Genomic DNA, 144,179 nt, shown 5'->3' on the forward strand with positions numbered 1-144,179 from the left:
TCATCGCCTGAGGGCTTCCTTACCTGCCTTGACCCTTCAATGTCCAGTTGCAGAAGTTCACTAGACTATGGACCTTCCCCACAGACCTTTTCCACCATGCTTCAGTGCTTTCCTCAGCACTTAGTCCAGCAGCCTGGAAAGTGCCATTCGGCGGCATTCTCTTACAGACAGGTCTTCAGTGAGTGATGCCTCTCTGCAATTGCTGCCCTCGCTGGTTCTCCTGCTGTCGTTGCTCTTAGTCCACTTCTCCAGTTACCTCCAATTTTATCAGGTGCACCTGAAGTAAGCTCGGTGACCAAAGCCTTCCTCACATGGGTCAAGTCAAGAAAGCTGTGAGATTTCATTACTTACTGAAAAGGGGGAACCAATTTCAAGCTGTTCCGTTCATTGACTTCCATGTTTAATTCCAGGAATTACATGCAAACACCCCTCTCAAGCAAGGAGAATTGTCATTTCTAATTTACACATACTGTAACTCACTTAGATTGAGATTAACATAGATTTTTCCCAATGGTTTGTTGAAGTGCAACAATGAAATCAAGCAAAAAACACGACAACTGGGAGGTTGAGGTCTTGATAGAGAAATGTATAAACAAGTAGTAAAATATCATTGCTGTTTCTTGACTGTTCACATGAGAGAATTTTTCCACAGGGCTAATGTTTAGGGTTCACTAACACCGAATTGAGATAACTTTGGAGAAGTGGACCATCACCATCATTAGGAGCCGCTCCAGCAATTGCTGTACCAGCTGAGAGGTGCTAATGATTGAAAACCATGCCTACCACAGAGAATGTTTGGCAAGAAAACAACACTGATCTCCCTCCTGGTACTTATTCTTGCAAGCAGAACAAGTTTCACAACTGCCCTTACATCTCCTCCCTCACTACTATTCAGAGCCCTGAACAGTCCTTCCAGGTGAGGCAAAACTTCACCTGCAGTCTGTTGGAGTCATCTACTGTATCTGGTGCTCCCAGTGTGGCCTCCTCTATATTGGTGAGAACTCAATGTAGATTGGCAACCTATTTAAATTCTACTAACCATTCCCATTCTGACATGCTAGTCCATGGCCTCCTCTACTGCCACATTCAGCTTATATTCCGTCTGCGTAGCCTCCTACCTGATGGCATGAACATAGATTTCTCAAACCTCCAGTAACTGCCCCCCTCCTCTTCTTCAGCATATCCTATTCTTTTTTCCCTCTCGTACCTTCTCTTCTTACCTGCCCACCATCTTCCTCTGGTGCTCCTCCCCCTTTCCTTTCTTCCATGGTCTTCTACCCTCTCCTATCAAATTCCCCTGTCTCCATCCTTTTATCTCTTTCACCAATCAACTTCCCCATTCTTTACTTCACTCCCTTTCCCTCTCCTAGTTTCACCTATCACTTGCCACTTCCCTCCCCTCCCCCTTTCCCCTTTCCTTTCCAGTCCTGATGAAGGGTCACAGCTCGAAACATCAACTGTTTACTCTTTTCCATAGACGCTGCCTGGCCTGCTGAGTTCCTCCAGCATCTTGTGTGTGTTGTTTAAGACAATAACCTTCCTTGATTTGCCTAGATTCCATTGTCTCCATAGGCTCAGCAAGACCAAGGAACTGACTGTGGACTCCAGGAAGGAGAAGTGGAGAGAGCACACACCAGTCCTCACTGAGGAGTCGGTGGTAGAAAGGATGAACAGCTTCAAGTTCCTGGCATCAACATCTCAGAGAATCTATCCTGGGCCCAACATATTGATGCAACCGTGAAGAAAGCATGCCAGTGGCTAAAATTCTTTTAGAGATTGGGGATATTTGATATGTTACCAAAGACTCTAGCAAATTTCTATAGATTACATAGAGAGCATTCTGACTGGTTGCATCACTGCCTGCTATGCAGGCTCCAACGAACAGGATCGAAAGAGAGTGTAGAGAGTTGTAGACTTAGTCAGCTCCATCATGGGCATAAGCCTCCCCTCCACAGAGCATACCTTCAAAGGGCATAGCCTCAAGAAGGCAGCATCCATCATTAAAGACTTCACCATCGGAGGCATGCCCTCTTCACATTATTACAATTGGTGAAGAGGTACAGGAGCCTGAAGGCTGACGCCCAGTGTTTTAAGAACAGCTTCTTCCCCTTTGCCATCAAATTTCTGAACTGTACATGAACCCATGAACATCAGCTCGCTATTTCTCTTTTGGCCTATTTATTTATATTACATTTTTAATGAAGCTTATTGTAACTTTTTTATGTCTTGCACTGTACTGCTGGCACTAAACAGGTCAGTAATAATAATCCTGACTTTAATTTTGATTCGGATTCTGATTATCTCCCACTCTTTTCCTGCTGGATGAAACATTCCAGCAGCTGGACCTCCAGTCAATGCTTCATTGATGATATGAAACAGAAATTTAACATTGTGTGAACCACACATGGTGAAAACCTTTGTACAAGCACAGAATTTTGCTGTTCCTTTGTACAGCAGTTTTCTACACAATGCAGGCCCTGTGGTTTCAACAGATCTACTCCACAGAGGACTTTGTTAATACCCTCTTTTAGACCATTGGGAACAGGGAGTTGAAGCACCACTGAGGGAGAAGAGGAAGAGCTACCAAGGAGAAGAGGTTGCAGTTTGAGCTGAGTCAACATTTCTATTTCACCTTTCACCCCTATCAATCTTATGGCTATTTAGCAGTTTATCTCTATTCAGTGCAGTTTTCATTTCAGATTTCAACCATAATTTATCAAGTACAATAACCCGGGACAGTTTCTGCCCCACAGTCACCCAGTGGGCCCTGACAGTGTAAATTACACAGAGGTACTACCATGTGATGCCCTCTCTTTATCCATTTACGTTCCATTCCACCTTTGCTCTGCATCTCCGAGACAAGGCCACTTGCTCCAACTGAAGTATTTGGAAAGTTCTTTAAATATCAGATTTCAAATTCGTTCATGCTCACTCAAGCAAATTATTAACGCAATGGATGTGTTAAAACAGCATGAACAGATCTGCTCCACATAATTCCATATTTTCTGTACAACACAACTTCCATCATATTCAATTTCCACATCCAGTCTATCAGGTCCATTGTGTTCAAAATATGTGCTTCAAGTCTATCTTCATTGATCATGATATTATCTTTGGTATCCCATGGCAGTTGGACATTTAATATTCTTCCTATATTGTTAGTCTCACACCAGTATTGCCCGAAATTGGTAAACATGTTTGATGCGCACTAGAGTGTTGTAGACTGAACAGTGGAGATCAGGACTGCACAATTTGTCATGATGGTTAGCAGAAGTGAGAGTGCAGATGAAACTAGGAGACTTAGGGAAATGCTCAGTACAGTCAGTAAGCTGCCTGCATGGTGATAAAGGTAAATAGTATTGCTCTGCAGAAGAGAGAATATAGTTAAAAGAAAACTGCAGAATGGAGAAGGCATATTATATGTCTAATACCAGAGAGAATTGCAAGAATTCCTGTTTGAAATAGTGACAAAATCTAGTGAAATTCAAAATGCAGAAAGATATCAAAACTACAAAAAATGTTTTAGATGTCTGTTGCACAACACCATTAGTTGGTGTTGGTGTGAGAGTGGTGTAGTGGATCTGATGGGAAGGAGTTATCTCCAAGCTCAGGCACACTGATTAGAATCCATCTCTGAATGAGGAATGAACTCCACTGTGTATTTTGAGCTTTCATACTTGGGATTGAATTATATATAGGTGAGATACTGAAAGCTTATTGATTTTGATATATAAAGACCGGTTTTGCTAGTGTGGCTGCGAACTCACAGATAAGGTAAGTTAGACTCTATCGAGCAGCTTATATGGAAAGAGGAAAAGTTTCTACTACAAAAGAAACCATTTCAGCAAAGTACTATTTTCTTTAAATAAATAACTCCTGAAATATTAATTATTAATCCCAGTAAAGCAGGGTGCATGATAAATACTGATCACAGCAATACTGTATGTTACTGTGAAGATGTGCTCTTTCACAGAACGGCAAAGTTTTAATTTGAACCATGATTTCACTCACAGCGGGTGCCTGTTCTCAATTAGTCTGTTGGGAAGAGTTGCTGAGGCGATATCAGGTATTTTCTCTGGGAAAAAAAGTAGGAAAATGAGTAAGTTGTCTTGCATTGCTCCTGTGCAGCCCTTGCTCATTAGTACTGAGAAGCATTGTTGCTGAACCAGAACAGGATGACCCAATCACCTGCTCAGCAGAGGAACAGTGTGCATGTCCTCATAACAATGAGATACACCACGTTTCACAAGAAATTACTGGATATGAAAATCCGTTAGAAAATTATAAATAAAATCATGATAGAAGCATATGAGAAACATATTAATAAACCATTGGCAGTTTGCATTGATTTTAAAGAATAGGATGTGATAAACAAAATATCTTACAGCAAAGTAAAGATATTGTCAAGCAAATTGTTAAATTTAATTCATTCAGATTTTGTAGAGTAGTACCAGCTCAAATTGACAGTTTTATTTTCCTGACCTAATGATAAAGACAAGATCTAGTGCCAAGAGTCTGGAATGCACAACTTTATTTTCAACATGATTCATCTTAAAAAAAAGTTAACTGTAAAAGAAAATCATAGATTTCCTGTGATTTCCATGTAGGAGGCAATGATTTTCCTTCTGGGTCAACTATGTGGTTGGCCTGCTAACTCAGGCAGAAGCTTTGTGGTGTGGAATGTCATTCCATACTGTACAATGCATCCCGGGGTGTCACCAATGTTGTTTTCATCACTTTGTACATCCTCACAGATTGCATGGACCACTTATGTAGAATGTGGCTGTGAGATGTGTTTCATCAGTCCTCCCAAAGAGCAGGTTCCAGGCTGTGAAATCTCTTGGAACTTGCCTCTGGTAAATCAACTCACTCTCACAATTCCACGTCTGTTGTGATGGTGCTCCCTTGTGTTCACTGCCTACACTTCGCTTTCTGCACCCTCTTCTCTATGATTTCTCATCAAACCCTTGCCCTGGATCTCTGAAACAATTCCTGTCACTTGTGGATCTTTAGGCAAACTCCCCCTTTCTGAGAACATAGAACATAGAAAATCTACAGCACATTACAGGACCTTCCGATCACAATGCTGTGCGAACCATGAAACCTACTCTAGAAACTGCCTAGAATTTCCCTACCACATAGCCCTCTATTTTTCTAAGCTCCATATACCTAACTAACAGTATCTTAAAGGACTCTATTGTATCCGCCTCTACCACCATCGCTGGCAGTGCATTCCACGCAACCATCACTTTGTGTGAAATATTTACCTTTGACATCCCCCTTGTACCTACTTCCAAGCACCTTAAAAGTATGCCCCTTCATGTTAGCCATTTCAGTCCTGGGAAAAAGCCTCTGCTATCCACATGATCAATGCCTCTCATCATCTTATACACCTCTGTCAGGTCACCTCTCATCCTCCATCACTCCGAGGAGAAATGGCCAAGTTCACTCAACCCATTCTCAAAAGGCATGCTCTCCAATCCAGGCAGCATCCTTATAAACTACAGCCTCAATGGTTTTCAGTCCTTCTGTCACTAGAAATGTCCCCAACAGCTGACCTCCACCCATCCCCTCCTGAAAACTCAAACTTAGAAGTTCCAGTTTCCTCCAAATTAATACTCTAAATCCTACTACACTGCCCTCTCTTCCCACAAAGGCTCTACAACCCTGATCCACATTAACTACTTGCTGGTTTTCCTTTGAACATTTTGCAATGAATTCTTATGGAAAGGAACTGCTCTTTTTGATTTGCGAGACCTATTCTGGATCTCACAGTACCCTGGGTTTTGAATGCTATAGAATTTATAAATTGACTACAAACCTCATATAGAAGATTTGTGAGTCTGCCATGTATTGCCCATATTCACATATAGTTGTCCCCTCAGTGATTCTTCTGCTTTCTCTCCAGAGTTGTATAAGATGTTTTGTGAGGCATAATTTGGAGTATTGTGTGCATTTCTTGTCACCTATCAGTAAAGCTATCAGTAAGATTGAAACAGTGCAAGGAAAGTTTACCAGGATGTTGCCAGTACTTGAGGACCAGAGTTATCAGGAAAGTCTGAATAGGTAAAGACTTTATTCTCTAGAGTGTAGAAGAATCAGGGGAAATTTGACAGAGATATACAAAATTATGAGAGTTATAGATAGAGTAAATGCAAGCAAGTATTTTCCACTGAGGTTGAGACTGGACTGCAAGGTCATGGGTTAAGGGTGAAAGGTGAAAAGTTTAAGAGGAACACATGGAGCAATTTCTTCACTCTGAGGGTGGAATGAGCTTCCGGTGGAAGTGGTAGATGTGGGTTTGATTTCAACATTGAAGAGAAGTTTGGATAAGTACATAGATGTGAAGAAAATGCAGGGCTATGGTCTGGGTGCAGATCAACGTGACGAAGCAGAATAATAATTAACCATGGACTAGATGGGCCAAAGAGCCTGTTTGTGTGTTGTAGTGCTCTATGACTCTAACTAATGGCATAAAATATTCAGAAAATGTTTGTAGCTCCAAATAAGATTTCCTGAAAAGTTCTGATCATGAGAATCTACAATAAATTTCCAAGTGCATATATAATTGTTTTAATACAGTATAAGCCTGATCATCCATTGATTAATGTACAATGCTTTGTAGAGGTTGCAAGTTTAACTAGAAATGGAAAGTACGTTGTTTACAATTTATAATGCTGTTTTTGAATTGCAAATATCACATAAAATATTATCTGAGCACAGATTAGACAATTTCCATCTCATTGTCAAACATTTTTTCAGTGAACTGAGATAAAAAATTAATAGTAAAAGTTACTATTAACTTGCTTCTTTTCCTAGCTTAATGTGATCTTTCCAGTAGCCAGCATCATCTCAAAAATAATACCAATATATTTTACTAATCTAGAGGTCATATTAATTTTTTAACTTCTTTTAATGAGTTTACCAATGCTAATGAATTTAGAGCAGGTAAACAATCAGACCGAGTAGTGTTCTGAAAAATACTCAAGTTTGGAAAATACTCAATCAGTTGCCTTGGCTGCTACAACTCTCACCCGCCATTAGGTGCTCTTCCCAACCACGCCCTCGCACCCAAAATCTGCACGCTGGCTTGGCCACACCATCTCCGTTTTGCAAGAAACGGACAGATTTTCTGCTCTGACCGAATTTGCAGGCCATATATCAATGCTTATTCCGGTGCATATCACCGACTTTCTTACAGAGACCTGCTCACCACAATTGATCGGGCTTTCCAATAAGTGCTTTGATGATTCGTGCAACTAAAAAAGTTGCTCAATGAAAAAGCATTATCAAAGATATTTTGTGAACTCCTTTTTTCTGTACGTCCCTTGTATTCTATTTCTGAAGGTTATGTTCTTGGCCCAAATCTAAACATGATCGTAGATCACATTTTCAGAAGGCTTCCAAATACATAGCAACTCTTTCTCCTGGTTAACTATAGAACAATGTCTGGATATATGATTTAAAACATAAAGAGTCTGCATTGTTTGTGTGATGCATTAATGAGAATTGTTTCATTGCAATAGATCCATTAAACAGTGACTTCAATTACTTTATCTCCTTCAGATCTGAAGAATGCATCATACCAAAGAAAGCAGTATAAAAGATGCTTCCAGATCAACATTAAGTATTATACAAGAAGTACCTAATAAAGTGGACACAGAGTGTATGTTTGTGATCTTCTGCTGCTGTAGCCCATCTATTTCAAGGTTCAATGTGTTGTTGGTTCAGAGAAGCTCTTCTGCACACCACTTGTAATGTGTGGTTATTTGAGTTACTGTCCCCTTCCTGTCAGCTTGAACCAGTTCAGCCATTCTCCTTTGTGCTCTCTCATTAATAAGGCAGTTTCACCCACAGATTTTGCTCACTGGATGTTTTTCCGTTTTTTTGCACCATTCTCTGTAAACTCTAGAGACTGTTATGAGTGAAAATCCCAGGAAATCAGCAGTTTCTGAGATACTCAAACTACCCCATCTGGCACCAACAATTATTCCACAGTCAAAGGCACTTAGATCACATTTCTTTCCCATTCTAAAGGTTGGTCTGAGCAACACATCTGTATGCTTTTACGCATGGAATTACTGCAACATGATTGACTGATTCGATATTTGTACTAACGAGCAGATGTACAAGCCATTGAGTCATAGAACATTGCAGCACAGAAACGGGCCCTGAAGAGTATTGATAATGGCTGGAGTCAACCAACTTATAAAGACACTGCCCAAAAGAAGGCAATGGCAAACCACTTCTGAAGGAAAATTTGCCAAGAACAATCATGGTCATGAGACCACGATTGCCCACATCATAGGATACGACACATAATGCTGCTGCTGATGGCCAAGTTTGCAGATGACAAGATAGGAGGAGGGGTAGGAGTGTTGAGGAAGGACTTGGACAGATTATGAGAATGAGCAAAGAAGTGGCAGATGGAATACAGTGTAAGAAAATGTATGCTCATACATTTTGGTACAGAAATACAGGCAGAGACTATTTTCTAAATGAGGAGCAAATTCAGTAATCAAAGGTGCAAAGAGACTTGGTAGTCCTTGTGTAGGATTCCTTAAAGGTTAACTTGCAGGTTTAGTTGGTATTAAGGAAGGCAAATGCAATGTTAGCATTCATTTCAAGAGGACCAGAATATAAAAGCAAGGAGGTAATGCTGAGGCTTTATAAGGCATTGGTCAGACTACTTTGGGGCCTGTATTCTAAGAAAGGTTGTGCTGGCATTGGAGAGGCTCCAGAGGGGATTTACAAGAATGATCCCAGGAATGAAAAGGTTAATGTATAAGGAGCGTTTGATGGCTCTGGGCCTGTACTCTCAGCAGTTTAGAAGAATGAGGGGGTCCTCACTGAAGCCTACTGAATACTGAAAAACCTGGATAGAATGGATATGAAGAAGTTGTTTCCAGTTGTGGGAAAGTCTAGGACCAGGGGCACAGCCTCAGAATGGAAAGACATCCTTTTAGAACAGAGATGAGGAGGAATTTCTTTAGCAAGATGGTGGTGAATCTGTGGAATTCATTACTACAGATAACGGTGGAAGCAAAGTCATTTGATATATTTAAAGTGGAGGTTGATGTTCTTGATTAATAAGGGCATCAAAGGTTATGAAGAGAAGGCAAGAGATGGGCTCAAGAGGGAAAATAAATCAGCCATGATTAAATGGCTTTATTCTGCTCGTATGTCATTTGGTCTTGTCTAAAATCAGCTGATGTTCCCATCATTCACTTTCTTCCAATGATTCCTGCTTAAAATATTTACATGAGGATATCAGATAATGAAAGTATCAGACTCAGCAAACAACCACACTGCACCATTTAATCTCACCCTTGAGTAACATTTTAGGCACTTAAACCAGCCCTGTACCAGATCAAGAAGTTGTTCCTTATGAGAAAAAATAAAGATCAAGAATGGATCTTCTATACTAGGACTGGGTACTCTGACTATTCAAAATTATAGTCATCAGGTTCTTAAGTAGTTCGTCCAGAAATAATTAATGATAAATATTGCAATTAAGTCATGACTTTAATGTTGTCACTGAAAAAATCACATTTTTTCAACATAATCAACACTTGACAATGCTGAACATTCCCATAAGCAAAGTAGCTTTTTCATTAAAATAATCTGAGTTTATTTCAGATAATTTTCTGTTTATTTCAGATATTGTAAGTATCTGTTCTTATAATGCCAAAACAAAAAAAGATTTAATTTCATCTTTGATGTGTGCCCAGTTTTTATTTTGTTGTTTATTTTAAGTTTTTTGCTTTTCCTTCCAGACATCAATTATGTCGAGTACAGGATGAAACAATGCAGTAAAATCCCTTGAGCTTTCCATTGTATACCTGGCTTAACTCTCAAACTCCTCACCTCCCTTAACTGTCACTTCAGGCAAAGGCAGAATGTGCAGAATACTGGAGGAGTGCAGAACTTTAAAGGAGAGCTCTGTGCTCTCTCCTTCCATTTCAGTAACATACTCACCTGTAGCTGCTGCCTGCACAACGGACACAACTACATTCTGTTTCTTTCTGGTAACTGCTGCTGCAAGAAAAAAGTACTGAACGTTTACATATTTTTTCAGTTGAACCTCTTTTGTGCACCCTGTTGATAACTCTAATGTGTTGCTGAAAAAGAAGCTAGAGATATAGTTGTTAGGAAAGAGAGAACATGCCTTGCAAAATAAAAGTCACTTGAAAAAAACTGAGTTTAATGATTGCAGTAATAATCAAACTCAGGAGGAATGTTCTTTCCCTGGTGTTTTCCCCTGAAGGCATTTAATCTTCCTGGACTATACATAATTGGTGTCTGGAAGCTATTCCAAATGTTTTCTGATAGCCATTCAATAAATAGCAGATAATAAGGGTCAGCAGCTGATTTGATCGTAGAACTCTTTCCTTGTAAGCATGGTTCTGTTCTCATCGTGTCTTGACACACGTGCATTTTCTATCACTTTCTATCAGAACTTGATTTATCCCTTCTTAGTCTGGGTTCACTGAGGTCAATTGTAGCACTCCAGTTACCACCCTGATTGAGATCAAAGGGTGAAATATGAGACTTCCTAATCTGTCCCACCACACCTGGCAGTATCATTACCCTGTAGGGCATCAGGGAAGTTCAGTTCTGATTCAAACTCTGGTAACAGAAAAGGAGCAGCTGGAGTTAACCACTCCAGGCACGTTCTCATATTCCATAAGTTACTTTACATTGCCTGAAAGAATGTGGTCAATAGAGTATCTGTACATACACTCAGTGACTACTTTATTCGATACTCCCTGACAAGGAAGACTGGTGGGTGGATTGTGATGTGTGCACTCCTTCTGCCTTTTACAGAGGGCTTTGCACTGCTTCAAAATTCTTAATGCCATCCAAATAGTCCTTCTCCAACTTCAGCGGTCATAAGCCAAAGATTCCCAGGGGCCGTTGAGAACATTGCATTTCCTTGAATCTGATTCTCAGTCCATCTGATTATATCTTCCATGACAGAGGTCAAGACTGAGTATCTGTTTCAGGAGTCGGGTGCCAGATGATCCAGCCTACTCAATATGTTCAATTTAGTGAACCTTTGACCTCAGAGCTGGGAATGATGACCTAGGAGTAGACTCCAAGATTACTGCATGATCCAGGCACTTGGAATATACTCATTCTCTTATATTGGTATTTCATCTGTCTACACACTATCAAAATCAGATTCTGTCCATGACTACCGGAGATAATGAAAGCAATTTGTAGCCCTGACTCCTTGAGAAGGCCTCTGGAAATTCTCGATGTGGATTCCAAAGGGACCTGGATAGAAGAGTTTGAAAATTCCCTTCAGCCATCCCAGAATGTTTTTTTCCCATTCTTTAGTCTTCATACTTTCTACCTCTGGTAGAAATATAAATTGCAGTATTATAACAAGAGCACAGCACATGAAATTAGTCTCAGAAGGAGCTATTATTTGGATACCAGGATGTTCTTTTGGAATCAAGAAACCATCAATATCTGTGCACATACAGACACAAAATACTCTGCAGGTGCTGGGGTCAAAGCAACACTCACAACACGCTGGAGGAACTCAGCAGGTCAGGCAGCATCCGTGGAAAAGATCAGTCAACGTTTCGGGCCAGAACCCTTCATCAGGACTGAAGAGGAAACGGGCAGAGGCCCTATAAAGAAGGTGGAGGGAGGGTGGGAAGGAGAAGGCTGGTAGGTTCCAGGTGAAAAACCGGTAAGGGGAAAGATAAAGGGGTGAGGGAGGGGAAGCAGAGAGGAGATAGGCAGGAAAAGCGAAGAAGGAATAGGGGAAAACACAATGGGTAGTAGAAGGAGGTGGAACCATGAGGGAAGTGATAGGAAGCTGGGGGAGGGGGCAGAGTGAAACTGGGATGGGGGAAGGGAGGGGGAGGGAATTACCGGTAGTTGGAGAATTCAATGTTCATACCAAGGGGCTGGAGACTACCTTGACGGTATATGAGATGTTGCTCCTCCAGTCTGAGTTTAGCCTCATCACGGCAGTAGAGGAGGCCATGTATGGACATATCCAAATGGGAATAGGAAGCAGAGTTGAAATGAGTGGCAACCGGGAGATCCTGTCTGTTGTGGTGGACGGAGCGGAGGTGCTCGATGAAGCGATCCCCCAATCTGTGTCAGGTTTCACCGACGTAGAGGAGGCCACACCGGGAGCACCAGATGCGATAGATGACCCCAACAGACTCACAAGTGAAGTGTTGCCTCACCTGGAAGGACTGTTTGGGGCCCTAAATGGTGGCAAGAGAGGAGGTGTAGGGACAGGTGTAGCACTTACACTTACAGGGATAAGTGCCGGGTGGGAGATCCGTGGGGAGGGACGTGCACATACAGTACTTCTGAGCATGTTCATACCAGATGTCAGATTGCTGAAAGTGCCTGTATTGTACATACATATACATAGTTAACATGAATCAGTGTGATTTGATGTCTTATTGAGAATGCGATAATACAGTTAAAATGGTTCTTAATAAGAGTATAGCAGCAGGAAGGGCATCCACCCAGTCTCACCCATCCTACTCTTCTCCAGTGCATCACCATTTGTACTGTTTAATGGGATTACCTTTTCCTTAGAACACGCATAAAATGCTGGAAGAATTCAGCTGGGCAGGCGGTATCCATGGAAATGAATAAACAGTCGTGTTTCAAGCTGAGACCCTTCATCAGGACTGGAAAGGAAGGGGGAAGAAGCCAGAATAGGAAGGTGCGGGTAGGAGGAGGAGGACAGGCTGGGTGAGGCTAGATAGTTGGAGGAGGGGAAATGAAGTAAGAAGCTGTGATATAAGTGGAAAAGGCAATGAGCTGGAGAAGGAGAAATCTGATGGAGAGGAGAGTGGATCTTGGAAAAAGAGGAAGGAGGAAGGGCACCAGGTGGAGATGATAGGCAGGTGAGGAGAAAAGAAAAGAGGCCAGAGTGGGAAAATGAGGAAAAGGGAAGCGGGGGGGGGGGGAAATTTACGAGGAGTGGAAGAAATCAATGTTCATGCCATCAGGTTGGAGGCTACCTAGACAGAATATGAGGTGTTGTTCCTCTAACCTGAGAGTGGCCTTATCATGGCAGAAGAGGAGGCCATGGAGCCACGTGTCGGAATGGGGATGGGGATAGGAAATGAAATGGTTGGCCACCGACAAATACTGTACTGCTTTTATACTTTATACTTTATACTTTATTGTCGCCAAACAATTGGTACTAGAACGTACAATCATCACAGCGATATTTGATTCTGCACTTCCCACTCCCTGGATTACAAATACTAAATATTAAAAATAGTTAAATGTAGTAAATATTAAAAATTTAAATTATAAATCATAAATAGAAAATAGAAAAATGGAAAGTAAGGTAGTGCAAAAACACTGAGAGGCAGGTCCAGATACTTGGAGGGTACGGCCCAGATCCGGGTTAGGATCTGTTCAGCAGTCTTATCACAGTTGGAAAGAAGCTGTTCCCAAATCTGGTCGTACGAATCTTCAAGCTCCTGAGCCTTCTCCCAGAGGGAAGAGGGACAAAAAGTGGGTCGTGTCCTTGATTATCCTGGAAGCACTGCTCTGACAGCATGCGGTGTAAAGTGAGGATGGAGCTGAGGTGCTCAACAAAACGGTCCCCCAATCTATGCCGGCTCTCACCTATCTGGAGGAGGCCGTGCCAAGAGCACCAGATACAGTAGGCAACCTCAACAGGTTTGCATATGAAGTGCTGCCTCACTTGAAAGAACTGTTTGGGGCCCTGAATAGAGGAGGTGATTAGGCAGGTATAGCACTTCTGACACTTGCAGGGGTAAGTGCCAGGAGGGAGATTAGTGGGGAGGGACGAAAGGACAAGGGAATCATGGAGGGAGTAATCCCTGCGGAAGTCAGAGAGCGAAGAGGGGTGGGTAAAGATATGATTGATGGTAGAGTCATGATGAAGATGGCAGAAGCTGTAGAGAATGATGTGTTCTATGCAGAGGTTCATGGGGTGGTAGGTGAGGACAAGAGGAACTCTATTCCTTTTAAGATGACAGGAAGATGGGGTGAGCGCGAATGTCCAGGAAATGGAGGAGATGCAGGCGAGGGCAGCATCAATGGTGGATGAAAGGAAACTCCATTCTTTGAAGAAGGAGGACATCTCTGACGTCCTGGAAAGGAAAGCCTCATCCTGGGAACAGATGCAGCAGAGACAAAGGAACTGAGAAAAGGGAATGGCCTTTTTTACAGGAGACAGAGTGGGAAGAGGTTTAATCAAGACTTCTCCCACCTCTAGAAAATTTTTCCCCTTCCATTTTCCTCTTCTTCATTTCCACAATCTGGCTTCTTATCTCTTCTCTTCACCTGCCCATCACCACTCCCTGATGCCACTCCTCCTTCCTTTTCTTCCAAGATCCACTCTCCTCTCCTATCAGATTCCTCCTTCTCCAGCTCTTTGCCTTTTCCACTTATCACCTCACAGCCTCTTCCTTCATGCCCTCCCCCTCAACCACCTGGCTTCACCTATCACCATCTAGCTTGTCCTCCTCCCCTCCTTCACCATCTTATTCTTCCTCCTTCCTTTCCTGTCCTGGTGAAGGGTCTCGGCCCAAAGCATCAACTTATTCATTTCCGCAGATGCTGCCTGAACCGCTGAGTTCTGCCAGCATTTTGTGCGTGTTGTAAGGGAAAGTCAATCGCATTAAATGGTGCTAATGGTGATCACTGGAGTGGTGTAGTATGGGTGAGAAAGGATGGATGCCCTTCCTGCTGCTGCACTTGTGTTCAGCAATACAAGGTTAAGAAACATTTTAACTATATTATTGAGTTCTCACTAAGACAACAAATCAGCGATGCATACTGATGTATGTTAACAGTGTAAGCATTTTGTGTGTGTTACTCTGGATTTCCAGCATCTGCAGGATCTCTTGTTTTATCTTTTCCTTACAATTTATTTCCTTGTTAATTTTTTTCTGGCTGCGGGTATGGTTTTACAATTACTTGGCTCATTTAACTGTATCTTTTTTCAGGGTGCTGATCTTTACAGTGAGTTGTGTGACAGACCTTGAGTGTCTTTTCCATGATTTCTTGTCTTCTGCACAGGCCAGCTACTGCCAGATATTGGTGAATGGGTGTGCATTCTCCTTGCATGATTGATTGAGGGAGCATAGACTCACAGAAGAGGGGAAAAAATGTTGTCAAAGTCAAACTCATCTCTATTTTTATAGGCACAAGTACATGTATGCACAGGTGCAATGAAAAACCTGCACCAGCACAGAAGAATTTTTTTTATTTGCATGTGTATCACCAGAAAGTCACATTGATCAAGGGGTGTTCGGGCATCAAATCTCCAACTTAACTCAGTGAGGAAGAATGTAATTTCAGTAAGGCCAGGCGTTCTGGAATCATTGGAATGATTTTTCAAAAAATGCATTTTTTTTCTTGCAAGGCTTCTTCTCCTTTTTCAAACATCTAGATCTCCTGCTTTGCTGAGCAGCTTGTTTGAACTGTTAGTGTGTGTGCACAGAAGTGGCTCAACTGTGAAATATGAAAGCAAACAGCAAAGGAGTCACATTCCTTGCACCTGCTACCAGAAGGAAACAGAAGGTAGTTGTGCCTGTTGTGATGGCAGCAGCCACAGGTAGGCTTATAATTAAAATGGAAAGGAAGTGTAGAGAGCTATAGTTCCAATGGAACAGGTTAAGGGGTCCATTGAGGTGAACATGGCAATGATGTTCGTAGCTCTGGCTTCTTCCAGACAGGAAATGAAATGTGTTGCTACTTATACTTGTATGAGGCTCTTAATTCAAAAGTTAAATATAATTAATTCGCTCTCACTAAAGATTGGCATATGCAGACAGAATGCAGCTTTACTATACTGTTGATCTCCTAAGGTGCAGAGTGCCAGTTATTGCAGGTACGACACTTTCGAAGCATTGCATATTGGAAGAAGTAGAAATGCCTCAACTTTAGAGAACGTGTGAGCAAAAATAGCAGATTGTGTTGCTCATTGCCCAAGGTACATGGAACACAGGAGAGTACAGCACAGTACTTTGACCCACGATGTTGGGTCAAATTTTTTGCCTACTCCACGACAATCTAACCCTTCTATCTGACATAAACCATAACCCTCCATTTTTCTTTCGTCCACATGCCTATCTAAGAGTTTCTTAAATGTCCCTGTTTCATAGTGCCAAGGTTTTGTTTTAATTTATTTCCCATCTGCATGGGTTACCATGGCATGCTGGTCTTTGGTTATTAAACCAGCAGATCTGTCCACTGATGATGGAGCTCCTGGTAAGGCATTGGTTTACTATGTTACATGTTCCGGGATTCAGTAAAAAGATTTTTTTTTTGCATGCCATCCAGCCAGATCATGCCATGCATTGAGGTGTGCACACAGACCGGAGTAAGACACACAAGAGTGAAAGGGCAGACAACTGGTGCGTTGAAAGAAAACTTCTATTTGTTAGTGGAACTCTGCAATAATTGGCAAAGTGGTTGTCAATATTTTTGGCTGTTTATTACATGCTATTCAGCTTTTCTATGCTGAGGGACCATTACTTGCCTCGTTTTGTATGACAATCAGCTGAAGAACAGGAGCTTGAGCTGTAAGTGGAAGAAGAACCAAAGAAAAAGGGAGGAAGCACTGACAGTTTTTGTTTGTCAAGACAGTCTGTGAATAAAACAATGGGATGAATAACCAGCATCCCCCATGTCTTACCTTCCCTCTGTCATTGGCCATTACACTGTTTGGTTACAATGCAAATGCAAAGGTCAATACAAAATAAACACCCCAAATCAAATTTGTAAATGACTTATAAATGCAATTCTGGTGTTCTGTATACATATGTAAACTAATTGCTTCTATTTTCTTTGTTCTTATGAAAGACCATCAGCATAAAAATTTAATTCTGTTTCTCTCTCCACAGATGCCAGCTGTCCTGCTGCACGTTCCCAGCATTTTCTACTTTTACCTCAGGTTTCCAGCAACCCCAGTATCTGGTTTTGCATTGGCTGAGTGTCTGATCGTTTGCCTTCCATGATCCATTGCTTTCTACACACTGATGCTCCATCTGAGGCCCGCTTGGTTCTACCAGGAGGTAGATGTGATGGTGCGTGTCATGTGATGTACTTAGCTGATATACTGCAGCTGTTGTGGTTGAATAGCTTGCTTTATGAGCAAGATGTGAGAAGTAGTGTGAAACATGAAGCAGGGCTAAGTGAGTGAACTTGTGGTGTTATATAAAAATATTATTGGTGAATCCTGATTGATGGAGATTATTGGCAGGAGTGATGAGAAGTGGTGGAACGAGTAGTTCCTGAGACTATGATGTGATTGTTGGGATAAAGCATTTACAGATGATATCACTGAACTTGCCCATTAATATTAAATCATTAATATCTCATGGCACTGTATGTAGGTCCTTAGATTATACTGGGTTCTGACCACATTCACAGAGACTCTCCTGATCCTATTTTGTACCTCCTCTACAAAGGCCATTGTCAATAGCCTTGTAACTGATTCTCTCTCAGGCTCTGGTGTACTTCACTGTTTTCCCAGTAAGAGTCAATTCATTTGCCATTGTCAACATTTATTGCAACCTCATACAGTGAACTCCCCATTAAGGACTGCAAGTATGGCAGTCTCGCTGTATTTTATGCTTACAAGTTATGATTTTGGGTTCCTTGCCATTGTGTGTAGCCAATAGAAATCATGGTTTGTGTTGGATGCGATCAGAAATCATTAAACTGAGTAGATAGCCTTAAATTGGCATGTCACTTATTTTACAAACTATGGTAATCAGTTAGTCTTTCATTGTAATATCCTCAGCTGTTTTGGGATTGGTACAGTATCTCATTTAGCATGGTTTTCAATTCACTGTGACAAGTTCAGTTTGCAGGGACTATTTACAATTGGCATTCTAAAATATGTTCCCTGTTTCTCTATGCACCAAAGCTGGGCTGATGACCAAGTGTGTAGAACCAATAAAGTCACTTTGTTTGATCACACACACTCTGGGTGATGAGCTAAAGCACGCAGTGGAGATGAAGTGTGTTGCAGAATGGAGCACATGCTGCAAGTATGTCTGGAATTAAATGCTGAAATTCTTTGGCTGGAGGATTAGCTTAAGGGCTTCAGCAGCTATTGACCCCAGAGCTGCTGAGGTCACTGGACCTGCCCATGAGTTGATAGGTTATAGTCAGTAGCAACAATTCATGCAGCCACTTTAGAGTTTCCAAGCAACAGACCCTTAAGTAAGGAAGTTCACGTCTATGTGCTGCATTATCGGACAAAGCTTCAGGAGGTAATGGAGTATGTGGTCAGTCCTGGGCCATATAGAATATACACATATCTCCTGCTGCATAGCTAAGATTCTAAACTCCCCTTGTTGGATTCCTCAGAAGAATACGACAAATGTTTGGACATTTCAATCCACCTATTATCTGGGACATTCTTGTATTATTGTAGAAATCTGCTTTGTCATTCTGAGACAGCTTCGTTAACTCATATGTTTTGGTCATGCCCTTTGCTGAAGAAATACTGGGACGATATCTTTGATATTATTTCAACTGTTTTGAATATTGCTTTACAACCTCATCCTATTACTGCAATGATAGAACAACATCATCTGACCCCCTCAGCTTGTCGGATGATTGCTTTTGTTACACTAATGGCTAGAAGATCCATATTATTGAATTGGAAAGAGATTAATCCTCCTACTACATTTCAATGGTTTTCTCAAACTATGTCTTGCTTAAATTTAGAAAAAATTAGAAACGTCATTTATGACCCTTCTATTAAATTTGAAGAAATTTGGAGACTATTTATTCAATACTTTCATATGATGTAAGTTCACCCTTTCCAATTCTATTTTGATACTCCATATATGGGGAGAGGAGCGGAGTTAACGACACTAATGGTCTTATCTGAGGTGTCATAATAGCCCATTCTTTTACTTTTTTTTTCTTTAGTTTTCTTCTAGTTGGGTTAGACTTTTTGGGGGGTATAATTTTTTTTTCTTTTTTCATGATTTTTTATATTTTCACTTTATCTTTTCCTATATTATATTTGTACTTTTTGAGACTTCGAGAGGCTCAATAATTATGTGTCAATTGAGCTCATACTTGTATAAACTATTTATCAATAACGTAATCCCAATTTCTCTGTATCTATATTCTGTAATGTTAATGATGCTGAAATTAATAAAAAAGATTGAAAAAGAAAGAAAGAAATCTGCTTTAAGATGGCAATGGGTCTGCCTCATCAAGATACCTATCAACCTCCACTTTAAATATACCCAATGACTAGGCCTCCACAGCCATCTGTGGCAATGAATTCCACAGATTCACCACCATCTGGCTAAAGAAATTCCTCCTCATCTCTGTTCTAAATGAACATCCTTGTATCCTGAATCTGTGCCCTCTTGTCCGAGACTTCCCCACAATAGAAAACATCCTCTCTGCGTCCTATCTACCCAAGCTTTTCAACATTCAATAGGTTTCAAAGAGATAACCCAAAACATTCTTCTAAATTCCATCGAGTACAGGCCCAGAGCCATCAACTGCTCCTCATAAGTTAACCCTTTCATGCCATAAGGCCATAAGACATTAGCAAAATTAGGCCATTTGGCCGATCGAGTCTGCTCTGCCATGCCAGTATGGTTGATTCCCTTTATTATCCTTCTCAACCCCATTCTCCTGCCTTCTCCCTGTAATTTTTGACACCCTTATTCATCAAGAACCTATTAAACTCCGCTTTAAATATACCTTGGCCTCCACAGCCATCTGTGGAGATGAATTCCACAGATTCACCAGCCTCTGGCTAAAGAAGTTCCTTCTCATGGCTGTCCTAAATGGATGTCTCTCTATCCTGAGGTTGTACCCTCTCATCCTACACTCCCTAAACTATAGGAAACATCCTCTCCACATCCACTCTATCTACACCTATAGTATCTAGGCTAAGCTTGAGATCATTCTTATGAACCTCTCAATGATTGATTCTTGATTAGGGAGAAGGCAGGAGAAAGGGATTGAAAGGGATAATATATCAGCCACAATGGAATGGCAAAGGTGACTTGATGGGCCAATTGGCCTAACTCTGTTCCTTTGTTTTTTGGACTCTGGTAGCTATTTGCCTCCTTGATTACCAAAATAGTTTTCACATAAAATTATTTAGTTGCCTAAATTCCTGTTTCTGTGTCACCTTGCCTTCACTGGTAGGTTTCAGTAATTCTAAGAAACTAATGGAAGTGGGTTTAAAACTAAATCTGCTCTGGAGTGGGGAGGCATAAGAGTATTAATGAGTGTGCTGGAAGGGGAGGGTCTGTGAAGAGAGTGGGAGCTGAAGTGGAGAGCAATGAAGGGGTGTTGAGTAGGTGGGTGGGGGGGCAAGAGAAGGGGAGTGTGTTGAGTGGTAGGAATTTGAAGGGACCAGGAAGATGTTGAGTGATAGGTGAAGGTGCTTATAGGAAAGAAGAGGAAACTGGAAGAAAAGGGGGTGCAGAGGAGGTGGGATGGATGAAGGGGAAGGGCTGAGAAGAAAGGTAATGGGTGAAGGAAAATGAGCTGAGAGTGGGGTGAAGGAAGGATTGGGTGCTGAGAGGGAAGACTGGGTGAAGGGGTAGGGTGTTGGGATGGGCTGAGTGAAAGGGAACAAGCTGAACTAGAGTGAAAGAGGAAGCAGCTATGACAGATGGATGAGTGAGCAATGAGGCTGCTGAGAGAGGGGTTGACTGATGGAGGGAGAGGATTATCAGAGAGAGAGAAAGTGTGAGAAAAACTCTGAGAAAGAGGAGAGAATGCGAATAAGGCATGTGCATGTGTACATCTAGTCTGGTCTCTCATTGTGATGGATCTTGGGCCCCCGTGACTCCAGGAATGAAAGCAAGTCTACCTGCTTAAAATTATGACACTTTGAAACATCACCACAATTGTGTGATTGTCATCAGGTGATCTGCATGGAGAAGTGTAATACCTTTGAGCTAAAAATAGTTGGTGGGCTAGGGCCATTTTCTAACATTATATATTTTTCCCCAAATTTCCAAATTCCCGCCAACTCAAAATCCAGATGTTCCTCCAGACTGAGATTGGCTCGTGGGTATCTATTCCTGGAATATTGCCACTTTGAACTCAGCTTGGAATTCATGATGTTGCAGAGAAGTTTTCAGTGGTGTTTATGTTCAAGAAGTTGCAGTTGATCATCCATGTAATCCTGAAACTGATTTTTCACATAAGTCTCAAGACACAAGGCCCATGCACAGTACAATGACAGCCTCCTTGGACAGTAATTTTTACACAATTGACAATGTGTTTTCTAAATATAAGCAAATATAGTTTAATTGGCCCACTGGACATCTAAGAATAAAGGTGGATCTTGAGACTATCGGCGTCATATGATTTGCCACAATCATATACACTCTGTGGTCACTTTATTAAGTGGACCAGTTCTTGTTAATGCAATCAGCCCATCATGTGGCAGCAACACGGTGCATAAATGCCTGTAGATATGGTCAAGATGTTCAGTTGTTGTTCAGACTGAACATCAGGATGGGGAAGAAATATAATCTAACTGACTGGCTGTAGAATAATTGTTGGTGCCAGACGGGATGGTTTGGGTATCTCAGAAACTGCTGATCTCCTGGGATTTTCATGCACAACAGTCGCTAGAGTTTACAGAGAATGGTGCGAAAGACAAAAGCATCCAGTGACAGGCGGTTCTGTAGGCCAAAACCTTTTGTTAGTAAGAGGTCAGAGGAGAATCACCGGGCTGGTTCAAGCTGACAGGAAGGTGACAGTAACTCAACTAACATCACGTTAGGAAAGTGATGTGCAGAAGAGCATCTCTGAATGCACCACATGCTGAACCTCGAAGTGGATGGGTTACTGCAGCAGAAGACCACGGAATACACTCAGTGGCACCTTTATTAGGTACCGCAAGTGCCCGCTGAATGCATATTCCATTAAAATGGACAAGGCTAGAACAGGGATTCCAATTCTTAGAAATTTAACGTTTGGTTCTGTAGAAAAATCGTTGATCAGCAACAAAACATTTAAAAAGTAAAAATAAAGTAACATTAATGCAAAAGCCAAGTGTTCATTTTTATGGTTGCTGAGCATCTGAACTCTGATGCAATATATATATATATTTCTCAGGGGCTTAACAAAGCTAAATGTATAATATATGTACAAGATTTTCAGAGAATATTTTGAGAATGCATTTTTCATACATCTTTTAGAACAGATAACAAAACTCAGTGCCTTGTATTTCACAGAACCGGTAACAATAGTGTTAACGGCATTTATATTGACGCATCATCAACTCCATCCTTTTTTCTGAATAGTTAGCAAATAGCAGCTTTGCGAAGTTTTGAATTCCCCAAATCAATCCAATACTTAAAGCACGTGTATCCATATCAAGGGCAGCTAAAACAGAATACTGTTAACCTGCTCTTTAAAAAAAACCCTCAAACGTCCATGTGAGAAGAATTAGTCTCGCACCCCCACCAAGCATTCAATTGCTAAAATGATTATGACAGGAAAGAGAAAGAGTCACTTGAAAATTTCCCTTCGAAACTTGTAAGTCCTGGGAGTACATTCCAGAGGTAAAAATAGTTACCAGAAGTCACTGGAGTAAAATTTTAAATCAATGACAAAAGACCTTGTGTGGATCAAATCATTGAATAAAAGCACTCAATCAGCGTTATGCTGCCTGGTACGGTCTGGTGACAAATTCGTTTAAAAAAAACATTTTTATCAAGAAAGTCGTGGGAAAACGGTACATTATACAGTACCCAAGTATGAATCTACTAAAAAGTCAATAAAACATCACCGTAATTCAAAAGCAAATCTGAATTTGAATCACTATTTTTATGAAATGGAAATTTTAAAAAACTTCAGTTATCGCTTACTGTCATCAGTTTTAATATTAACTATAATGCTCAAGGCTTGTTGAATCAATTTTCCACATTTGTGCCGGACTTGAGACTTTTACTTAATTCCCCCTTAAATCCAAATGTGCGGTTGTGCGATTGGTTCAGATGTGATCACTCGAGCTAACCTCAATTTAGTGGGCTTGAGGTTTTATTTTTAAAATAAACCATGCCCACATTATGTGCAACTAGAGTTAGTCTGGGGGAAAATATGGAGACTGAAGCGAGATTGCAGAGCGTGTCTGTGTGTGTGTGGGGGGGGGGGGAGTGCAGGTTTCGACAGTCCGACTGTGAAACACAAGATTAAGGCAGTCAGTGTGTGGTGGCTGTGTGTTGATGTGTTGTTTGCTGGTTGCAGACGCTCAACCCGATCGATGCTCATTGATTGTCCCTGACGAGCTGCTCCACTTTCCAACCAATGTCAGCCTGTCTCCGGCTAGCCAGGATGGGGGAAAAATGAAATTAAGGAAAATCTCTGCCGCCCTGGCGGTGTCGTTTCTACACACTTCACTTGGCAATCTGCCGAATCCAAGAAGCACACCGAAAAGATGGACTGTAGTCTAAAGGGGGGATCTGATAAATGTTAAATGCTTTCCCAGAGCGCGAACTCGCACATTTCAACATGTTGCAAGTATTACAAGCGGCTCTACAAAATACAGGAAAATTTGCCAATAGCATATTCATACGGGAAGTGTGCATATAAAATAAAACTGGCCATTTATTGTGAAACTTCTCACAGCGATTTCTGTACGTCTACACATTGCTGAATGTTACATTTAAAGGCGAGCCCGAAAAAGTGTGAAATTTTACTAGCAGTTGGGTTGAGTTATATTTTAGTTCAAAAGGTTAAGCCATCGGTTCACCTAGATCCAGTTCGGTTTTTGTAGCGCGCTCCAAAAATCTATGAAATGTGTTTGCATGTACTTCCAGAGCGATCTGGGATGTAGAGGAAGGCTTGCAGGAATCGGAAGGTTGTAGCACCCTCACTTTGTGTTATTAAGTGAGTTTTTGCAACACAGTTACCTTACAGCACAGTTTTCCATGAGATTGTTATTGCTGCTTTGAAGTGTGATTGTGATCTGTGTCTTTGGGTTTGTTTGATCTTCAGTGCCGCAGCTCTCAGACACTGGCCGGGCAGGCACATCCCTCCCTCCGCTGGATCTGCCTTTGGTAGGTGCGGGAAAAAAGGGCCTGTGTTTGCAAATATGCAGATGTTATCATACTGAAATCTTAGTGTGCTGTACTGGATATGAGGCAAAAAAAATTGCAATATTTTGGATGGCCGGTGGGGAAGAAAAGTAGTTGGTTTTGTGCCGATAGTGAATTATCGTAGTGTTGGTCGCAGTTAACATACGGGGTTCAGCTCATTGGTGCAAATTATATATAAAAAGGGAAAACACACAGAAGTATTTGATGTGAATTTGTAGCATGGATATAGTCCACGCTGCCTACCGTATGACTCGTGTAGTTTGTAAATTGGCGAAGGCATGTTTACAAATTTAAAGCGAATCGTGTGTATTTGTTTCTTTTCCACTTCCTTTTTTTTCATTTTATCCTTTGCAGTTTATGGAGAGCGGTGTTTGTCAGTAGAGTGTTCTGTTAAACAATGCTTTTCTTTCAAACGATATGCGACCATTAATCGAGAAGTTATGGCTATTATCATTGATAATATGTATCTGTGTTTTATTTTTTAAGCCACATTCACTAGGGGACACCCCCCCCCTCCTCCTCCCCCCCCCCACATACACAGTGGACAGGTATCTATTAATTGTTGGACTTCAGTTATGGCTCAGTGCTACAGAGTAAATATATTAACGACATTAGATCAAAGCTGCGTTTTGTTGAGAAACTGTAAACCGGCAATGCCACCTTTTAAAGCACACCCTTTGGTGTAAATTAAGTGTTCGCGAGATTACAGTCCTAGTGATTATGGGAAGTTAAATAAAACAAAAAATTGGAATAAATGGCAGGAACTGTGCAGATAACGTGGATATTTGTGCCTAACAACAAGAGTTCTTGAACATATTCCTTGGATAGGAAGAGGGAGGATTTCTGACTGGCTTTATAGGTTCCTGAATGACATCACCTATGTCTCAGAACAGTCGTTAGGGGAACGATTGGTAAAATGCTAATATCTGCCTGTCAGGTAATGGGGTAGAAAATGCAGGTGTGTGTGTTAATTTAGATATTTTTCTACTTTATATGTCAAACGATACAGAAATGTTTTATAAAAACTGCTCTGTTTAAAGCAGATATCCAGTGTCGTCATGATATGAATGCATATTTTGGTTTGAATATGATTAAATAAGTTACTAGAGATTTAAGTAGACTATCAGATGTGACTGATTATTTTAATAACATTAGGGTAATATATTTGTGACAACAACATGCTGAAAATTATTGATAATTCACAGTGTAAGATTTCATAAATAAAGTTTTTTAAAATGTACTGAATTTTGAAAACTTTCAGTGTATGAGAGATGGTTAGTTTGATTATCAATTGACTGTAGGTATCTGCTGTAAGACTGCATTATGCTTACTTAGCTTCTATCAACTGAGACAGCAATAAAAATGATATTTTGGGGTGGAATAGGAAACAAAATGATACTATTTGCATTCCTGATAACCGTACAATAATTTCTTTTGCAAAGAGCGTATGTATGGATGCCAGATGAGTAATTTTGTAGGGTGCCTGAATATTGAGGTTACTGTGACTGCACAGGCATTTCCCCCAGTGGTGTGATTCATCTTGCATCGACCTCTGCTACTGCTTGGTAGTTTGTGCAGCAGAGGAAATGCAAGGAAAGCTGTTACCTTTTGTGTTTATTGCAGGAGTCAGGCTCCATGATTCTGGTGGTTCATTGCCAATACTGAGCAAAATTCTTTCCCCTTCCATTTTGAACAGTTTTGAGTGGCTTGTGGATATTTAGGTGACAAATGAAAGGTGCTATATGAATGTGCTGTTGAAGTGCAGTGGAAGTTCATGTGATTCAACCTCAAAATGAGTCACTGCTTTCAGAAGTAATGCAGATATGGTGGATAGGATTCAATTAATTTAATGAATTTGGATATATACATGATATATATATATATATATCTATAAAGTGTGTGTGTGATGAAAGTAATTGCAGTTCAGAATTCTATATCTACAAATAATATTCTCTTACATAGGAAATCTTGTAGTCTACAGAGAAATGGTGTATCAAAGCAATGTAATATTGAGGGAAACATTTTCCTGAAAGGTTGACAAGTCTGCTGGTAATAGATTAACCAAACTCTTGAACACCCTCTTTTCCCTTCCATAGTTTGCAACAAAAAGGGAAATTGGGGTTGATCAAGAACGTTTAACCCAATGGTGGTAACTTTACCTTGTTTGCAAGCTATAAATATTTCCTATTTACTGAGATGAGCACGCAGAGGCAAGAGAAATGAAGGTGAGATTTTAATATGCTGGTCACAACAGTGGAAAACTCACTTAAACTTTTTATTAAAAAAAAGTTCTCTGCATCCATGAATGATCTTTGGTTGTTGAGTTATTTGGAGTAGTACTACATTGTGCTATGGCTGCTGCAGACCAGTATTATTGATGGATTATGTGAGAGTGTCATCCATGGAATGTGATTTAGAAATGTGGGAGTTTAACATACTCTTATGTTCAAATAATGGCTAACTGAAATGAGACATTTAGAATTCAGCTCCAAATTTAATTTTAGGAGTGTAAGTTAAATCAAATATGTTGCTAATATATACAATTATGAAAATGACACTATATAACAACCATAGATATAATTGAACCATAGATCTGCAACTTGCAGCATCTATCTCTTGATTTTACAGGATGCCTGTCTGTTGGGGTTGCTGTGACTACATCAACATCTTTCCCAATGATTCATTCATTTTGCATTGACCTCTACTACCTGGTTAGTTGTACATGCAGCTGAAGAAATAAAAGAAACCCTCTTACCTTTCATGCTTTTGTAGGATTCAGAGCTGATGTTTTTTCTCATATTCATTGCTAAAATCTGAGTAAGGTTTTAAACTTCTCTAAACACCTGAAGCCTTGTATCACAGGAGCTAATTCCTCACTTTTATGACCTTCTTAAGATATTTTGGGGAAATAAGTAATCAAAAAAGCTGTTTTGGCAGACTGATAATGTAGGTTATATTGAAGGCAAGACAGCATTGTGAAGCATTTTTGAGTTGTGTGTCAGAGTACATGAATGAAAGGAAACAACATCTTTAATGGGAGAGATATGTGGTTCATAGAAGATAAGGTATACTTATCTGAGTGCCCTAATGCACTTCTAGTTGTAAAAGCTCTTGCCTTTCTCCAACAACAGTTTCAACAAGAAACTCAGTGTTGTGCCTAAAGAAGCAGTTGGACTTTTTAAGCCTTGACCTCATCTGAATCAGGATCCATTCATAATTTGTTGCAGAACTCTGTTTATGATCCTGACTTTCAGATTCAGCTGGAATTTAATTTCAATTAAACATTTTGTTTTTAAAAAAATGCCCGATTTTTATCTTACAGTGTTGACAAAATTGTATAATTTCTTGTAATCTTTAAGTTAGTGTGTTATGTTTATTTTGAATTTCTAACAGATAAATAGACATTTTGAATGTTATTTATCTTTCTGAATATTAGAGATGTTCAGGAATAAGTGAAGTTCGTGTGGTCTGATAGCTAACTGCAAGTCTTTTAGCCCTATGCCATTTGCAAGGTTTCTTTTGGGCTTGCCCCACCCACTGGTGTAATGGCTGTCTACGAAAAACTCATTCAAGTGCACGTATTTATCAGATTCTTGTACTCCTTCTTGCCTCCTTATCACTGCCCGTTCAAACAGCTTGACGACAGCGAAAAATAAAAGCAAGTGCACATTGAACATGCAATCCAAACTTAAAGATTTCAACTATACACCCCTCAGTGGTTTTATGTGTCCCTCGCTTTAAAGCAGTGACCTGCCAGTTGCTGCAATACAGCTGGTGGAACATTGCAGACTTCAGTTGAGGAGAATGAAATGGTAATGAAAGATTACACCGAATTTCTCTGTACCTTAAAAGCCTGGCTATGCACTGCTTCTTCTTCAAAGGTAAAAAGTACAAAGTACAAAGTAAATTTACTATCAAAGTAAGTATATGTCACCACATACTACGCTGAGATACATTTACTTGCAGACAATTTCAAGGAAATAAAGAAATGCAATAGAATTTATTAAAAAACATAGACTGACAAACATCCAATGTGCAAAAGAGGACAAATAGTGTAAATAGTAAACTGAAAATAAATAAATAATATGTAGAATATGAGCTGCAGAGTCCATGAAAGTTGGTCAATATGTTGTGGAGTAGTTCAGCGTTGAGGTGAATGAGTGAATAAGTTATCCATGCTGGTTTAGCAGTCTATAAGGTAATAACTCTTCCTGAACCTGGTGGTGTGGAACCTAAGGCTCCTATACCTCCTGCCCAATGACAGTAGTGGGAAGAGAGTATTGCTTGGATGATGGGGGTCCTTGATGCTGGATGCTACTTTCTTACAGCAGCACTCCTTATAGATGTGTTCAATGATGGGGCGGGCTTTGCCTGTAATAGACTGGCCTATATCAGCTGATCTTTGTGGACTTTTATTGGTCTGACAGGTAGTAGCATAGGCAATAGTAGAAAGGCAAAAGAAGTGAGCATGAATGATGTCTTCCCAAGACAAGGATGTGACTCAGTGTTGCTCCCCTGGGCAGTACCTCATCAGTATTATAATCAATGGCAATGCAAGTCATTAGACTGCCTGCCTACTAGTCCCTTTACACCACAGCTCTGATGGTGGCAGCCAGCTATTATTTGGCAGCAGACTGAGCTCCCACAGCACCGCTCTGAAATGAAGTGAACGCTGAAATAAAAGTTGCAGTATCAGCCATGAGACACTGCATCATCGTTGGGCTCACAAGATTGCAGATGGAGTTGGCCAGCACTTCTGTGATTTAATGAACAAGTTCAAAATCTTGCTGAAGACCTGGGCCAACTTGACATCCAGTCTCTTCCAGCTTTCTGACTTTGAGACTGGGCTTCTTGGCACTTTTTCCAGAGTACCAAGTATTCCCTGTCTGCTTCCTTCCATTAACTGCCAAGTTCAAGTCGTCGTCTTGAGTCCCCTGCAGCTGAACTATGTGTAACTTCACCCTCCAGTGTTCGTGCCCCCAATGATGACTGTGGGCCAATATGCTCAATGTCTTCAATATACAAATTTGCCTCTGCTCTCTTCCCAAGTTATGCATGTTGTCAGTATCTACACTGGGAGCAGATGATGGTGCATCTTCGTCTCTGTCATTTTGCTCCTGTCCCTGGCCAGGTGGTGGTTTTGGCTCTCTGAGAGGGAAAGGGCTTGTGGGAGCATCAGAAGTTCAAGGGGGTGGAGGGTGGTGAGTTCATGCCAACTAGCTGGCAAATCAGATTTGACAGCTACGGAATTACCAGGAGGAGGCTATGGAAGACGATGCTATGATTTCAGCAGGAGGAGTTCCAGTGATAGCTGGCACCATCTCTTCAATGGTAGACATGACTTGCAGACAAGCCTTTGGTTTGTTGCTGATGTCTCCATTTGACCATGTTGCACAAGGGAGAAGGAAGTCTGTTAGTAAGTATCATGCAATGTATTTGGGTGATGTGGCTGGCTTGATTGTGAAGTGAAAGTCTTCATGCGTACAATTACATAGGCACAAGCATAGCACAACCAGTCCCCTCTACAGTTGATGTTCGAATTGAGCCCCTTCTGAACTTTCCTCATCAGTGCAACCTTCTATTCCCTTCCCCTTCATGTTCATGTCCAGCTTCCCCATAAATGTATCCATACTCTTTATTTCAACTCTTCTGTGTGATAGCAAGTTTCACATGCACAGTAAAGATCAGAGATATTCCAGTGGACTTTCTGAATGTTAAGTGAGAATCATAATTCTCAGTGGCAGTGCTTATGATGGTATTGGTATAGGTGATGGTATTGTGAGTATCATCTGGGACATGGAGTACATTTTGTACTACATTTGATACTCACAGGTCCATTGCTCACTTTGACCAAATTGTCATCTTGTCATCAAACACTCAACACTTGCAACCAGGCTCTTGGCTGCTGGCATTGATCTCCCAGGGTCATCTGTTCTCTATCCTCTATGATTGTATCTCCTCAGTTCCACCTCCTTTGTCAAGGCCTGTAATACAACATCAAAAAATCATGGAGTCTACTCCTTTCTGTGTTGCCCAAATGCCTTCTGGTACCTGATCTCCTCATTTCGAGATGTAGGCTAACTTGCAAAGCTGGCATGCATTATGATCCTAACATCATTTTTGGATGCCATTGAATTTGCATTATTGGGGTTTTCGCTGCCTTGATAACAATTGCAAGATTTTACAGGGTTATTGTACTTATAAATATCCTGTATTAAATACATTATTTAAAAATGTTTTCTGTTTGTTAGATTTTCCCCTGAATTTCTTTCAGCTTACTGTTTTCAATCAAAGGAATTTGTGGTAAACATAGACAAGTGGTTTCCAAAGTGGATGACATCATCCCTCCCCTGGGGATGGTGGGAGTTTCCAAGGGGATGGTAAAGATAAAGTGGGTGGTGGGGGGTGCTCTGTAGCAAGGGGGAGGGCAGCTGAGGAATTACAGGTTTAATTTAAGTAATGAATATCTACGTAGCAGCATTTGATCCTCAGTGCCTCATAATTGATTACAATGATCACGTAATCACCTCATCACTTGCTAACCCACCGTTCTCTTAGACTTTGCTCGAAGTGCATGATAGTTGTTGAAAAGCAATATGATACTTCTGTGCTTTGGCATACTATGAGAAATCTGGATTGAAGAAGTCATGTTATTTCTAGGCCCAGCCCAGGCATTATTGCTGTTCACTACTGTGGTACAGTATTAGCTAGTATGATTCCCATACTCCAAGCACACAGTGATGCAATTCCTGTGAATTAGGCTTTGGTGTTCATTGGAAGAAAGCTTAAAAATTGACCCTTTTGAATGGTCTAAACCACATTTCTCTAGCCCGTGGCACACCTGAGATATAGCTGCTCCGCCCATGTACCTTCAGGCAGAGAGTCAGGTTTTACCTGAGCTGTGATTATATCATAACTTTCCTCTTTATTGATCGCAGCACTTGAGGATGGACTTAAGCAAGAGGTGGTAGATCTTGGTTGTTAATTCATAATGAAAATGGCAGAAGCAGACCGGGTGAAAAAGAAGTGTGAACAATATAATGTGGAGTATCTGAAATATTGATTATACCAGAAATCATGCAACCAACAGCAGCCAATGTGTCTATTGTGTGAAAAGGTTTTATTCAAAGGAGGCAATGAAGTCATCCAGGCTTCTTGAACATTTGAAGAGAATACACTCTGGTTTATTTTCAGTCGCTTCATGAAAACTTTCAGAAGTGGAAAACACTTCAAAACATGTTTGCCATCACTTCACAACAAACAGTGACAGTTTGTGTGCTTCATATATCATTTCATTGCTCATTGCTGAATCTGGAAAGCCTCATACAATTGGAGAAGTACTGATTCTGCCAGCAGTAAGGGAGGTTCTGAGTACAGATTTGCATAGGTCACCAGACCAAATAATTAAATTGATTTCACTCAGTGACAACTCTAAATAGATGAAATGTTGAGAATGGGGAAGACATATTGCGCACCATACTTAGGACAACAGAATTTGCTCTGCAGTTGGATGAGTCAATTTTGCCCGGCAACAAATCTCTGCTTCTTTCTTATGTTTGCTTCATAAAAGATGAAAGCATGGTTCAAGAGTTGTTGTTGCAAAGGGACTGGAAACAGATACAAAGGAGGAGTCAATATTTTGAGTTGTTGAAGAATTTTTCAAAGAGAAGGACACTCTGCTCATCAATATTCTTGCTTGTAGCCTGATGGGGCATCACCAACAACAGGACGCCACCATAGGGTTATTGCTTTCTTGAAAAAAAACTGGACGTAAAATATTTACCTTTCACAGACAACATTTTGTCACAAATACCCTGCATAAATCAGCAAGTACTGTTATCACAGCGGTAAATAAAGTCAAGTCACATGCTCTCAATTTTTCACTATTTTGAGAGCTTTGTATTGAGAATTGTGAACAGTTTGAATGTTTGCTCTTGCACACAGAAGTCAGATGACTCTCAAAAGGAAACTAGCTGAGATATTTATGCACTTTTTAAAACTGTGATAAAATTCTTTGAAATTCAAATGCTTCATTCAGTAATTAGCTCAAGAATATTAGGCATAACATTGCTTATTTGTCAGAATTCCTTGCAAAGTTTAATGAAATCAATCTCCAATAGCAGAGAAAATACAGTGAATCTTATCAAAGTCAATTTCTGAGCCTCTTTGAGTTAGAAGAGAAATTAAAAATACCAGATGATAATCTTCAAGTATACTGCACCCAACTGGGCGAGCTGCAGAGAGATTTCAGGATCTTTTCTCAATCCAAATTCCAGATTGGGTAACAAATCCATTCCAGATGAATTAAGAGGAAGGATGGAGGAAGAACTGATCTCATTACAAAATGACTCTGAGCTGAAGCTGAGGTTAAAAAAAATCATATCAAGACTTTTGGTTGCAGAAAGAAATCTCTGAACGTTATCCTGCACTGTGGTAAAAAGGTCAAGATGTTCCTTATTGCCTTTCCAACATCACATTTAGTGGCGTATGGTTTCAGTGCAGTCGCCTAACTTATTTCAAAGCAACAAAACAGACTCCAACTGACTGAATCTGGGGATCCGAGACTCCATCTGAGTGACATTTCAGCCTGATTTCACTGTACCAAGCCCATCTACCACGTTGAAAACTGAAAGAGCAATGAAGTAGTGAATAGTTGCACTACTAGTATCCTCCAAAATTGTTTATGAAAATTGTGTTTACTGTAGTTAAATCAAGAGATAATTGTATTTGTAGCTTTAAATAGATTTGAATATGTTTGCAATTATTTGTCACTGCAGAGAATTTGCAGTTCCTATGATTTGTTTATTTATTGAGGTACAGCGCGGAACAGGCACTTTGGCCCTTCTACAGCCCTCCCCCAACAAACCCCGACTTAACCCTCGCTTAATCACAGGACAATTTACAATGACTAATTAACCTACTAATCAGCATGTCCTTGGAATGTGGGAGGAAACCGGAGCACCCAGAGAAAATGTAGGGGCATGGGAACCGAACTGAAGTGGCAGAGGAAAGGGAGGTTGGCTCACAAATAGAGAAAGTTTGGAGACAGTGTGAAAGGGAGGATAGGCATGTGATAGAGAAGGGATGCATTCAGTCCAATGGTTTGAGATGTATCTATTTTAATGCTGGGAGTATCATGAATAAAGCGGATGAGCTTAGAGCGTGGATCAGCACTTGGAGCTATGATGTTGTGGCCATTACAGAGACACAGAGACTTGGATGGTGCAGGGGCAGGAATGGCTACTTCAAGTGCCAGGCTTTAGATGTTTCAGAAAGGATAGGGAGGGAGGCAAAGGAGGTGGGGGTGTGGCACTGTTGATCAGCGATAGTGCCAAGGCTGCAGAAAAGGAGAAAGTCATGGATGGGTTGTCTATGGAGTCTCTGTGGGTGGAAGTTAGGAACAGGAAGGGGTCAATATCGGTAAATTAAACTACAAAGTTTAAATTTTTTAAGCCCTCTTTGAGTGATCAAATTTTTCTACTTTGGAAAAATAAAGGTATTAATTCTTTTTTGGATTTATTTAAAGAAGATAGATTGATGTCCTTTGAACAATTAATTGATAAATATTCTCTTTCATACTCACACTTTCTGCAATACCTTCAAGTTAGACATTTTTTACAAAAATATTTAAGTAATTTCCCTTACATATTGGAGGCTGACCTGTTAGATACTATTATGAGTATGAATCCTTTGATTAAGGGTTCTATTGGAAGAATTTATAATTTACTATTACAATGGGATAAGCGTCCTTTGTCTAAGATTAAACAGGATTGGGAAAAGGAACTTAATTTGACTTTTATGAGGGAGGATTGGATGCGGATATTGAAGTTGGTTAACTCTTCAATTTGTGCTAGCCATTCATTGATTCAATTTAAAATTGTACATCGTTATCATTTGACAAAGGAGAGACTCTCTAAAATCTTTCCTAATGTTGATAGTCATTGTGATGGATGTAAAACTGAGATAGCTACACTGACACATATGTTTTGGTCTTGTTCTATATTGGAACAGTTCTGGAAGTCGGTTTTCTCAACAATTTCTAAAGCACTTAAAATTAATTTACAACCTAATAAGTTAACTGTGCTTTTTGGAATAGTTCCTCAAAATATTCTTGGTATTTCTGTGTCTGACCAACATGTTATTGCATTTGTTACACTGATAGCTAGGAGGGCCATTTTGTTGAAGTAGAAGGATACATCAGCTCCCACTTTGTCACAATGGTTCTCTCAAGTGATGCTATGTCTTAGTTTGGAGAAAATTAGAAGTCGAATCTTTGAACCTTTATTTGATTTTGAGAAAAGATGGGGCTCATTTGCTCGTTATGATCATTCGAGTTAATTGATACAATTTTTCCACGATCTAATTGTAAATTTTTTTAGTATATTTTCTTTTCTTGCTGGCGGTTTGATGTTTATTTTTAGAAGCTTTTTGTATGACGCATGGCTCCGGGGTTGTACACCTAATGGGTTCTCTTTTTTTTCTTACTTTTCTGCTCAATAGGTTTTTTTTTGTTATCACAAAATTTTGTTTTCAATCTTTAAGATGATGGTTTTTTTTGAGGCATTGTAAGTGTTGTTACTTCGATGTACTCATGTTATTTTTCCTATATATACAATAAAAAGATTTGAAAAGAAAGGAAGGGGTCAATAACTCTACTGGGTATTTCTTATAGACCACCCAATAGTAACAGGGACATCGAGGAGCAGATCGAGAGACAGATTTCGGGAAGTTGTAATAATAATAGGGTTGTGTGGTGGGAGATTTTAATTTTCCAAATATTGATTGGCATCTCCCTAGAGTGAGGGGTTTAGATGGGGTGGAGTTTCTTAGGTGTGTTCAGGAAGGTTTCTTAACACAATATCTAGATCAGCTTACAAGAAGAGAGGCTGTACTTGATCTGGTATTGGGAAATGAACATAGTCAGATGTCAGATCTCTCAGTAGGAGAGCATTTTGGAGATAGCGATCACAATTCTATCTCCTTTGCTATAACATTGGAGAGGGATAGGAACAGACAAGTTAGGGAAATGTTTAATTAGAGTAACGGGAACTATGAGGCTATCAGGCAGGAACTCGGAAGCATAAATTGGAAACAGATGTTATCACGGAAGAAATGTGGCAAATGTTCAGGAGATATTTGCGTGGGGTTCTGCATAGGTACGTTCCAATGAGACAGGGAAAGGATGGTAGGGTAAGAGATCCGTAGTCCACAAAGGCTGTTGTAAATCTAGTCAAGAAGAAAAGAAGAGCTTACGAAAGGTTCAAAATGCTAGGTAATGATATAAATCTAGAAGATTATAAGACTAGCAGGAAGGAGTTTAAGAATGAAATTAGGAGAGCCAGAAGGGGCCATGAGAAGGCCTTGGCGGACAGGATTAAGGAGAACCGCAAGGCATTCTACAAGTATGTGAAGGGCAAGAGGATAAGATGTGAGAGAGTAGAACCAATCAAGTGTGACAGTGGAAAAGTGTGTACGGAACCGGAGGAGATAGCGGAGGTACTTAATGAATACTTTGCTTCAGTATTCACTAAGAGAAAGGATCTTGGCGATTGTAGGGATGACTTGCAGTGGACTGAAAAGCATGAGACTGTAGATATTAAGAAAGAGGATGTGCTGGAGCTTTTGGAAAGCATCAAGTTGAATAAGTCATCGGGACAGGACGAGATATACCGCAGGTTACTGTGGGAAGTGAGGGAGGAGATTGCTGAGCCTCTGGCAATGACCTTTGCATCATCAATGAGGATGGGTGAGGTTCTGGAGGATTGGAGGGTTGTGGATGTTGTTCCCTTATTCAAGAAAGGGAGTTGAGATAGCCCAGGAAATTATAGACCAGTGAGTCTTACTTCAGTGGTTGGTAAGTTGATGGAGAAGATCCTGAGAGGCAGGATTTATGAACATTTGGAGAGGCATAATATGATTAGGAATAGTCAGCATGGCTTTGTCAAAGGCAGGTCGTGCTTTACGAGCCTGGTTGAATTTTTTGAGGATGTGACTAAGCACATTGTTGAAGTTAGAGCAGTAGATGTAGTGTATATGGATTTTAGCAAGGCATTTGATAAGGAACCCCATACAAGGCTTATTGAGAAAGTAAGGAGGCATGGGATCCAAGGGAACATTGCTTTGTGGATCCAGAACTGGCTTGCCCACAGAAGGCAAAGAGTGGTTGTAGATGGGTTATATTCTGCATGGAGGCTGGTGACCAGTGGTGTGCCTCAGGGATGTGTTCTGGGACCCCCTACTCATGGTGATTTTTATAAATGGCCTGGATGAGGAAGTGGAGAGATGGGTTAGTAAATTTGCTGATGACACAATGGTTGGGAGCGTTGTGGATAGTGTGGAGGGCTGTCAGAGGTCACAACAGGATATTGAAAGGATGCAAAACTGGGCTGAGGAGTGGCAGATGGAGTTCAACCCAGATAAGTGTGAGGTGGTTCATTTTGGTACGTCAAATATGATGGCAGAATATAGCATTAATGGTAAGTCTCTTGGCAGTGTGGAGGATCAGAGTGTTCTTGGGGTCCAAGTCCATAGGACACTCAAAGCTGCTATACAGGTTGACTCTGTGGTTAAGAAGGCATACGGTTAATTGGCCTTCATCAATCGTGGAATTGAGTTTAAGAGCCAAGAGGTAATGATGCAGCTATATAGGACCCTAGTCAGACCCCACTTGGAGTACTGTGCTCAATTCTGGTCGCCTCACGATGGGAAGGATGTGGAAACCATAGAAAGAGTGCAGAGGAGATTTACAAGGATGTTGCCTGGATTGGGGAGCATGCCTTATGAGAATAGGTTGAGTGAACTTGGCCTTCTCTCCTTGGAACGACGGCGGATGAGAGGTGACTTGATATAGGTGTACAAGATAATGAGAGGCATTAATTGTGTGGATGGTCAGAGGCTTTTTCCCAGGGCTGAAATGGCTATCACGAGAGGGCATAGTTTTAAGGTGCTTGGAAGTACGTACAGAGGAGATGTCAGGGGTAAGTTTTTTACACAGAGAGTGGTGGGTGCGTGGAATGGGCTGCTGGCGGCGGTGGTGGAGGCAGAAACGATAGGGTCTTTTAAGAGATTCCTGGATGGGTACATGAGGCGTAGAAAAATAGAGGGCTATGGGTAAAGTTTAGGTAGTTCTAAGGTAGGGACATGTTCGGCACAGCTTTGTGGGCTGAAGTGCCTGTATTGAGCTGTATGTTTTCTATGTTTCTGTGAAACATAGTCAGGGGAGAACGTACAAACACCTTATAGGCAGTGGCAGGAATCTTTCACTGTGCATCGTAAATCAAAATTCTTTATAGTTGTTTTGTAATGGCCGGAAAGGGAGAGGGAGTTGTTGGAGACCTGGTCTGGAAACCAAGGGAGCGGTGACCCAGAAAAGTTTAGGAACCACTGATATAGATGAAAACAGTATCGAAGCAAGAAAGTTGTGCTGGCTAATGGAAGAGAATTTGTTTCTCTTGCAGAGGTTCTTGTCTTTGAGACATGGTATAAATGACCTAACTCTGAGATTCATTATTCAGTAGCTTCTCTTTTTCCCAGATCCAACCTCTGTATCATTGATTTAATTACCAAACAGGAAATGAAGATTTCCTCATTTGTTTCTTATATATAATATTTAATCTTCATCTGAATCCACAAAATATATACATATTACATCCTGTGTAAGCAGCAATATGTGCTTAATTATAGAAGTGTTAAATATTGCATAATAACCTTGTTTCTAATGTCTATGAAAACCAAATTGAACTGATAATAGAGTAGAATTACTGTCGATGGGTTCTTGATGGTTGCCTTGGATATGGTGCCCAGAAGAACATATAGAATTTTGATTCTGTATGATTTTATGACCCTATATTCTTCGATAAGAATAGAAGTATAGGTTATTGTTGAAGTTTAAAATAGACAGCAGACAACTTTTTTGATCTTCTTTTGGAGATGATGAGATTGAAATATATCTTTCATTGCTTTGGATAAACTTGCATATGTACTAATTGTAGCAACACACATCAAAGTTGCTGGTGAACGCAGCAGGCCAGGCAGCATCTGTAGGAAGAGGTGCAGTCGACGTTTCAGGCCAAGACCCTTCGTCAGGACTAACTGAAGGAAGAGTGAGTAAGGGATTTGAAAGTTGGAGGGGGAGGGGGAGATCCAAAATGATAGGAGAAGAGAGGAGGGGGAGGGATAGAGCCAGGAGCTGGACAGGTGATTAGCAAAAGGGGATACGAGAGGATCATGGGACAGGAGGTCCGGGAGGAAAGACAAGGGGGGGGGGACCCAGAGGATGGGCAAGGGGTATATTCAGAGGGGCAGAGGGAGAAAAAGGAGAGTGAGAGAAAGAATGTGTGCATAAAAATAAGTAACAGATGGGTACGAAGGGGAGGGGGAGCGGAAGTTAGAGAAGTCGATGTTCATGCCATCAGGTTGGAGGCTACCCAGACGGAATATAAGGTGTTGTTCCTCCAACCTGAGTGTGGCTTCATCTTTACAGTAGAGGAGGCCGTGGATAGACATGTCAGAATGGGAATGGGATGTGGAATTAAAACGTGTGGCCACTGGGAGATCCTGCTTTCTCTGGCGGACAGAGCGTAGATGTTCAGCAAAGCGGTCTCCCAGTCTGCGTCGGGTCTCGCCAATATATAAAAGGCCACATCGGGAGCACCGGACGCAGTATATCACCCCAGTCGACTCACAGGTGAAGTGTTGCCTCACCTGGAAGGACTGTTTGGGGCCCTGAATGGTGGTAAGGGAGGAAGTGTAAGGGCATGTGTAGCACTTGTTCCGCTTACACAGATAAGTGCCAGGAGGGAGATCAGTGGGGAGGGATGGGGGGGACGAATGGACAAGGGAGTTGCGTAGGGAGCGATCCCTGCGGAATGCAGTGGGGGGGGAGGGAAAGATGTGCTTAGTGGTGGGATCCCGTTGGAGGTGGCGGAAGTTACAGAGAATAATATGTTGGACCCGGAGGCTGGTGGGGTGGTAGGTGAGGACCAGGGGGACCCTATTCCTAGTGGGGTGGCGGGAGGATGGAGTGAGAGCAGATGTACGTGAAATGGGGGAGATGCGTTTAAGAGCAGAGTTGATAGTGGAGGAAGGGAAGCCCCTTTCTTTAAAAAAGGAAGACATCTCCCTCGTCCTAGAATGAAAAGCCTCATCCTGAGAGCAGATGTGGCGGAGACGGAGGAATTGAGAGAAGGGGATGGCGTTTTTGCAAGAGACAGGGTGAGAAGAGGAGTAATCCAGATAGCTGTGAGAGTCAGTAGGCTTATAGTAGACATCAGTGGATAAGCTGTCTCCAGAGACAGAGACAGAAAGATCTAGAAAGGGGAGGGAGGTGTCGGAAATGGACCAGGTAAACTTGAGGGCAGGGTGAAAGTTGGAGGCAAAGTTAATAAAGTCAACGAGTTCTGCGTGCGTGCAGGAAGCAGCGCCAATGCAGTCGTCGATGTAGCGAAGGAAAAGTGGGGGACAGGTACCAGAATAGGCACGGAACATAGATTGTTCCACAAAGCCAACAAAAAGGCAGGCATAGCTAGGACCCATACGGGTGCCCATAGCTGCACCTTTAGTTTGGAGGAAGTGGGAGGAGCCAAAGGAGAAATTATTAAGAGTAAGGACTAATTCCGCTAGACGGAGCAGAGTGGTGGTAGAGGGGAACTGATTAGGTCTGGAATCTGTTCTTGTTTAACTTTGCTTCTAAGATTGATAAGTGAAGCTGAATTTCGAAGCAGAAATTAAAGTGGCTGTGAATGAGCTTATGCTCAATTTACTCCTGCTGGGAGTGGATCCACTGGTTTTGTACAAAAGCTTGTGTCTGTTTCTAGGTTGCAGATGTTGGCTGATTGCATTTAGACACGGAATATTATGCCAAACCCAATGCTGGCTTCAACCAAAGAGCATGAAATAGCAATCAGGAGTTAAAATTTAGCTTGACTTTCTACCCTTTAAATTAGAAGGGTGTATGATAATATATGCTGAGATTCTGTCCAGATCTTTATGCCCGTTACCTGCCAAATGAGGCAGCTGAGGCATTTCTGTCAAGGATCTAAAATGAAATAACCCTGTGTTGAACCATGCCCTCTTCACACAATTACTACTTTTTACATAAAATAGCAAGGTATAATTATGTAAAGATGGAGTCAACCGAATTGTAGAGTGTTCCTCCTGGTGTTTGTCCTCTTTCATTGTGGAATTGAAGTTATTTACATGGAAGCTATTTCACTGTTTAAATGATGTAAAGCTGACTTTGGCCTGTGATTATTTTGACCAGCATTTGCTCACAATCAATTGCCACAAGGTTTTCAACAATCGTACATGTCTATAATATGAGAAATTTTGATCAGAGATGATCCTTTCACTATCAGTCCTTGAAGACAGCTTTTTTGAGCTTCTTTTGGAGACAATGAGATTGAAATGTATCCTCCATTGCTTGGGATAAGCATGTGTATGTAATATTTATTCTGGTTGAACTTTGCTTCCAAGCTGAATTTCAGAAGCAGACAACAGATAGCTGACACTACTAAATCGCCAAGTGTCTTCATTAAAATGGCTGCCCCAATTAGCCAAAATTGCATGGAAGTAGTTAAAAAGGTATAACCATACAAACTAACTTCAACTGAGTAACATATGTTGTATTTAAATGACATACAGAACAAATTAGAACAGTACCCCTACACTATAGGATGAGAAAGCTATATATTAGCTCCAAATTGTTATTGACAAAGGAATTCAATGTATGCTGATGTGTTCTTTTGATTGACTGTAAATGAACAAGATCAGCGCAGACGTCTACAGCAGATAATGGATTGCTTTCATACAATCCTTTTGACGATGGCATCCTGCAAATCTTCAGTTTAATTGTAACATTTAAGATTATTCTTAACACCTTCAAATTCTTCATTGTTCCTGTAGTTGAAGTAGTGAAATTGCTTCATTTGAACTCCCAGCCATTTTTCATATCTCCAGGCCTGAATGCTTGAAATCACAGTGAACAAAACAGTTCTGAATTGTCTTACTGCTTATTTCTCGCTAACTATGAGTGACAAAAGTCACAAACATTCAAGTGACGCTATTTAAAAACTGTTTGCTCTAAGCACAGTGTAGTGTCTAAGGGTCATGCAAGTACTCACAACTAACACTAGTTAGAAACTGATCGGCAACAGTCTCCTGTATCAATTAAGCGACATAGTGTCCCAAATAAACAAAGGGAATCCTGGCTACTTTCTCAATTAGTTTTGGTTCTTTAAGGATTGTCCTAAATAAGCGGCTGCCCTGATTAACCAATGGCCCAATTAACTGGACTCCACTATATAAGAAATTGAGATCAAAGATGACCCTTTCAATATCAGTCCCTGAAAACACTGTTTAACAATCACTCTGACTCTTGTATCTGAAGTTCCTCAGCGGGATTCTGTTGAATAGCTTGCCCAGTATCAATTTCTTTACCTGGGATAATTATAATTTCCTTCTAGGTAAAATATTCAAAATGTCTATCACAAACTTGACAGGGTAATTATTCATCCTGTTGAGTACTCCTTCTACATGTGTATTTTGAACTCTGCTTCTGAGATTTTGTCCCATTGACATCAAAGGATCTAATTTTCAATGTGCAAACAATGCCATATCACATACTTAGAAAATATAAGAACTATTTCCCCATTTCACAACAAGCACAGCGAAGAATACGACAGTTGAGGTTTATTGACATTGATATAGCTGTTGTTTTAAAGTAGGACTGTGGTAAGACAGACTAAAGGATGCACACACATCTTTTTTGTATGTTTATCTATGTTTAAAACAATATTTAAACTGTGGGCAGCAGGGTAGTGCAGTGGTTAGTGCATCGCTTTACAGCCCCATCACCGGGAGTTCAATTCCTGCTCAAACACAAAATACTCTGCAGATGCTGGGGTCGAAGCAACACTCACAACAAGCTGGAGGAACTCAGCAGGTCAGGCAGCATCTGTGGAAATGATCAGTCAACGTTTTGGGCCAGAACCCTTTGTCAGGACTGAAGAGGGAGGGGGCAGAGGCCCTATAAAGAAGGTGGAGGGAGGGTGGGAAGGAGAAGGCTGATAGGTTCCAGGTGAAAAACCAGTAAGGGGAAAGATAAAGGGGTGGGGGAGGGGAAGTAGGGAGGGGATAGGCAGGAAAGGTGAAGAAGGAATAGGGGAAAACACAATGGGTAGTAGAAGGAGGCGGAACCATGAGGTAGGTAGTAGGCAGCTGGGGGAGGAGGCAGAGTGAAACAGGGATGGGGGGAAGGGAGGGGGAGGGAATTACCGGAAGTTGGAGAATTTATGTTCATACCAAGGGGCTGGAGACTACCTAGACAGTATATGAGGTGTTGCTCCTCCATCCTGAGTTTAGCCTCATCATGGCAGTAGAGGAGGCTATATATGGACATATCTGAATGGGAATGTGAAGCAGAGTTGAAGTGGGTGGCTACTGGGAGATCCTGTCTGTTGTGGTGGATGGAGCGGAGGTGCTAGATGAAGCGGTCCCCCAATCTGCGTCGAGTTTCACCGATGTAGAGAAGGCCGCACCGGGAGCACCAGATGCAATAGATGACCCCAACAGACTCACAAGTGAAGTGTTGCCTCACCCTGAAGGACTGTTTGGGGCCCTGAATGGTGGCAAGAGAGGAGATGTAGGGACAGGTGTAGCACTTACACTTACAGGGATAAGTGCCGGGTGGGAGATCCACGGGGGAGTGGGGGAACGTGTGGATCAGGGAGTCGCGGAGGGAGCGATCCCTACCAAAAGCGGAGAGGGAAAGATGTGCTTAGTGGTGGGGTCTTGTTGAAGGTGGCGGAAGTTGCAGAGGATAATGTGCTGGATCCGGAGGCTGGTGGGTTGGTAGATGAGGACAAGGGGTTCAATTCCTGCTTCTGTCTACAAGGAATTTGTATGTTCCCCCTGTGAGGACTCAAGTTTCCTCCAGACGTTCTGGTTTCCTCCCACATTCCAGAGTCATATGGGTTAGTAAGTTAATTGACCACATTAGGAAGGGCCTGTTACCATGCTGTATCTCAAAGTAACAAAATAAAATAAATTAATTCATAATTCATCAGAATGAAGTAGCTTATATGTTTTACAGTACAGTGCCACAATAGTTGGTCTGAGGTAATAGTGGTTGAGATTCTTTGCAGAGATGCTTGTTTTTGAGTTGACAATTCAATTCATACCCCGTTAACATGTTTGGTATTTTACTTTTATAAAACAGGATAAGATAATATTTGTGGTCAAGTGAGAGAAATTTAAATGCATAAAAATCTCACAAGCTCATTTAGGATTTAGTAAGTTTTATATGACATGAATATCAGTGATGTTACAAATCTTGTCTTTGCAATGCATTAAAATGGTAGAGTATTGGGAAAGGAAGGAGCAGGTTCGATGGCACACACAACTGAATCATTCTGGAACCAAAGTCCTGATGGATTGTGGAACTAGGGCTGTGGATAAGCTTTCATCTAAATAATGGGAGGATAGCTTCAACAGCTTGGAAAGTATGGATAAAGTAAAAGGGAAAGAGAGTGCAAGAGGTTTACTGAGGTCTTCAGAATAAAGAATAAGTCAGAAAGTTTAGAAGGTGATAAGAATTTAACTTCATGCAACATGAAGACAAAATTGAAAAGAAGTGTGGTGAATACAGGACTGAAGGTGTTATACTTGAATGCATGCCAGCATACAAAATAGGATAGATGCACTTATGGCACAGCTAGAAATTTGCAGAAACGATGTCGTGAGCAATACAGAATTGTGCTTGAAAGAAGATCACAGCCAAGGATACACATCCTATCGAAAAAGACAGGCAAGTGAGTGGGCAGAGGGGTTGGGATGGCCCTGCTGTTAAAAAGTGAAAGCAGATCCTTGAAAAGAATTGACATAGAATCAGAAGGTCTAGAATCCTTTTGGGTAGAGTGAAAAACCTGGAAGAGTAAAGAATGCCTGATGGGAGTTCAGTACAGGCCTCTGAATAGCCAGAATATGGGACACAAATTACAATAAGAGATTAAAAAAAGCATATAAAATTGGCAAAAAAAAAGGGGGCAAGTAACAGGATATTATCGGCCAGTTAGCCTGACTTCAGTGGTTGGTAAGATGTTAGAGTATTATTATGGATAGGGTTTCGAGGTACTTGGAAGCACATGATAAAATAGGCTGAAGTCAGCATGGTTTCCTTAAGGGAAAATCTGTTGGAAAACTTTGAGGAATTAACAGGCAGGAAAGACAAAGGAGAGTCAGTGGATGTTGTTTACTTGGATTTGCAGAAAGCCTTTGACAAGGTGCCGCATAAGAGGCTGCTGAGGTGCCTCGACTTCCTCAGGAGTCTGCGAAGATTCGGCATGTCATCAAAAACTTTGCCAAATTTCTATAGATGTATGGTGGAAAGTGTGCTGACTGGCTGCATTATGGCCTGGTATGGGAACACCAGTGCTTTTGAGCAGAAAATCCTACTAAAGGTAGTAGACTTGTTTCAGTACATCATGGGTAAAGCCCTTCCAACCATTGTGCACATCTACGTGAAACGTTGCCATAGCATCCATTATCCTCACCATGTTCCTTGCTTGCTGCTGCCTTCAAGTAGAAGGTACAGGTGCCTCAGGACTCTCACCACCAGGTTCAAGAACAGTTACAGCCCCTCAACCATCAGGCTCTTGAATAAAAGGGGATAGCTACACTCATTCTATTTCTGATGTTCCCACAAATGATGGCCTCATTTTAAGGACTCTTTATCTTGTTAATTCATGCTCTCATTATTTTTTGCTATTTATTTATGTTTGCATTTGCACAGTTTGAGGATGGTTGATCCTGTTTACAGATACAGTTCAATAGATTTGCAAAGTATGCCCGCAGGAAAAAGAATCTCAGCATTATATGTGGTGACATGTATGTACTCTGATAATAAATTTTACTTGGAACTTTAAACTTTTAAGTAAGATAGGAGCCCATAGTATTACAAAAAAGATACTAGCATGGGATAGAAGATTGATTGGCAGGAGTGAGAATAAAGGGAGCCATTCTGTTTGGCTGCCGGCGACTTGTGGCATTCCACAGCGGTTGGTGTTGGAACTGCTCCTTTTCACGTTATATGTCAATGATTTGGATGACAGAATTGATGGCTTTGTGGCCAAGTTGCAGAATATACAAAGATAGGTAGAGGGGCAGGGAGTCTGCGGGGACTTGGACAGGTTAGAAGTGGCAGATAGAATGAAGCATGGGGAATGTATGGTTATCTTTTTTGATAGAAGGTATTAAGGTATAGACTATTTTCTAAAGGGGGAGCAAATTTAGAAATTAAAGATGCAAAGGGACTTGGGAGTTCTTGTGCAGGATTCCTTAAAGGTTAACTTGCAGGTTGAGTTGGTATTAAGGAAGGCGTATACAATGTTAGCATTTGTTTCAAGAGGACTCGAGTAGAAACGCAAGGATATAATGCTGAGGCTTTGTAAGCTGTTGGTCAGACCACATTTGGAGGGGTGTGCTTGCATTGGATAGGGTCTATAGGAGGGTTATAAGAATAGCTCCCAGAAAGAAAGGGTTAACATATGAGGAGCGCTGATGGCACTGGGCTTGTCCTCGCTGGAGTTTAAAAGAATGATGGAGAAATCTCATTGAAACTTACAGAATATTGAAAGCCCTTTACAGAGTAGACATAGACAAGATGTTTTCGATAGAGGGAGAATCTAGGACTGGGGCACAGCCTCAGAGTAGAAGGATATTCCTTTAGAGCAGGAATTCTTTTAGCCAGAGAGTGGTGAATATTTTGGATTTATTTTCGCAGACAGTTAATGGAGGCCAAGTCAAGCATATTTAAAAAGGAGGCCAATCTGTTCTTGATTTGTAAGGGCATCAAAAGTTATGTGTAGCAGGCAAGAGAGTGGGTTGACAGGGAATATAAATCAGCAGTAATCGAATGGTAGAGCAGACTCGATGGCCCAAATGGCCTAATTCTGGGCTGTCATGTCTTACGGCCTATTGTTCTTAAAATAATTATGTAATGTTTGACAATTGATTTCTATGAGTTACTGTTTTACACCAGAAATTCTGTAACGCACTAGCAAAAGTAATTCTTAAGACTTCCAATAAATGTAAGGCCAAAGTTAACCATTTATTTATTTCCTTTATTTAAAGAGCCTGGTGATCCCTTGGTTCTCTGCAGAGGTGCCAAAAAGAAGGTACACAGCAGTTTTCAGATCAGCTTTGGAGTTGATCAAGGTTTACAACAATTTTCCAGCACATTTTGGTAAGAAAGCTCAATCCTATAGAATCGACGTAATTGTGGTTTGCAAAATACACTGCCGAATCATTAATGATGTCTAATGCCAGCCAACCTACTGAGCAACAAGTCACTCCAAGCACAGACCCTACAGAAAAGGATCTTCACAAGGACGATGAACTTACAGCCGATTTAGAAAAACGGAGCAGGAGTGGTATAATAAATGAACCGATAAGCAAAGTTCTAAAAAAACCTCGCTCTTCAACACGCTTTCCAACGTTTGGCAGTGGCAGCTCAATGAACGGGCAACTGCAAAATGGAAATATCTTAGTAAATGGAAAAGATTCAACAGTTCTTCAAAACAGTACTACCTCAAAGCACAAAAGGGCCTCTCACATGTTAGACAAATCCGATAGGTCACTGGAAAGTTCGTCAGAGGCACAGAATGAAGTGCACATCATTCCTTCTACAGATCATCAAAAGCAGGTGGAACCTGAGCACATTTACCTCTCCAGTGAGCGAGAAGCTGGTATTTCTGACATGGAGGTTGTATCAGCAGCTGAAGCAATAAGCAGTCCTGTTGATTTGCCCTTCATGAGTGGCATTCCATTGAATCCGGGTGTTTTTATTATGACTCCTGCCGGGATATTCATGGCAGATAGTGCGCTTCAGATGGCCGGTCTGGTAGAATATCCTTTGCAGAATGACCTTGCTTCCGCTATTCATTCTGGAAAGAAGAAGAGAAAGAGATGTGGCATGTGTGAACCCTGCAGAAGAAGATTAAATTGTGAGGAATGCAGTAGCTGTAGAAATCGCAAAACGGGCCACCAAATTTGCAAACTGCGAAAATGTGAGGAACTTAAAAAAAAGCCTACAGCAGCATTGGAGGTAAGAACTACTCATGGCTTTTCCTCAAATACCTTTCTTTAGAGTGAAAAAAAGGTGAAAGATTTCAAGATGCATCAACTTATGAGGAGAAATAATTTGAATATTATTGATGTACATGGTGGTAAATTTTCATGGTTATCCTTGAATGATTTTTACAATCCTCAGCACATCAAGATTGTACTATCATCAAACAGTCATCCCTGGCAATTATGTGATTATAATATTGCTCTTTTTGAAGCATGCTTTCCTTAAGAGAAAACTTAATCCCTTCATCAGTTTGTACAAAATACAGGTAATTCTCTTTGAGATTACTTTTAACTGCTATAAAGCTGCCATGTGTCATTGAACTGACGATCTGGTCTATTCATTGAAAATCATGCAGAATGTATGATACGATTTTGATGTTTTGAACAGTTATTCTTTAAAACAGGTATATTAATATTTTTTGAATTTTACTTTTAAACCCTCCTTTTGGTTGAATACTGTTGTATAAGTATCCTATTTTGTTTATTTGGCTGTGTTTTTTAATTACTGCTCTGATTTAAAGATTTGTTCTTTGAAAGCATCTAACTAAATAAGAAGTTCATATAATTATGGTTTTTGTCAGTAAGATAGAAGGAATAGAATTATGTACAAGTCTGACCTTCCTTCTGCTAATTTTATGTACTTTGTCTGAGCCTATCATAAGTCATGTATATACTGTAAAATTCCATGCTGTATGTGTCCTGTGGCTCCATGGCCATGCATGTGACAAGCAAGGGAAACTGAGAGAGAATTCAGAAAGTAATCAAGTATGTGCAACAATAAAGTCTTCTGTTAAATTCTGCTACTTAATACACTAAAACATTGGGATATGCAGCAGAGCTTCAAGCCCCTTGTGTCCAACAAAAAAAGATTTATGGTTCATAGTAATCACAGCCAACAAAATGGTGCTAATTCGTAAACACCAGAGATTCTGCAAATGCTGGAAATCTTGAACAACCCACACAAAATGCTGGAAGAACTCAGCAAGGCAGGCAGCATCTATGGAGGGGAATAAACAGTCGAAATTTTAGTAAAGACCCTTCATCAGTTGTTACTTTGATTTGAAAAGTAACCATGCATGTGGGCAAGGCTGACCTCTCACAAACTATCATGGAAACTTGAATTGTTTGAATCTAATTTTGCATTTGAAATTCTACCATCTTTTATATCTTTAGGCTGATTTTGAGTGAATTGCACAGAGAACAAAGCAAGAACTCTGAGCCCCCAAGCTGGTCCAGTGTTAATCTCTGCTGTAAGGGAATTTAGTGGAAGCCACTGAGTTACATAATAAGGCCATGTTCACTCAGATTCTTAAGACAAAAATGAAAGCTGAGTTTATGAAAGGCTTAGAGACGACAGATAAGGGGAAAAAAACCTAATTATTGTGCAGCAAAATCAGTAATTGTACTTTATAGTAAATAAAAGTAATTTTAACATGTGTGCTAGTTCATTGACAGCACTTCAATTTCAAAAAAAAGATGAGTGTCTTGTAATAGATTAATACTGTGACATGTCTCATATAATATTCACTTGCCAGAATGTATTTCTGATTTTGTTTTTATGGTTCACAACTAGGCACATTCTCATTTCACTTGTAAAAATATGAGGAGTTGATAATGGGAACTAATTTGACCTATTAAACCAGTCAAATATGTGTGTTAAAGAACATTGAAATCTATGGTTACAATATAATCATAAAAATTTAAAATATTTCATCAATTGATGAAGAAAATGAATCTTACAAATAATATTTTCAAATCTGCTCTGTACTATTTCTAAAGGTATACTATTCCTGCTTTTTGGTTGTCTAGAATAAATATCACAATTGGGTTATGTGGAAAATAGTTCTCGTACGATTATCCCTCCTCAAGCAATAAGTGGGCAGAATTCTGGATTGGATCAGTGGATATGTTCAACTCATTTTAAAAAATATATTTTATTAGTTTTATTGGAACAAGGTGACATTGTGGAGCAGCTGGTGGAGCTGTTCTCTCACAGCGTCACTGATCTTTTGCTGTTGATACAAAATAAATACTTAAATTATGTTCTGGAAATTGTTATGTTTTTTTTCAAAGTACCTTCCGTGTTGTGGCACTGTCAGAAATGCAGTAGCATTAATACCTTGCTAATTATATCCTTCCCACTTTTAGGCAGCACTTGGAAAGAAAACTTGAATATTCGTGCCGCAATAAGTTAATTTCTGTTGCATTAGAAGTTTTTCTTTATGGCTAATTTTGTGACATTTGGATGTTGTAACAGGTTGCTCTAGTAGCTAAGTCAGGCTCAAAATGGTTCCCTGGTCCTCTGAAGAAGAGAGGATATTTTTCCCTTCAGGCTTCAGCATGGTCAGCTGCTTCTATTTGCAAGAGAGATGCTGCAGCGTGAATAAATTAATTAAAGGATATTATTTCATATCACGCTAGACCTAGATCACTGAGTAACTACTCATTTTATAAATGGTCACTTTGAGACCACGGCGTTTCTTTACATGTTCTGGACAGAGCAGCCTGATATTAGAGTGTCCACTTTATTTTGCTGCATGTCGATAATCTGGACTCAGACCTCTGGGCTGGTCCATCTTCAATAAAGAGGGAGAAATAGGCCAGTTTATTTCATCATCAAGTTTGCAGATGACTATTGATATCCATTACTGTCTGCTGTTGTCTAAACAACAAATCTGCTTATTAAGGCAGTTTAAGGCCAAACGCAGAGTTCTGGCTGTGTCCTTGAGCAAATGATATCTGTGTCACCCACAGTGATCCACAGCAGAGTGGCTTTACATTTTCTAGTAGTATATTTAGACAAACATTACTGATTGGAACCAATTTAGTGCCGTGTTTAGTGCCTTTTGTAAAAAATAAATGCCTTCATCAATGTAGGGTTTGTCTCTTTTGGAGGGATTACTTTGATAGGTTATCTCACTAGCAAATACATTTTAAGTTTTGGGGGCACCTCGTTCTAATGAAAGGTTGGGTTAAATTATCATCTTCTTAAAAATAAAATGAAGGTTTATTAAATATTTGTTCTATACTTTGGAGTTAATTTATGATTGATTATAATAATTCAGATCAAAAGGGGGTTTGATAGTTGATCAATGCATTAGGTATTCTTCAGAAGTGCAAAAGTAGCTGAATCAGTAGTTGAATCCAATTGTTTCAATGTAAGTAAAATTCTGACTTTAAAAAGGTCAGCTTGCCTTAGCTGCTCCCATTGTGCTGTGTTGCAATGAGGTGGCAAATTACTGTTAGCAGGACAGTACGTTTCGCCTGGACTTTTGAATAGTTATGCAGCAAATTCTATTTGAGGTTTGGTCAGAGGGGTCCTCAATTGTGGTATCTCTGCAACAGTAGAGATACTGTGTGAAGAAGCATTATTTATGACAAAATACTATGGAATGGTACTCTTTTACTCTGATATGAAGTACAATCTCCTGAGGGGAATGAAAAAGACAAGAGGCTGGACAATTTGAAAATTTGTAATAAAAACTGTTGCCATGGGCTGTAATGTTTTCTTATTGTTAACAACTGGAAATGATGTTACGGAACTGTATTTTGTCACTATCCACTGTGAACTGTGGAGCTCAGAGAGTGAATGCTTATCAAAGGAGGGTGAGTCAATCAAAGTACTGACACATTATTCACTTTCTCACTTTGGAAACCTAAAGAGCAGTCACAAAGAAGCTCCACACGTTGAACCAATGATGAATAAGTCACGGTTGTTTTTGCTGCCTATTCTGAAAGGAGTACATCTGATGTACTGATATGCTTTTATCCTACAAAATCAGGTAGCTATTCAGAGAAGTAGCATAGCCTCATTGTGTATTATATAGTTTATTTGTGCTTTCTCTCTATAACCAGTTGCAGTTAACAATATCTTGCTTTGCAACACTCATGCATGTACATTTATGACAGTTTATTGCTTATATTAAATAATGATTTCCCTCTTTTCTGATTGCAGAAAGTGATTCTTCCGTCAGGAGCAGCGTTTCGATGGTTCCAATAGATGTGAGCACGCAATTCCCAGAGTTGTGTCATTAAGTGCAATGTGTCTGCTTGCTTGTATTGTCTCAGGCAAACATTGTCGGCTAAAGTAAATGGACGCACCCTGTGTTTTCTTAGAACCAAAACTCTTTCTGCAACTTTCATTCCAGTTTTTATGGAGGTGAATTTTATGTTGTAAGAATAAATATCTTTAGTCATTGTACAATGTGTCAGTGCTATTACAACAAATCTGTAAAATACAGTACCAAGACAAAATGGGCAGAGTATGGACAATCAGATTTTATTTGTATTTGATGTTGATGTCTGTTATGTATGTTGGAAGGTGCTAGGACTGTTTAGGAAGTTAATTTTACAGATATCTTTTAAGACTAGTTGAACACACTGTTCTAGACATAGCACAATGGCTCAATTACATGCCTTTTTCCAATCTACCTTTCCTCTCCTCTCTATTTTAATGCATATTTCCCCAGTTGTCACGGGGTAGCCATTGCATAATGACACCTCTTGGCATTGGAAACTTGAACACATAAGTAGGCACTAGAATATGATTTTTATATTTTATTTGTAAACATTTTTGTAAATTACTGATTTAACATCACTGCTGTGGTGGTTCTTTTACCACTGGTTTTCATGTAAAATCACCAGCTTCACACCGATTTGCATGGTGCATTCTGTAATGATTTGGCTGTTTTTGGCTGTTTTGTGTAGAAAATTAGTGTTTCTTTTGTGTGTCCAATTTCATTTTGGGGCACATAGCCTTGCATGTGGCACTTGGCGTCCCTTAAGATGAGCAGACTGATTTCTGGAAATGCTGTTTAGGGAAGTTGGCTTTTCATGATCCAGCAAATTATTCATTGCTACAAAAGTACACTTAATACAATTCTCTTACTTGCCTACAGAATACAATGCCCCATTAAAGTCTATCCATGGTAAATCACAGGAATCATTGTTTAGTTGCTCTCTCAAACTCATTGTGGCAGTGAGTGCTATTGGTTCACAACACCAGCAACCTGGATTTGATCCTAACCCTCAGTTGCTGCCTGTGTAGAGCTTGCATGTTCTTGTAATAGCGTTGGTTCCTCCTCAATCCAACCCCCAACCCCAGTGTTTCAGTTTTCTTTCACATCACAGAGACATTTTGGCTACCAGGATAATTGGTTATTGTGAAGTAGCCTCAGTGTTGGTGACTGATGAGAGAATCGGAGGTTGTTAATGGATGAGAGAATACCATACATGGAAATGAGACTGTGAATACGATTGGAGGGTTTGCTCTGAGAGCTGATATAAGCTGGATGGACTGAATGGTACTTGACTACATCAGGAGAAAGTATGAGTATTATGAAAATTATGAGGATCAAAAAAAGCACATAACTTTAGAAGCTCTACATATAACAGACCTTCTTTAAGAATGACCAACAAAAAAAAGGGGCTCCCTGGATTACAAAAAGCATTAACTTAATGTATTGTAAATCCAAGATTATGCATTCTCTTACATTAAGTTCTATGTGCGTACAAACAATGTCTCCCTGAAAACAAATCTGTCAACTGTACTTGATCATCGATGTCGGTTATAGAGTCTTCAAAGTTTAAAATAACATTCAATAGTTCATGCTGAAAATGTCTGCGTGGCTTGATTAAAAAGAAGTTCCTTGTTAGAGTTTTGTTGGTTCTGATGGCATCTGTCTCTTTTACGACCGGATCTGTGGCGACCGGCTGAAATTGAGTGAATTTCTGTTATTGCTGGCACCCACTTGTTTTCCCTTCCTGAAAGGTTGCTCATTTCCAACTTATTAATTAATTGGTAAATGGATAGTTCTCAGGAACGGAACCCCATATAACCCAGGGAGTTATTGTTCTTGGAAGAAACAAAGCAGGAGATTTTCAGTTATCAGATTTTACAGCACTGTAAACAGTATTCTGATGATTAAAACAGCAAGTAAGAACATTTATGATTATGATTATGGAGAGGAGAACAGCTTTTTAATTTTTGATTTACAGGACATTAAAACAATTAATACACATTAAATATAATGCTTCTGAGCAACTTAATTGCACCTCACCAACTAAGCTCTGAATTCCTAATGTGTTATCAATGCTATCCTCATAAAATTGCATAATTAAATAATTGACTCAATGAATTTTAAATTAGATATATTTAAGCTACATTCACATTAATTATGTTGTATAAATGCAGTCTGTTTCAAACTGCTGTTGCTAGTGCTCTTTATGAGGTAAACATCTCGAGGCTGCTTCCAATCTGACAGCAGTGCAAAATGGAGAGGTCAAAGACTATTGAATCTCATACTGTTTCCCTTATTGCCACATGAACTGAAGTCCAGGAAGGGTACATTCTTCATTTAGAGTAGAGTTTAGAGTGGACATTTCTCCTCTCTCCAGGTGATCAACTATTGAAAGAGAGCTCCAGATCAGGATACATTCAGGCATACATTGTGCTCTGATTTAGACAGGACAGTTGAATTTACAAGCAGAATGAAGTCAGACAATGTAAATGGGAAGAATGAGCTCGCAGCATATACGATATAAACACACCCTTCTAACACATGCATTTACTCTATTTAAAGAGTCAAAATTCTTATTTGAGAAAGCACTGACATTAGCATCTTGTCTGAAACACAGGGCTTTTGGGATGGTAGGTTGAATGGGAACAAAAACCTTATGTGGTAGGACAAACCAGGCAAAGCAGATAAAATGTGAAAGAAAATAGTGAGGTGTGTAATCAGCTGGCCACTTGCTGTTGTTTGTGTTTTTTTGCTACCTCCCAGGAGAATCTACAACACTTTCGGAATTCACCATTGTTCAATATGTTTGAAACAAAGAACTGTTGCTGGCTAATAGGTGTTACAAATAGCTGCTAATTTGAACTGGTGGAAATTATCTCTGGCAAAAGCAAAGGTATAGTGACTGTCAATTTATGATAATACCAATCACTGCTGATCTGCCTTATCCAAAGTAATTGCTACGTTTTAACTTACCATTTTTGAGTAAAAGGTGGGCACAAATATATGACAAAAAACATTTTCCCCAGAAACAAGTTTTAGAATGATAAGTTAGAGGATAAAAGAATGGCTGGTGCAATGCATAATTTTTTTTAAATATTCATTTTTGCAAATATTGGTTCAAGGTCATTCATATGATAACAGGATTGAACTTCTGTTATAAAGATAGGTTCGTACGAATTTGAAATAATACTTAAAACCATCGGTTCTCTTTTTCAGCTTAAGCACTGATTTTTTTTTCTTTCTATTAATTCTGAAAATACTTTCCAAATATTGTGAAAGAGCATTGTATATGATTTGCCAAGAAACTCATAAAATATATGGATATAGTTTTTTCTGGTTATGTAATTCATTTCAGTGTTGTAAACTGGTCTTAAGGTTTGGTATGTTTAAAGCAAAAACAGCAAAAGAAAATGGAACAAAATATATGCATCAGCAATATGGTGTCTTGTCTGTAGCGATTCTGTATACAAATAAAATAAGTACTGTAAAATTTAGTAAGTTTCTCATATTTGATCATTTGAACAACTGTATGGTTTGAATTCAGTGTTTAAAACATTTGAGTAGAATGTGAAGAGGCAGACAAAGTCCAGTGCTGACAATAAAAGCAAGCAATCGGTGAGTTCAAGATGAACTGCTGTGTCTGTAAAACTAATTACTAATTTCTGTATATTGGTGATCTTGTTAAGGTTGTCAGAACTCAGGGGAACAACATTACCAGGGTGATAGTGATTAAGGCTTTGTCCTTCAAGAGGCATACATTATTATTCGCAACTCCTTGAATTTCACATTAGCCCCTTTTAAGTAGGTTTTAAATTAAACATACATTTACAAATTTGTAGTAAGGGTTTCGGATATCAAAGGGTTAAGCTTGTGTATGTTGAAATCACTCTTTGTAGCTTTATTCTTTGACAAAAAAATAAAATTATTCCACATTGGCTAAAGGTTATTAGCAGAACACAGCTAAAAGAAAGTGGCTTCAGAGGTGAGTGCTTATTGTAGCACCCCTTATACTGTAAAGGGAAAGGAGCAGATGTGCTCCTCCTGGTTCCCTCAACATCTCTTGTATCCTGATTGGTTCATGCTGTTACTCCTCCCATCTGTGCCTGTCTTTTCTGGTCGCCCTCTCTCCTAATTTTATTGTCAATTCTACATTATTTCCAAGTTCCCTTGTGTCAATAGGCAGATGACTCTCACCTCAACTGCTGTCTTTCCTAATGCCCCTAATTTCCAATTTTGGTTCAGTTAAGCCCATAACCTCTACAGCAATTTACTGGTTACTGGAAACTGTGCCAAATGTAGACTTTTACTCATGTCAAGGTATATCCTGTATCTTGGAATCTCTTCACTGGGAAACACTTTAAAATAAATGGTGTGCCTTGTCATTAAAGTCAGTAGAACATGTCCATTTCCCTAATTACTGAAATCTAAAATGACTTACAAAAGCACATATATATGCTGTTCTGCTCACTCTCTGTAAATATTAGGACCGATTTGTTTAATACAGGAAATAAGCAAATTTTTAAACAAAATATTTGTTTAACCCACCTTTCCAATACTAAATAATTTATTAACTTTTAAAATCAGAGGAGGTATTTGTAAAAGGTAGTAATTCCTGCAACAAATTATTGGAAAAGCTGACGTCGTTGTCTTGATTCTTGCAATCTGGTTTCCTGATCAGTTCATTTGTTCACAATGTTTGAATAATACTTGAAGGTGAGAAGTGTTTACAACCACATATCCTCAAAGCTCCAGCCCTACTCTTGCTTGAGTGACTGAAATCCACATCCTTGCATTCGCTGTTTGCAATGAACTCCGAAATGATTCCCAAATTCCATCCTCCACAAGTGAGTGCACACTCAAAAGTTCCTGTCCATGTTGAAGTTTGCACCAAGCCTGCTCACTCATAACCACAGTCAATGCAGGCTGATCTGTTTAGCATTTGATCTGACAGCACCCTAGTTTTAGAGTTCTCCATATTTTCAAATCCCTAAATGGACATACTTGTCTTTATCTCTATAACCTCTTGCAATTCTACAAACTCTTGTCACTTCCCAATGGCCTGGAGCAATTTAATCACTGTTCCTTTTATCTTTCAACCTGTCTTTCTTTAAGACACTCCTTAAAATTGAACTAACCTTTTCCTAAATTACCCTTCGTGCCTCCTTAAGTATGTTGTGTTAAACTTCATTTGTTAATACTTCTCTGAAGTGCCTTGGATGTTTTTTTTTCTAATTTAAAGGTGCTGTATAAATGCAAGTAATTGTACATTGCAACAATATCTGCACTTCAGAATTAATGAGAAATTGCTTTGGAATGTCAAAGAGTTTAACAGAGATGGTGTATAAATGTTCATTCCTGAGTCATTTATCTTTTGTGTTTATTCTCCTTAGCTATGTTTCATTTGTGAACGAAATGGGTAGTATCTAATGCAACTAATCTAAACCAATACACAGCAATAACTTAATTCCCAATGTGTGATTGTAGCCAAAGGCTTATTAAAACGCTTCCTCATTTGTTTTTCTTAGAATGAAGAGTGTCATTACTTCTATGTACCTGAATGAAAATCACATTGAATATATAATTTCAAGATATTTTTCTTTGATAGGAAGTACTGATTGACATGTATTGTGTTTCCCTTTGTTCTGTGTTATAGCTTTTGCTCTCCATTTGATGGAAAATAAAGGTGAATGGTACAGGTTAGTATACTTGTGTGTAGATTGCATACTTATTGATTTTGATCCTGGTTACCAAGTAATGCTCTACTATGATTTTGTTTGGCTCACAATTTATTGGAGTTCCGCATTCTGGAAGAAAATCAATTAACTACTAAAACTTTTAATTGTAAGTTGAACAAACATGAATTGTATTTAAATGAACGCAATAATAACTTTATTTATAGCACTGTTCATATGTGAAGATCTAGGCTTGAAGTGCCTTATGTAGATTAACATAATTCAATATAGTCATATATACGAGGCCAAATTAAAAATCATAAGTAAATACAAATTATATCAGATTATATAAATGTAATCAACATCAAAGGGCACAGATACTAGACACTATTTTTCTATCTCTAATCCAGTAAGGCTTGATGCTAAATTTAACATGAAGGATTCTACTAAATTCTGCCCCCCCCATATTCAAAATAATTGCTTATTTCAGTAATTCAAATAATTCTTGTTAAGCCTGCCCAAAATGTGCATCAGCAAACATTAATCAGACTAAACTATCATTAGGTTCTATGCTCAGGGGGCAAAACTGCTCAGTTTTCTGTGATCAGGGATTGTGGATAGCACAACGATTCTCCGTTACAGTCTCAAATCTCAGTTAACTGGCCCCATCTACTGCAGTCTTAATCTTCTCCATCACTTCCAATAAGAGTGCTCATGGGCTACTTTGCCCCTGCTCTTATTTATTTCACAATTCCCACCTTTCCATGAGGCTAAACTCTCCCTCAGCTTCCATCTTTCTCATCTAATCTATCGCTCCCACACTCTGAACCATCATTATATTAATGTAACATAAGAAAGTGCACCAAAGGTGTAGAAATATTTTAACAAGTGTGTTTTTTTCCATTTTGGGGCAAAAAAACCTAGTCTACACCTATAATGTAATTTTAATAAATTCTTCAGTGAAAATAATGAATGATCGGAAAGCACATTATTTCAGTATCTGATATATTGCTCTCTTCACTTCCACCACTCTGTTGTCTACACCATGGCTATAAATTTCTCATGACAGGTGTCCAACAAGCAAGAATTTCCACCAACTAAACATTGCAAGGAAAATAAGCACTGTCTTCCCTTTCCTCCACAACCTTTGTTCTCTTACCACCAAATTCTCCCCTTTTGGTCCTGTTTGAGACTCATCTATCCGTGTGCATCCATGGTTTCTCAATGACCTAGAGCTGAACATCTTGCATAAATTGGATTTGGTATGATTCAGATAGCAGGTGGCGGAGCATTGGATGACCTGAAATTTGGAGGAGTTCAAAGTTGAGAGATCCGCTGCAGAAAGATGGAGTAGTCAACTCTGGAGATAACAAAGAGCTTTCATTAGTGATGAGCTAAAATATGAGAAAGAATCATTAAGAAGGTTTGGAATAGTGCATATGATCTAGAAGGGTCTAATAGAGCCACATGAAATATTTTGAGGTTACACTAGAAGTGAAATTAGAGTAGATTGATTTTATAAATTCATCATGAGATATTAGGGTAGGCTGTATTGATTGCCTTTAGGCTGTCAAATATAATAAATTATATATCTGGGTGGTGAGTGTATTGAAATTGCTTCCAACTATGACAGATGTGGCCTAAAATTTGCAGGAAGTTTTACTTCTTACCGTGCGTTACATTCAGTGGCTTTCATTCAAGAAAATATCCATGAAATATTTCTGGAATAAAATTTAAATTCAAATTTTCCACTGTCTCCCAAATTTTTACATGATTAGTTCTTTAATATAAGGTTGTCTAGATATTTAACCTCAAATCCAATGCAGCATCATGTGCTGTCAAGTGAAGTTCATTCTTATAATTCCAGAAGGTATTGTTGGGTCTTGCAGTTTGGGTTGAGGAATCACGAATTGGGAAAACAGGCTGGGACAGGAGCAGGAGAATTGATTTTCAGGCTGAGGGTGTCTGTGTGATGGGGAATTGTAAGTAATAGTTTTATCATTTAATGTGAACTTAGATGGGACTCTCCTACAATTGGTAGCGTAGTGGTTGGCACAATGCTTTACAGTACTGGTGACAAGGTTCAATTCCCACCATTGCCTGTAAGGAGTTTGTACGTTTTTCCTGTGACCGCATCGGTTTTCCCTGGGTGCTCTGGATTCCTCCCACAGTACAAAAATGCACCAGTTGGTAGGATAATTGATCATTGTAAATTGTCTTGTGAGTAGCCTAGGTTTAAAATGGGACTGCTGGGCAATGCAGCTTGAAGGGCCGAAAGGGCCTGTTCTGCTTTGTAACTCAATAAATAAATGCATTTCCTTGTAGGTGATCTTTATAGAAGGATCTCCCGAGCGCAGGCAATGTCAGAACAAGCAAACTTAAATAAATAAGTTGTAACCAACTAAGACATTGTTTCATTAGATGGGAAGCATGAGCAAGGATTTAAGACCTATTATGATTGTGGTAAAGAATGCTTCTGGTGAGAGCTAATTAAGCACTGCGCAGGTGGTGCTCCAGAAACAGGCTTGGAAGGAAACAATTCCGGTTCCATGTCTCTGCAATTCCAGGCTGCATCTCTGCTTTATGTTGATTAACCAGTTTGATGGAGATAAGAATGAGTCCAAAACTATTATTTTATTCTTAGTATCTGCAATTATGAGGACATAAAAGCAAAGCTGGCTAAAGTCAAGCACAAATTAAGTTGAGGGATAGCTCAGTGGAAATGCCGTGGGGGGTGTTTAAGGAGATTTTTCAGATTGGATGAAGTAGATACATTCCAAAGAGAAAGAAAGATTATAAGGGATGTATCTACCATCCCAATTTTTTTAAAAAAGTCAAACAAGGTATTAAAGGAAAAGAATACAGTTAAAGATAAGCAGCAGGTTAGAAAATTGCATAGAATACATGAAAAAGCAAACTATTAATAAAAAATAATAAGGAAAAGATGAGTATAAGATACAGACATTCAGCAATTTCAAAACAGATAATGAATTTGCATAGACAGTTAAAAAAGAAAAGTCAGCAAATTGTGAATAGTCCTGAAGAAGATGAATCCAAAAAATTAGTAATAGGAAACAAGGAGATGGCAGATGAATTAACCAGTACCTTACATCAGTTTTCATTACATCGGCTACAAGACCATTAAAGAAACAGTTAAAAATTAGAAACTGGAAGAGGGGGCAGACTCAGGAAACTTGCAACTACTAGTAAATGGCACTGAGCAAATCGTTGGTACTGCAGACTGAGAAGTCCTCAGGTCCTGTCAAACATGTTAGGCCTGCACAGCCAGGTGCCTCCTAGTCTCTAGCCAGCTAACAGAAATCACCTGCCACTCATCACCTGCAGCCTATTTAAACCCAGCCCTCATCCAAAGTACTTATTCACTCATTGAGCCAGCCAGCCCCAACCAGTTGCTCCTAGCCTTCAGTTACCTTGTTGCCTGTGGTGTTTAGTACCTGTTCTCTCTTATTTTGTGGCCCCTTGAGGCTTATGATTTTGTAGTTTATTAGTAAAGTTATCACCCCCTCTAAATTGGTCTTCACTGCTCTGCTTTTGGGTCAAGCCTGCTGTACATTTCCTGACAGGATGAGTGAACCAGCAGAGCTTGCTTGCCGAAAGGAACTTGTCCGTCAACGTGAGCAAATGACCCAGAAGCAAGCAGGAAACCATTGACTATCTCCTCGTTGCCCTCAGCCAACTCTCCACCTCTGTCCAACACCATACCAGTAAGCCTCCTTCCTCAGAATCCCAGATTTCAGTGGCCATACGCTTTGACGAGTCCCCAACCCGGTGCTGCAACTTACTGTCCCAATGTGTCTCGCACTTCGAGGTCCAACCATCTCTGAATTTTACAGACCAGGGCAAGATTGCCTTTGTCATCCCTCTCTTGACTGGGTGAGATCTGATCTACGCCAGAAACTGGGACAATAAGACCCCCATTTGCAACATATGTGAGGATTTCACCTTGAGATATGACATGTTTTTGACCATTTGGCAAGTAGATCAGATTCTTCGTCTGCGTCAAGGCTCCCTCTCAGTGCTGGATTAAACTGTGGAATGCAGGACCCTCAGGGCAGATTCCATTTGGAATGTGGGAAACACCGCTGGCCCATTACCAAAGTAACCTCTTGGAGTGCTTGAAAGACTAGCTGTCTACACCAGAGATATCCACTGACCTGGAAAGCGTCATCACACTGGCCCTACATATTGACAAGTGTCTTGGAACAGCCTTCCAGATTGTCAGCTAGACCCCCAGTTCTGTTCCTAGAACCATTTCAGACTGCAGGACCCTCCTCAGGAATGCCTACAGAACCCAGAGAACAGGGGAGAGCTCAGCTCCCTGAACGCTCTCAGAGTGTGTGTGTCAGTGGAGAACAACTCGTGTGCCTACTGTGGAGTAGACGACCACCAATGAATCAAATCCCCTCTGCATCCCAGAGTCAGCACCACCAAGGAAAGGTGAGGGGTCTTCTATCTGGTAACCTCCCCCAGCCTTTCGTTCCAGCACCATAACCCAACTCACTCTTTGTTCTCCTCCACAGTTTGACGCTCTACACACACAGGGGCCTCTGGTGGACTCCAGAGCAGCAGGCAACTTTCTCAACCAGACTGTGTGTGTGTGTGCGCACGCAGCATGGACTTCCTAATGAGCCTATTGTCACTCCTTCTGCATCCAGCCATTAATAGACGTCCCTTGTGGTCTGGGATAGTCAGAGTGTACACATAGCTTGTGCACATGAGCATTGGAGAACACCGTGAGACCATCCAAATTCTTCTCTCATTTTGGATTACCCCTGGCTCTCCACTCACAATCCTCACTTCACCTGGTCATCCGGTTCACTGCTGAGTTGGGGACTCACCTGCCTGCTCTCTCAAATGGCTTCACCCCGTAAATCAGTGGAGACGCAGGAAACCCTCAACCTCACCAAACTCCCACAGGAATACCATGATCTTGCTTTTGCTTTCAGTAAGAAGGAAGCCAGCAGCTTCCTGCCTCATAGACCATACAACTGCGCGAACGACCTCCTCCTGGGTTCCATCCCTTGCTGAGGTCGTCTGTACTCCCTCTCCTCCCCTGAGACTCAAACCATGAATGACTACATTGCTGAAGTACTACAACACGGCTTCATTCAGCCAATCCGGACCTCAGCCAGTGCAGGGTTCTTCTTTGTCAAAAAGAAAGATGGGGTCTTCATCCCTGCATGGACTACTGAGGACTCAACAAAATCACCAGTAAGAGCCACTACTCTGATGGGTGGTGCATTGAAAACACTCTGGGGCCCAGAGCTTAACCAAACTGGATCTGCAGAGTGTGTACAACCTGATCCACATCTGCCAGAAGGATGAGTGGAAGACAGCGTAAATAACACAAACTGGCCACTGCGAATACTTGGTAATGCCATTCAGACTTTCCAACAGTCCACCTGTTTTCCAGGCCTTCATTAACAAAATCCTATGAGACATGCTACACAGGTATGTGTTTGTCTACTGCGATGACATCCTCATCTTCTCCAAGACCACATCTGGCATGTCCATTCAGTCCTTCAAAAACTATCTATACTGCAAGTTAGACAAGTGGCAGCTCTACACTCCAGTCATTTCCTTCTTGGGTTACATCTTTTCACCCCAAGGCATAGCCCTAGACCCAGAGAAAGTGTGCACTGTCATTGAATGGCCTCTACTGTGCTCCCTTAAACAGCTACATCACTTATTGGGTTTCTGAAACTTCTACCGCAATTTCTTCTGAAACTATAGCTCATCTTCACAAAGTCACCAATCTCACGGATAACCTGGTTTGATGCTGCAGACCACGTTTTTCAGGAGCTCAAGAGATGCTTCACCACCGCTCCCATTCTATGCCACCTGAACCCTTCTGGATTCTTTGTGGTAGAGGTGGGCACACCTGACATGAGCGCCGGGGCCATCCTCTCCCAGTGAGGGCCAGACAGGAAGACAAACCATTATGCCCTTTTCTCGTGTAAGTCCAACATTACACAGTGTCATTATGGAGCAGAAGACAGGGAGCTACTCACCATTAAATGACCCTTGGAGAAATGGAGACATTGACTGACAGGAGACACCAAGTATTTCCTGATCTGGACTGATCACCAGAACCTCATATCCATTCTACAGACATGTCAACCCAACCCAACCCTCAGTGGACCCTCTTCATTAAGCAATTCAACTTCACCATCTCCTACTGACCCAGCTCCAAGAGCACAAAGGCAGATGTGCTGTCAAGACAGTTTGACCTAGCTGAAATACAGATCAATCCTCAGCTCCTCATCCCATCTTCCCAGAACCTCACCCTGATCACATGCGAGCTCGAGAACCAGATCCTCCAGGCCCTACGGCATGGGCCTGCTCTGGACAACGTCCCTGACAACCATGTGTATGTCCAGACAGCCCTGAACTCTGAGGCACTCCAGTGGGCCCACTCCGCACCCCACTCTGGCCATCCAGATGCACAATGGACTCTGGATTTTTTGCAACACTGGTTTGGGTGGCCCACTATAATCTCAGATTCACGTCAGTTCTTCACTGCCTGCCCTCAATGTGCCCCACCCTCTGGAATCCTGCGGCTCCTACTGGTCCCACATCGCCATGGATTTCATCACAGGTTTGCCACCCTCCATTGGGGCCACAGTGACCATGATAGTTGTAGACCAGTTCTCCAAGAGGGCCCTCCCTAAACTCCCATGAGCTGCTGAGACAACAGACCTGGTTCCCCAACATGTAGTTCGCTTCCACAGCTTCCCTCAGGACATTGTGTTAGACTGCGGCTCACAATTTGTCTCCCGCTTCTGACGAGCCTTCTATTCCCTCCTCTGCACCTCAGTGAATTTGTTCTCTGGCTACCATCTGTAGAACAATGATCAGTAAGAAAGAGCCAATCAGCAAGTGATTCAATCACCCCGGCTCATTGGTCCCTTCGAGGTTAGCCATCGCATCCATCCAGTCACTTACCTCCTCCAGCTGCCTCCTTCCCTCACGATCACATCTACCTCCCATGTGTCCTGCCTCAAAGCCAGTTGTCTGTCGACCACTCAACCCAGCTGAGTCTGCACCTCCGGGACCTAGGATGGTGGAAGGTGGTCCAGTGTACACAGTATGCTGGTTGATGGATTCACATCATCATTGATGGGATGTGCAGTACTTGGCCAACTGGGAATGGAAGGGTTAAAACTGTGCTGCCAGGTTCATCTTGGATCCATCACTCATCGGGAAGTCCCACTGGAGCCATCCGGATTGCCCTGGACCATCGATTGCTTGCCGTTTTGGGGAGGGTGGTTCTGTCAGGTCTGCACAGATACCTGAGCATTCTTTCAGGAAGGGTCACCTCCCAGTCTCCACCCAGCTAACTGGAGTCACTTACCAACACACACACACACACACACACACACACACACACACACACACACACACACACACACACTCACACTCACACTCACACTCACACACACACACACTCACACTCACACTCACACACACACACACACACACACACTCACACACACACACACACACACACACTCACACTCACACTCACACACACACACACACACACTCACACTCACACACACACACACACACTCACACACTCACACACACACACACACACACACACACACACACACACACACACACAGCATCTGTAGAAATGAGTATAGTCGATGCTTTAGGATGAGACTCTTGATCGGGACTGGAAAAAAAGACGAGGAGTCAGAGAAAGAAGGTAGGAGGAGGGGAGGAAGAAACACAAGGTGATAGGTGAAACCAGGAGGGTGGGGGGAAGGGTGAAGTAAAGAGCTGGGAATTTGAGTGGTGAAAGGCATACAGGCCTGGAGAAGGGGGAACCTGAGAGGAGAGGACAGAGGGCCATGGAAGAAAGAAGCCGGGGAGGATCACCAGAGGGAGGTGATGGGCAGGCAAGGCGATAAGGTGAGAGAGGAAAATGGTGAAGTGGGGGTGTATTACTGGAAGTTCAAGAAATTGACGTTCATGCCATCAGGTTGGAGGCTACCCAAATGGAATACAAGGTGTTGCTCCTCAAACCTGAATGTGGCCTCACCACAACAGTAGAAGAGGCCATGGACTGATGTGTCGGAATAAGAATGGGAAGTGGAATTAAAATGGCTGGCTTTTGGGAGATCCCACTTTTTCTGGCAGATGGAGCATAGGTGCTCGGTGAAGCAGTCTCCCTGTCTACGTTGGGTATCCCCGAAATGCAGGAGGCCACATCGGGAGCAGTGGATACAGTAGACTGCCCCAATAGACTCACAGGTGAAGTGTCGCCTCACCTGGAAGGACTGTTTAGAGCCCTGAATGGTAGTGAGGGAGGAGGTATAGGGGCAGGTGTAGCGCTTTTTCCACTTGCACGAGTAAAGAACAGAACGAGATCAGTGGGGAGGGATGAATGGACAAGGGAGTCGTGTAGAGAGAGATCTCTGTGGAAAACAGAAAGTTGGGGGGGGGGTGAGGGTGTGCTTAGTGGTGGGATCCTGTTGGAGATCGCAGAAGTTACAGAGAATTATGTGCTGTACATGGAGGCTGGTGGGGTGGTAGTTGTGGACAAGAGGAACCCTATCCCTGGTGGAGTGGCAGGAGAATGGAATGAGGGCTGACATTAACGAAATGGAAGAGGTGCAGTTGAGGACAGTTGATGGTGGAGGAAGGGAAGCCCCTTTCTTTGAAGAAGAAGGACATCTCCATCATTCTGGAATGAAAAGCCTCATCCTGAGAGCAGATGTGGTGGAGACAGAGGAACTGAGAGAAGGAGATGGCATTTTTACAATTAACAGGGTGGGAAGAGGTATAGTCCAGGTAGCTGTGAGAGTCAGTGGGTTTATAATAGACATCAGTAGATAAGCTGTCTCCAGAGATAGAGACAGAAAGATCGAGAAAGGGGAGGGAGTTGTCAGAAATGGACCAGGTAAATTTGAGGGCAGGGTGGAAGTTGGAGGCAAAACTGATGAAGTTGACGAGCTCTGCATGGGTGCAGGAAGCAGCACCAATGCAGTTGTCGATGTAGCGAAGGATTAACATCCATTCCTCAAACTTCCAGTAATCCTTCTTCCCTGCTTCACCATTCCCTACTCCCATTTCCCTCTCTCACCTTATCTCCTTACCTGCCCATCACCTCCCCTTGGTGCTCCCCCTGCTTTTCTTCCTTCCACTGTCTTCTGTCCTCTCCTATCAGATTCCCCCTTCTACAGCCCTGCACCTCTTTCACCAATCAACTTCCAGGCTCTTTACTTCACTCCTTCCCCTCTCCCGGTTTCACCCATCTTCCTCCCCTCCCCCATCTTCTTACATTGACTCCTCGTCTTATTTTCTCCAGTCCTGATGAAGAGTCTCGGCCCGAAACATTGACTCTATTGCTTTCCATTGATGCTACCTCGACTGCTAAGTTCCTCCAGCATTTTGCGTGTGTTGCTTGGATTTCCAGCATCTGCAGATTTTCTCTTTGTGATAGGAATCACCTACCACCCATTTCCAACTCATTATTTGCTGCCTACTTAAAGCCATATCTCATCCACAGCACTTGTTCACTCATTGAACCAACCAGTCTCAACCAGTTGCTCCTGGTCTTTAGTTGCCTTGTTGCCTGTGGTGTTTAGTACCTGTTCTCCCTTGTTTCGTTGCTTCTCATGACTTATTACTTTGTAGTGTATGAAGGTTATCGTTCACCACTAAATTGTCTCCACTGCTCTGCTTTTGGGTCAAGTTTCCTCAACATTTCCTGACAGAAGTTCATAATAGAAACTTAAAAGATGCAGCTGGGGAGAGAGAGTTCATGCATTTGTTTCAATGTTCTAAGCTTCTCTAGATGTGAAGCAGGTTTTAATCACGAAGGCAGCAGGCAAAAAAAGCAAGAAGCTACAGGCCAGGTATCTCAGAATCTATCACAGGAAAAATGCTTGTAACTTTTATTTAAAAGGGCAGGTCCAAAAATTCAAGGTCATCAGGCAAAGGAAACATCATTTTGGGAGAGCATTGGTTGATTTTATGCAGTTCTTTGAAGAAGGGAACCAATATTTACACCATTGTTAGGCTGTCAGCAGTGACTTGATTTGGGACATCATCATTTGTTATGGCAAGAAAATAAGAGGCAGCATTTGGCATGGAGGGAAGATTAGCTGGTTAACAGGAAGCAGAGATGAGGTATAAACAGGTCTTTTCTCATTGGCAAAATGTAACAAGTCATGTGCCACAGGAATTGGTGCCAGGACTTCAACTTCTTACATGTCTTAGATGAAAATACTGAAGATATGGCTGTTAAGTTTGCTGATTTAACGGCAAGTTGTGAAGAGGCTTAAGGAATGAATAATTCACCAGTTGTCAGACCTCTGCCCACTTACAAAGCTATGAGGGAACATATAAAATTCTTGAAAAAAGGATCTAGTGCTTTCCCAGCGTATATGACAAATACTCTTCTCTGGTACTGGCTGGAAGCCCGAGAAGAGTTTATTGTGAAAATTCTTTTTTTGTGTGGCAGGAAAAATAAAATGTATTATCTCAGTGGTGAGAGATTGATGAGCTGTGTGATGCAGAGATAATTAATTGTCCTTGTGCATAATTCATGACAGGTTAGTAGAAGGAGGTCATTTGGTCCAGCTGATCTTTGCCAGCTCCAAAGGGAGGGTGCAAGGCATTGGATAGTAGAAAATCTGCAAATGTTAGAAATTCAAGCACCACACACAAAATGCTGGAGAAACTCGGCAGGCCAGGCACCAGTGGAGAAGAGCAAACAGCCGATGTCTCGGTCCACTCTTTCCTATAGTTGCTGCCTGGCCTGCTGAATTCTTCCAGCATTTTGTATCTGTAGCCCTAGCCATTCTCTCTCCTCTCTCCTATCGAGTGGAAGATACAAAAGCTTGAAAGCATGTACTACCAGGCTCATAGATAACTTATGTCCTACAGTTATAAGACTATTAAATAATTCCCCTAGATGGAATCTTGACTTTATAATCTACTTCCCTTTGGTCTTGCACCTTATTGTCTAACTGTACTGCACTTTCTATGTTGCTACTGCACTTCATTTTGCACTCTGTTATTGCTTTACCTTGCTCTTCCTCAATAATGTGATAGGTAATAATCTGAAATGTATGAACTCTAATGCAAGACAAGTTTTTCACTCTACCTTGGTACGTGTGACAATAATAATCCAATTCCAATTCCAATCTCAGTATGCCTATTCTAAATCTCCACATTTCCCTGTACCCTTGCAACTTATTTCTCCGATACACACATCTATCAGCTCCCCTTTCAGTCTTTTTGCTATTAGTCTACAGTAGCCTGTTAACCTAACAGCACTTATTCTGATTGTGGAAGAAATTTCACAAAGGTTACCCTGGGTAGACAGAATTATGGAGTTGAGGTTACAGTCAAATCAGCTATTAAATAGTGAAATATTCTAGAAGAGCTGGGTTAACTATTCCTAATCTGTATGTTCAAATGTGAAAAGCTCTCAGGAGAGAGGGGGAGAGGGGGAGGGAGAGAGAGAGAGAGAGAGAGAGAGAAAATTAAGCAGTCTGAAGCATTCCTTCATTCTATCCCACTTCATTATGTACTTGTGCTGTTTATATTCCTGTTTGAAATCCCTACAGAAAGTCTGATTCAAAATATCGTGCCTGGAATCATGATAACTTTATATATAGTTTTTAATACAGAAAAATATCCTGGTGTGCCTCACATGTGCAATTAGACTGAGATTGATTATTCCAGTTGTGCACTTGCTGGCCTTCCATTTTTAAGGAAACATATTTGAAGATTTAGAGATGTGGATTTGAAGGTAGATCTTCTTGAACGATAGAGATTTGCAGAGTGCCAGATGTTCAGGTTGAAGGACAGCTTGAAGGTGAGGCTGCCATTGGAGAAGTGAGGAGAGTGAATGAAATGTCATACAGTTTGTCACCTGGCTGTACTTCTCGAGGCACGCTGTGGGTTGCTGTCGACAATGGATGTTGCATCCCAGCTGCCCATGTGATGCCCAAGCCAAATCAGTATGATATAGAGAGTAAGTTGATACCCACGTAGCGGGCTCCCCTTCTCCACGTAGCCGAAGGAACAGCAGAAATCGATACAATTTGGCACTGGCAGCGTTGCAGGAGTTGCCAGTCAGTGTTGAACTCAACGTAGGACTGCTTTAGGGACTCCAGCTCCATATTTTTCCTCGGGGGCCTTCCCCATGACGGGGTATAACCGTAAGGCAGCAGAGGTTTGAAATCAGTTTTCCTTCCAGGTGAGCTGCCAACCACGGCTGATGAACCGCATCTTCATGGAGCTGTTGGTTTTAAGGCACCAGTAACCTGCCTTTGACCCCTCTCCTGTCAGTAGAAATAGTTCTGCCAGACTTAGTAGCTAGGCCACACATGTTGGACAGGAGCTGGACTTGGTTGTCAGAGGCTATTTGAGATTCAAGCCATTGGGAGCATTTAGTAGTTAGTGGAAACATGCCCATTACCACTCCCAGTTATAACAACATTAAAGAAACAGCTGTACTTCTACTCCCAGTGTATAGGGAGAGACTAAAGACCACATCACTAGTGGTGAGGACCAAGAAAGTATGGTCAAGGGAGGCAGAGGAGTGCCTACAGGACTATTTTGAGTCGATGGACTGGACAATATTCAGGAATTCATTTTCAAGTCAGAATAAATATGGCACAGTTGTCACCGACTTCATCAAGACCCCTGAGGATGAGTTTGTGCCTTTGAGAACACGAAACAAAACCATGGATGAACCAGGAGATTGATAGTCTGCTGAGGGCTCGGTCCGTGGCATTCAAGATCAGTGATCCAGAACCATACAAGAAGTCCAGCTGCAACCCACAGAAGGCTAATCTCATTGTGATTGAGATTAGAGACGGAATCTGATCACATCAGCTCTGACGGTTTGTAGGCCAGTACTTCCTGGTATACAGTACTTCCGATACCAAGCATCATGAATGCTGTGATGCTTCACGCCCAGGTGAGAAAACCAGTCCTTACTGAGAGATCAGAAGTGGGAAGAGTGAGCAGTTTGAAGTTTCTGGTTGTCAGCATCTCTGAGGATCTATCCCGGGCCCAACATACTGCAGTTACAAAACAGGGATGGCAGTGACTATATTTCATTTGGAGTGTGATGTGAATGTCACAAAGGCTCTTGTTAATTTCCACAAATGTACCGTGGAGAGCATTCTAACTGGTTGCATCACCATCTGGTATGGAGGGGCCACTGCAGAAAGTTGTAAACTCAGCCAGCTCTATCATGGGCACTGGCCTCCCCGGCATCCAGGACACCTTCAAAAGGTGATGCCTCAAAAAAGCGGCATCCATCATTAAGGATTCCTTCACCCAGGACGTGCCCTCTTCTGATTGCTACCATCAAGGAGGGGGTACAGGATCTTGAAGATGAACACTCAACGTTTCAGGAACAGCTTCTTCCACCATTAGACTTCTGAATCGACAATGAATCCATGAATACTACCTCAGTATTTCTCATAATTTTTCTGCACTACCTATTTAATTTATTTTTAAAAATATATACTGTGTATAAACTTACTGTTATTTATAGTTTTTATGATTATGTGTTGCAATGTACTGCTGCTGCAAAACAACAAATTTCATGACAGATGCCAGTGCTATTAGCCCTGATTCTGATTCTGCTTCTGAGCAGGTCTATTGCTGCAGGTGTTAGATCATGAGAGAGCAGGTGAAAGAGGTGTCTATCCTTTGAATATAAAAGATTAAGGAGTGAAATAATTGAGTGTTTTAGCCTTTTAAAATGAATTGAGATGCATGTTTGACGTACATCAAGATTTAACCCATGGGGAAAGGGGTCAAGAGAACATAACCTGGAACATGCCATTTGAGAGAAATCATAGAAATGCCTCTTCACACAAAGCGGATAGCAGAGTGGAAGTTCACCTATCAAAAAAGAACTTAAGTGGCTGCTTATTTGTTGATTTTTTGCTAGCTTAAGAATGCAAATGGATACAAGGGAACCAGAGAGGAACCCCAGTGATACTGCAGTGGTGGAGATGGGCAGCATTTCTGTGAAAGAGTGAATGGGTTCAGAATGCTTTTTCAACTTCAGCTTGAGGTTAAGGACCGCGGAATTGGTTGAAGGAGTACAGAGTTTGTGGTATGCAATGCAAACAATGGCATTGGTCTTGCTAATATTTGATCAGGGGAAATGTAACATGTAAATGGGCAGCTGTTGAAAATTCAAGCAGTTTTGGGGAATTGGGGTAACTGAAAGAGGTGATCATGAGCAGGACATTTTTAAAACACAACACTGCGCCTCTCGGTGATATCTCCATGGCACAGCATGCAGGTAAAGCAGAGATAAACATCATACATTGATCCTCAGCAGTTTCTAATCATAGTGATGGCGATACTCTTGCTTTCTCTGGACTGATGCAAGTGGAACTAAATGAGGCTAGTCCTGGCTGTGCAATGTCGGAGAAGTATTGGGGAATATGGTCAATTCTTTCAATGACTATAGAGAGGTCAAGGACAGAGATGTCATTGTTACATTGATCTTGGCTGTTTTTCTACTACAATAGGAGCAGCTACTGGGGAGACTAATCATGACTTATAGGAAAGATAGACCCTGAGATGGGAATAGGCAGAATAGTGTACTTGAGGAATGCAACTGTGTTCAAAATTGGTGAAGTGATAAAGTGGGACAGAATTAGCAATCACTTGAGCTAGTGCAGATTGATTAGAGAAAACTGGCTTGGAATTGTTAAAACGCAAATTGTATCTAACTAGATTGATAAGAGTTTTTCAATGAAGTAACAGAAAAGCCTGGCGAAGAAAATCCAGTGGATATGGTATGAATGGACTTCAAAATGTGTACAAAAAGATAGTAAATAAGCTTGTGATTAAGTCATAGACCATAGAATAAAAGAGGCTATAGCCAGCATACTTATATCAGAAAACACAGAATAGAAGTGAAAGACTGTTGTGTGGAACAGGGGTAAACATATAATGGAATTTTCCAAGAGTCAATACTAGAACTACAACTTTTCTTAATATACAGTACGAAAATAATATATACTTACTGTAGGTGTATGGAGCAGGTGATGCAAACTGATCTTCGAGGCTAGTAGTGATAGACATAAAGGATATATAAAGACAGGATTGTTACAGGGATGGAAATGTGGGAAAATTTAATGGTGAAAAATGTGACGTATACTCTATAGTAGGAAGAATGAGATGTAATATAAATTAAGGGGCATTGTTTAAAAGGAGTATAACAGCAGAGAGATCTTGGGTAAATGTGCATAGTTTATTGAAAGTGGTAGGGTTGATTGAAAAAGACTGGAAAAGCATATTGTCTCCAGGGCTTTATAAAAGGAGGCACAAAGCAGAACAATGAAATGGTGAATATTTATCGAACACTGATTCAGATACAATTTTTCTGCTGTTCTGTGCCACACTTTGTGGGAAAATGTTATCCTTTATTGAAAGTGCAGGAAATTTTGATTCAAATGATTCCTGAACTAATGTGGAAAGACTGGAGCATATGAGATTGTTCTCCTTGGAACAGAAGGGGTAGTGAGGTATTTAAAGGAGTGTATTGAAAAAAATATCAAGAGATAGTTCCCATTGATGGAGAGTTAAGACCCCTGTGGCACAGAATCAGAAGTGTCAAGTGAAATATTTTTGACATAAAGGTTCGTCCATCGTCATCGATGAAGACCTCGACACCATTAGTACTTTTTTTTTACGAGGTCGAGTTGCTAGTTCGACACTCAACCCGGCAGGGATGGAAAGCGTGCCCGGAAGCGGCTCGACTAGATTTGAACTCAGGAACCTTTGTTCCCAGAATCCGGCGCTGATGTCACTGCGCCACCAGCCAGCTTGATGGTGTCGAGACTAGCGCTTGATTTGGATTTAAGTGAGGGAGAGTTGCGCAGCGTCAGCCTCACTCTCTCTTCCCAATTCCCATCTGGATCCAGTGGCAAGATAAGAGTCGAGACGGTTGGAGATGGGACTAGGCGCAGTGGATGACCAGGACACCTTCTGCATCTTGTCCTGCTCTACACGTTCCATGATGCTTGCAGAGACCGCCTTCTTGACCGTTGGACCTTCCATTGGTCTCGTCCGCTCAATCCGCTGGGGTCTGTCTTCACATGCTGAGATAGACAACTCCCTATCTCACCGAGGGTTTGAGACCCGTCGTCTACCCTCAGCTGGTTTAGCCGGCTTGTCGAAGCTGTTGCCCGGGGTGTGACCGCTGTCGCATGCAAACAGCTATGGGAAGCCACAGGTGAGAGCTGAGTTCCAGGTGGGGACCAAAGGTGGACAAACCGCCCTGAGAAGGACGCGACATGTTCCCCCACCAGAGGTGCTACTCCTCCCTGACGCCCCATGCATTTTTGACATACTGTGTGGTTGGAGCCTGGAGCGCACTACTATGGGAGTAGTTGACCACCTTAAGGGAAATAATTTGCAGGGTATTGATGGGAGGGCTGTCTGGGATGGTCTTTCATAGGGACAGTAAAGACTGAATTAGCTGAACAGCCCCCTTCTACACTACATCTGCTTGTAAGGGCAGGATTAACGTATCTTCAGGGAAATGAAGGTGAGAACAAGAAGGAATGCATTTGGACAGGGGTACTGACACAAAAGGAGAGGGACTTGTCAAGGTTTTACTGTCAAGATTGACATAGAAGGTACTAACCAATCAATACATGTATCAAGTGGGCAGTTGACATTTAGCTTTATTGGAGCTGTAGTATAACTTGAAGGAGTCTGGCAAACACAAGTGACAGATCTCAAACCTTCATTTCTGGCTAGTGTCCCCAGATGGAACTGTAGAAGAAATAATCTTTTCCACACCCAGTATACAATAAAGTTTCCTTGACACACCAAGGATGGAATCTGAAACAATTTCAAATCGACCTGTCTTGGAAATGCAGGCAGCAAATTACCTGATGCTTTTTCAGTTCAAAGCATGTAGGTCTTTTTAAGGCATTTAGTAGTGGCAATCTTCAGAAATGTGGCTTAGTATAAGGACTTGTGAGCTTATAATTCATTGGCTAGATTGTTTTACTCATTGCAATTGAAACCATTGGTGTTCAGACATTGAAATCGGAGTCTCAGACTTCCTCATATGTATTGCAAAACCCAGAAATGCAAAACCTCATCAAAGATTCAGAGCTTTAAACCTGATAGTTCACTCTGCCATTAGATTTCAGGTGGAATTTCCTTTGTGTGGTACTTAAATTGTAGATGATAGAAGCATGCAACACAGAAGTGGTCTATATGACCCATCTTGTCCATGTTGACCGTGATGTCTATGTATGCTAATTCCATTTTCCACATCAGGTGTGTATCCCTTTGCTGTTTTTCTGTGCAAATACCAATCCAAATGCCTTTTACTATTATAATAGTAACTGACTCCACCACTACAGTACCTCATTCCAAATACTCACCATCTTCAATGCAGCCCAGAGATCTTCTTCAATGTGACTGGCAGCTATTCTGTGTCAATTAAGATGCAGGGTCTTTGACCGGAAGCATTGACTCTGTTTTCCTTTCCATGGTGTGTCAGTGTGACAATGATCAGTGTTTAGGATAAAACGTGAATCCAGCTATATTTCCCTGAGTGGCGTGCGTCTTCTCAAAAGTTATTGGTGTTACAACCGTACAAGCAAATGGAAAATATTCCACGATCCTCCCGACTTGTGGTCTGACCAGAGAAAGGCAGCTAGTTTGACTGGGACAACATTTTTGATTCTGCACATTGATCCCAAACATGTTGGCAGACCATGACTACAGTGAGAGTGAGAACCATCTACAAAATGCAGTTTCATTTTCCAACTTTGCCCTGTTCTCCTCAACTGCCTATCCCCTACCTCTGGTGACCCTCCTCCTTCTCTTTCTCCCAAGATTCACTCTTCATTCCTATCAGATTCCTTCTCTAGACCTTTGTCTTTTCCACTTAACATCTCCCAGCTTCTTACTTCACCCCCCTCCCCCACCCACCTGGCTTCACCTATCCCCTTACAGCTTGTCCTCCTCCCACTCCCCCTCCCCCCACCTTCTTTTTCTGGCTTCTTCCCCCTTCCTTTCCAGTCCTGATGAAGAGTCTCGGCCTGAAATGTCAACTGTTTATTTCCATTGATGCTGCCTGACCTGCTGAGTTCCACCAGCGTTTTGTGTGTCTTGCTCTGGGTTTCCAGCATCTGCAGGATCTTTTGTGCTTGTGAAATGCAGACAATTGCCCGGATTTCTCCAGCCATACGTACCAAATGAATGACTAATATCACCAAGAAGGAGAATGGCAACAGTTATACGGGAACACCATTTCTCACATCTCCCCTCTACTCCTTACCACCCTCCCCAGCCCCCCCCCCCCATATTGCACAATGTTCTGACGTTTGAAATATGTTACTGGGTCTTCATTCTTGGACTATGTCTTGGACCCCCAAAACTCAAACACTATGGAAGTAACTTCATCAGAAAGATGGCTTGGTAGCATAGCAATGAGCACAATTGCTTTGCAGAATCAGCGATGATCCAATCAGGGCTTGATTTCCTCCACTGTCTGTAAGGAGCTTCTACGGTTTCTCATGATTGCATGGGTTTCCTCCAGTTGCTCCAGTTCCCTCCCACATTCCAAAGATATACAGGTTGGAATTAGTAAGTTGTGTGTATGCTATGCTGGCACTGGAAGCATTACAGCACTTGTGGGCTACCCTCAGCACAATCCTCAGATGCAAAAAGCACATTTCACTGTATGTTGTGATGTTTCAATATACATGTGACAAACAAAGCTTATTTTTGACCTTAATCTCAACACCACCATCTTCTCAAGGACTTTGAGGGAAGGACAATAGATGCTGGCTTTCCCGATGGTGCACAGATCTCCAAAAACTAATAAATGTGAACAAAAGAGATGAGATTGTAAATGACTGGTCTACACTTACTGGCAGTTAGACAAAGGTGACCATAATCACATCGAGACCTTCAAGATTTTGAGAGATTGGGAAGGAGATGTGAGTTCCTCTGGCTTGGTGGTGGAGAACTAAATAGCATTATCTTGGAAGAAGAGGTTAAGCAATTAAAAATTAAATGAGAAAAGGCCCGCAATGATTTTTTAAAGTTATTGTGCCAAAGGACCAAGACTGGTTGACCTATATTCAAGGATTTCTCATTCTTGCCACCACTCTGTCCCCAATCCTGATTATATGGACCCTTACATAACATAAGACCAACAGACATAGGAGCATAATTAGGCCATTCAGCCCATTGTCTGTTCCGTCATTTAAATGTGGCTGATCTGTTTCCCTCTCAACTCCATTCTCCTGCCTTCTCCCCGTAACCTTTCACACTCAAACTCCATCTTTAATACACCCAATGACCTGTGGCAACAAATTCCACCGTCTCATCACTCTAGCTAAAGAAATTCCTCCTCATCTCCGTTCCAAATGGACACTCCTCTATTATGAGATTGAGCCCTCTGGTCCTGGACTTCCCCACTATATGAAATATTCTCTCTACATCCAGTCGATCTAGGACGTCCAAAATTCGATAGGTTTCAATGAGATTCCCCCCACCTCTATTCTAAATTCCAGTGAGTACAATTCCAGAGCCATCAAATGCTTCTTATACTTTAACCCTTTCATTCCTGGAATATTTTTGTGAACCTCCATTGAACCTTCTCCAATGTCAGTACAACATTTCTTGGATAAGGGCCCCAAAACTGCCAGCAATATTCCAAGTGAGGCCTCAACAGTGCCTTAAAAAGTCTCAGCACTGCATCTTTGCTTTTATATTCTAGTCCTCTCAATATGAATGCTAGCATTGCATTTGCCTTCCTCTCCACCTGCGATTTAATCTTTAGGGAATTCTGCATGAGCAACAGTCCCAAGATCAATCTTGCAGAGCACCACTTGTCACTGACAGCCAATCAAGAAACACTCTCTTCATTCCCACTCTTTACCTTCTGCCAATCAACCAAACTCTATTCATGCTAGTAGCTTTACTGTAATGCAATGGGCACTTATCTTGTTAAGCAGCCTCATATACAGCACCTTGTCAAAGACCTTCTGAAAATCCAAGTACATCCACTGATTTTCCTTTGTCTATCCTGCTTGTAATTTCCTCAAATAATTCCAACAGATTTTTCAAGCAGGATTTTCCTTTAAGGAAACTATGCTGACTTTGGCTGATTTTACCACGTGCCTCTGAGTACCCTGAAAACTCATCCTTAACAATCAACTCCGACATCTTCCCAACTGCTGAGGTCAGACTAACTGGCCAATCATTTCCCTTTCTCTTCTTCCCTCCCTTCCTGAAGAGCCAAGTGGCATTTGCAAATTTCCAGTATTGCAGAGCCATGCCAGAATCTAGTGATTTTTGAAAGATCATAATTAATGCTTCCACAATCTCTTCAGCTACTTCATTCAGAAGTACACCCTTAGGGTGTAGTCCATCTGTTCAAGGTGACTTATCTAACTTTAGAGCTTTCAACTTCCCAAGCATATTCTCCCTATTAATTGCAACTGCACTCACTTCTGCTCCCTGGCACTCTCGAACTTCCGGCATACTGTTAGTGTCTTCCACAGAGGACTCTGGTGAAAAATACTTATTCAGTTCATCTGCCATTTCCTTCTCCTGCATTACTACCTCTCCAGTGTCATTTTCCAGCCATCCAATGTTTACTCTCACCTCTCTTTTACTCTTTATATATCTGAAAAAACTTTTAGTATCCACTTTCATATTATTTACTAGCTTGCATTCATATTTCATCATTTCCCTCCTTGTAGCTTTTTTAGTTGCCTTCTGTTGTTCTTTAAAAGATTCCCACAACATCATGATGAGGGGCATTGATTGTGTGGATAGTCAGAGGCTTTTTCCCAGGGTTGTAATGGTTGCCACAAGAGGACACAGGTTATAGATGCTGGGGAGTAGGTACAGAGGAGATGTCAAGAGTAAGCTTTTTACTCAGAGATTGGTGAGTGCGTGGAATGGGCTGCCAGCAATGGTGGTGGAGGCAGATACAATAGGGTCTTTTAAGAGACTTTTGGATAGGTACATGGAGCTTAGAAAAATAGAGGGCTATGGGTAAGCCTAGTAATTTCTAAGGTAGAGACATGTTTGGCACAACTTTGTGGGCTGAAGGGTCTGTATTGTGCTGTAGGTTTTCTATGTTTCTATGTTTCTATCATACCTACCAATTTCTAACTGCACTACAAAACAATCTTCCTTATTCTGTATACTGTGTGCATTCAAATATAACATTTCAGTCCCATACTCACCAGCCTTTTCGATTTTGTCCCCTTGTTGCACTGCAGTGAACCCACTAACCGCAATTTTGCCCTATCACTCAATTTCCCATTCCCTTGCCACATTCACTTAAGTCATTCCCAACAGTTCAAGCAAACCTACCAACAAGGATATTGGTCTCTTTCAGGTCAGCTGTAACACATCCCTTTTATACAGTTCGTAGCTTCCACAGAAGAGATCCCAGTGATCCAGTATTCTGAAATCCTGCCCCCTGCACCAATTCTTCATCCACATGTTCACCTGCCAAATCATCCTATTCCTACCCTCACTGGCATGTGGCACAATCAGTAATCCAGAGATAACTACCTTTACAGCTTTCTACCTAGCTTCCTAAATTCTCCCTTCAGGACATCCTCAACTTTCGTACCTCTGTCATTGGTGCCAATATTTAGCGAGAGTTCTGCCTGCTCATCCTCCCCATTTAGGATACTGTCGACCTGAACCAAGATGTCCCTGACTCTGGCATCTGAGAGGCAATGTGCCATCCAGGTGTCTCTATTGCAACCACAGGTCTCCTGTGTACTTTTCTAACTATGGAATCCCCTATCACTACTGCAGTCCTCTTCTTCCCCTTCCCTCTGAGCCACATTGCCAGACTTTGTACCAGAGACCCAGCCACTGCACTTTCTGCAAGTAGTTCATCACCCCAACAGTATCCAAAACAGTACACTTATTATTGAGGGAATGGCCATAGAGGTACTGTACATTGACTACCCATTTCCTTTCCCTCACATGACAGTCACCCAGGTACCTGCCTCGTAGTTTCTCACTGTTACCATCAGGTAGGAGATACAGAAGCCTGAAGGCACACACCCAGCGATTCAGGAACAGCTTCTTCCCCTCTGCCATCCGATTCCTGAATGGACTTTGAAGCTTTGGACACTACCTCACTTTTTTAAATATACAATATTTCTGTTTTTGCACATTTAAAAATATTCTATTCAATATAGGTTGATTTACTTGACTTGTTTATTTGTTATTATGTTTTATTTTATTTACTATTATTATTTTTTTCTCTCTCTGCTAGATTATGTATGGCATTGAACTGCTGCTGCTAAGTTAACAAATTCCACGTCACATGCCGGTGATAATAAACGATTCTGATTCTGATTCTCATATAACTTAGGGGAGACTACTTCCTTGTAGCTCCTATTTAACACTACTTTAGTTTCCAGTATGAGTCATAGGTCATCAAGCTGCTGCTCCAATTCCTTAACGCGTTCTCTGAGGAGCTGCAGCTCTGTGCACCTGGTGCAGATGTGGTTATCCGGGAGGCTGGAGGTCTTAGAGAATTCTCAAATTTCACTTAAAGAACCCAACACTGTCCCTGGAGCCATCCTGACTACTGTAACTATGTAGTAACAGATGAAGAATGAAGAAGAAACTTACACAATACATACCTTGCCCAAACCTGTTCTCTGATGGCTGCCCAGAGTCTGATCTTAGCATCCACCTGCTGTCAACAAATAGCTTCCCAGTAATGAAATTTTCTGCCTTGAAATGGGAAAGCTGTCGGTTGAAGAGATTTAAATTTTACTCACTGTTCAAATATACCCCAGTATATTTTGTTGGCAATCAATTTTTGTTAATGTCTACCATCTTTGATGTTGAGAGAATCACATGTTATAAATTTGGAGTTGTTCATTATCTTCTTCACTTTTATCCTTAATTTCATAAAGCAAGTTTTCTTTAAGAGTGTCATTTTATCCACCAGCAAATGTGTTGCAGTAAGAACAGGTTCCACGTTTGTCTCAGATTATTGCTGGGGTAATTTTGACAGGCCTGTCACATTCATTCACTGCACTCTCTCTTCATTGTGAACTGCTGTGAATTTCCTTCGGGCTACTAGCCACTGTGCAACAAAGATGTGATTGGTTTTGTTACACTAAATTCTTAGCAAGTATTGTGTGAAATACTTCTATTACTAGGCTGACAATTGCTTTACTATCTGCATTATTAAAAAATACATTTCCATACAGGATCAGGAGCAGATATGATGAGGTCCCACATATTCTTATTAGTCATATGATGAAGGCCAACATTTAACACCCACCCCTTATTGCCCTTGAGAAGATAATAATGATGGAAGTTGAGATGGAAGTTCCACCAATTAGTCCCACTGACTAAATATACAATTGGCCGAACTAATTAAATTAGTAATCAGATAGCCAATTAAACTAATCTCTTCTGCCTGCACAATGTCCATATCCTTCCACTTTTCTCATATTTATGTGCCTGTACAAGCATCTCTTAAAAGTCTGTAAAGAGCCCAATCATCACGGATTCACCTTCATTACTGAGTAAGTGAGAAGGACTCTGGGGAAACTCAGACATGGAATACCTTTGGGACTGGATGGTGTGAACCCCAAGGTCCTGAAGGAGTGTGCTGAGCAGTTGTGTGGAGTTCTCCAGTGCATTTTCAATCTGAGTCTCAGCTTGGAAAGGGTCATGACTGTGTGGAAAACATTGTCTGGTTCCAGTACCCAAGAAGGGCTAACGGAAAGCCTTGAATGGCTACTGTCCGGTGGCCCTGACCTTACACGTCACGAAGACCCTAGAGAGGTTAGTCTCAGCTCACCTCTGACCCCTGGTCAGATCAACCCTCGATCCCCTGCACTTTGCCTACCAGGAGCACATTGGAGTCAACGATGCTGTCATCTACCTGCTGAGCAGAGCTTACTCCCATTTTGATAAGCAGGGCAGAACTGTGAGGATCATGTTTTTTGATTTCTCAAGTGCCTTCAATACCATACAGTGCTCATTTTGGGGGTAAAAGCTCTGTTCAATACAGGTTGGCACTTCCATTGGATCCTGGACAATGAACTACCTGACTGGCAGACCACAGTTTGTGTGGCTTCAGAGCTGTGTGTCAGACATGGCTATGAGCAGCACTGGGCCACAGGGGACTGTACTGGCTCCCTTCCTGTTTGCCCTGTATACCTCGGACTTTAGTTACAACACTGAGTCAGGTCATCTGTAGAAATTCTCTGATGAGTCAGCAATAGTTAAGTGTATGAAGGGAGGATGGGTGGATGAATACAGGGTCCTGGTGGAGGACTTTCACAAGCTGAGTCATTTGCAGCTCAGCATCTGTAAGATAAAGGAGATGGCGATGGACTTTAGGAAGACTAAGCCTGCACTTCTCCCTGTTACTATTAATAGTGAAGATGTGGATGTGGTGAGGACCTACAAGTACCTGGGGGTGCACCTGGAAAAGAGACTTGAGTGGAGCACCAACACAGGGGCTGTGCACAAGAAGGGCCAGAGTCATCTCTACTTCCTGAGGAGACTGAGGTCCTTTGGAGTATGCAGGCCTCTCTTTCACATGTTCTACCAGTCTGTTCACCAGTACAATCTTCTATGTGGTGGTGTGCTGGGGCAATGGCATCAACACAGGTGATGCCAACAGACTCAATAAACTGATTAGGACTCAAACTGGATACACTTGAGGCTGTGGTAGAACAAAGGACCCTATGGAAAATCCCTTGGCTGAACAGAGGAGCATTTTTAGTAATAGATTAAGACAACTGCACTGCTCCAAAGAGCACTATATGAGGTCACTCTTACCCTCGGCCATTAGTCTCAATAATGAGTCAACCTGTAGCTGGGGAAGTGATGACCCCCTCCTGTTGTAGTAACTTATTTTTTATTCTTTCTACTACTCTTATAATATTTATATCTGTGCAATTGCAATGCTACTGTGACACTAACTTCCTTTGGGATCAATAAAGTATCTATCTATCTAATGTATCTGCCTCTGCCATCACCCCAGGCAGCACATTCCCGGCACCCCCACCCTCTGTGTTAAGAACTTCCCCTTACATTTCTTTGAAATGACCCCTCTCACCTTAAATGTGTGCCCTCTAGCAATTATTCCTCTAGGTGTCAGAAGATGCAACCTTAGTCTAAACACCGGTTTAGTATAGCCAGAATACTGTGTGATTCCATGGTCATAGAAATGGCAGAGTTTGCTGCTTGCTGCACTGGCAAATTGTAAAAGGTTTCACTGTAGCAGAAGAGACCTGTGAACTGAGGGAATGCCAGAAAATAATACAGTAGATTCATTTTGAAAAAAGTAAGCTCTCATTAACACTTCCAGATTCACTTTCAGCACCTTTCAGATTATTTCCTTTGTCTGTGTTTGCTCTTTGTTAAATATCCAAAGACAACTTCAGGATGCATGAGCTTTAGAGTATGACATGAGAACTGAGAGTGGTTGAAAAGTGAGGATGCTGGTTAGATGATTTATTAGTACAGGAAGGGAAGTGTCAATGCAGGGTGGCTTTGGGAGACCGTTGGATGGGTAAGAACTGAATGATTGAATGGATAATTCTGCTGTGGAACCAAAGATGCAAGAAATAACTACCAGGTGCTAGGACACTTTATAGAAATTGGGCTGGGGAAAAGGGAAAGTACTGTAGGATTTTGTGGATGAAATATGCTAGAATCATTTATGTGCTTAGCAAAAGCCGCAACTTTTTACTTCCATGCAAACTTGATCAGGCATTAGACAAACAAGAAAATCTGCAGATGCTGGAAATCAAAGCAATACACACAAAATGCTGGAGGACTCAGCAGGCCAGGCAGCATCTATGAAAAAGAGTAATCAGTCAATGTTGACTGCTTGTTCTTTTCCATAGAAGCTGCCTGGCCTGCTGAGTCCTCCAGCATTTTGTGTGTATTGATCAGGCATTTTTTGAATTAAGAGTTCTCGAAAAAGACAACAAGGATGGTGATTGCCCAGGAATTATAGCTTGTGGCCTATTAGTTCCAGCATCACACTCGCTGGGCAAGAAGAGCAACTGCTTGGCAGGCTCAAACTCAAGACAGTCCAGAAGTCTGTAATAGGTGAGTTTTCGGAGTGACATATTTATCACATGCAGGCATGTCTTCTGGTAGACCCACCACTCTGTCTGTGGTGGAACTACTTAGAAATGCTATAACATTGTAAAATTTGGTATTGTCCACAGTAACTTCTCGCAGCGTGTACTGGGCTTCCGCCTATCCAACCATGCAGTAGGATGCTTCAAAGAAACTGCATTGGTTGACATGTCGCTGAGTAAATATGAAATCATTCCAGAACACTGGAGTCACCAATGTAGGATTTTGCAAATAAAACATACGAGAGTTGTTTTATGTGCTCAACAAAAGCCTCAGCCTTTTGCTTCCATTACGAACAAACTAAAAGCAGTCACCTTACATTGATGTCGTTACATCAAACACCTTCTCTTAAATGAACACAACTCAATGACGGCGTTTGTGAATTTTGTGCAACAGTTTCTATTATGAACAATATTTGTCATCTGTCGCCCATTACATTACCCTACAGGTACAAGGAGAGGGGAAAGAGAGATCAGGAAAGAGAATGTTGACTAATACGAGAGATTCTGCAAATGCTGGAAATTCAGAGTAACACACAAAAAATACGGAAGGAATTCAGCAGGTTAGGCAGCATCAATTAAGCCTTGAAATCATTGGACGTATGAAATTCATTTGAGCATCATGTAATATTTGAGGGATAAAAGGGTTGGTGTTCCATCCTGTACCCTGATCGCTGAATTGACAAGGTGCCACACTTGAGGCTGCTTACTAAGTTAAGAGCCCATGGTATTATAGGAATGTTACCAACATGGTTAGAGGAGGCAGCGAGTGGGAATAAAAGGATCCTTGTCTGGTTGGCTGCCAGTGACTAGTGGTGTTCTGTAGTGATCGGTGTTGGGACCGCTTCTTTTTATGTTGCATATCAATGATTTAGATGATGGAATAGATGGCTTTGTTGCCAAGTTTGCAGATGATACGAAGATTGGTAGAGGGGCAGGTAGTGTCGAGGAAACAGGTAGTCTGCAGAAAGGTTTAGACAGATGAGGAGAATGGGCAAGAAAGTGCCAAATGAAATACAATGTTCGAAAATGCATGGTCATGCACTTTGGTAGTAGAAATAAATGTGCGGACTATATTCTAAATGGGGAGAGAATCCAGGAATCTGAGATGCAGAGGGACTTGGGAGTCTTTGTGCAGAATACCCTAAAGGTTAACTTGCAGGTCGAGTCGGTGGTGAGGAAGGCAAATACAAGAGCAGGGATATGATGCTGAGGGTTTAGAAAGCACAGGTGAGGCCTCACCTTGAGTATTGTGAACAATTTTGTGCTCCCCATCTACGAAAAGATGCGCTGGCCTTGGAGAGGGTTCAGAGGCAGTTCACAAGGATGATTCTGGGAATGAAAGGGTTATCATATGAGGAATGTTTGGAACTTAGAAGGATGAGGGGGGATCTCATTGAAACCTTTTCAATGTTGAAAGGCCGAGACAGAGGAGACGTGGAAAGGATGTTTCCCATGATGGGGTAGTCTAGGACAAGTGCACACAGCCTCAGGATAGAGGGGAGTCCATTTAAAACAGAGATGTGGAAAAATTTAGCCGGACGGTGGTGGTGAATTTGTGGAATTTGTTACCACAGGCAGCCATGGAGGCTAGGTCGTTGGGTGTGTTTAAGGCAGAGCTTGATAGGTTCTTGATTGGACATGGCATCAAAGGTTATGGGAAGAAGGCCATGGAATGGGGTTGAGAAGGGGAAAAAAGGATCAGCCGTGATTGAATGATGGAGTAGACTTGATGGGCCAAATGCCTAATTCTATTCTATGTCGTATGGTCTTATGGTCTTATCTCTCAAACGTGAAATAAGCAGCAGCAGCCAGTAATTTACAACCTCTAGACAAATTGTTGATTCTGCATGCCAATTAGACTATATGATTTGTGCAGGCCGGTGTCAACTTAGGCTCTACATTGATGTGGTCTTTATGTGTGATGTCTGAGGCAAGGAGATCCTGATTAAATTCTGGAAAGCAGGTAGGCAGCACTATTATCGCTAGATTCAGCAGGGACAGTGCTGATTTGGTTTGGAGACCACAGCCATCTGGACTTTGAAATTATCTTTCATCAGATGATCATCAACTCAATACACTTAACTCTGTGTGTCTCTCTCTCTCCACAATATTGCCTGTTTTCCCTTACCGCTTTGCCTTTTAGCTTTGTGTGGCTGTTGTGTGTGGAAGGTTGTGAGAGTAGCAGGCAACACAACCACAGAGAATTTAAGGACTGTGAAGGGATGTTCAGGTGAAATGAGAGGCAGAAGGAAAAATGATACCACTAACAATCAATAACAAATCGCTGAATTGCATCTGTAATTAAAAGCAAGACCATGAACACTCAAATCCCCTTCAGTACTGACAAACAATTCCAAGATATTCTAAATTGGATCTGGCACGCTAGTACAAAGTGATATTTTCCAGGGCAAGGTATAGTGACGATTGTTCTTCTGCATGATTTCAGGAGGTCATTTCAGAGGTTGTAGAAGATACAAATTTAAGAAAAGTATTAAGCAATGGTGAGGGTGTTGGCAGACTTCAGAGGAAATGCGATCTAGTGAAATAGGCAGATGCAGAGCGAGTGTAGTGTTGTATAAATCAACGCATTCTGTGATAAGAACGTGGAAGGCTATCATGAACTAATTTGAAAGGGGATGCAGAATGTAAAAGAGGCTGGAAAAGCAAAGAAGGCTATAGGTTCCATAGCTTTATGAACAGAACTATAATTTACAAATGGGATGAAAATATTAAACCTTTGTAGAATGGTGTTTGGACCTCAGTCAGTGTACTGTGTTCAGTACTGGGCATCACAGAGAATATAGATATAAGTGAACCAGAGGTGACATGAAGAAACGTGTTTCTGCACAGCAAATTGTTGTTACCTGGAATACACAGGGCAAAGGAATGCCGGCAGTAAAATCAATAGCAACCTTCAAAAGTAAATAGAGTAAATTTTTGAAGGAAAACTAAAAACTAATCAGCTGCAGGGATAGAGTGGTTTGCATGGTGGCTGCAGGTGCAGTTAGCCACGTGAACTGGAACCTCAGTCTGAGTACATCTCGTACCAGCACTCCATCTGTTGCAGACTGACCTGAAACACCTTGAAGAATTACACGAAGGACAATGGGCTGTTTTCTGGGGGAATGGCAGAACATGCCGCCCTCAAGCCAGCTCTTTAATCCATTCTTCACCATCACTTCCCTTCAAGCAACACACATCAAAGCTGCCGAAGGGAACATTGAAGTTCCCTTCGATGCTGTTTCATACCAGAATGATTTGTATGCATCCCTTTTCCCATAGTTCCTTCAATGAGAATCTCCACATCTCCCTCCTTTGTTTCTCATTTGCTCAATGGTAAAAACATCCTCTGACTCTCTACACAGAAACATTTCTAGGTTTCACTCACCTCATTATTGGGCACTTTAGTCTGGGTTCATACCCCACTCACCACAATAATTCTCCAAGTCACTTGTGCCTCTGGAAGAAAGTCTCTCCTCAATCTATTATCTTCTCCCCCATCATTTGATTACTATTGCTCTCTCTATCCCTCTCTCCCCATTTCTCTCTCTCTCCATCACATCCAATGGACATCAGTTCTAGATACCAGCTACTCTCTGTATATAATTTTAAAAAATTCTCCTCAAATCCCCTTCTAACATATTTTCTTCTCTCTCTCTGTCTAAGATTGGCGGTAGATAGTCTGCGTGGATCTGGTGGGTTGATGGGGCTGTTTCAATTATGCTTCCTTCTATGATACTCATAAATTGTTTTGCCATTGGGTAGCTGAAGATTTTTTTAGGGGACGTGGCAATGATTTTGTCTGTTCCTGTCAATAGGGAAATGCTTATTTGCTGCAGATATGTAAATTTATAATTAGTGATTATTTGTGCGAGTTGCAGGGTATTATTGAGTCATACAGGCATTTAGTTGTGCCACAGAAACAAGTCCCTTGGTCCACTATATCCATGCTGATCTTATAGCTCATCTGCAATAATCTTATTTGCCCAAATTAGGGGTCTATACCCATCCTTGCCTTGCTTAAGCAAGTGCTGTCTAAACATCTCATAAACAGAATGACTGTATCTGACTCCAATCACCTCCATTGCAAGTGAGTTCTAGATACCAACCAATCTCTGTATACAATAAAATGTGTTCCTCAAATCCCCTCTAAACTACCTTGCTCTCACCTTAATCCCATGCCCTCTTGGTTTTTGATACCTCAACCATGATAAAAAGATTCTGATTATCTACCTGACCAATACCTTATTATTTTATGTACGTCTATGGGAGATCACCCTCAGCCTCCTTTGCTCCAGCGGAAACAAAGACAGCCTAACCAGTCTCTCTGTGGCAGAGCGGTGCAGGCAGCTGAGCTGTTGGCTTGCAATGTCAGAGACCTGAGTTCAAATCTGAATTCAGGTGCAGTCCGAATGGAGTTTGCATGCTCCTCCTGTGTCTGTGTATGTTTCTTCATGTGCTCTGGCCTCCTCCGACATCCCAAAGGCATGGAGGTTGGCTGCTATGAATTCGGTAGGTGAGTGATAGATTTGGGGTTGTTGGTAAGAACATGGAGAGAATAAAAACATGGAATTACTGTGGGATGAGTGTAAATGGGTGGTTGATGGTTGGCGTTGATGAACTTGATGGGCAATGCTATACCTCTCTATGATTCTATAATTCTCCCCATAACTAAAGCCCTCCAATCCAGGAAACATCCTGATGAATCTCCTCCTTGTTCTCTCCAAAAGAGTGAAGTCCAGAATTACACACAATACTCCAAGTGTGGCCCAATGATTGTTTTGTGAAGTTGCAACATTACACTTCAATTTATATGAAGTTATATTTCTATGAAGGAAAGTATGGCATATGACTTTTACACTATTCTTCCTCCCTGTGTTCTCGTTTTCAAGGAAATATGGTTCTGAATGCCAATGCCTCTCTGTACATTAACATTCTTTATTTCCCTACAATTTACTGTATATATCTGTCATGGCCCAGTCAGTGAAGTCCGCGTTCCAGTTCACGGTCCAGTCCGTGGACTCCAGACTCCAGACTCCAGGTCTTCCAGCTGTCCCTTGATTCAGTTGGGCACCTGATGCTCATCTTGGGGTTGAAAATATAGGTGGCCCTGGGTTCGAGTGTGGTTGCTGGTTCATCTTGTCAGTATCCCGTCCTCACCTCCGTGGGGTAATTCAGGACATCTTTGCTGTTACCCTGCGGTTGGATCTGTCCCTTCCTGTCCTTGCCTCCGTTGGGTAAGCCTGGCTGTCTTTGCCATTACCCTGAGGCTGGACTGTCCCCTCCTCTTCCCTTCCCCTGCCTTCTGAAGCCTTGCCTGCAGCCTCTGCCTGCATCCTCGCCTGTATTGCTGTCAAGTTCTACTGCTGGAGCAAGACCCGAGCCTTGCTGTGTCTAGATAAGGAACTGTCTATCATTGTTTGGAACTGTCTCTCTGTGTCTTCACCTTCGCTGGGTAGGTCTGACCATTTGCCACTACCTTGTGTTGGAAACCATCTCTGTGTCCATGCCTTCGCTAGGTAGGTCCGGCCGTTTGCCGCTACCTTGTGTTGCGAACCGTCTCGTCGTGTTCAGCATTCTATGTATGAGTCCCAGCCCTATGTCCTGTTCCCAAGGAGGGGTCCTGGCTCTATGTTCCGTCTACGAGTCCCGGCCCTAAGTCCTGTTCCCAAGGAGGGGTCCTGGCTCTGTGTTCTACGTCTCCATCAGCTGTCACCTCCTTTGCTTCCCATTGCATCCTGGGATAGATCTCATTTGACCCTGTGGATGTATCAACCCTTTTGTGTTCCAAGACATCAAATACTTCTCCCTTCTTAATGCAGATATGCTCCAGATGATTAACTGGGCCATCGGCTGAGGAACAGCAGGTGGAATTTAATTCAGATAAATGCAAGGTGTTGGATTCTGGTAACAAAGCAAGGACTTACACAGTGAATGGCAGGGCCTGGTGATTGCTTAGAACATAGAAGTTCAGAAGTGCAAGTACACAGTTCTTTGAAAGAGGGCCCATAAGCAGACGGGGTGAGAAGGAAGACATTTGGCAGACTTTCCTTCATTGATGAGGAGTTGTAATGTCATATTATAGCTGTACGAGACATTGTTAGGATCACATTTGGACTACTACGTGCAGTTCTGGTCATCCTGTTTCATAATGCATGGAGAAAAAACGTTTATGAATTTACGAGGACTGGAAGGTTTGGATTATAAAGGAAAGCTAGATAGGCCAGGACTTTTTTTCTGGTGGTTGAACAGTGACCTAGTTGAGATTTATAAAACCTTGAAGGGCATAGTTAAGGTGAATAATCACAGTCTTGTCCCTCAGGTAGAGGTCATAACTTTAAAGTGGGAGGGAAATGATTTAAAAGGGATCTGAGAGGCAGATTTTTAACATGGAGGCTGGCATGTGTATGCAGCAAGCAGCCAGAGGAAGTGGTTGAGGTAGGTACAGTATAATTATGACATTTAAGATCATTTTGAACGGTTGCATGGATAGGAGAGATTTAGAGGGAAATGAGCCAAATAGGACTAGGCTAGTTTGGTAGCTTGGTTGGTTGGAATGGATAAATTGAGATGAAGGGCTTGTTTTCTGTTCTGTATACTTGTTTGAATCAATGCTTCTTTCAATGTACCTCTCCTTGAATTCAGTACCTTTCACATCCTCCTCCTTGGTGAAAACGGATGAGAACTGTTTAGGACCTTGCTCACGTCGCCTGTCACTTGCCTGCATACTTTGATTCCCTTCTGGTCCCTGAATAAAGCCACCCTTTCTTTGGTTACCCCTTGCTTCAGATACACTAATAGAATATTTTGGGATATTCTTTCATCTTACTTGCTAAGGATCTTTCAAGGCTGCTCTTGCTCTGTTAATTCTTTTCTTGTTTTCTTTCCTACTCTCTCTATATTCCACAAAAGACTATTCATGCAACCTGTGATCAATCATGCAGCATCCCTAAATAGGAATTAATGGAAAGCCTATGACATAAAAGGAGGACTTCAGCCAATCACTTGTATGTTAGTTGAAGAAGTCTACTCACTGTAATCCTATCTACTAGCACCTAGTCTGTAGCCTTGCAAGTCAGAGCTATTCAAGTCTATATATAGTCCATATGTTGATGGATTCTGTTTCTTTCAGACAATGATTTCCAGCACCCTACCCTCACTTGGAATGGATAAAAGAAAATCCTCTTCAAAGTCTATGGTCTCTGGTTTTTGATACCCCTAGCAAGGAAAATCCATTCTTGCAATTTATTCTGTTCCCTTCATTACATCATACACCTCAATTAGACCCGGCTTCCAAGAAAAACAACCACAGCTAATCCAATCTGTCCACATAGTGTAACTAAAAATGTCCAATCTTGAATATCATAAGGTAAATAGTATGTAATTAGTATGCATCAATACAACTTAGCAGATGTGCTTATTTTGATTCTGTCCCAAAAAAATAGCGCCGTAGATTTATGAAAAAAGAAACGTGAGATAATGTGATTTCTTGGAGATAATTGTAATGATGCTAAATTATGACCACCCAAACCTTATGCACAACATCTAAATCCGAGCAGAAATCAAGTTGTTGCAATTATGTTGAATATTTGTTGAGACGCTACAGCAATAGCTGAGGTATTCAGAAAAGTCAGGATGAAAAATGGGAGGCAAGTTGTGAATGTTTACTCTTGGGGAAAAGCTTCAACATGTTTATGCTGTGCAATATTACCACAGGCAGAAGTTTTACCATTTCTGACTCAGTAGCAAGAGCTGCAAATCCTTGAAGGCTAGAAACACAAATGTGTATGGTAACCACAGCAACACTAGCTGCTCTAGGAAAGGAAATTGGTGAGTGAGAGCCTCATTTCCAACATCTTCTGTCAATGTTATTATCTACTGGAAATATTTAGAGTTGTGGAATTTCAAGTCCTCTCCTTTTATTTGTTTGTCTTTGAATAAGTAGTGTCTTTTTACCATCAATTATAGAACACTGCAAGGTAATAAAACTAATAAGGAGAAAGTTAGCATTCAATTCTTAATACTGCAATTACCATGAGTCATGACAGTATGAATCCTTTGACCAGTGTTGTCCAATGGAAATAACTGGGCAGCTCTACTTCATGGCTATAACAATGCCATTTTAGCTGCTGCCCTTGGTATTAATTAACCAGAATATGCCATTTTCCTTTTCATGTGTACTTTGTTAAAATTGAATTTCCAAAATGTGGGTGTTGCTGGTCAGGCTTTAAATTATTATTCTTGAAAAGATGACAATGGAGATGGGACTCCCTCATTACAGTTAGCGAAGGAGTTCTTAAGAACTTTCCACCCTCATGTATTTAATGTTTCTATGATCTTTGTGAAGAAGTTTAATGGAGTACATGTCAACAAGAATGACATCCAAAGAAAAATGACCAATACTGGCATTGATAAGAATTTGGCTTAACGCAGTAAAGTAATTCAAGTAGGGAAGTTTATCGGATCGGGGCAAGCAGTTTCTATGGATGAATGGTGGGACCTTGGATTTTCTAGGTAAAGATCAGGGACTGGGATTAGCTGCAGTGCAGTTGCAAAGACCAAATGGCCTCTTTCTGTGCACACACCATTCTACAGATCTAGTCCCGAATGTAGCATTGCAATATTTCTCTTTCACTAGAGTTTGATATTCTATGAAAGGGTTATTGATCTGTAATGTTAACTGTTTCTTCCTCCACAGATATGATCTGTTTCCAGCATTTTCTCTTTCTAAATTTCCAGCAATTCTAGTATTTTTCTCTTGTTGCCCATCAGTCACTTGCAGTACATTATCTGATCCTGTCAGTGATTTGGAGAACGTTAGCTTTTTCACAATTGTGCCAGACTGTCCTGCATCACATCAAACAACATCAATAAGTTCCATAATATAACACCACTAACATAATGGAATATTCTCAGATACATAATAGCAGTTGATCAAACCAAAATTTGACAAATGACTCCTAGACAAAGAAAGATCTATCAAGGCAGTTGGAGATGTGGTTTGTGAGTGAATGCTGCTTTCCTTTGCCCATGAGATATCAGTGCCTTGTTATTATTGGTTAGGCTTCTTTTTTCTACTTGGCTGGAATGAATTGTCAGCTGACCATTATGAGAGTTTTTCTCCACATGTGTTTGCCCTTGAAGTTCCCATGGTGCTAAAATCTGGCATTTTTACATTCAATAGCAATTAGTTAGTTTTTTTATCATTTTACTTTCTTACATTTTATCCATTATGACTGTGCATTCATAGAAGGGCAATGAATGCACACTTACTGGTTTAAGTACATGAAAATGTTTAATGAACAGTTTTACACTCACTTGAAACCCTGAAGCAAGCAAAAAAGTTTAGCTCCAAGTCCAGATCTATGTTGTTAGCTGCTTTGAACAGATCGGCAATGCAGACAAACAGCTAGAATTCATCTGACTAGGGAGGAGAAGTAAAAGGTATTGTGCCTGTGTATATGTGTTTGATTGTGTGGGGGGGGGGGCAGTGAATGTATGTGCTTTTGCAGCAGTGTCAATGTTCTGTGTGTTTGTGTATGTGTAGTGAATGCTTGGCTTCAGCTGTAATGTTCTATGCTTGAATGACCACTCGCAACAATCAGTCCCCAGGCTCATGGATTAAGAACAGTCTCGTGGGCGATCCTGGAAAGCTGTCAGCAACTGCAGAGCCTTACTTCGTTGCTGCAGTTGCTACCTTCAAGAGAAGGGAGGGAGGAAATGATATAAATATAAACAGGGCAGCCCAGTATTGGTCTGTTTCATCTATATTTAGTAGAGCAAAGGAAGCTAAAATCACGAAAAACAGTTTATTTTAAACATAGGACTACTAACTATTATTTTTACATCGACTTGATCCAGATAGCAGATCTCCTGTATGTAGTCAAGATATTTTCAATCAACCAAATAAGACACAGGCTTGAATTTGTTTCTTTGTGAACCCCATTAGATTGGCAACTCCATTATCTTGCTCATTACATGTTATCTGCCAGTACTCGAGTCAGGAAGGATTGAATTATTTCCATTACTACTTTGGCTGGGGTAGGGGTGTAGTGTCAGAAAGGAGATTGCAGTGGTGCCTTGTTGTTGTATATTAATGGTATTGCGTAACTGAATAACTAAATCATTTCACTCCTACCTAATCTTTACAGAAAATTTAGGATTTTATGTCCTTTGTAAGTTCAAAATGGATGATAGCACACTACTCCAACCTTACTGATAGAAATGCTGCATTTGCTTCCAAGTTTGCAGCTTGCTTTCTGGGCCTGCCTACTCCCAGCATATCGGAAACTTAAAATCCAAGTTGCATGAATTGTTTGTTGATCCTACCAAAAGGAAAGCATCCATCACGTTCATGGGATGGATTTTGCAGGATCTGTGCACTGCTGGCAGTCATTCCACACAACAAAACCATGCACCCATTTGTACTCTGCACAGACGTTGTGCAAAAGCCTCTGAGGTCAGCCGAGCCAGTCATTCAGTGAGAGCTCCCAGCACTGAATGTAACTACTGCTGGGAGTTCATCCATGAATAAGTGAGTCAGTGGAGGTGGGGAAGCAGAATAGCCAGCGTTGCTCTGGTAGTAATTAAAATGCTGCAGCAGCTATTTATATATAACTAGATACATGTAGGAGTTAAACATTTATTTGAGTGGAAAAGAATAGTGGAAAGAAGTGACTGGCAACAAAAAAAAACAAAGCACAAAAGTGTGGTGTTCTGAGAAAAAGATGGAGTATGAGAGAACATGGTTTTGTTTGCTGGATGGTGAAATACAGGCTGTACTGTGTGAGCTAGCTGTGAGGAGGATTGCATCATTAGGCCCCCTGCTATGTCCTCTCCAAAGAAGAATAATGTTATATATTTGGCAGAACGTGATAACTTGCTGCCATGTATATATTACCCAGAGGACCTGCAAATAAATATGTGATACAGCCCAAAAAAAGCATCAGAATTAAACCTACTTTAGAAGAGTAAGTATTAGATAACCTCTGCAAATACCAATGTTGCATAGTATTGGCTTATCAAGCAGCTGCATTTATTGCTGGAAGTGCAAAACCCTCTGATTATTTTATATTTGATTAGCATATATGATCATAATCCTTCATACTACACATTCAATCTACAACTTATAATTGAAGCCCTTGACACTCAGACAACTAAAATGGACTTTATCCTGCAAATCTTTCAAACGGCAAAGAATCGCAGAAGGTATGCACGCACTGGAGTAATAAATGAAATTTTTGATGGTCCTCTTTACAATGTATGCATACTTCGATTCCACCATCAGCGTTCTGCTTTCAGGACAAGCTGGTTCAATATAACAGGGCATAGATATCTTGGTAAGAGGGCCCATGAAAGCAGCCAGTAGGTTCTTTCAAGTTATGTTGGGAATAGGAATCTTTACTCAGGAGAGGGAAACAGGAGCTGAGGGAAGGTAAACCGTAAAGTGGACCATACATTTTCATTAAGGAGAATTAACCTGCATGAGATACCAAATGGTAAATGCACAACACATCTTTTGTTACAGAAAAACATTGTTATTTATTTCTGGAAATACTCAGTGGGTCAGGCATTATCTGTGAGTGAAGAAATAAAATTAGTAGAACTGCGGAGACTCTTCAGAGTGGGCATTCTTGAAAGAGAAATGGCTGAGAATCAAACAATCAAATTAGGAAAAAAGATAGTAAAGGCATCCGTTAGTCTTGCAAGACCATGGATCTGCACCTGGAAAGTCTTCACTCTGCAGGGCGCAGGCCTGGGCAAGGTTGTATGGAAGACCAGCAGTTGCCCGTGCTGCAAGTCTCCCCTCTCCACGACACCGATGTTGTCCAAGGGAAGGGCATTAGGACCCATACAGCTTGGCACCAGTGTCGTCGCAGAGCACTGTGTGATTAAGTGCCTTGCTCAAGGACACAACACGTTGCCTCGGCAAGTGGTTAAGGCATTGGACTAGCTACCTGAAGGTCGTGAGTTCGATCCCCAGCCGAGGGAACGTGTTGAACGTGTTGAGAGTGAAGGCTTTCCAAGCTCAGATCCATGGTCTCGCAAGAGTAACGGATGGTGGAACTTCTCGATGAGTGATGGATCCAAGATGAAACTGTTATTCCTCTTCTCTTATTTACTTCTGCAGGTCTGCCTTTTGTTATTCTCTGAAGCATTTACCACTCTCTTAAGTCTAGCATCGTTTTCCTTTACTTACACCTTTCATTGTTTTTCTCTTTTATTCTCTCCTCCCTTCTCCCTCTACTTTGCATCTTAAAGCCTGCATTGTCCTGACACTTCCCAATTCTGTTAAAGTTAACTGGCATAGAACACTCTGTGCCTAAACCCTGGGAATTACACGACCCACTGAGTACTTCTGTCCCGTTTGTTTTCCGGTTTTATTTCAGATTTCCAGCATATTGCTTTTAGTTGTATGTACTTAGCTGCCACTTTACAATATGAAGAGGAGCATCATTCATTTGGAGATTGAAAAAACTGTGGCAAAAGATGAAGGATAAAGATTCTGGCTCTTCTGGTTGGTAATTAGACAATCATGTCTGTCAAACCTGAAATCATAATTGCAGTCATGTCAGCTGCAGTCAGTGGCATTCCATGGTGAATCAATATTTGACCCACCACAACACACTAAGGGAGGTTTATTGGGAAATGATTATCCACTGATGGCATGATTCTAGATTTAGTTCAGCAATCCAAGCACATTTCTTATCCACCTGTAGCCCTTGTGTGGAACAAAACCATTGCGACACTGAAAGGTTTGCTAATCTCCTTCAGGTAGGGAATTTCCAGTCCTCCTCTGGTCTCGTTTCCAGATCCACTGATAATATTGATTCTAAACTGGCCTATCAAGCAACTCAGTTCAATGAAAATTAGGGAGGTAGAATAGATGCTTCCCTTGTCAGCAATGCCTAGATACTGAAACATAACTACAAAAACATGTGCATTGAAGCAATGCTTCTGCTGCGGAATCCTTCCAGAGAAATATCCTGGCCAAGTGATTTTCATAATGTATGGTGGGCCTGTTGCATGCTGCTCAAAGGCAGCGTTTAATAGGCTCAGCCCTTGCCACCAGCAAGCAGCCAAGGAGCAGGAGGAGTATCTGGAAGAGGAAGAAGAGGGAAGAAGAAATCACTTTCTGCCTGGTAAACTCATGAGCTGGGATATGGGAAAACAATTCTCCAAACATTAATAATCCCACAGTTTATCTTCCTTCTTCCTGTATTTCCCCCATAGCTTGCAAATGTCGGGTATATAGCTGAAGTATTTGACATTGGTTCCATGCAAGATTGAAGCCCATACTAAACTGATTAGATTCCTCCATGCACCTTGGCATTTCACAGAAACTTTCTGTCACCAGAATTTCATTCTGCATATTCATGAGGCTTCTTCTATAACCTTCCCAACACGTATTCATTGGAGCCTTCTGCAGTCCTGATGTAACATTACCCTTTGGGAAACTGGCATTTATACTTGACTACATTGGCTATGAACCATTTGTGCTTGCTATCTTACCACTTGTAATTGCCATCTCTGTGCTATGCTCTAAATTGGTTTTATGTGCCAAATAGTTGTGGTATTCTCTTCCATTGCTGTCTGCCAAGGCTATATTTCCATGATACTTTTAAGCAGAAAGGTGTAAATGTAGAGTTATGGTAAGGGAAAGAATTATTGTTCCGGCTGCATCTTCAGAAAGTGTGCGATATTCCACTGGAACCTGTCACTGGAATACTCTCATAATTCTGAGCATCAGCTCATTCATAGGAGGAAGGAAGTGCATATGTAACTGTAACCCAAGAGTTAATTCGTATGTTCCTGATGACCTACCATTCTGTCTTTGCCACCAATTGCCTTTCCTATTCCAAATTATTAGACACCACAGCCAAGAAAACTCACCAATGCTTCCTTTTCATCAGGAAGATAAATAAATTTGGCATGTACCCCCACCCCCATTGACCCTTACCAATTTTTATTGTAGCAACATGAAAATGTATCGGACGTGAATGCATATTTGTTTGGTATGGCAACTGCAGAGCGCAAGTAACTACAGAGTTGTGGACACAGCTCAGTACCTCATGGGAACCAGCTTCCGTTCCATGGACTCTGTCTATATACTTCTTACTGCCTCAGTAAAGCAGTGGGACTAATCGAAGACTTTACCCATCCCAGATCCTCTCTCTTTTCCCCTCTCCCATTGGGCAGAAGATAAAAAAAAGCCTGAGCGCACTTACAACCAGGCTCAAGTACAACTTCCACCCTATAAAATATTTCCCTAGTAGAAAATGGACTCCCGACCTCACAATCTATCGCATTATAATCTTACATCTTACTTTTAACATGCACTACGCTTTCTCTGTAGCTGTTACAGTTTACTCTGCATTGTTATTTTTTTTAACCTTGTTCTACCACAATGCAATGTGTAATGATTTGATCTGTATGATCTATAATCAAGACAAGCTTTCAAGCTTTTCACTGTATCTTGGTACAAATGACACTAATAAACCAATCCCAATTCCAAACAGACTACGAAGCACTTACTTGTAATTAGGGGGCCTATCTCCAGTGTCCGAGTACATGACAGAGTATGCGGTCTGAAATGTGGATAAGGGGCCTGGAACCACATTAACTGTGTGAGGATTAGCTACAGTTTTATTTGAGTCTGAATCCAGTTTTACAGAGATTGCTGGCATACTGGGGTTTTGGAGACTGGTTGGCTGCCGAAATGCGGATGTAGTAGGTCTGAAGCTGTGCTTGGTGACTTTGGCCACACATGACATTACTGAGCCTAATGTTTTGACTGTTATATTGCTTATTTGGAAGATTTCCTGGTACTTTATGCACCTTCTCCTCTTTCACATCTCCTATGCTATAGCAGCTTTCAAAATTTTGTAGCTGATTATATGATATCAGCTCATCTTTCAACACATCAGAATGTGTTGTATTACTAGCTTCAGGCAGATGGTTCTTTCCCTTTAAAAGCTATACCCTAGCTTCAAAGAGTGTGATCCACTCTTCACAATATTGGGCCCCTGAGGAGTTGTGCAGTCAACCTACTGCCCAGATTTATGTGCTTTCTTGTTGCAATTGCAGTAATTACTAGAAGGCACAACGTTGGTATATATCTCTGATCAGTAACTGGTGGACCAGATAAATTGTACAACAGGATCCCTGTCTCATCTTTTTGACACTGTTGAACTTGGCCCCACTAAAATATAATTTTTGTTTCCCATTAAGCGTGAGTATAGTGTGTTGAAAGTGGTGTTGAGGAAATGTCTGATTGCTTGTTTTATTTAAATGACAGAGGCTTAGAGCCCAAAAATCTTATAATACTTCATGGCACAAAGAGAAGAATGAGGCATTATTAAGAGAGAGAGTCATTTGTAAAGTTTAATCTAGCTATAATTAAAATTTTTAACTTGGTAAATCAATGTATTATGTGATTTCATGCTGACCCTTGAGTAAAAAATATAAGTTGTCTGTATTTCCAAACAAAAGATTGTAAAGAAAGTAATCAAATAATAAGTAAAGAAAGAAAGGCACACGTCTCCTGGTCCCTGTGAGGAGGTGGGTGGATGTAAAGGTGATATTGCTATTCACCTTAATGATGTAGAGAACTTGCTGACATTTGTTACCCAGGCGTATGTTAGAAGATTAATATTTGGGTAAAATGGATCTCGGATAGTTGCCACTTGTTGAACTATTAACTACACCTTTAGGTGAGACAGACTAATTAGCTATAACAAAATCTGGTACCTGTTCCAGCGTGAATTGGTCAGTGCAGCAAACACAAAGCCCTTTTCCGTTACAGCTGACAGCGAGAACAAACAGCTGCACTCATAAATATAAATGGCCCAATGTACTTGTTCCAATGACAGAAGAGAACCATAATATCTGGGATTTTTTTTGAGCTGTTGCCAGATTTATTTACTTTGCTTCAGGCCTCACATGCGCGTACAGTTAATGCCACGATGCCAATGGTATCATGACATCAGTGGTGCCAAAGCTTCCCAATTAAAATCTCCGAGACAGGGGCCTATGATGCTGTAATTATGCTGCATGCAGGTGTAGAGCAGATGTTTTCATATTCCAAATTGATGCCTTGTGGAGAGCAATGTCAGGTTTGAAAATAAACAGAGGACTATGCACTAGAGCTTTGGTATTGCTCCATTACTCTGCCTTTACAAAACCGCGCAGGAAAGAAAATTGCCTGCAGAGTTGTATCAGCAGGGTTTTCTGAGCAAGTGGTTCCAGGAAGTGGTTTTACTCAATAATTCCCTAACAGAGCTGATAACACCTCTTTAATCTTAGCTAACTTTCTCTGCATTTACCTTGTAGTGAAGAGCAAACATCTTACCAATTCTAGCCTTTTGTTTCATGCCTTTCTCTAACTCCTGACTTCATGTATTCTGTATTTAAGAGCAAACTGACAGTTCCAACCATTAAAGTTAAATCATTGAGCTGGAAAAGCCCTAGTTTGAAATATGGTAGGACTTTGTTAAATGGAAATTTTCAAGGGAAAATTGGTTTATTTTATTTATCGTGGCAATTCACCTGCAGTATCTGTTATGTTTTGTAACTTCAAATCATAAAACTAATCAAAAAAAAACACAAGAATTGGGATACTTGTCATCTTAGTTTTCTTTTCCTTTTCTTTAGTGAGGCGCTCATATGTGGCATGGTGGCTTAATGACGTATGCCATTTGCGTACTCCTTACATATAAACCCATCATGAATTATGTAAATAAACAAAGAATGCTTAATCAAACAATATATTTACAATATTACTCAGATGTTACTAAAATATTAAATACACTACACACTGCTTAGCTATGAACTCCAACTTAATATGGAATGCATCTCAACTCAAATATGTAACACATCTCTCTCTCTAGTCATCTTATATACACAGGATACTGTACAACACAGCTACTATACAGCTATTAAATTTTAAACTGTCCCATACAGACCTAAAGATTTAACCACTGTGGAGGATTTCTTACTCTTATTGAATAACATCCTTCCTGACCGGGGAGGTGGGGGTGGAGTTGGAGGCTGGGGTGCTGTCACTCTGCTTAGCAGGTGAGACTTGTGGCTGTGAGACAATTTCAGGTACTGGGGTTTCCTCCATAATGGTTGTAAGAGATGAGTCTGAGGTCTGAGAATGTAGTACTGGTTCTGACTTCTCTGGATACCTTTCTTCTCTAACAATTGACTCTACTCTCCTCAGCTGATTGATGTGTCATCTCCAGATGACATCAGATGCCTTTCCACAGTCGGTCCAGTTCTGTCCATGTGTACCCACTCTTGTTCGCCTCTGTAGTCTCTCGCCAGGTTTGCTTGTCCAGGAGTAAAACATCGAACCTCCTTGTATGAGCAGCCCTCAATTTTGCTCCTCTGTTTGTCCTGCAGATTCCTTTTGAGATTGGGTTTGAGGAGCTCCAAGCATGAGTGCAAGGGATGACCAGGAACAGCATAGCTGGTGAATTGTTGGTTGTGTAGTGTGCTGCATTGCGATATGTAAGGGAGAAATTGGTGAGCTTCTGAGTCAGTATAGCGTGTTCTGCTACATTGCATGCAGTCCTTCTTTAGGCTCTGGACAAACCTTTCCACCAAGCCATTTGTAGCTGGGCGGTACGGTGCAGATGTAATTTGTCTTTTTCCATTCATTTTCAGGAATGACTGAAACTGTTCTGCAACGAACTGTGGTCTATTGTCACTGACTAAGTGTTCTGGAGCACCAGTCGTTGAGAAGAGGCTTCTCAACACATCAACAGTGTGCAAGGCTGTAGCGGATTCTATTGAGAACACTTCTGGCAACTTTCTTGCTGCATCCACTACTACTAAGAAATTTCTGCCCATCAATGGTCTGGCAAAATAAACATGAATCCTCTGCCAGGTCAATGCAGGCTATTGCCAGGGGTGGAAAGGTGTTACTGTTGGCATCTTCTGGACGTGTTGGCATCCAGAACAGTGCAGGGCAAGGTGCACAATCTACTGATCTATCCCAGACCACCAGACAAAGCTTTGAGCCAACACTTTCATCTTGACTATGCCTAGATGACGGTCGTGTTGCTCCTCCAGCTTTGTCTCAGCTCTCAGCTTAGATGGTACAACAACTTTCAATCCCCACATAAAGCAACCACTGTCAAGGTCAAGTTCATCTCGACGCTGGTAAAAATGGAAGAAATGGAATTTCAGCTGCACATTCCAGTCAATTTGGGTTCCCATGTAGACTAGAGGCAGTGTGGGGTCCTTTCTGGTTTCCCTTTGGATCATCTCTGCTGTAATTGAGAGACATTTGATTTTCATTCATGAGAATACATCAAGAGTAGTGTCCACTTTTGTAAATTTTTCAGGTACTTCCTTTTCCAAGGGTAAATGGGGCAACCTATCAGCATTTCCGTAATTAGTTGTCCTCTTGAACTCAATCTTGTAATTGTGTCCTTCAAGAAACTGAGCCCATCTCTGCATTCAGACTGCTATTGTTAGTGGAAAATCCTTCTGCGGATTGAAAATGGACACTAGTGGTTGATGATCAGGAATGAGGGTAAACTCTCTCCCATACAAGTACTGCTTGAAAGGTTTTACACCCCAAACCAGAATCAAGGCCTCACTGTAAATCTGTGCATAAGTTTTCTCTGCAGCAGTGAGAGAACATGATGCAAAGACAATGGGGCATTCACTTCCATCACTCATACCATGTGACATGACTGCATCTACAGAATAACATAAGGTGAGGCAAACTTCACTGGATGATGTGCATCCTAATGTATGAGTAATGTGTCTGACTTGACCATTCCCTTTGCCTTTTGGACAGCAGCCTAATACTGCTTTGTCTATTGCAGTTCTTCCCGATTTGTAGTGATAAGTTCAAGGCATGGTGCACAGTAGCCAGATTTGGGTGGAACCTGTTTCAGTAATTGCCAAATCCTAAAAAGGATTGCAGCTGTGACATGTCCTTTGGCCTTGTGGCATTCACCACTGCTTGAATTTTCACAGCATGCTTGTGCAATCCTTGTGCAGCAATGGTGTGACCACAGGAAGCTGGTGCTTGGTTTCAGCCCATCAAGTCTGCTCCGCCATTCCATCATGACTGATCCCAGATTCCACTCAACCCCATGCACCTCAAACAAAAGAAAATCTGCTGATGCTGGAAAACTGAGCAACACGCACAAAATGCTGGAGGAGCTCAGCAGGCCAGGCAGCATCTAGGAAAAGAGTACAGTCAACATTTCAGGCTGAAACCCTTTGGCAGGACTACTGAAGTATTTTGGTCCAAAATGCTGACTGTACTCTTTCCTAGATTCTCCCTGGCCTGCTGAGTTCCTTCAGCATTTTGTGTGTGTTAACTCCATACACCTGCCTTCTTGCCATTTCCTTTGATGCCCTCACTGATCAGGAAACAATCAACTTCTGCCTTAAATATACCCACAGACTTGGCCTCCACTTCAGTCTGTGGCAGAATATTTCACAGATTCACTACTCTCCGGCTAAAAAAATTCCTCCTTACGTCTGTTCTAAAAGATCACCCCTCAATCTTGAGATTGTGCCCCCACCATAGAAATATCCTCTCCATATCCACCCTGTCTAGTCCTTTCAACATTTGGTAGGTTTCAATGAGATCCCTGAGCATTTTTCTAAATTCCAGTGAGTACAGGCCCAAAGCTGCCAAGTGCTGCACATCTGTTAACCCCTTCATTCCCAGAATCATCCTTGTGAACCTCCTCTGGACTCTCTCCAATGACAATACATCCTTTCTGAGATATAGGGCCCAAAACTGTTGACAATACTCCAAGTGCTGACTGACTAGTGCCTTATAAAAGGCTCAGCATTATTTCCTTGCTTTTTTATTTTATTCCACTTGAAATAAATGTCAACATTGCACTTGCCTTCTTTACCACAGACGCAACCTGTAAATTAACCTTCCGGAAGTCTTACACGAGGACTCCTCAGCCCCTCTGCACTTCTGATGTTTGAACCTTCTCCCCATTTAGAAAATAGTCCACCTATTGTTCCTTTTACCAAAATGCATTATCATACATTTCCCGACACTATATTCCATCTGCCACTTTTTAGCCCATTCTTCCAATTTGTCTGAGTCCTGCTGCAATCGCATTGCTTCTTCAGCACTACCTAACCCACCATCTATCTTTGTATCATCCTCAAGCTTTGCCACAAAGCCATCAATTCCATTATCTAGATCATTGACAAACAATGTAAAAAGCAGTGGTCCCAATACTGACCCCTAAGAAATGCCACTATTCACTGGCAGCTAACCAGAAATGACCCATTTTATTCCCACTTGCTGCTTTCTGCCTGTCAGTCACTCTGCTATTTATGTCAGTATCTTTCCTGTAACACCATAGAATTTTATCTTGTTAAGCAGCCTCATGTGTGGCACCTTATCAAATATCTTCTGAAAATTCAAGTAAATGATGGCCTCTCCTTTGTCCATTCTGCTTGTTACTTCCTCAAAAAATCTCTAACAGATTTGTCAGGCAAGATTTCCCTTTACAGAAACCATACTGTCTTTGACTTATTTTATTGTTAGTCTCCAAGTACCCCGAAACCTCATCCTTAATAAGAGACTCCAACACTTTCCCAACCACTGTGGCTGGGCTAACTGGATATTTTTTCCTTGCTTTTGCCTTCCTCCCTTCTTAAAGAGTGGAGCGACATTTGCAATCTTCCAGTCCCCTGGGACCATGCCAGAATCAAGTGATTCTTGAAAGATCATGACCAATACATCCATTATCTCTTCAGCAACCTCTCTCAGGACTCTGGGATGTAGTCCATCTGGCCAAGGTGACTTATCCATCTTAAGACCTTACAGTTTGCCTAGCACTTCTTCCCTTGTAACACCAATGTCACTCACTCCTGCTCCCTGACACTCACAGATCTCTGGCATACTGCTAGTGTTTTCCTCAGTGAAGACTGATACAAAGTACCCATTAAGTTCATCTGGCATTTTTTGTCCCCCATTACTACCTCACCAGCATCACTTCCAGTGGTCCAATATCAACTCTAACTTCCCTTTTACCTTTTACATAACTGAAAAAAAACCTTTGTTATCCTGCTTTATATTATTGGCTAGTCTGCCCTCATATTTCATCTCTTCCCTTCTTATAGCTTTTTTGTTGTCTTTCGTTGGACTTTAAAAGCTTCCCAATGATCCAAATTCCCACTCACTTTTGCTACCTTTTCCTTGGTTTTTATGCAGTCCCCAATGTCAGCCACATTTGCCTACCCCTGCCATTTGAGAACTTCTTCTTCTGTGGGACATATCTATCCCGCGCCTTGTGAACTATTCCCAGAAACTTCAGCCACATCTGCTTTACTGTCATCCCTGCCAGTATCCTCCTCCAATACACCCGGGAAAATCCTCTCACATGCCTCTGTAATTCCCTTTATTCCATTGCGGTATTGATACATGGGACTTATGCTTCTCCCTCTCAAATTTCAGAATGAATTCAATCATACTATGATCACTGCCTCCTAAGGGTTCCTTTACATTAAGCTCCCTAATAAGACTTGGGTTATTATACAATGCCCAATCTTTCCAAAGATGGAATTCATTCTCTTACCAGCAGAACCACACCACCTTCCTGGCTGTCCTTTCAATACAAAGTATATCCTTTGATGTTAGTCCCCCTGTGCAGTCCATTTATTTTTGTCTGCCTGACATGCTCTTTGTATGTGTCCTACTTTGTTGCATTTTCTGCAAGTTTTGCCTTTAAGCCTGCATTGATCTGGTGTATGTGAGCCCCTGCTGCAATGGTAACATACTTTGTTTGGCCAAGCAGGTTTCTGTTTAGATGTTGTAAATTTGTTCACACTCATTTCCATTCATGACTGTAGCTTAATAAATGCATCTCTGTCTATTGTTACCATTAATACAGCAATTTCAACCGCTCCCTTAAATGTGAGTTGTTCTTCAGTTAGGAGCCTTTTTTGCAAGCTTTTTTGTAAGATTCCACCAACTTAACAATCTTTCAGTGCACTATTAAGTCCATCACTGAACTGATAATACTTTGACAATTTCTTCAAATCAGCCATGTAAGCCGAAATGGACTCCACTTCCTTTTGATTCCATTTATGAAACCTAAAGTGTTCTGCAATCAACAATGTTTTTGGTTCTAAATGGTCCTGCATTACATTCAGGATATCAGCAAAGCTTACTCTGGCTGGTTTGGTTCAAGCAGTTAAACATCTGAGCAACCTGTATGCCTTTGCACCCATTGTACTCAGCAACACTGCCACTAGTGATCATTGGTTATCTCATTTGCTTCAAAACACTGCTCAATTCGTTCAGTGTATGTCATCCAGTTTTCTGTTGTGCCATCGAATGAGTCTATCTTTTTAAAATTTATTATTATTATCACCTGGTACTCACTGTTTATGAAGCCATGGCCATTTTGTTGCTTGTTAATTTTGTCTGTTTTCTGCCTTTTTCTTTAAATAGAATGGCTCTCTCCCCTTCTGAAGAAAAACATGCTGCAATTCAACTGGTAGGTTGTTGTCCTGGCTTCGTTTTAAAAGTTCCCCATTGCCACTGTTATGCTTTGTAACCTCAGAAAAAATCACAAGGGCCAGGATATTTGGCTATTGTTTTTTCTTTCCTCTTTTTAGTGAGGTGCTGACATGTGATATGGTGGTGCATAGACATATGCCATGCAGAAACTTCTTTCATATAATCCATAATGAATTATATAAGTAAAGAAAGAATGCTTAATCAAACAATATATTTACAATATTACTGTACTAAATATTACTGAGAGAGTAATAATAATTGAGATATACATTTATATGCAGTTTTCAAAAAGTAAAGGTAAATTGAACACCCCTTTAAAGCAGTGGACAACATACCACAAATTGAGACCATAAATATACAAGTTGTGATGATAACATTAAATCTTAGTTCATTATCTCTGAAAGCTTAGAGGATCATGGGATTGAAGAAAGCAATTTGGCTCTTATAAATCCCTCATGACTTCTGTCCTCCAATGCATCATCTGACAAATCCCTGCCAGACATTTTGCCTCCCCCACCCTTTCAAGAATTCCACCACATGTTAAGTATTTCCTGGCTAGCTTTTGCCTGCTTTTGAGCTTTATTAGTCAGTCCTACTGTCATGTTTAGTTTAAAGTGAAGCTGGACCTTACAGTATGGTTTACTAGTTTATAGAGTATGTCTCAAAAGGGTCACTTCTCAGTCTCTTGCTTTCAAGGTTAACAAACCCAAGTTTAGTTTGGATCAATTTGTAAGTTTCTTGTGGTTCCGAGTGTAGGCAACTATTCAGGGTTGGCTGTTAGCCTGTACAACTTGATTATTATATGATCAAAGATCAAAGTATTGTCCGCAGCCCACAGAATGCCGTCGTTGTTCACCGTCTTGAAACAGACATAGTTGCAATTCCCTACCCAACTAAGTTTCCTCCATTCACGAATCAAATGCATTACGTAGCTTGTCTTTTCACAGATGAGATGTGTATAAGTAAACACTACTAATAAGATTTTGCCCCTGTACAAATATTGCATGAATTGGGTGATGAGTATCCTGTGGTTGTGACGAGTTACTGCACATAAGACTTTGCAGAAGTGGGTGATCCTCCTGCTTATGATGCTGGAAATGACATTTCTCTCAGATGTTGCAAATATATTGAGTATTTTAAGTTATATTTGATTCAATTGTACAAGAACTAATATGTTTGTACTGGCATTCAGTAGTAATTTCTCCTTCAAGTTAATATTATAGGAAGACTATATTGAATGTTTCTGGACACTTGGGCCTCTTTCTCAGATATAAATATTTAAATAACGGTGCATAGAGTAAATGTGTGAGAAATGGTAATAATTGCATTGAAGTCGTTTGTATTCTTCACTTAGATACACACACACACTTCCAATGGTAATAATCAGTAGAAAACTTACCATTTTCTCTGGCCCAGACTCTAATGTATTTAGAGCCTAAAAGTCTTTTACAAATATTGGCTCAACTCGTCATTGGATAAACACCATGGATTTATACATAGCCATGCTCTGGGTCTCTTAGTGCCCTTAGCACTCCAAAATGACCAATGCCATTTGCACGTATTTGGGTACACAGCATAAGTCATGTGGTGAGAACATTAATGCACAGTTCACATTCACGACACTACATGACATTAACTAATGTGCAAAGCTAAATCAAGACCACCAAGGCACTCGTTGACACCAGTTCTCCCCACAGTGACATCTCTAAGTGGTAGGGGATACTTCTTGTCATAGTTATGTAAGTGAATAATTTACAATGCACTGATTGGCTGTAATTCCACAAGCCTCCTTTAGTTCCTTTGAGTTGCAGAAATCGAGGAATGACTGGATAGATGTGTTGAAGGATTTTGTCTTGACTTTAAGGATACTAACCAGGCCAGTTGGTCTCAGAAATCAAATGGAAAATGTGAGAGACACTTACTAGGTTGGATAACTTTGGTGGAAAGTGAAACAGGATAAACATTTCTGGTTGTTAATTATTAGTCAGCCTCAGTTATGGATGTATTGGTAAGCGTTCCATTTAAAGTACAACAAGGTCAGAAGATTTCACAAATATTGTTCAAACCCTAAGAGAGGAAGGAGGAGGGGAAAGAAGGCTTTCAGCAACAGATTGGTGAAAAACATATAAGGCTGGAGAAGGCTGATAGGTGAGGCTAGAAAGCCATGGAAAAAAGAAAAGGGCTGGAGGAGCACCAGATAGAGATGATGGACAGGCAGGGGGATAAGGTGAGAGAAGAAAGAGTGGATGGGGACTGGGGAAGAGAGGGCAGAGGTGGTTCGAGAAATTGATGTTCGTGTCATCAGGTTGGAGGCTACCCAGACAGAATATAAGTTGTTGTTCCTCCAACCTGAGTGTGGCCTCATTGTGACAATATAGGAGGCCATGGATTGGTATATCGGAATGGGAATGGGAAGTGGAATTAAAATGGGTGGCCACTGGGAGATCCTGCTTCCTCTGGTGGATGGAGCATAGGTGCTCGGCAAAGTGGTCTCCCAATCTACGTCGGGTCCCACTGATATACAAGAGGCCATACCGGGAGCTCCGGATACAATCAATAACCCCAACAGACTTACAGGAGAAGTGTCACCTCACCTGTAAGGACTGTTTGGGGCCCAGAATGGTAGTGGTGGAGGAGGTGTAGGCACAGGTGTGGCACTTGTTCTGCTTAGAAGGGTAAGTGCCAGGAGGGAGATCAGTGGGGAGGGATGAGTCACATAAGGAGCGATCCCTGCAGATAGTCAAACATTGGGGGAGGAAAAGATGAGGCTGGTGATCGGATCCCATTGGAGATGGCACAATTTTTGGAGAATTATGTGCTGGATGTGGAGGCTGGTGGGGTGGTAGGAGAGGACAAGAGGAACCCTATCACTGGTAGCATGGCAGGAGGATGTTTGTTGGTCTTTGTTATGTGTGGTTTCTTGTAGATCTATTGTATTCCTTTGTTTGTTTGAGGGTACCCACAAGAAAATGAATCTCAAGGTTGTATATTACATGCATACTTTGAAACTTTACTTTGAACTTTGAATCTTGAATATGGTTCTCACTCCAAGGAGAGGTAACTCATTTGTGACCACCACCATGATCAATGTTATGCTTGTATGGATTACTGGCTTATAGCTTTATTGGAAATGGCAGCAATTTAACATAGAGCTGCTGGTGTTCACTCCCTGGTTATTTGGGATTCCCGTATGAAAGAGATCTCACCTACGCTGCCCAGCTCATGTCTGCAGATTCCCAGCTTCATGATAACCTTAGGCAGCGGAGTACAAACTTGCAGAATTTCTCAGCATTCACCCCGGGGAATCTGCGTGCTGAATTGATGCTGCAACAGCAAGCCCATTCATTACAACAGTTGTAGGGAGGATGAAAAGCGTAAGGAGGGCTACTCTTTTTTATTAATTCTGCTTGGCTTAATGGTTTCAATTTTTTTTAAGTGTTTAAATGCTTTACAGTGATTTAGTTTTTAATAAATATCTTTTATTGTTGCACAGCTTTTAAAAATTGTTACAGAATATTTCTGATTGTCAGGGATACTCAGAAGCATTTAATGTCCTGAACAGCTATTGGAGTCTCAGACAGAGATTTGCTGGCTGTCTAAATTATTTTCTGCCATTTTGTGATTAAGACATGTTCTAGTCTGACCAGATGACGCAACTACTGTATAACGCACAAGGCTCTGCCTCCACTCAAGGCTTTTTTGTTTAGTAATTATTTGCTTGCAAGTCAATATCAGGAGATCTACAGAAGTTAAAATGCAAATGGTCAGTTTTACATGTTCCCATTTTCTTATAATTGTGTTTTTTTATGCAGTAAAGATTGTGGAAGAATTTGTGAAAAGATTTACATATGAGAATATTGCCAGCTTTAATGTCTCTAAACGTCTGCAGCCATGACCACAGTTGCAAGAACCTTTGCCTCTTATGTAGCTGAGTCTCTGAACATGGTGAGGACCCTCAGCTGCCTTTTGCAGTGGTCTTCAGTTGCTCAATTCTTTTATAAAAGAAAGGGAAATATGTTTGGGAATACCCTACAAAGTGTCTGCAGATGTGTGTGCTATTGTTGAATAATTAGAAGTGTGGGCTATGTCTGAGTGTGTGTTGGTAGTTATGTTAGCCAGAAGTAACACCTGCTGCAGAATGTTGTTAGGTGAGTAACTTAAAAGCCTGGAGCAGTGTAACTGGGTAGTTATCCTAATACTATTGGATGAAACAAAAACAGGAAATAATAAAAACTCTCAACAGGTGGGCAGGTCAGAGTATTTCTAGTATTGTCTGATTTTTATTTCAGATTCGGACCTGGGTCCTTCAACCTTGACGGGCTGGGTTAAGTGTCGAGCTAGCAACTCAACCTCGTAAAAAGCAGGCAAGGAAACAGCAAAAGATACTGCCCGATGCACCACTAGGCGCGAAAAGGAACAACATGCATCAGATAATGAGGGTACTGAATGACGGATGCCATCTTTCTGGGGGGGGGGGTTGTGCCTCTGATAGAGCTGTCTGACTCTACAAACTTCTGCAGCCTCTTGCAATCTATGCAAAGCCTCCATAACAGGCTGTGTTGCAACCAGTCAGAATGCTCTCCACCATACATCTAAAGACATCTGCAAGAGTCTTTGGTGACATACTAAGTTTCCTCAAACTCATAACAAAACAGAGTCTCTAGCATGCCTTCTTCATGATTGCATCAATATGTTGGGCATAGGACTGCTCTTCTAAGATATTGATAGCCAGGAGCATAAAGCTGTTCACCCTTACCACCGCTGACTCTGCAATGAGGGCTGGTTCCCTTCCTGAAGTTCACCATTAATTCCTTGGCCTTGCTGGTGTCGAGCATGAGGTTGATGTTGTGACATGACTCAAGCAGCCAATTTATCTCACTCCTGTACACCTCCTCATTGCCGTCTGAGATTTACCAACAACAATGGTGTTATCAGCAAATTCATAGATGGTGTTTGGGCTGTGGTTGGCCACAGGGTCATGAGTGCATATTTAGAAGAGCAGTGGGCTACACATAAGAATGAAATTAGGAGAGCCAAACAGAGCCATGAGAAGACCTTGGCGGGCAGGATTAAGGAAAGCCCCAAGGCATTCTACAAGTATGTGATGTGAGAGAATAGGACCAATCAAGTGTGACTGAAAAAGTGTGTATGGAACCGGAGGAGATAGCAGAGGTACTTAATGAATACTTTGCTTCAGTATTCACTACTGAAAGGATTTTTGGAGCAAGAAAGCTGTGAGTGAACGGCTAAGGATTTCCGGAGCGAAGGCAGTTTTACTACTCGGGGTAAAAGAGAAGCAAGACTGCGCAGACGCGTGACGTCAGCCAGTAGAGCAAAAAAGTTAAAAAGAAGACCACCATATCCAGCGGGCAGCAGAGTGAGAGGTAGCAGAGTGATAGGGCTTTGGCTCAACGGGCTAAGGCGGTAACGGGACAAGGTGAGGTAGGTTTACCTGTGTTAATTGCAGAAAGGAAGTAATATGGGTGTGAGGCCGGTTTTCTGTGCTCGGTGTCAGATGTGGGGGGTCCTGGAGTCTCCCAGCCTCCTGGACGGCCATATCTGCACCCGATGTGCCGAGCTGCAGCTCCTAAGGGACTGAGTTAGGGAACTGGAGATGCAGCTCGATGCATCTGGTCAGGGAGATCGAGGAGGTGATAGAAAGGAGTTATAGGCAGGTGGTCACACCGGGGCCATGGGAGACAGACAAGAGGTTAACAGTCAGGAAAAGGAAGAGGAAGAGTCAGGTACTAGAGAGTACCCCTGTGGCTGTACTTAACAATAAGTACTCTTGTTTGAGTATTGTTGGGGGGGACAGCCTACCTGGGGGAAGCAACAGTGGCCGTGCCTCTGGCACACAGTCCAGCCCTGTGGATCAGAAGGGTAGGGAAAGGAAGAGGATGGCAGCAGTGATAGGGGACTCTATAGTTAGAGGGGTCAGTCAGGCGGTTCTGTGGAGGCAGGAAAGAAACTCGGATGGTAGTTTGCCTCCCAGGTGCCAGGGTCCGGGATGTTTCAGATCACATCCAAGATATCCTGCAGTGGGAGGGAGAACAGCCAGAGGCTGTGGTACATATTGGTACCAATGACATTGGTAGGAAAAGGGAAGAGGTCCTGAAAAAAGATGACAGGGAGTTAGGAAGGAAGTTGAGAAGCAGGACCACAAAGATAGTAATCTCGGGATTACTGCCTGTGCCTCGCAACAGTGAGTATAGGAATAGAATGAGGTGGAGGATAAATGTGTGGCTGAGGGATTGGAGCAGGGGGCAGGGATTCAGATTTCTGGATCATTGGGATCTATTTTGGGGCAGGTGTGACCTGTACAAAAAGGACGGGTTGCACTTGAATCCCAGGGGGACCAATATCCTGGCGGGGAGGTTTGCTAAGGCTACTTGGGAGAGTTTAAACTAGAATTGTTGTGGGGTGGGAACCAAACTGAAGAGACTGGGGAAGAGGCGATTGGCTCACAAATAGAGAAAGCTTGGAGACAGTGTGTGAGGGAGGATAGGCAGGTGATAGAGAAGGGACGCGCTCAGACAGACGGTTTGAGATGTGTCTATTTTAAAGCAAGGAGTATTGTGAGCAAAGCAGATGAGCTTAGAGCATGGATCAGTACTTGGAGCTATGGTCTGGTGGCCATTACAGAGACTTAGATGGCTCAGGGACAGGAATGGTTACTTCAAGTACTGGGTTTTTGATGTTTCAGAAAGGACAGGGAGGGAGGCAAAAGAGGTGGGGGCGTGGCACTGTTGATCAGAGATAGTGTCGCGGCTGCAGAAATGATGGACGTCATGGAGGGATTGTCTACAGAGTCTCTGTGGGTGGAGGTTAGAAACAGGAAGGGGTCAATAACTTTACTGGGTGTTCTTATGGGCCGCCCAACAGTAACAGGGATATCGAGGAGCAGATAGGGAAACAGATCCTGGAAAGGTGTAATGATAACAGAGTTGTCGAGATGGGAGATTTTAATTTCCCAAATATCGATTGGCATCTCCCTAGAGCAAGGGGTTTAGATGGGGTGGAGTTTGTTAGGTGTGTTCAGGAAGGTTTCTTGACACAATATGTAGATAAACCTACAAGAGGAGAGACTGTACTTGATTTGGTATTGGGAAATGAACCTGGTCAGGTATCAGATCTCTCAGTGGGAGAGCATTTTGGAGATAGTGGTCATAATTCTATCTCCTTTACAATAGCATTGGAGAGAGATAGGAACAGACAAGTTAGAAAAGCGTTTAATTGGAGTAAGGGGAATTACGAGGCTATCAGGCAGGAACTTGGAAGCTTAAACTGGGAGCAGATGTTCTCAGGGAAAAATACGGAAGAAATGTGGCAAATATTCAGAGGATATTTGTGTGGAGTTCTGCATAGGTATGTTCCAATGAGACAGGGAAGTTATGGTAGGGTAGAGGAACCGTGGTGTACAGAGGCTATAATAAATCTAGTCAAGAAGAAAAGAAAAGCTTACAAAAGGTTCAGCGAGCTAGGTAATCTTAGATATCTAGAAGATTATAAGGCTAACAGGAAGGAGCTTAAAAAGGAAATTAAGAGAGCCAGAAGGGGTCATGAGAAGGCCTTGGCTGGCAGGATTAAGGAAAACCCCAAGGCGTGAAGAACAAGAGGATAAGACGTGAAAGAATAGGAACTATCAAGTGTGACAGTGGGAAAGTGTGTATGGAACCGGAGGAAATAGCAGAGGTACTTAATGAATACTTTACTTCAGTATTCACTATGGAAAAGGATCTTGGTGATTGTAGTGCTGACTTGCAGCAGAGTGAAAAGCTTGAGCATGTAGATAATAAGAAAGAGGATGCACTGGAGCTTTTGGAAAGCATCAAGTTGGATAAGTCGCCAGGACCGAATGAGATGTACCCCAGGCTACTTTGGGAGGCCAGGGAGGAGATTGCTGAGCCTCTGGTGATGATCTTTGAATCATCAATGTGGACGAGAGAGGTTCCAGAGGATTGGAGAGTTGTGGATGTTGTTCCTTTATTCAAGAAAGGGAGTAGAGATAGCCCAGGAAATTATAGACCAGTGAGTCTTACTTCAGTGGTTGGTAAGCTGATGGAGAAGATCCTGAGAGGCAGGATTTATGAACATTTGGAGAGGTATAATATGATTAGGAATAGTCAGCATGGCTTTGTCAAGGGCAAGTTGTGCCTTACGAGCCTGATTGAATTTTTGAGGATGTGACTAATCACATTGATGAAGGAAGAGCAGTAGATGTCGTGTATATGGATTTCAGCAAGGCATTTGATAAGGTACCCCATACAAGGCTTATTGAGAAAGTAAGGAGTCATGGGATCCAAGGGGACATTGCTTTGTGGATCCAGAACTGGCTTGCCCACAGAAGGCAAAGTGTGATTGTAGACGGGACATATTCTGCATGGAGGTCGGTGACCAATGGTGTGCCTCAGGGATCTGTTCTGGAACCCTTACTCTTTGTGATTTTCATAAATGACCTGGATGAGGAAGTGGAGGGATGGGTTAGTAAGTTTGCTGATGACACAAAGGTTGGAGGTGTTGTGGATGGCGTGGAGTGTTGTCGGAGGTTACAGCAGGTCATTGATAGGATGCAAAACTGGGCTGAGAAGTGGCAGATAGAGTTCAACCCAGATACGTGTGAAGTGGTTCATTTTGGTAGGTCAAATATGATGGCAGAATATAGCATTAATGGTAAGACTCTTGGCAATGTGGAGGATCAGCGGGATCTTGGGGTCCGAGTCCATAGGACGCTCAAAGCAGCTGTGCAGGTTGACTCTGTGGTTAAGAAGGCATATGGTGTATTGGCGTTCATTAATTGTGGAATTGAATTTAGGAGCCGAGAGGTAATGTTGCAGCTATATATGACCCTGGTCAGACCCCACTTGGAGTACTGTGCTCATTTCTGGTCACCTCACTACCGGAAGGATGCAGAAGCCATGGAAAGGGTGCAGAGGAGATTTACAAGGATGTTGCCTGGATTGGGGAGCATGCCTTATGAAAACAGTTTGAGTGAACTTGGCCTTTTCTCCTTGGAGCGACGGAGGATGAGAGGTGACCTGATAGAGGTGTATAAGATGATGGGAGGCATTGATCGTGTAGATAGTCAGAGGCTTTTTCCCAGGGCTGAAATGGTTGCCACAAGAGGACACACGTTTAAGGTGCTGGGGAGTAGGTACAGAGGGGATGTCAGGGGTGTGTTTTTTACTCAGAGAGTGGTGAGTGCGTGGAATGAGCTGCCAGCAACAGTGGTGGAGGCAGATACGATAGGGTCTTTTAAGAGACTTCTGGATAGGTACATAGAGCTTAGCAAAATAGAGGGCTAGGGTAAGCCCAGTAATTTCTAAGGTAGGGACATGTTCGGCACAGCATTGTGGGCTGAAGAGCCCGTGTTGTTCTGTAGGTTTTCTATGTTTCTATGTGCATCTTTGAGGAGTGCCTGTGTTGATTGTCCGTGAGATGTTATCATCAATCCATACTGACTGTGGTCTCCTCACGAGGAAGCTGAGGATCCAGTAGCAGAACGAAGAACTGAGGTCCAGTTTTAGAATTTGGTGGTCAATACCGAGGGGGTGATGATGGTATTGGCACTGAGCTATAATCAATAAACAGCAGACTGATGTACTTGTTACTGTTGACCTCGTGCTCCAAAACACAGTAAGAACCGCTGAGATTGTGTTAGTTGTAGCTGTTGTGTCGGTAGGGAAGTTACAGAGATTCCAGGCCCTCGCTCAGATAGGAGTTAACTCTAATCATAAAGAACTTCTTGACACAATTCATTATAGTAGGTGTGAGTGCTACCAGGTTGTAGTCATTGAGCAGCTCACTCTGCTCTTCTTGGGAACCAATATGATTATTGCCCTTTGGAAGCAGTTGGGAAGTCAGTGAATAAAAGGTTGAAGATACCTTTGAACATAGCAGCCAGTTGATCAGCACAGGTTTCCAGTATCCAGCCAGGTACATGTTTGGGTCCTGAGAGTTGTGGGTGCCTGGAATGCCAGGGAAGATGGTACAGGCAGATATGATGGACGCATTTGTAAGGATCTTAGATAGACGCATGAATATCTAATATGTAGAGAATGAAGAGATATGGATCGTGTGCAGGAAGAAAGGATTAGGGGTCTCTATTCCCGTTGGTATAAGGCACTAAATATCTGAATTAGTTTGACACAACATGGTGGGCTGTTTTGTAATGTTCTATAGTCAATCATTGCACTTCTCTTGACAAAGAGACTAAGTTCTTGTTGCATAGTAAGAAAACGATCCGCTTCAGAACCTCAGAGGATGAAGCAGTGTCTGTGGAGGCAGATGCTACTTGACCTTTTGAGTTCCTCCGTTGGATACACACTCAACTGCACCAGCCTCCAGGGTTAAGATGCTCTGATACTCCAGAGTATGGACAGCTGGCACGGTCCTGTTAAAGGTTCTGGCCCACTCCGTTAATTGGCAGCTATGTCTTGGTGCCAAGGTTTGGATATTTCAGGAGCACCTGAACTCATGTTCACGCCTCCTCAGATTTGGTTCAGTCTGCAATTGTGTTTAGGATTTCTGTTTCATTTGGATTGTCATTTAGTCTGGTTAGGTTCTCGTCTAGCATCTAGTCAAGAACCCTGTTTCATCTCAGTCTCAAAATCATGTCTCGATTCGAGCCTCGGATACTCCAGCACTTGGGTCCTTACCGTCCTTGCCTAGGCCTCTCCATACATCCTCTGGCAGCGGTTTCTCTGGCAGCTTCCAGCCTCAAATAAATCAGGAAGGACCTCCTGAACCCTGAATGTTTAGGTGCAGACTCTCTGTATCCATGTTTTCTAATGCAGTTGTGGAATACCTCCCAACAAAGAATATCTTTCCTTTAAGGCTTGCAGCATGACTTCAGTCAGCACGTGTTATTCTAACTTTGTGTATGGGATTCTTGAAATTACTCTTTTTATTGTATGCCAATGTTAAATATTGGTCGGGCTTAGGAATGTGGCAGTGTTTGGCAGCATGACATCTGGAACAGTCATCTCCATTTTTCATGATGTCACTATCAACAGCAGTTGTGTGGAAAGGAGCTGGATTGCAGAAGCATATGGGGGAGAAGCAGCAAGAGGAGCTAACACAGGAAAAGGAAGGGTGGTGGAAACTTGGACTGTGCCTCTCTGCTTGAGTTGCCTGTGAGAAATTCAGACAAGCTGAGAACAAGTAAACGCTATCATGATCCTGCTGTTTGCTTCCTACTATAATTAATGATGACAGCATCAGCTTAGCAATATTACAGAAGTAAAAGCTGTGGCAAAGTAAGCACGCCAAGCAAACTTTAATGAAGCCATGCCATGTTGTATTCAATTACCCCTGTGCATGTTCTGGCATCTTCTACAGTAAGTACTTGTCAAAGTCAAAGTAATTTTATTATCAGAGTACATATGTACATGTGTGTATGTCACTGTATACAACCCTGAGATACATTTTTGTATTTGCAGAAAAATTAGGAAATTTCATATAATTTTTTGAAACTTCTGGTGGCGTAGTGGCTTTGGGATGAAAGGTCCTGATTTCGAATGCAGCCGGCTCCCCTGCACGCTTTCCATCCATGCTGGGTTCTGAGCTGGTGATCTCTTTGGAAACCCGCCCAGCAGAAGGCAATGGCAAACCACTGCTGTAACTTGCCTCGTACGCGGTTCCCCACTACGTCAGAGAGGCGTGGAGGGAAATCACCCGCTAAACGGAGAAACTCCGGATGCGATGTACCTTTCCTTTCTTATACATAAAGTCTGACAAACAACCAATGTGCAAAAGGAGACAGTGTGCCAGGCAAAAAAATTAATACTGAGAAAATTACTTGTAGAGTCCTTGAAAGTGGGTCCGACACTAGATTGTGGGTTCAGTTCAGAGTTGAGGTGAGTGAAGTTATGCACACTGGCTCAGGAGCCTGATGGTTGTAGGGTAATCACTGTTCCAGAACCTAGTGGTGTGAGACCTAAGGCTCCTGTACCTCATGCCCGATGGTAGAACCAAGATGAGAACATAGCCTGAGTGTCCTTGATGACGGATACTGCTTTCTTGTGGCAGTGCATTTTGTAGATGCCTGCCCTAGTGCTCCTAAGTAACTGCTTAGTGGCTCCAGCATGGCTGGTGAAAGAGTGCTGACTATATATCCTTAACATTTTGACTGAATTATTTTAGCTAGGTCCAGGTATGCTTACCAGTTGAGCAACAAGACTGAGGAACTGAGTACACATCCTATGGAAAAGATGGCAGGAGAGCAGCCTCCTGCTCCATAGACCCTTAACCTCTTATGACTGTTTTTCATTTTATGGGAGGACAAATTGTTAGTGTGTTTTGAGACCTACAAGCACCCACGTGCATGGTAACCAGCATCCATGGCTTGAATAACCATCACAAAATTCCGGAGGGTCTCAGCAAGTCATGTAGTTTCTATGGAGGGAAATAAACCGTCCATGTTTCAGGGGGAGACCCTTCATCAGGACCAGGAAGGAAAGGGCAGAAGCCACTGTAAGGGGTTTCTTCTTTTATGTTACTGTGTATGGTAATTAAAATGGCTTCTTCGTTATGTTAAAATTAAAATGGCTTCTTTGTTATGTTAAATGTTGAGAAAGTCTCCAACTAGCACTTTGCTGGGTTATAACAGATAGCAGAGTACTATGAACCAATGGGTGGGTGTCCATGTTATTCTTTCTTGGGCTGATATGCTGTCTCATATGGCTGGGAACCAGGGGGTTTTGGGGGGGGGGGAGTTGGAGGAGAGACCGTGAGGACAACGGGCGTGCGGGAAAGCTCAGGTTGATCACCCCGAGCTGCGAGTCGACGGGGTCAGAGTGGTCCTGAAGAGGTCTCCGAGCTCCAAAGTGTGCACGGAGAAATTGAACTTTGATAAGTCTGGCACCTTTTCATTCCTTTTTTGTATTGAACTTCTATTAATCTCACAGACTTAGTAATATCTATAAAGCGTAACTGGTAAAACGTACATTGTGTGCTGGCTGATGATTGATGTTTGAAGCTGAATCAGGTGGCAGTTGTACAGCAACCGACATAACCGGGAGACAAGGTGGGCAGCGGATGGGGTTTCCCCCAGATAAATACGAGCCAATATAGCTGAGCGTTACACCACAATAAGAAGATGGGAGAGGGGCAGAATGAGTACAAGCTGGCTGGTGATAGGTGCAACCAGGTGTTGGGTAGGTGGGTGGGGGAGGGGAAATGAAGTCATAAGCTGGAAGAGGATAGGTGGAAAAGGTAAGGGTAAAGGGCTTTAGAAGTAGGAATGATTTGAGTTTGTTTGGCAGCAAAATCAATTGCATGATGGCATTCTGTGCTTCCAATACAGCAATCAGACATCTGCTGCCTATTGTGCTGCATTGGAAGCTGCGACATTGGCATCAGACAATTCATTATAAAAACAGAAAATGCCGGATAATTTCATTATGCTTCGTCCACCATTTTGCTAACAGATTTAGAAAGCATTTTCTGTTGTGGGCAAAGCCCCGTGCCAAATTGATTCTCGTCTCCTCCAATACTACTTGAGATTTACCACATGTTTCCGGGCAGGATTCTCGATTCTCAATTCTCAATAATTTTAAACAATGTCATTTCATAAGCAGTGAGGATGAAATTGAGTGATGGTGCATCTTTATCATTACCATCTTCCTCCTTTCATTGGCTACTTCCAAGCTTGAATGAATTTTTTCCTCATTGTCAGCATCTTCCCAATCACGGTTGGTTTCATCTTGGCCTTATGGGTGAAGACATGGCATTCAAGTTATATCTGACAGAGAGCAAAATGCATAAGCAGGTGTTGAGCAACCTATTTGTGAGGAGTGACTTTCGCAGTTAAATAGCTGGCAGCATGAGCAAGGTTTAGGATATAGGTGCTAAGTACATGGGAGTGCATTGGAACATAAATCTGTTGAGTAAAATTTCTATTGATGGGGACTGTTAGTAAGTAAGAACTGACAGTTTGGAAGGATTTTGGTGCAGCTGATGGGTATGATATTTGATTTTAACCACTTATATGTAGTTCTTGAAATATTTGCAGCAGAAGATTTGCGATCATTTGAGGAAGCATAGTCTGATGTGGGATAGTCAGTATGTCTCTGTGATAGGCAGGTCATGACTCATGGCCTGATTGAATTCCTTAAGGAGGTGATAAGACAAATTGATGAAGGTAGAGCAATGGGTGTGGTGTGTATAGATGCCAGTAAGGTGTTCAACAAAGTTTCCCATGGTAGGTTTAATCAGAAAGTCAGGAGGGATGAGATCCAGGGAAACTTGGCTATGTGGATTCAGAACTGGCTTGCCAACAGAAGGCAGAGGCTGGTAGTAGATGAAGAGTATTCTGATTGGAGGTTGGTGATCAGTGGTGTTCCACAGGGATGTATTCTGGGACTCCTGCTCCAAGTGATTTTTATGAATGACTTGGGTGAGGAGGTGGAAGGTTGCATTAATAAGTTTGTAGCTGACACAAAGGTCGGTGGTATTGTGAATATTGTAGAAGGTTGTAATAGGACATTGATAGGATGCAGAGCTGGGCTGAAATGTGACAGATGGAGTTCAATCTGGAGAAGTGTCAAGTGATTCACTTTAGAAGGTTCAAGTTTAAGGTGAAGTACAGGATACTTAGTGGTGTGGAGGAAGATGGAGAACTTGGGGTCCATATCCACAGATTCCTCAATGTTGCTGTGCAGCTCGATAGGGTGGTTAATATAGTGTGTTGGCCTTAATTAGTTGGGGGATTGAATTCAAAGCTGTGAGGTAATGTTGCAACTCTATAAAACTTTGGTTAGACTCTATTGTGTTTAGTCCTGGTCAGCTCATTATAGGAAGGATGTGGAAGCTTTAGAGAGGGTGCAGAGGAGATTTACCATGGCTCTGCCTGCATTAGAGTGCATGTCTCATGAGGAAAAGTTGTGTAAGATAGGACTTTTCTCTTCGGAGTGGAGGATGAGAGGTGACTTCATAGGGGTGTATAAGGTGATAAGAGGCATAGATAGAGTGGAGAACTGACAAGTGAAGAAATGGCTAATACAATAGGGCATAATTTTAAGGTGATTGGAGGAAAGTATAGGGGGATGTCGGAGGTAGGTTTATTTTTACAGAGATTGATGGGTGCTTGGAACATGTTGCCAAAGGCAAATACATTAGGGGCATTTAAGGTACCCTTAGATAGGCACATGAATGAAACGGGAATGGAGTGCTATATGGGTGGGAAACGTTAGACTGAACTTGGAGTGGTTACAGTATAAAGTCAGAAAAACATCCTGGAGTGAGGAGCCCTCACTGTTCTATGTTCTATAAAAGGTTCTCGGGACTTGACTCCTGACATTGACTTCAATGGCTCTCTGCTCCCAAAGAAGCCTGAGCATCCACTGGAGCACCTCCCGGTCTCCTGCAGGCACAGGGACTTGTCTAATTCACATCTTTACTCCATGGTCTTCCATGCAACATCAATGATATACTATTTTTTCTTTCTTTGCTGGGTCAGAATGACCAATGAGACAGCCATCAGCACCAGCTCCGGGCACAAAGCACATCCATATACAAACATAATTAGCTGCAGATAATTTTACTTGTGCAGGCTAGGTTTAAGCAATGCTGGCAAATTAAAATCTTATCCCATATTGATATGTCTGACTAATCCATGGTGAAATTTATGCTACCTGGTTGATAAAGCAATGTTAATAAGAACATGGGAAAAAATAAGTAGGTTATAGCCGTTCTGCTCTTTGCAACCACCCCACCACTCAGTATGTTTATGACTAATCTTTTACCTCAGCATCACTTTCTTATTCTTATCCCTATATTCCTAGACTCAAATGTCAAAAAAATCTATTATTACAGTGAACAGGCAGCATTAAATTGGTGTGCTGCTTCCCTTGATAATAATGGCCACAGGTTAATCACACAACATTATCCCCACATTCATTTCCAGGGTCTTTTGAATTTAGCTAAATTTAGGGATGCTTTAGTCAATTAAAAAAGACAGAAAATTCCTTCATCATATTGAAATGTTATGTAGGTATGCTTCCTGGTAAGCTCTGCACTTTTTATACCTATTGTGGAATAACAGGTATATTGTATAGCTCACCATGATTAATGTGTAATACTTATACAATGATGCTGGCCAAGATTTCCACGCCAATACTGAATGACTTCAGCTGTGTTTTCATGGGCGAGTTAATACAAGCAGTCTATCTGTTGCTGCCACTTCCCCTGAGCAACACGAGTAGCCTTTGCTTCACCTACAACACCTAACATCTGCTATGTTTCCATGGAAACAAGGCTACTGGATGCCATATTGAGCCTAGTTGCGCTGTGGCAGTCACAGTGTTTACTTGCTTGGAAATATTGCTTTTGTGGCTTGATTTGATGGAGGGTGGTGGATTTTTACATTTGTACAGCATTAACGAGGAAAGGTTGAAATATTAGACCATTGGGAAAAATAAAATTAACATTTTAATTCTGATTCCCATTGCTGTTCCGACATGTCGGTCCATGGCCACCCTCAGTGTGGAGGAGCAACACTTTTTATTCCTCCTGGCTAGCCTCCAACTTGAGACATGAATATCAGCTTCTACATCTGATAAAAAAAAATTCCCTTCCCCTCCCCTCGTCTTCTATTCCTTACTCTGGCTCTTACCTCTTCTCACCTGCCTATCACCTACCCCTGGGGACCCTCCTCCTTCCCTTTTTCCTACAGTCCACTCTCCTCTCTTGTCATATTCCTTTCTCTCCAGCCCTTTATTTTTCCAACCCACCTGGCTTCACCTATCACCTTCTAGCTATCCTCCTTCCTCTGCCCCCATCTTTTATTTACTCTAGCATCTTCCCCCTTCCTTTCCAGTCCTGAAGAAGCGTCTCGGCCTGAAACGTCGACTGTTCATTCATTTCCATAGATGTTGCCCGACTTGCTGAGATCCTCCAGCATTTTGTGTGTGTTGCTTTGGATTTCCAGCATCTACAGAATTTCTTGTATTTAAAATTAACATAGTGCCACTTTTTTGCAGTTCTGGGAATTTTCACGGCATTATCATTAAAAGTGATACCCAAGATAAAACTTAAATTTAGAAGGGATTAAGTAAACTAGGTTTATACTCATTTAAGTTGTAATGGTCAAAGAGTAATCTGATTAGCTTCCATGCTATTAAGTGCAATCATATTAGATGGTTCAATAGTTCCATTTAGTATCAGAGAATGTATACAGTATACAACCTGAAATGCTTACTCTTCACAGACATCCATGAAGCAGACAAAAAACCCCAAAGAATGAATGACAGAAAAACCTTAGAACCCTAAAGCTCCCCTCCCCTCCCCACACACAAGCAGTAGCAAGCATCTACCACCCCCCCCCACACCTGCTGTGTAAGCAATGGCAAAACCCCCCAAAGAGACCAAGATCTAGAGTCTGTCAGAAAAGCCACTGGTGGGAAATGATATCAACCAACTGGAGAATAAAGGACAAGAGGTTTCATCTAAAAATACAGAGCAGAAGTTTGGAAGAACATCTCCACACAAAGAAGGAAAAATTTCTTCCTTAAAGAACAATTTATGTTTGGGCAATCATTAATTTTAACCTAAAATTAATAAGCATCTGTTAGCCAAAGATATTAAGGAATATGGGGTAATGGAGTTAGAACACAGATCTGACAGGATCTCATTGAATGCTGAAACAGTTTCAAAGGGTTACATAGCCTACTCCTATTCCTAATTTCCATTGTTGAATTTCCTAATCTCACCAGTTTGAGTTTGATTATTAGAGAGTTAAGTTTTCAAGCAATTATATTATTCTAGCTGGCCATCTTTACTAACTCTATTCACAATTTTTGAGTCATTGACTCCAAGTCAAGCTAACCTGACATGAATATTGATTCTAAATTACAACTTATATTAATTTTGAATTTATTATTGGCAGTATTATTTGAAAGATATTTAATATATTTATTTTCTTCTCTCCTGGTTTCAATGGTTTGGAAGAAAAATGCTGGCAAATTACGCCTTGTCATCACATTACTGACTTGCCCAACTAAGCATCTGACTTCATGGTAGACTGAGTCCAAGGTGCAGTACAAACATCTTGAGTTGAGGGACCTCTGGACACCCTCCCACCCACCCCTACCCCTTCCCCCAACAGCTGCAAGTTTAGTGTTTCCCTTTTCATTTAAACAGGTTTTACCACCCTGGATGGAAATGTTAAGTGTGCTTCATTAATCAGAATTTATATTAATATTTTAGTTAATTTACACCATTTAAATGTATGTGTGATTTTTAATTTCTTAGATAATTTTAATCTCTTTCAATTGCTTTTCCAAGTCTCTGATCATTGGAGACTCTTAAACCTTGTGAAGGTCTTTGAGAGCAGAGGATATCAAAAAGACGTGAGGGTGGTTGAGGAGAAAGGTTACAGGCTCTATGACTTGAGACCAGTCTCTCCATGCTGACCAGTCAGTTTCATGAGATAGCTGAGGCAGCCAGACCTCCAGCTTGATTAGATACCCAGGGTCACAAAAAGTTTATGTATTGGGGATGGTGGAGAGGTAAATCAAGCACGAGCCCGCCCAATATAACTCAATATAACGTTAAAGTAACAGAGTATCATAAAACACAAAACATTCATCAGTTAATGCCTCAAGATATTTTATAAAAACACAGAAGGTGGCCACTCCACTCATTGTGCCTGTTATGGCTCTTCGAAGAGCTGTTTGATTAGTTCCACCTCCCACTTTGTTCCCATAGTTATGCAAGTACTTCTACTTCAAGTATTTACATAAATTGTTTTTGAAGGGTGTTACTGAGCCTCTTTTCATTCATCTTTCAGGCACGGCTTTTCAGATAACAGCAGTCTGCAAATTTTTACTCATGTAGCCTGTTTTTCTTCGCTAGTAATTTCAATTTGTCAGTTTGAATTTCTTGTTTAGCAGAATGAGGACTATTTGAGTAGTTGTCTTAAAAGTAACAGTTTGACTCTTCTGGCCATGATCCTGATTTATGCCAATATTCACAAAAACAATCAGTAGTCAACACTGTAATATGTTCCTGTGGCAATATTGGAACTCTGTAATACTGAGGTTCCTGTCTTGTCTGTGGCAATTGGCTCTGGGCCAATGAAGCAATGGTGGATGCCATGTATTGGAAGCCCACAGTAAAGAATCATTTTAACCATCCAAACATCTTGTCTGGACAGTGTCAGAATCAGATTCAGGATTATTAGCAATGGCATGTCTTGTGAAATTTGTTAACTTATCAGCAACAGTTCAATGCAATACATAATATAGAAGAAAAAATTTTTAAGAAGTAAATATATCAATTACAGTATATGTATATTGAATAGATTAAAAATCGTGCAACATAGAAATAATATATATTAAAAAAGTGAGATAGTATTCACGGGTTCAATGTCCATTTAGGAATCGGATGGCAGAGGGGAAGCAGCTGTTCCTGAATCGCTGAGTGTGTGCCTTCAGGCTTCTGTACCTCCTACCTGATGGTAACAGTGAGAAAAGAGCATGTCCTGGGTGCTGGGGGTCCTTAATAATGGACACTGCCTTTCTGAGACACCACTCCTTGAAGGTGCCCTGGGTACCTTGTAGGCTAGTACCCAAGATGGAGCTGACTAAATTTACGATCCTCTGCAGCTTCTTTCGGTCCTGTGCAGTAGCCCCCCGCCCTTTACCAGACAGTGATGCAGCCTGTCAGAATGCTCTCCACGGTACATCTATCGAAGTTTTTGTGTGTTTTTGTTGACATACCAAATCTCTTCAATCTCCTAATGAATTATAGTTTCTGTTTTGCCTTCTTTGTAGTTGTATCGATATGTTGGGACCACGTTAGGTCCTCAGAGACCTTGGCAGCCAGGAATCTGAAACTGCTCACTCTCTCCACTTCTGATCCCTCTATGAGGATTGGTATGTGCTCCTTCGATTTACCCTTCCTGAAGTCCACAATCAGCTCTTTTGTCTGACATTGAGTGCCAGGTTGTTGCTGCGACACCACTCCATTCCATAGTGTCAAGATAAGCCCCTAAAATATTTTCTTGAAATATTGAAACTCTGATAATTTTACCATAACTAAAATTCCATCCTACTGAAATCTATGATAATATTTTATCAGGCTATGATTATAAAACCTTTCTTTATGAAACAAGAAATTAATGTGCAGACATTTCTTTTTTTTTATCAGAGATCTCATCATATGACTTAGTGAGATTCTCCTAAGGATAACTGAGTTCAAAGATTAGATCTCCTGTGTCTGTGCTGAATTAGCCGACCTCTGATGGATGATGTAGAAACACTATAATTAGCTGCGATGGCTCTACATTCAGCTCTCGCAGTCTTGCTCCTGAATGTGGCCAAGTATGCCCTACTGGAATGTGCATTTATGTGAGGATTGAAGGATTAGGCTCAGCTCTGACACCTCCATGCATGAGTTGTCTGTCAATTCTCAGGTGTCAGTCTTGATTCAGTGGTAACTCTTTTGCTTCTGTTTTAAGAGGTTATGGGTTAATTCCAGAAACATGAACACCTAATCTAGATTGACACCTCTCTACAGCATTAAAAGACTGGTCTTTTGGATGAGATGTTAAAGTGAGATCTTATCTGCCCTTTTATGGAAACAATCTTATACACTATTTCAATGAAGATCAGAGAATTCTGGGATATAATTCTATATCATTCCTAAAGGTAGCCTGTGAGGAGGAAATTATTTTGAAATGCATTTCTTAATGCATAATAAATAAATATACGTGAGGCATAACTGATAGGATTTGGATCTGCTGAACTACTGGATGTTCTGATAGCCCAATCCTCGGTGCGATCTCTTAATTCCCAGATTAACAATCCAACAATTTATTGCCTGTGGAATTTCTTAATTTATTTGGATGGAATTAGTCTTATGAGCTGCTTTTCCTTAACTTTTTACTCACGATTTCATTGCTTGGATTCAGCTATAGACACGCAGACTCTAGAATTTCTCATGTAATATATTAGTATGGTAGATTTCATTGCAGCAGGGTGATAAAAGGCAAGTTGGTTGAGGATTCCCAGCTGCAAACCTTAATTATGCTCATTGAAAATATTTTGCTTGTACTCCCTTGAGAAGTAATGTTCAAGGTTCCAGCAGCCATTAGCCACATTTGGCTTGTGATGTGACTGGAATGGGTATGGGTGCATCAGGGCTTGGAATGGAGAGGGAAAATCAAGGGACTGATATTAAAGGTTAGACGATGAGAGAATGACTTTAGGACACTGACTATGATATGGAGATTGGGACTGGCAGCATCTAAACAGAGAACTGGAACACTGGCAATGTTGATTCAATAATGAAGAAAGGGTATCACCAGGTGACAGAGGGAATAGTGAGGGTTGGTGCTATCTTGAGGACTGAAGGTAAGTTACTGACTTTCTTGGCAGGTTTCTGTTCTAGTGCTGTGTTGAAAACAATAACGCTGGTCACTTCTAAACAAAGTTGTCAAAACTCCAGTGGTCAAGAACACAGGAATGAACGGGAATATAAATATATAAAAAACAGGATTGATAAAGACTTTTTTTTAACATCTTGTATTTCTAATGGGGATAATTGTGCTTTACAGAAGTATTACCAACTAAGTCTTGACACAGCCACTTATGAATATGTAAAGGTTTTATGGAGTGTATAGGAGGAGGAAAGGGTGATAGAGGGGTGAGCAGCTTAGTGAGTGAAATCTAAAACTTGGGTCTAGGCAACTGAAAACATCGGCAACAATAAATGAATGATAAAATTAAGGGATGATTGAAAAGTTAAAGTTAAGGGACACAAATATACATATTCAAAGTCAAGCTTATTGCTCTATGTACAAGTACATGTATGCATTGAAAAATGTACTTATGGCAGCATCACAGGCACACAACATCAGATAAGCAGAATTCACAAGAAAATAAATAAATAAAACATAAATTAAACACAAATTTTACAAGGAAATGCAAGTAGATCAAAAAAATCAAAGTCCATTTTGGTGTAATGTGGTCATAGTTTTCATAGTTCTGCTAGATTGTAGTGACAAGTGTTTTGCCAGTTGGTTCAAAAACAAATGGCTGAATGAAAGTAGCTATTCTTGAACCTGGTGGTGTAGGACTTCAAGGTTCTGAACTTTCTGCTGGATGGTGGCTGTGAAAAGATGGCATGGATCAGATAATGGGGATCTTTGATGATAGATGCTGATTTCTTGATATAGTGCCTCTTGTAGATACTGCCAATGGTGGAGAGAGATGTGCAGGTGATACATTGGACAGTCTTCAATTTCTGCATTATGCACAAAGCACCACAGCTTAGCATTTTGCACCTCTTTTCTCTCTGTAGTTCTCCATCGGGATAAGAACTAATGTATAAATACTGAGCAGATTTGATTTAAAGCAGAGGAATGCTAACCAGAAGCTTTGGCTGAAGAGTACTTATCTAAGGTCAAATAGGAACACAGTCAAGAATTGAATGAAGTACCAGAACTCTGTGGAACTTATATGGAACCAACATGATGTAGGACATTGTGAGGAGGAGAAACGTAAAGACCAGGTGGCATTCTTTAGTAGACTTTCCAATGTAGTGCTCACAAGTATGCTTAGTGCACCTATAATGTAAGTGTATGTGAGGTACAGCTAAATAGAATTCAATAAGGCACTTGTGTTATTAGCTGCTTGAAATAAGTGATTTATTACATTCTTGGTACAAAGGACAATTAGAAATAGAACACATGTATTTAGTAAATCCAGTAAAAATATATTTTTTTAAATTTCTTGGAACAAGAAATTCTGCAAATGCTGGAAAGCCAAAACAACAAACAAAATGCTGTAGGAACTTGGCAGCATCAATGGAAAGGAATAAACAGTCAACTTTTCGGGCCGAGACCCTCCATCATTTTGCGTTCACATTTTAAAATGTCTATTATTTTTAAAAATAACAGTATTTTTACAGATTCTTATAACAAGACTAATAGTAGATTACTTCAGAAAAATATTCAGCCTTGTAACTTACATTTAAAAACCAATTGTATAGATTGAGTATATTTTCAGAATCATATTGAGAGAAGTGACAAATTAGCTAATTGTCAATGGAGTTGCAAAATCTTGGCGTTTACCCTTGTTTATTTGGCTAAGAAGGTGCCGTGTGTACCACCTATGTGTGATTGAGTGACCCACAATAAACAGGGGAAGATGGAAATTAAAAGACAGAATGTTTTTCACCCTGATACTCTCACTAAAAAAAAAACTTCATCTGTGTGGTCCCTGATGGCAGCTGCCTGCAGAGCTCATAGCTGCCACGTCATTGCTGCTAAGAGGCGTGGGAGACTAAAAGAACCTCTTGCCATGGCAGCCACAGAACAGCTGCTGGGAGGCCACCACGTATTAGAGGAAAGATTTGGTGGTGAGCAGGAGGAGCTGTGTCCTTAGTGTGTCTTGTCACCATTGCCCCCCAAACTTCACCACTCCCATGAACCCAACACAAATCAAATTCAAAGTCACAAGAGGACCCACTCCACTGGGAGGTATGGGCTCATCACACAGGCAGAGAAACTGCGTGTAGCTGTGAAGTGTCAAGCTCATACTTTAAGCTATGGGGAACCCAGCAATGCTGTTTAGAAATATTCCGATCAATAAAAATTGAGGCTGACAGGTGCTGAGAGGAATACATCAATGGAGCAGTGGGACCCTTTAAGTCAAGCCTCCATGCTAGCGTACTGCTGGATTGTTCCTTGTTTTTTGGTAATTATAAACAGAGGGCGTTGGTACACATTTAACAGCTGACTTCTGTTAGCAAATGCAGAAATGGGCACTGCACATTAGATGAAGTCATTAGTTGAAAGCCGATGCTAGGAAAATGTAACACATGCCTTAATTTTTATTGCTTGAGGATATGAGCACAAGAGTAAAAATGTGTGACCACAGTTATATAGGTTAGATCACACCGAAATATTTTGTATAATTTTGGTCTCCTTACCTAGCAGTGCAATGAAGTTTTACCATTCTGGTTCCTGGGGTAGCAGATCTGTCACATGGGGAAGTATTGAGCAACTAGAGCTCAATCGTTAGAGCTTAGAAGAATGTGGGACAACCTCTTGAACATTTTTAAGATAGGTGCAGGTAATGCATTTTCTCTGAATGAAGAATCTACAACTCGAAGACAGAATCTCAAAATGAAGGGGAGGACTGTACTGAAGAGAAAACTCTTCATTGAGAGGGATGGATGAATCTTTACAACTTTCTACAATAGAGGACTGGATGCCTAGTTGTTTGCTCTCAAAACTATTATTAACAGATTTCTGTGTATTAAAAGATTCAAGTAATATGGAATATGAGTAAGAATATAGCGTTGACGAAGTGGATCACTCACTATCTTGCTGAATGGCAGAGGTGGCAGATTGGTGTACTCCCACTACTATTTCTTGTGCCCAGGCATGCATATACGAGTTTCATAATGGTCACTAATTGACCTGATTGTCAGAATGGCCTAGGTTATGTGAGAAGTTATTTCTGCATCAAGAACTTGGTCATCAGGAACTAAACTGGTATACCACATGGTATATGGAAGGAAAGGACACCTAACCCAGGACTACAAAATTCCAGCAGCAATTCATCCTTTCCAACCAACATCTAGTTCTCTATTTTTTAGAAACTGAGGGAGCAAAAATTTCACCTTCCCAGCATTTTCACTCACCAGCTATACAGATGTTTTGGTCTAAAGCTTGAAATCAGTCTAAATCTGAAGAGTATGATAGGTGTCCAGCTATCATCTAACAATTATTTTCAATACTCAGTCGTTTCATTGACTCTAACACTTGAAAGGCGTTACAATACCATAGATGCAAAGACTACATCATATGGCTATCTATTTGTTGCACAGGTATAAATGACTTCTCCAACAAAAATCATTTATACCCATTCAAACATCTTCATCATTGCATCCAGAATGATAGCATCAGAATTTATTGCCTGGAGAGTTGAGTCTGATAACTATGCTTTCTTGGGACTTTTTATTATCACTTCCAATAGATTTTTCATACCCTTAGTCACAAATTATATGACCTGGGCTTTAACTTGTTCCTGATATTGTCAATGGTTGATGCACAAATGTCATGTTTGAAATGGAGATTTAGTTTAGGTAGTTTCATTCGATTTTATCTATTGTTCTTCAGTGCAAGTTCCCAATCTTTTCCCAAATGATTTACTTTATTTCTTCAAATGCTTATTTTATTATCTATTAAATATTATAAAATGCTGCTCAATTTCCAGACATTGAAATGCAGAAAATGTTCTCAAAACATTGCTTCTTTCCTCTTCCTTTCTGCTTCAGGTTTTAATTTGATTTCATTTTGATGAGATGTAAAATGAACAAATCTGTAGATGAAACTAAGAAATGGTGGCGGGGGGTGGATTGTGAAAGAAAAGAAAGAAGAAAAAGGAGTAGACTTTGCAATGTGACAAAGATGACTGCAATAAAATGAAGTGTCTCAGGTGTTGTTTCTACACCATTAACTATGGAATTCAAAATCAGTTTTCAGCACTTGGTCGAAAAGGACAGAAACATACAGGACACTGACTGACATACTGTATCTGCTCACTAGGATCTCAATTTTTCAACTGAGGAATGGCACAATGATGCAATGGTTATTGTTGTTTCCCCATAGCTTCATGTGAAGCTTGTGAAGTTCTGTGAAGTCTCTTTGTGAAGTTGACCTGTTTTCTCAGCGACCGTATGGATTTTCTCTGGGTGCTTTAGTTTACCCCCACAGCCTGAAGGTTGATTGGTTAATTGGCATTGCAAATTAATGTGTGTTTAATTGATTTAATAAAACTTATGTGAGGAAACAGGCTATTGACTGTGGAAGAATAAGGAGACACAAGAAACTTGTAGCAGCAACACACAAATTACTGGGGAACTCAGCAGGTCAGGCAGCGTGCGTGAGGGAAATGGTCAGTCGATGTTTTGGATCAAAAACTTCACTAGAATTGAAAATAAGGAGAAGTGAGATTGGGATAAAAGTTATTTCTCAGATTCCTTCTGTTACATTGTGAAAACATAAGATACTGAATTAGTTGTTTAGCTTGGGAGGGTAACTAAATACCCAAATTTTCTACATGATACCACATTCTTCTGCACGCTCACTACTTTCCCATTGGGCCTATGATTTTTCACCACTAATCCTGATTCACCAAAGCAAATATTGCACATTGTTTTTCTTCCCACCAAATCTTATTTAATTTTTGAACAATCTGTTCTGACCAGCTAATAGTACCTAACTAGAGCTCCTAAATCGAGAAATGTCAAATGGGCAAATTAGCAAAACACATGTTACTTTTTTGGTCACCTTGTTTGAACTGTTTTGTCTTCTGCTTTCCCCCCGCCCCTCAACATGAAGACCATTTTAACACGTTCCCACAATCTACACCTCATTGTCTGACTTCATACATCACAATGGCAAGAGAGTCAGGCCAACTTCAAATCATCAGCACTCACTGAGACATACAATGAAATGGCACCTACACTCAGTGGCCAATTTATAAGGTACACCTATACACCTGCTCGTTAATGCAAATATCTAATCAACCAATCATATGGCAGCAACTCAATGCATAAAAGCATGCCAACATGGCCAAGAGGTTCAGTTGTTGCTCAGACGTAACATCAGAACGGGAAAGAAAGGTGACCTAAGTGACTTTGACCATGGAATGATTGTTGGTGCCAGATGGTTTGGCTTGAATATCTCAGAGCTGCTGACCTCCTGGGGTTTTTGCACACAACTCTGTCTAGAGTTTACTGAGAATGGTGCAAAAAACAAAAAAAAATCCAGCTCTGTGGGCAAAAATGCCTTGTTAATGAGTGAGGTCAAAGGAGAATGGTCAGACTGGTTCAAGCTGTCCGGAAGGCGACAATAATTTAATTACAGTATCACACATGTAAAGCAATGATGTTCAGAAGATCATGTCTGATTGTACAGCTGATCTAACGTTGGAGTGGATGGGCTACAATAGCAGAGCACCACGAATATACAGTCAGTGGTCATTTTATTAGATATAGGAGGTACCAAATCAAGTGTAAACTGATCATGACGTTGAACGCTGCAGCCTTGTGTACTCTGCCCACCAATTGTCCCTTCCCCCATAGTGTACAATGGCACTGGTCATTGACTGCACAATGTCATACAGGAATGTTTAGGGGGCCAGTGGGAAGGGAGCTTTACTCTGCATCATCTGATGCTGTGTCTGCTCTGGGGCAGTGTTGTCCTTGTGTGATCAGAATCAATGGCGCATCACACAGAATGTTTATGAGAGCAATGGAAAGGAAACATTCATTAATTCATTGTTAGTACAGTCTCTAAATTAAATAAAAACACAGCATTAAGATCCTGGCAAAAGCAATTAGGTAGCAAGATATGCAATTTTCCCTTTTAAGTATATCATTCAATATCGAAGAGTCAGCATCTGGCTAACATACTCCCACATGTTCCTAAGCTGGTGAACACTGTGCGTGGGGTTAATTCATTACCTGCAAGATAATTCTGTGAGAAGTACAGTCTTACCTCTATATCAGAAGGTTGCTGATTCAAGAGGCACTCCAGAGATTCAAGTGCACATATTAAGATAACACCACAGTGAAATTCTGAGGGAGTACCACACTGACATCTATCAGATAAAGGCCTAGACAGCTTTACGGTGCATAGACATGTGGGAGTGTAAATGTTGGCCTAATGCTGACTCTACGATATTGAATAAAATGATGAAAGGGTACAAATGGGAGCCAACCCAGTTTCATCCAGTGACCCTGCTTCTCATGCAGAACTGCTCTTACAATCGGCTCAGTGGTCTGTGATTATTATTTCCGCTTTGAGCTTTCAGTTGAAATTTGAGACAGGTCCAATGTTGAAACCCAAGATAAGACATAAACATCTGAAAGATAAAACAAAATATTCTCAGGGTGTAGGGAAAGAGAGAAACGGCCATGGAATGAGATTAGCTGGATTGCTCTTACATAAATACAGCAAGAGGCCAATAGGCCGAATAGCCTTCGCCTTCACAGATAATCAGAATCAGGTTTAATATCACTGGCATGTGTCATGAAATTTGTTAACTTAGTGGCAGCAGTATAATATAGAAGAAAAGTAAGTAAGTCAATTACAATAAGTATATGTAAGTATTAAATAGTTAAATTAAAAATAGTGCAAATACAGAAATAATAGGGAATAAAAGTGAGGTGGTGTTTATGGGTTCAATGTCCATTTAGGAATTGTATGGCAGAAGGGAAGAAGTTCCTGAGTCACTTCTGCACCTCCTTCCTGATGGTAACAATGAGAAGAGGGCATGCCCTAGGTGATGGGGTTCCTTAATAATGGACACTGCCTTTCTGAGGCACCACTCCTTGCAGATCCTGAAAACCCCCATAGTCAGGCCCATTTAGATAAATATAGAAATCAGTTATTTGGGGAATAATATTGTATACAAACCTTTGTTTTCATTGTGTTGAGTTTTAAACTCTGCTATCAATTCTTATTAGATTATGGGGGGTTAGATCACTGGATGTACTTAATGAAGAAGTAAATAATTTTTTGGGAGCTTGTGGAATTAGAGGTTATGGGAAACTGGCACAAAAGAGGAGATGAGGATTGGGGCAGAGCAGCCATGATAACAGAGTGAATATCAGGGCAGGACCAAAGGGCTACTCCTGCTCCAATTTCCTTATGTTCTTTTGTTCTCATTGTTATCGAGATGATATTAGAAAATACAGCACCCATTTATTGTATAAAGGTTTTAAAGAAAATGATTACATAGAAAACAGGAAAGATAATAGTTTAACTAGTTTTCTGCTGCCTTAAGCGGAGGTGTTTTATAACACAATTCTTTTCATTACTTGCCTTTTATTGGTATCATAGGGCCTATCGAAGAATACTGATTGGTAAAAGACCAAACATTGCTCTGCTAGTTAGCTATGAATTTTGAAAATATGTCCAGTAGTAGACATTTAAGGCTAAAGGTGTCACTGAAGATACCAAGAAAAATGACTTAAAAATTAACAATTAAATCAGTACCTAAAACAAATGGGCATCAACTTATGCACTGTTAAATTACTGAGCTTTGTGTTTTATTGCAGTCAGAAAATCAGTGCAGCATATATCAATTTCTTCAACACTGAGATCAAAGAAAGCGGTACTCCTTGGCTAGAAAGAGTTAAAGCACCGTTATCATTGTTAGTCACAATGCACACACCTTGCTTTCCCCCATGACTTCACTTGCACAATGTCCTTGTATTTGGCACCTTCCTTTCGGTGGACTCTGCTCTACCAATGAACAAGTTATCAGCATTAAAATGTTGACTTTAATCATTATAAGTACCGACTTAAAACTTCTGTATTTTGTATTGTGGGGATTTGTAAGTTTCTTTCCAAATTGGCCAGGGTTGATTACACTGGTGATATCAAGAAGTATTAATTAATTGAAATCTAAATTAACACATTTTAAATTCTACTTCAGATGCATTTTTCTCAAAATAATGCGGAAAAGCCACGTCTTCTTGGGTCAACAGTTTCACTCCTCACAGGATCAAATAACCACCTGGCTTGAAAATCCGCAGACTGCAGTGTGACCAAACTCCCTCATGAGCAGTGTGAAATCGAGGCCCAGCTCACCCTATGACCTCTCCACTTAAACTAGGTTGCCATGGACACCACAGTCTATAAATAAAACAGTTATTCCCAGCATTTTTTGTTACAGATCATGGAATATGTTTCATACAACTTCTATTAGGAAATTAAGATCAGAAATCTCTAAAATATGTTTTACCTATAAACTGTTCTAATTCTATTCCAATGAATTACAGGCACATTTGCAATTTACAAGGTTTTTAGTTAGATACACTGAATTTTCAGGGATCAAAATAACTTTGTGCTTTGGGAGATGGAGGGTTCCTTCTCAGCAACTCAGCGTGGCAAGAACATGCATGTCAGTTCTCCTCAGCTAATGCAGCATTTATAGGGAAATCATTAAAGCTTTGTGTGAAGCTGCCTGCCAGCAGCCTTTTGCCATGAGTCAAGTTAATGATGTGGCAGGCGTGCAGAGCTGGGCATGACCTGAAAGGCCGTCGTTGGAATTATGTCACATGGTGTTACTATTTTTTTCCTCTTTGGGGATCAATGAATCTTTTTCATATATTTTAATTCTTATAGTGCTTGACTGCTTAGCTTCAAAGAGACTTAATGATCATCATTGTCAGCCAAACTTTCAGACATCATCTAGACCACTTATACCACACACAACAGTTCCTTTCTCTTTGTATTACAAAGGGGCAGAAGATTAAATCTGAGTGGTACTATCTTCAGTGAAAGCATTTAAATTGCCTTTCTACTGCTGACTGACCCATTGTTCACTTCATTATTAAATGTCACTCAAGGGCACATAGGGCAAGATTTAACACACCACTATTAGCAACAGACCAGTGAAATTCTAACAAGCTTCTAGAAAGGGTGTTTTTTTGTTTGTTGTAAAACTGTATTATTAGTCACTTATAATTTAAATTGTCAGTAACTCTGATTTTGCAGCAAGTATAATGATATTTAAAACACATTAGCTACAAATCTTCCTCTGTGTAGAATGTTCTTTGCATATTATTAACTAAACATCCCTCAATGTGATTTTTTGATATCTATCAGTATTTTTACAATGCTAAATAGATAAACTAATTGTTTTTTGAACTAATGGGAACTATTTGTTTTAGCTCCCTGAGGCTCATCTGACTCAGATCTTGAGCAGACTTCAAAATAGCTGCTAGTGCTCTCACCTGAAACAGTTAGGGGTGACCTTTCATTATTTAAATTGGACTTTTACTTCAGTTGCAGGACTCCGAAAGAATTATCATGGATTGGATATCAACCACACATTCACATTCCTGGTGTGAAGTGGCCTGATCACTAGTCCTAAAATGATTACTGCAGGCTGCTCTGTAAATAGGTTAAAATTCTTGTGGAGTCCATAAGACTATGAATGTCTCTCTTGACCTCATAAAAGGACATCCAATTCCTTCTGGCCCCCTCTGTCAACCTTGGAACTGCATACTAAGAACATAAGTTGTTAGATTTGGCACAGCCAAATTCCCTGACCAATGAACTGCCCAAGGTTACTTATACAGTGTTTATTGATTGCAGCTTTCTTGGCATTGAAGGTTGACCACCAAGGCATTTCGGCTCTATTTTTGGCTACAGTCTGGAGCACAATCTTTATACCTGCCACCCTACCAGGAAGTCATTTATATGGAATTGGTTGGATATGTGAACATATGAATAAGGAGTAATAATAGGCTATTAGACCCCATTGAGCCCACTCCACCACTTAACAAGATAATGGCTGATATTAATGTCAATTCCATGTTCCTATCTATCCCCCTGCTTTTAAGGATGTAACTACCTCTATTTTGAAAATATCCAAAGACTCTGTTTCCACATCTCTTTGAAGAGAGTTCAAAAGAACTGTGTGCATCTGAGAAAGAAAAAGAAATCGCCTCCTCTCTACTTTAAATGGATGACCTCTTATCTGTAAACAGTGACTGAATTCTAGATTCTTGCACAAGAGAAAATATCCACTGCAAATCAGCCTGTCAAGAACCCTCAAGATCTTGTAGGTTTTAGCCCTGTCCACTTCCACTATTTTGAATTCTAGCAGATACGGACCAACACCTCACTACAATCTTTGCATTTTGGATATTAATTCAGTAAACTTTCTCTGCCCTTGTTTAAATAAGGTGACCGATATTGTACACAGTACTCAAGATGTGATGTGATGTCAACAATGGATATATAACTGAAGCATAACCTCTACTTTTATATTCCATATCCCTGTTAATAACTCTGTTGCTTTTTCTTATTATTTGTTGTACCTATGTAATTGTGATCATGCACCACGTCACCCAGATCCCTCTGTTTCTCAGAGCTCTGCAACCTCTCCTCTCACCATTTAGACCTCATGCTTTAACAAAAATTTTTTTCGCATTATATACTGTTATAAGAAGTTATATAAGTAGCTTATGGGTTTACTTAAGTAAAAGGAGAATATCCTTATTTAGCAGCTAATTTCATTCCAACCAATGTTTCCTCTAAATTGCAATGACAGCGTGTGCAAAAATCTCGTGCTCTGCAATTTTTTGCCCAGTGACAACATGAGAGCACTGAATTTTTAAGTGGAAGTAAACCTGAAGCTATTCTAAGGGTAATAAACTATCAAGTGTGGTTTGTTGTTCATTGTTTAAAAGAAAGAAATAAAACTGTCAATAAGAACTTTGATCTCCTCTGGGTTTGCTCGTTTTTATCCTTGTTTATCTGCACTCTTACAAAGCATACGCAGCAGGTCTGTAGCGAGTAATGAAGGATTTTCTCAGAACTTTTGCACACTGTCCATATGTGATTTGCTTGCTAAATGATGCTTTAATAAGTCAAGTCTCCAAGTATCATTCCACCTCTTTCTACTTGCAAATTCTCCGGCAACTTTTGCAACATAATAGAAAACACAGGTAAGACCAGTTTCTGTGTTGTACATAAATATTTCTCACAGCTGTACATTCCTGACCTCATGAGCTTTCAGAATAGCAGTTTCTACTGATTCATTAAGCCATTCCACTTCAAATGAACTAGCAGTTCTTTTCTGCTTCATGCATTTTGCTTCTTTGGAATTTGGCATAGTGAGTCAATAATTTCTTCAATAAAAACAATATAAATAATCCAGTTCTAAAATCTGCAGACAAATCATCACAAACTCCAAACAAGAGAAAATCTGCAGATGCTGGAAATCTGAGTAACGCACACAAAATGCTGGAAGAGCTCAGCAGGTCAGGCAGCAACTATGGAAAAAAAGTACAATTGACGTTTTGGGCCAAAACCCTTCAGCAGGATGGTCACAAACTCTATGTTGTCAACACTGTCTGCATCAGAAACCGGAAAAAGAAATGTGATAGTGTAAGATTATTAAATATACTCAACATGCCAATGAGGTAGATGGTGACAACCCTTTGTGCATAGTTTAAATTCCTTTGCGCATCTTAGAGGAAACATTGATTCTAACCTATAACAACACATTAATAATTTTGTGACCTATTAAAACATATAAAGTGTTAGCCATAAATTTAAAATGTGTAAAGTGGCCAGCGCGTGAGTGGGCCAGTGAAGGAGTGGAGCTTTGAGGCTTTGACTTAAGAGGCTTTGATGAGAAGAGGCGGAGGACAAGCTTGCTCGCGGTTAGTCTTTACAATGCCTCCTGAAATGGTGATGTGCTTCTCATGTGAGATGTGGCAGTCTTGGGGGAACTCCCCTCTCCCACAGAGTCACATCTGCAGAAGTGCATACGGCTGGGCAATCTGGAAGACCGTGTGAGGAATCTGGAGCAGCAGCTGGATGACCTTCGACTCATAAGGGAGAATGAGGCAGTCATAGATGAGAGCTACAGGGAGGTAGTTACACCTAGGCTGTCGGAAGCAGGTCGTTGGGTGACAGTCAGAGGAGGGAAAGCGAAGGTGAGCAGACAGGTAGTGCAGAGCACCCCTGTAGCTATTTCCCTGAATAATAAGTTTACCGTCCTGGATACTGTTGGCGGGGACAACTGAGCAGGTGTGAGCCACGGTGGCAGGGCCTCCGGCACTGAGTCTGACCCGGTGGCGCAGAAGGGTGGGACGGAGTAGAGGAGAGCTGTCGTCATTGGAGACTCTATAGTCAGGGGAGCAGACAGGAGATTTTGTGGACGTGAGGAGGACACCCGCATGGTTTGTTGCCTCCTGGGTGCCAGGGTCCGGGATGTCTCTGACCAGGTGCACGACATCCTGGTACGAGAGGGAAAGCAACCAGAAGTCGTGATACATGTTGGGACCAACGACATAGGCAGGAAGGGGGATGAGGTCCTGAAGTGTGAGTTTCCGGAACTAGGCAGAAGGCTGAAGAACAGGACCTCAAGGGTGGCATTCTCAGGATTGCTGCCAGTGCTACGTGACAGAGATGGTAAGAATTGGAGGAGATGGCAGTTGAATGCGTGGCTGAGGAGTTGGTGTTGGGAGCAGGGTTTTAGATTTTTGGATCATTGGGATCTCTTCTGGGGAAGGTGGGACCTGTACAGATTGGATGGGTTGCACCTGAACTCGAGGGGGAGCAATATCCTTGCAGGTAGGTTTGCTAGCATGGTTCGGGAGGGTTTAAACTAATTTGCAAGGGGATGGGACCCAGAGCGATAGAGTAGTGAAAGAAGTGCATGGAGTAAAGCCAGATCTAACATATAGAGAGGCTTTGAGGAAAGAGAAGCAGAATAAATGGTGTAAAGACAGTAAGGTAGAAGGGCTGAAGTGTGTGTACCTCAATGCAAGAAGCATCAGGAACAAAGGTGATGAACTGAGAGCTTGGATACATACATGGAATTATGATGTAGTGGCCATTACAGAGACTTGGCTGGCACCAGGGTAGGAATGGAATCTCAATATTCCTGGATTTCAGTGCTTTAAAAGGCATAGAGAGAGCAGAAAAAGGGAAGGAGAGGTGGCATTACTGGTCAGGGATACTATTACAGCTACAGAAAGGGTGGGTAATGTAGCAGGATCCTCTTTTGAGTCAATATGGGTGGAAGTCAGGAACAGGAAGGGAGCAGTTACTCTATTGGGGGTATTCTATAGACCATAAGACCATAAGACAAAGGAGCAGAAGTCAGCCATTCGGCCCATCGAGTCTGCTCCGCCATTTTATCATGAGCTGATCCATTCTCCCACTTAGTCCCACTCCCCCGCCTTCTCACCATAATCTTTGATGCCCTGGCTACTCGGATACCTATCAATCTCTGCCTTAAATACGCCCAATGACTTGGCCTCCACTGCTGCCCGTGGCAACAAATTCCATAGATTCACCACCCTCTGACTAAAAAAATTTCTTCGCATTTCTGTTCTGAATGGGCGCCCTTCAATCCTTAAGTCATGCCCTCTCGTACTAGACTCCCCCATCATGGGAAACAACTTTGCCACATCCACTCTGTCCATGCCTTTCTACATTCAAAATGTTTCTATGAGGTCTCCCCTCATTCTTCTAAACTCCAAGGAATACAGTCCAAGAGCGGACAAATGTTCCTCATATGTTAACCTTCTCATTCCTGGAATCATTCTAGTGAATCTTCTCTGTACCCTCTCCAACGTCAGCACATCCTTTCTTAAATAAGGAGACCAAAACTGCCCACAGTACTCCAAGTGAGGTCTCACCAGCACCTTATAGGCCCCCTGATAGCAGTAGAAATACAGAGGAGCAGATTTGGAGGGAGATTTTGGAAAGGTGCAAAAATAACAGGGTTGTTATCATGGGTGACTATTACTTCCCTAATATTGATTGGCACCTGATTAGTTCCAAGGGTTTAGATGGGGCAGAGTTTGCTAAGTGTGTCCAGGATGGATTCCTGTCACAGTATGTTGACAGGCCGACTAGGGGGAATGCCATACTAGATCTAGTACTAGGTAATAAACCGGGTCAGGTCACAGATCTCTCAGTGGGTGAGCATCTGGGGGACAGTGACCACTGCTCCCTGGCCTTTAGCATTATTATGGAAAAGGATAGAATCAGAGAGGACAGAAAATTTTAAATTGGGGAAGGGCAAGATATGAGGCTATAATACCAGAACCTGCGGGTGTGAATTGGGATGATGTTTTTGCAGGGAAATAGACTATGGACATGTGGTGGATGTTTAGAGATCTCTTGCAGGATGTTAGGGATAAATTTGTCCCAGTGAGGAAGATAAAGAATGGTAGGGTGAAGGAACCATGGGTGACAAGTGAGGTGGAAAATCTAGTCAGATGGAAGAAGGCAGCATACATGAGGTTTAGGAAGCAAGGATCAGATGGGTCTATTGAGGAATATAGGGAAGCAAGAAAGGAGCTTAAGAAGGGGCTGAGAAGAGCAAGAAGGGGGCATGAGAAGGCCTTGGCGAGTAGGGTAAAGGAAAACCCCAAGGCATTCTTCAATTATGTGAAGAAAAAAAGGATGACAGGAGTGAAGGTAGGACCGATTAGAGATAAAGGTGGGAAGTTGTGCCTGGAGGCTGTGGAAGTGAGCAAGGTCCTCAATGAATAACTTCTCTTCGGTATTCACCGATGAGAGGGAACTTGATGATGGTGAGGACAATATGAGTAAGGTTGATGTTCTGGAGCATGTTGATATTAAGGGAGAGGAGGTGTTGTAATTGTTAAAATACATTAGGACAGATAAGTCCCCGGAGCCTGACGGAATATTCCCCAGGCTGCTCCACGAGGCGAGAGAAGAGATTGCTGAGCCTCTGGCTAGGATCTTTATGTCCTCATTGTCCACGGGAATGGTACCGGAGGATTGGAGGGAGGCGAATGTTGTCCCCTTGTTCAAAAAAAGGTAGTAGGGATAGTCTGGGTAATTATAGACCAGTGAGCCTTACGTCTGTGGTGGGAAAGCTGTTGGAAAAGATTCTTAGAGATAGGATCTATGGGCATTTAGAGAATCATGGTCTGATCAGGGACAGTCAGCATGGCTTTGTGAAGGGCATATCGTGTCTAACAAGCCGGATAGAGTTCTTTGAGGAGGTGACCAGGCATATAGATGAGGGTAGTGCAGTAGATGTGATCTATATGGATTTTAGTAAGGCATTTGACAAGTTTCCACACGGAAGGCTTATTCAGAAAGTTAGAAGGCATGGGATCCAGGGAAGTTTGGCCAGGTGGATTCAGAATTAGCTTGCCTGCAGAAGGCAGAGGGTGGTGGTGGAGGGAGTACATTCAGATTGGAGGATTGTGACTAATGGTGTCCTACAAGGATCTGTTCTGGGACCTCTACATTTCGTGATTTTTATTAACGACCTGGATGTGGGGGTAGAAGGGTGGGTTGGCACGTTTGCATATGACACAAAGGTTGGTGGTGTTGTAGATAGTGTAGAGGATTGTCAAAGATTGCAGAGAGACATTGACAGGATGCAGGAGTGGGCTGAGAAGTGGCAGATGGAGTTCAACCCAGAGAAGTGTGAGGTGGTACACTTTGGAAGGACAAACTCCAAGGCAGAGTACAAAGTAAATGGCAGGATACTTGGTAGTGTGGAGGAGCAGAGGGATTTGGGGGTACATGTCCACAGATCCCTGAAAGTTGCCTCACAGGTAGATAGGGTAGTTAAGAAAGCTTATGGGGTGTTAGCTTTCATAAGTCAAGGGATAGAGTTTAAGAGTCGCGATGTAATGATGCAGCTCTATAAAACTCTGGTTAGGCCACACTTGGAGTACTGTGTCCATTTCTGGTCTCCTCACTATAGGAAGGATGTGGAAGCATTGGAAAGGGTACAGAGGAGATTTACCAGGATGCGGCCTGGTTTAGAGAGTATGCATTATGATCAGAGATTAAGGGAGCTAGGGCTTTACTCTTTGGAGAGAAGGAGGATGAGAGGAGACATGATAGAGGTGTACAAGATAATAAGAGGAATAGATAGAGTGGATAGCCAGTGCCTCTTCCCCAGGGCACCACTGCTCAATACAAGAGGACATGGCTTTAAGGTAAGGGGTGGGAAGTTCAAGGGGGATATTAGAGGAAGGTTTTTTACTCAGAGAGTGCTTGGTGCGTGGAATGCACTGCCTGAGTCAGTGGTGGAGGCAGATACACTAATAAAGTTTAGGAGATTACTGGACAGGTATATGGAGGAATCTAAGGTGGGGGCTTATATGGGAGGCAGGGTTTGAGGGTCGGCACAACATTGTGGGCCGAAGGGCCTGTACTGTGCTGTACTATTCTATGTCCTATGTATTTAGAACATACTTCTATTATTTTTCTTGATAGAATGTCTTTTCTCAGGATAAAAAAATATTAGGATTTGAAACAAGTGTACAATCCATGTTCTGTCAGTTCAGATGAAGTTCATTGATAGATTTTCAATAAAGAAGGTTCAAACTAATTCATCTCAGTTGCCCTGTACTGAATTCTAATACTTTCAAGACACACTCATTCCTAGGTGCAATGGGTGTTTTCTTTGCTTTCACAGGAAGCTGATAATCATCTGTTCACATGCATCTGTCTCCAAATTATTCGCACACTCCTTAAGGAATGTCCTCTTGACAAAAACAAGGAATTAGACTTATTACAAGATTTGGTTTTTGTCCGAACTAATCAGAAAAGGTTGAATAATCAAAAAGTTATTCTAAAGTAAAATAAAAATAAACAACCTCACTTCTGTCCTTTTTCATGTAGTTTATTATGCGTAGAATTTAACCAAGTCCAGGAAACTTTGTTTTTTTTGGGCTATCCAATTAGAAGGTCCAAAAGGCAATCTTCAAATTGGATCCAAAGTTGGCTTGGTAACATCACTTTCACGAAATTAGTCATCTGCAAACTTACTAATCATACCTGCTACATTGACATTGAAGTAAGTGTTGCAGCACATTCATTACTTCAATGTCAAAGTCAATGTAGCAGGTATGATTAGTAATTTTTCAGATGACTAATTTCGTGAAAGTGATGTTGCAATAGATAGGGTTATAAAGAGAGCTTTTGGTACTTTGGCTTTCATAAGTCAAAGCACTGAGTGCAGGAGTTGGGATGTTATGTTGAAGTTGTGTATGACATTGGTAAGCCTGAATTTGAAGTATTG

The 144,179-nt window shown here is 41.3% G+C and overlaps 1 protein-coding gene across 3 annotated transcripts; it reads left to right on the top strand.

Moving 5' to 3' along the window:
* Nucleotides 1-23,795: 23,795 nt before the first annotated feature.
* LOC140200833 (CXXC-type zinc finger protein 5-like) lies at nt 23,796-54,697 on the top strand. Of its 3 annotated transcripts, XM_072264462.1 has the most exons (4): nt 23,826-23,877; nt 23,986-24,047; nt 46,215-47,187; nt 51,169-54,697. In XM_072264462.1, exons 3-4 carry the CDS (start codon nt 46,393-46,395, stop codon nt 51,211-51,213), a joined length of 840 nt encoding a protein of 279 aa, XP_072120563.1. In that variant the 5' UTR covers nt 23,826-23,877; nt 23,986-24,047; nt 46,215-46,392; the 3' UTR covers nt 51,214-54,697. The 3 variants fall into 3 exon arrangements, with proteins under 3 accessions (XP_072120562.1, XP_072120564.1, XP_072120563.1); XM_072264461.1 differs by lacking the exon at nt 23,986-24,047 and having other exon boundaries at nt 23,796-23,877; XM_072264463.1 differs by lacking the exon at nt 23,986-24,047 and having other exon boundaries at nt 23,813-23,848.
* The last annotated feature ends 89,482 nt before the right edge of the window (nt 54,698-144,179 follow it).

The sequence above is a fragment of the Mobula birostris genome, chromosome 7, assembly GCF_030028105.1.
Source record: "Mobula birostris isolate sMobBir1 chromosome 7, sMobBir1.hap1, whole genome shotgun sequence".
In the NCBI taxonomy this organism is placed as follows: domain Eukaryota; kingdom Metazoa; phylum Chordata; class Chondrichthyes; order Myliobatiformes; family Myliobatidae; genus Mobula; species Mobula birostris.

Excerpts from the sequence above, each read along its gene's own strand:
- LOC140200833 (XM_072264461.1), top strand. The coding sequence starts at position 46,393 with ATGATGTCTAATGCCAGCCAACCTACTGAGCAACAAGTCACTCCAAGC. Across the intron at positions 47,188-51,168 it reads AGCCTACAGCAGCATTGGAG|AAAGTGATTCTTCCGTCAGG; the intron begins GTAAGAACTACT and ends TTCTGATTGCAG.